Source organism: Mastacembelus armatus, chromosome 1 (genome assembly GCF_900324485.2).
Source record: "Mastacembelus armatus chromosome 1, fMasArm1.2, whole genome shotgun sequence".
Lineage (NCBI taxonomy): Eukaryota > Metazoa > Chordata > Actinopteri > Synbranchiformes > Mastacembelidae > Mastacembelus > Mastacembelus armatus.
Window position 1 is genome coordinate 20,540,366 of NC_046633.1, and position 144,179 is coordinate 20,684,544.

The window sequence follows — 144,179 nt, forward strand, 5'->3', positions numbered from 1 at the left end:
CTTACTTTTGTGCGTGTGGAAGGTTCATCATGGACATGAACAAACTGGAATCTGTCTGATAAATAGGATTGGAACCATTTTAATGCTGTTCCTCTGGTACCAATCACATGCTCCAATCTCTGTAATAAGACGTTGTGGTCAATAGTGTTGAATGCAGCACTAAGGTCTAGGATGACAAATAGAGACAAGTCCATTTTCTGAGGCTAAGAGAAGATCGTTGGTGACTTTTAACAGTGCTGTTTCTGTACTATGATGTGCTCTAAATCCTGAAAATCTTCAAATAGTTCATTCCTGCGTAAGTGGTCTGATAGCTGCTTAGCAACAGCTTTTTCTAGGATTTTAGAAATAAATGGCAGGTTGGATATTGGTCTATAATTAGCCAAGACTCCTGGATCAAGACTAGGCTTTTTGAGTAAGGGTTTGATTACTGCAGTCTTAAAGGCCTGTGGTACGTAGCCTGATACTAGAGATAAATTGACCAAGTCTAATAAAGATGAGTTAATTAATGGCAGGGTGTCTTTAAGCAGTCTAGTCGGAATGGGGTCTAAGAGACTTGATGATTTAGATGAAGCAACTACTGATGTAAATTCAGAGAGATCTATGGGAGAGAAGCAGTCTAAACATAACTGAGGTCTTACAGATGATTCAAGAGCTACTGTAGTAGAAGATTCATTTATTGCAGGTATAGGAAGCAACTATCTCTAATAGTTGTAATTTTATTTGTAAAGAAACTCATAAAGTCCTCACTGCTGAGAGCTAAGGGAACACTGTATGTATTCTCAGTGTCCTCCTTTAAATCCCTTACTGAAACACATTTATAGCATTGTCTTCTCTTAACTGCTCTACTGTTACTATTTTAACTGATTGTCATATTTAAGATTTTTGTTTAATTTGTATCTGTGTGGTGGTGTAAATAAAATTATGTATGTGTGTATGTGCATCACCTCCCAAAGTGACATTTCCATAAGGCAGCCAAAAAAGTTGACTCACTGAACATGTAAAGTTTATTTTTCTGGTGCAGTGAAAACGGTGCTGTCTCACACCTGGTCGTGGTTGAGGGTGATTCACCAGGAGTGCACCTGGTTTGTTTTTATGAAAACACATTTATGAATGTAGCTCTGTGTTTGTGGTGCAGGGAGTGAGTGCATGGTCATTTGATTACGGCAGCAAATATGTCAGCACGGAGACAGGAAAACATCATGGAAAGTGTCAGCAGCACATCAGCTACAGGCATCTGACTGCATGTGCATGTGGGTGGGTGAAAGACACTGTAGGACAATAGAAAGAGCCACATGACCAGCAAAAATGCTAACAGGCTTTAAAAAAGGCATACAGCTGAGAAAATGTGGAAGTGTCTGAAGAAATAAAAGGGAAAGAGGGGGCTGATGAGTCACCAGTGTTGCTGGTATGTATGACAAGAACCAGCCTCAACCCAATCACGTGTCCATCAGTCTGTCTCACCCACTCACTATTTAGTATTATCCATAAGCTACTAGTTTAAAGGGGTCTTTCCTTCCATTAATTTGGGAGACTTGCAAGATACTGTTTAAAAATGTCTGTCTGTAAAGCAAAAGACTGAACACTAAAAAATACTTTCCATATTACAACACAATAGTGTCTTAAAAACTTCTTTGTGTGTTCATTCGGCAAAGTGCCCCTTTAAATAACTGGACCTGTTTAGATCTACAAAATAAAGCAGCTTGTTGGTGCCACTAGTCCAAGTCAGGTTACTTTTGTGACACACATTTCTGATAAAGCTGGGATAGAATCATGATCTCTTGTACAGTGTGACGCACCTCTGAGCTATTGTTGTGTTTTTGTTGTGGTGTGGCTAATATGTTATTTGGACTGGGACGTGTAAGATATGATTTATGCAGAAATTTGAAAAAACATTGTCCGAGTAATTGTATTGCCTGATGAAGGGTGCGGAAACATCATAGTTACTGCCTTGCAAAAATGTGAATTGTATATATTCTTATAATCTTTTTCATTTCCAGTACTGCAGCACAGTGATGAGGTGGTTAGCACTGTTGACTTACACCAAGAAGGTTCAGGGTTCGAATCCTGCTCACCTAAGGGCTTTTGTGTGTAGAATTTTCCAGTTCTGTTATCTGGCACTACTCTGAAAACAATAAGCTTCATTAGATTTTGTTTGTGCTCCTTAAAGCCTTAACCTGAATGTCCTTGGGAAAATAAAGCCGAAAATATTTAAATGTGTTTTCTGTTTGAACTTTGGGGGAAGCTGTACTTTAATTTTGCCCTTCCTGTATTTCCAACCATTATTAGGGAATGCTGCTGCTAGGTGGTGTTGCAAGTTTTATTCTACACTCCTGCTGTCTCAGCTGCATCTTTCTTCACACAGAGGATGGAGGACACTCTGGGAATTCACCTGCTCTGGAGGCAGGTTTCTATCCTCAGTCATCCCCCACAGTCCCTCCATTAACATATCTGCACAGCAGATGACTGGTATGATAATTGGAATGACGCTCACATGAGGATAATGACTAAGTCTTCTTCATCTATGGCCTTAATCCTCAAGGGTTGGCTATAATTCTGGAGCACGACAATGATAATTGCTACATCAACACCACCAGCAGCACCATCAGCCTCTGACACTTACAGTAGAGGAGGGAAAAACTGTGTGAGTGGAATTTAAATTCAGTGTGTCATCTCTGTGCACTGCAGCTACAGAGCCAACAGAGGATGTTCAGTGCAGTTTCAGTGTGTGCCTGTACTGTATATGCCTACATCGTAGCTTGTGTGTATCTGTTTTGTAAAACTCAGGCTCATGCTGCACTTGTTTGGGTATTAGTGAAATTGTGGGTACACAATAGTGTGAGTGAGCTTGTATCCTTGTGTGTAGGTACAAGCCTGTGTGGGTTTGCATTTGTGTGAAAGTGTATCACAGACGTTTCTTTATTTCATGCTTCTCTGTCTCTGAGCATCCTGCAACCATTCCTGCCTCCCTCAACGAGAAAAACAACAACAACATGAGTAAAGCTGCCACCAGTCCAATTAGACTTCAGACTGCGACAGCGTAAGATCTGGTACGCCTGACACCCAGCGTCATTCACACCTTATCATATCCCACGCAGTCACTAATGAGAACTCTTCGGGGTGACGGCAAGAAGTCACGTTTTTTGCCTGATGTATCTGCCTCTGATCTGCAGCAGTCGCCTCTCTGTCCGCCATGATCCATGTGGATCTGACTGTGGTCAACAGGAAATGAGGAAGGGTGAATCACACTGGGAACATTGCAGTGTCATCACCACACATCTTAATGAAGCCTTTGTGACAAGTATCCAGTACTTCATATTAAACACTATGAGTACAAGAGTGACTTGTAGTAAGAAGTAAGTCGGTAACGCTTCCTTTTACAGTCCCCTAGTTACTAAGAATTTATTTGTTAAATAAAGGGAAACTTACAGTATGTGATGGGTAACGACCATCTGTAACAAGTAGGTAAATACAGTGTAACTACAGATGAAATACTAAGAAAAACCTCCATTGTTACCCCTCAAGTGCCTTTCAGTTGTAACTGGATTATGTTGGTAATAACTCAGATACATTTATACTAAGTAAAACACAACTATTTACTAGGTAAGTGAGCTGAAGCTGGACTGCAAAAGAAAGTCTCATCTGTTTCCCAGAAATTACTGCGTTCTTCCCACATCCTTCGTAATATTTTTTTCTCTTTTCCATGCATTCAACACAAACGTTTACCATGTAAGTTCATTACTAAGTCAAACACAACTATTTACTAGGTAAGTGAGCTGAAGCTGGACTGTAAAAGAAGCAAATCTTTAATTGAAAGATATTGCATAGAACTTCAGTTAAATGTTCTTAGAGTATAAACACATAAAGGGTCAGAACCCTTCAAAACACTTTTTTAACAAAGTATGCTGCCACACAAACGCAACGCAAAGTGCGATTGTGTTCCTGTCCACATTCAGTGTTTCGCAGCTGAGGCTCACACTCCTGGTGCACCTAAACTCTTTTAGGACAGCTTGGTATCTGTGCACAACATCCTCTGGTGTCTGAACTACAAAAGAGATTGTGACATAAGAGTAGAACTTAACTTTATCATAATCACACAAGCATATTGATGTTATGATCATACATAACAAAACATTCAGAAGTTTGGTAAATAAATAGAAGAAATCTATTTAGTCTCATAACTACTCTTCTCCATTTGAATGCATCACTACAGCAGTGATTACACTAAAATAACAGACAAGACTTTCTTTTACAGTCCACTTTCAGCTCACTTACCTACCCTTTTTTGTCTTGTGTTATTATATCACTTTTCCCATTGGAGCACTTTGAAATCTGAACTTGGGTTGTCTGGACCATAATAGAGAGACATGCATGTAAAATTAGTCTGACAGTGTATCTTATGTCATAATCATTACAATGAATTCTTATATTTTAAATGACATTTAGTTTGAAAACATTTATGTCATGAGACTGGGAATTATTTTAATTTAATTTGATTACTGGATATTTTATGCAGTCAGCTAATTTGCCCCAAACAGTCAGTAGAGCCCTTTTACAGGCATCTTCAGTAACCTAGCCAGTGACCAATGAAAGCTGTACCTGTGTATTTTAAACCGGGGTTGCTCCTTTCTCTCATCTCTGTAGACTTATAGACCAGATTTATAAAGTCCCTGAATATGCATAGGTTCATTCGGTGTCACCTTCTACTAAGTAAAAAACATTTAAGGAGATGGGAAGACCAGGCCTGTTTTAGCACGTTGAACCAAAATACAGTGTGACTTCCAGCAGGATCACATATTTATAACACAATGCACAATTTACACAGATTTAACAAACACATTTTGCTTTGATTATAGCAAGTAATTAAGGCAAAGTAGAGACAGACATCAGACCAAATGAGTCAATCAGGAGTCAATGACTATCTGTTCCTCCTTAGGCAGCCAATCAGATGATGCTCAAGCACACAGGGCCTTTCATTAGATTCAGTTTTGACTGTGGGGAGGCAGTTTTTGTAATAGACAAAGACAAATATAGATCTTATGAAAAGATGGTACCCAAAAGTGAAGCGATGATCAGAGGCAGCTTGGGATTTTGGCTGGTCAGCTGTGTTGGTCACATCCTGTTACATCCAGCCAATTTAGGGTGGTGGGTCACTCTGCCATCTCAGTCTCCAGCGTCCCGCCTCCTTCATCTGCTGTTTGAAAAGAAGTGAGGGAAGAAGGCAGCCATTTGTATTTTGGTTTGTGTGTGTGTGTGTGTGTGTGTTGGCACGACCTGAATGTGTGTGTGTGTGCACGGATGCATCCATGTGAGTTTTTTGACAAAAGAGCATGAGTCATCACATGATTATATATTAAAGCTGCTTCTTTATAGATGCTGCTTTTTTCTTCCACTTCTTTTGCTGTTTGTGCCCATAGACTCTCTCTGTGTCCATCTTCCTTCCAGGCTTGTCACAGTCTCCTTTTCTTTTTCTACTTCTGTCTTATGCTCATAGGCTTTGGTCTGTGTGTGTGTGTGTGTGTGTGTGTGTGTGTGTGTGTGTGTGTGCTGTTGCCTTTGTGTTATAGCAAAAATGTGAGCATGTGAACCATTTATTTTACCTAACACACCGGTAAAGTCAGTAACTTGAGATAATAAGTTTGTACTATGCTTAAATTAGGTCCTTGGAAGGAACAATATCATATGTGTTGTTTCTTTTGGGTGATGATGAATCTCATGAACTGTATAGAAATAGATTTCTCGAATGTGCTATGCAGGCCACTACTTTCCCCCACAGCGCACAGCCATGTTATTCTCATGCTATCTGACTTCAATACTCAGCCAAATATGTTTTGAGGCGACTAACTACAGACAAAATGCCTGCAGAATGAAATTAAGATGTGGGGCACTGTTGTCTTTCTGGACTTGTCATTACAGTTCAGTGTAAATTGTGACACCGGTGGGCAGCTGTCCTGTGTTGATGTTTCTGACAACTCTGCATCAAGCTAAGCAGAGCAACAGAGAAGGTTGTGCTGCCGCTGGAGGTTTGAACCACAGTTTGACAAGTTTGAAGTGTTTACCATATTTACTTCTAAGACTCCAGAAAGAAATGACACACACTCTCAGGAACACATGTACTGCCAAAAATTTGTTGCACAGGAATAAATATTGTCTGAGGATATATTTTGTTCTAAAGTGTTTTGTCAAGTCAGACCTTGCAAGTATTTGAAACATCATTTTGGGGGGGATTATACTAGTTTCAGACCTCTGAACTTCTGATTTGTTAAGCACCTCAAATTGGTTTGATTATGATTTGTAGTTTGAGTTTTTTTCTTTAATTCCTTTAAACTAAGTTGGTATTGTTTGTTTGTGTGATGCATCTTTTAAATGACTGGTTGCACTGCACTTTACACAACAGCAATACCTAAGCAGCAACAAATCATATTTTGGCTGCAGTTACTGCTAACACTGCATCCAGACTTTTTTAAAGTTTATGATAAAGATTCTGATCTTCAGCCACAGGATTTAATTTTCTCTGTTTGTATTTGTTCACAGTGCAGCTAAACAAACTCAAAGGTTTAGCCATAGTAACAGCTCACTGTGGCATTTCCAACACATATACATTGAATTTACTGAGCATGCAGCAACTGTATATAGTATTAACCTAGCATGAGCAAAAGAATACAGTATAGTGGTTTCACAGTTTGTAAATTATTGCATCTGTAGAAGCCACAGAGGTCTCTGGTGCACTGAGCAGTTCCTGCTGTGCTGTGTGTCATCTAAGAACCTTTTGAAGATTCACGCAGTTCATGTATTGAAAGAGAACAAGAATCACACCCACGTGCAGATGACACACAGAGAGAGATATACACACCCTCTCATTCCTCACTTTGTTTGTCACACTATTTTTTTTTTGTGTATGTGTGCACATGTGGACTCTCCCTTTCACCTTGTTATTCTCTTCCCCCTCCCCATAACCACATTCACTTAAACACACACACAGTACACGCATGCAGTTGCAGGTAGAGCGGGGGAGTCTGTTTAGTATTGTATGACTCAGCCATCAATGCTAATGGTACGTAGTGGTGAATACAGCTTCTTCTCCTTAGCTTTGTCCAACTCACGATGGTAACTTAACCCTGCTTTAAATGATGATACACCTCCATACGCACAGAGCTCAAAATAACACCCCGCACTGCCACCTCCCACCCTCCAGCGGTTTGTGGGAGGTGGCAGTGCTGCTGCTGATGGTGGCCTTAGCCAAGCTGCTCCAAGCAGAGGCTGAGTTAACAAAGCCATCCCTTCAGCTGAATCCACTGGGTATGAGTCACTGAAAGGCCTGAGGGAGAGTGCCGATGCCACAAGGTGTCAGAGCAAGTAGTTGGCGTCGTCAAAAACAGCACTGAACATGAGCAGCATTGGAATTTGAGGGTGTGTATCTGACACACAGTGACTGGGTGGTTTGGTCAGATGTTACTGTTCGAGCAGTCACGATTATGACTTATCGAGATCACAACATCTGTGGAAAAGGCTTTTTTTTTTACCATTCGTGGAGTTTTGGTTTTTCAGACAGGGAGAGGAGAGGGATGTTATAGTTACATGATATGTGTCTCTGACTCATTAGACACGGTCCCAAAGTGCTGTTTTTACTACCTTACATTTATTCAAGGTCATTTTGGTGTGAAACGGGAGAAAGGGGTGCTGAGTGTGCTGCATCAACTCCTGTTGGTTGAGGTTGCAATTACAAGTTTCAGTAGTTGACTGTCGTAAAGTCATTTCTGGCTGTTTGCTGCTGTTTAACATTGTGAATGTGGTCAATGATGAGAGATTTCAATAGTCTATAACTTGATAGTAGGCCTGTTTATTTTCTCCTTGCTCTGGTGTGCATGCACATATTTTTAGCAGCACCCTTGAGAGGAGATATGTTCCCATACCTCTGTATGAAGTTGTCTCGGGTCTAAACAACATTAGAGACAGTGAGAACAGTTGTCCAATAAATAAGTACTCTCTTGCAACATATAAAATTCACATAAAATTATCAGTTGAAGTAACACTCAAATATAGAAATTATAAAAATATAAATTATTTGAGAATACCACTTAGCTAGCATAAAACAAAATGTATGCTCCTCAAAACATTTAACCAGGCTCAAATGTTGACACTGGGTCACATGAACTTTAGCAAAACAGTTTGTGCAGACTCATCGGGGTGTTATGTCACCTTTAAAGAATCAACTTTACTATGACAAACAAACATTGGAAAGCATGTGCACACACACACTCATCAGGTGTGTCTAATTGAATATTTGATGGGCACTCCTCTTTGGTTTTGTGTGCAAACAAGGAGCTTTGGATGAACACTCCTCTGCTGCACCCTCTGCATGTCAAATAGCTTCAGTACAGAGGAAACTCATGTGACTAATATGTCAACAGCATATTCAGATGGGATTTTTTTAAATCTTCTGATGTGCAGCAACCTTTGCTGGTCAGTATGGCTATAACTGCAGAACTATGAAAAGAACTCAAAATAAAATTATACATAATTTAGAATAAATAGGTCATTGGAATAGCTATGGGGAAGTAAGGTGATTTGTGGGCATCCGGTAATGGCACAGTGCTGTCATGGCTGAGTCATGGCCTCGCCTCACCCTGCGGGTATGAAAGTAAATGCCTTATGTGAAACTAAACTAAATAGATAATTCAATCTATATTTAACTGGGGGTGTTTGCCCAACACACCCTGTCGTCCCCCGCACTGTTTGAACTAGTCTCACAACAGCTAGTTCAATGAAAAATGTGAAATAACTTCACCATATAGACATGGAAATATTTCAACATTGAAAAATAAACTTTCCAAGTGGTAGATGAAATGAATGATGCCACACCTGTATGTATACATCTAATATGAAGTTTGAACCAACAGTTGAACTTATCTGGAAGCACTTTGGATATATCTAAAGGTATCAAAATCCAATTATTAACACCTCCAAAGCTAACCAGCTGCTGGCTCTAGCCTTATATTTACCATATAGGCAGGGGACTGGTATGTTATTATCTAACTCCTGGCAAGACAGGAAAGTGTATTTCCCAAAATTCAAGCAGAGTCTGTAGTCATAGGTCGAGTAAGAAAAACCTGGCTCATGAAAGCCTCAGTCACAAATCTAAGTTTCTCTTATTTGATCTTAACAGACTTAACGGTTGGGGTGGAAAGTTTCCTCTACAAAAGCAAACTAGCTCTAACAAAATGGGAGGAATAGGGACTTGAAGGTAATTTCCACTCAGCATTTCTCTTTCCAGCTTCCTTAAATGACCCTCTTGATGTATTTCTCTGACTTTCCTGAGCAGTAAACACATAGTGTATTTTTTAGGGTGCTAAGCTTATTTCAAGTCAAAGTGACACTCTGATCACACCTGTTAGCTGCCACAGTTTAACCACATCCTCTGTTATTGTTGGCCACCGTTCATTTCACATTCATGTTCCAACTGTACTAACAGACCCATGGTAAACAGTTCATGTGTCAAGAAGAATTACGTAAAAACCTGTTCTCCTAAAAAAACTGGAGCTCCAGTGGGGCGTCATCCAGCAGGCCAGCTCTCCCTCTAATCACCAGATGCTTCATATTACTTTATATTAGCACCGTCATCATCATCCTCACTGACACTGACACCCCCCCCTACCATTATCACCATCCTCTCAGATCACTAGATCATCCTCTGTGATCAGTAGATTCACAGCCAGGTCATCTGTGTGTGCACAAAGGGCCTGGTGGCTCCAAGTCATGTGATCTGAGCTCTTGGCTCAGGGCTGCAGCCTGCTGGGAGGAAGCAGAAGCCAGAGGAATGGAGGAACAGATTGGGAGAGATTACTCACTGTTGTCTGACTTTGAGGCAGGCCTGTTTGTGCAGGATATTGGTGGGTAAACAGGGGGAATCAGGGGACTGGAGTGTTAGGCTCAGATACCCCCTCCACCCTGTCTGTTTACTTCCCTCCAGGATCCAGACAACTCGACAGGGATGGAGGAGATATAAGGGTTAGTCAGTAATTTAAGCAAGACCTGAAAAGGAAACTTGCTGCATGAGTTTGATGCAGGGTATTACACTGTTGCTATAATTCAAAGGTGTGTTCAGTACTCAAAAATATTTGTTTTTAGCAATTTATTAGTTAAAATTGACAAAGTGTTAAACATATAGTATGTGTGTTTACCTGAATCAATTATTTATTTGAATATATTTATTGATCTGTATTTATGACTGGCAGCAACCCAAAACCTTAAGGAGCTGGTCGGAAATAAAGGGAACTATAGCTTAGCTCTTTCTTCTTCTTCCTTAACTTTCTTAACTGTTGCAAATATTGTAAAAACTTTTGTCTTTTTCATCAATGGAAACCAATTTTCTTAATGGACTTAATGTCTGCTTTGATTTAAAAAATATATTCTTAATGAGAAATTCAGTACCACTTCAATACCACTTCTCCCTGAAGAATTTAGCTTAGCTTAAGACTATAATCAATAGGGAATAGCTTGGCTCAGATAAAACAAGCACATCATGTGTTAATTATTGAGCCTTGGATGTGCAGAGAGTTTTTTGCACAGAAATACAACTTGTGATCATTAGACACTTTTTGAGCTAGTATGAATTTAACAGAGTGGTAAACATTAGCTGAAGTGAGTTCTCACAGCGTGCATTATAACATTAGAAAGAACACTTGATGATATCCAGCTGTTGACGATTTTACTGTGTAAATGCTAATAACTATTACCACACATTATGTGATGTTTGTTCAAAGTTGCACTGCTCATTCAGAAATTTGCAAAGACCCATATCACTATGAGCTCTTGGGACTTGGCAATCCTCCATAATTTGCATATGATTTTAACAGGATACTTTGACAATAGGAAGTGACATCTTTTCAGATGAAACAGGATCTGTCTGAGGAAACTATAATCCTTCCTGATCAACAGTGACATGCTTGTATTTGAGAACTTCAGTGAATGTGGGTATAATTCCTGAAAAGGATCTCAGGCTGACACACACTCTGAAGCAATGTGCAAAGGCTTTCTCACCAGTGTTAATTTTGACAGCAGATTTTAATTTAGCTTTGGTCACAGTCTTTTGACTAAAATGCAATTTTAGTTTTAGTCATATTTTAGTCATCTGCTTTGCTTTAGTTTTAGTCTAGTTTTAGTCGACTAAATAACATTAAGATTTTTGTCGACTAAAACTACTGTAGATTTAGTCGACAAAAATCTATTGGGTTTAATTTAAGTGTAATTTAGTAAAGCTATTGTAATATATTCAAAATTAAAATTAAATAAAAAACAAGTTTCATTAAATATATATGGAATATGGCCTTTCCATAAAAGACCAAAAATTAGATATGCATTGTTTATAACCTGCATATGACATTCTTCATTCTTTAAAGCAAAAGAGCAACTCTGTATTTAGCAGTAATGCCATTGCATCAAAGATGAAACTGACCCATATATCTTCTCTTTGTTTTCTCCAGCTGTTTCCATTTCAGACAGAAACCCAGTGTAGGCTATGCAAGAGGATGTCGTGTACTCGCGCATCCCGCGTCACTAGGTGGATCAGTCACTTTTCAAATGTGTGTGTGTGTCTAAGAAGACTGATTCTGATTGGATCTTTTCTAAAAACGTTCCTCACTCACATTTTCGTCTCGTTTTTATTAGTCAACAAAAATGTCAATATATTTTTTAGTTTTCGTCATCATCACTTAATTTCTATTTAGTTAACATCTCGTTTTCGTCAGTGAAAACTTGTCGACGATAATTATAACGAAAATACTTCGTCAACAGAATTAACACTGTTTCTCACTTATATTTCTTTTCCATGCATACCCTTGCACACTCACACACACACATACACACAGATGTGTGCGAACTCATTGACAGGACTGAGGTTTGTTGCTACAGTCACCAAAGTTTCAGTCATGTTATGAACAAAGCATTCCTCTTTAAAAACACAATTCGTGCTGATGGGCTTTGACATGATGACTCAAATACACCCGATGGTGTTGAGATTAATCTGCTGATTGCACCCCAGTTACAACTGACTCACAGACAGGATTGGCATCCTCCTAATTTTTTGCACTTTGTCTGATGGTTGGTTTTTTTTTTCATACCAGTGGCCTGTTCTTCCATGACTTTAGGGATTTCCCTCTGAGGCAGGTGTCATGTATCTGCCAGTTGCAAGATTAAAAAACATGTTTAGATTTTAGTCTTGATGTACACTAAAACTGAAATGTTGGCAAGGCTGTATAGTGGATGGTTATGGCTGGACTACCAAGAAAGGCTTTGTAAAAGTAAATGGGAAGTGTGACTATGTAGCACTCATGCTGCTCATTTAACAGCAACATTTGGTCAATGAGCCAGACATTTAACCTCCAGTTACCAGATAGAAGCAGATAAGGCTAAGAGGAGATGACTGTTTGCACTGGACATCTCATATCCCTGCCCTAGTTAAATAAAGGCTACTACTCTGTCACTGTTACATGCAAACAGCTGCATATGTGCCAGCACAGCACAGTTTCAAACCTTCTGACAAAAGCATAGGACCATTTCCTGTGGTAGAGGAAGTACATGGCTGGCTCTGTGTCACTTCCCAGAATGGAGACAGGAAGCGTAAACTTGCCAACAGGAAACTGTTGCCTTCAGCATGCCAAACATTGTCCAAAGCAATGTTTGGATGACCTTTCTATTCTAGTGCTGTTAGTGCTGAATCCACAGTTTTGTATAGTACAGTCCTGAACTGGTCAGTCCCCTCAATAGCTACGAAATGGTGGCAATGTTTGGCCGCAGGGCTAATGTGGAGATGAGCCTTTTTTATGTTTAACACTGTTCCCATTTTTATCTGATAAACATGGGTTAAAAAGACTCACAACCTTCCCATCACATAACTTTTAACCAAAGTAGAAAAGAGGCTTTCTGGAGAGTTTACCTTTTGTTATTTACCTGTGACCAAAATTTGTCACACTCTCAAAGAAACACATAAAATCAACTAATGTGGTTTTGTTATTAAATCCTCTCATAGTTGAGACGTGAACTTCACGTAACCTGTGTCAATAACTCATTGCACAATATATCATGAGGCTGCGCAGTGCTTGTGTTTTGCCATCAAACAGTGAAGCAAAGAAGAGCAGGGGAGGTTATTCACAGTGAATCAGTCACTGGTCAGAAATTTGTTGTGAAAAGGATTTTACTTTGTAATTTTTAACAGTACTTCCTGTTGCCTCATCCTTTTCCTGACAGATCAAATTATGAGATTAAAGCAAAGCATTTTTCTATAAAACTATGAAAACGCTGTAACGTTGCTACTGGTAGATTCTCAGTTCTATGACATTATGAAATTCGTACAAAGGTTTCCATTTAATTGCATCTAAATGACGTGATATATTCAGAAGTTGTCTTGAACCCATGGCTGATATTTCATAAGGCTCATCATCATTGTTACTCTGATTGTTACTCTTACCTTGTCACTTACAGTACAATAATCACATCTGTTTTCTGTTCTGAGGAATTTACTATGAAAACAAAAACTGCCCACTCATTTTACAGGGGAAGTACAATAAACCACGGGACGGTTAAAGCACAGAAACTGAAAAATGCATGGTGCATGTTCATGGTGAATTCCATTACCATCATTTAAATAATGTACTACAGTAAAGGCATTAAAACATGTAGTCTGACAGGTTGTATTGACTTTTAATAGCGTGTGCCTAGTAAACCATATTGGTTCACAACAGTTGAAGTCAGTGCCACAGAAATAGAAACTGTGTTGTCATTGGTTTTGTTTAATTTATTTTTATTAATTTAACTATTTACTCATGCAGGCTTAATTTATAACTGATATGTAATGGAAGAAGAGTTTCAACACTATATTAGCAAGCTAACACTGTGTAGCGTGAACACTAAATTATAAAATTACATTGAAAGGAAACTCCATAGGAGGCACCATGGTGGCTTGGTGGTTAGCGTTGTTGCCTCACATCAAGAGGTTCCTGGTCTGAAACCCATCAGGGGCCTTTCGGTGTGGAGTTTGCATGTTCTCCCTGTGCTTGTGTGGGTTTTCTCCAGGTACTCTGGTTTCCTCCCACAGTCCAAAAACATGTATGTCAGGTTGATTGGTGACTCTAAATTGCCCATAGGAGTGAGTGTGAGTGTGTGAGGTTGTTTGTCTCTATGTGGCCCTGTGATGGACTGGGGACCTGTCCAGGGTGGACCCCTGCCTTTCACCCAAAGAGAGCTGGGATAGGCTCCAGCTGATCCCTGTGACCCTAAGGAGGAACAAGTGGGTATTGATGATGGATGGATTTTACACAAGAGGTTCAGTCGTTTTCATCCAGAGGAGTATACCTGTCATAGTGATGTCATTAGGCTTAGCTTCAGTTATATTAGCCACACATTTCATCAAAAAGCCTTTGTTATTAAGAATAAAGGTTGAGACTTTCGCGTGTCTTTACCAAGCCGCTAGGATTTAATAAAAATACAACCATGAGTGTTGGATCCAGTGTGTTGAAGCTGTATCATCACAGAAAGTCCATGTCCAACTCACAGCCTGAGTCCAATTTTATGATGGTTTTCATCTTGAGTATAATTGTAGTTTATGATCATAACCACAGGCTTGGTTACAGACATTTTAAAAATACTGTACCAAAAGTTCATCAAATTAATAAAGAAGATCCACTTTAGCCTTTCTTGTGTTAGCATTTACACATTGATACATTTTCTTCAAATTCTCACGTAACCACCAACACTGAAATCACACTTAAAACACAGCAATTAGGTCAGTTGAGACTTGGGATGGCCTCAGACAGTCATCACCACTGAGATCAGCAGCATCATTACCATGCTGACGCTGGCAGATGCTAATACGTGTGTGAATGCAGGAGGGCAGCAGTACAGCAGTGACTCATCGGGTGATGCCCGACCCCCACTGCCAGAAAAAGCAGCTATAGGAAAGCTTTGTTCATATATGTGCGTGGGTGTGGAGAGGGAAGGATGGGGTTGCTTGCATAGGTGCCGTCACAGCAGAGAGATATAGCCAATTAACTCCAGCGTCTTGATATCAGGCGGGATTGGCGAGCTCAAACGTGCACAGTGGGTGAAGCTGACTTTAGAGAGAAGGGTCGTAAGTGAAGAGAAGTGAAGCATGAATGTTATTTGAGTTGACATTTATTAGGCTTGCTGTGGGAGTGACGGGTGAAACAAAGTGCAAGTTGAGAGGATGAGCCAAAAGGCAAGGCAATTGCCATCAAATGGGATAAAATTAGGTTTTAAGGTATCAGTTGTCACCCAGATAGTGTCTGTGGAGGGGGGTGGTCAATCCTCTGACTCATTAATTCTGTTCAGCCATGTTACTGTAGCTTGTACACGTGGAGCTTTTTCCTTCTCATCTCCTCTATCCCACACTAGTCAAATGTCAAATTAGAGTTTTTAGGTGAATGTATTTGTAAATGGGTACGACTGTATGTTACATACATTGCATTAAATAGTGAGAGTCAGTTATGATTTCTTTCCAAGTTGACAGTATGTCTCAAACCAACTGATTCACATGTATCTCTACTATTGTGATTAAGGTTTGGTTAGCACAAAAAGCCTTGGGTTAAAATGAAGGCAGATATTTCTAAAGTTGGGGAATACTGACTGGATTTCTTAATAGGGAAGAATGCAGTTTGTGAAAGTGACAGATTTTTTTTATGTTCACTTTTCACCACAGGCATCTTGTCTGTGGCCCACATCCGGGTTCTGTAGTTTACAAAACGTGACAAAATATTATTGCTCTATTCTCTGAGGTCATGTCACATTAAACTCCAATGTGTATAAAATGCTATATTTAAGCACAATTAATGTTGTTGGTCTTGGAACAGGGACTGTTTTCTGACGTCATCAAATTTGCTTGTTTGCATGAATGCAGAAAACTTTAGTAGCATGTGACCATAACTTATTGCAGGAGACATGATCAGCTCTTGTGACTCTGGTCCTGTTTTTAAAAGTCTCAGGCACACCTGACCCAGCAGGTCATCTCCAAGGAGCAGTAACAGTCATGGGCTGAATATGATTGTTTTTCAGCAGCTTTGGTGGTATGTTCTGTGAGAGAGTACCACATCGCTACAGGGCGTTTGCATCAGCAACAGTCCAATAAAATGACAAACTGGCTATTTTTTATTGGCTATTTCATCTTACAGCATTAATAAAACTTAATTTCTCATTTTAATGAGCTTGCTGGTGTTACTTGCAGACAAGGTTATGTTGCATCAGTATTATGTGACCTAAATAAAAAGAGAACATAGGTTGAAGAGAGCGGTGCGATGGTTAGCAATGTGGCCTCTCAGCAAGAAGGTACTGTCGCCTTTCTGTGTGGAGTTCTTATTTGTACCCCCTGTACTCCAGCATCCACAGACCAAACACATGGACTTTTGGGTTAGGTTAAACACTAAATTTCCTGTAAGTGTGAATGTGAGTGTCTGTCTCTATGTGTCAGCCCAGTAATAGACTGCCCAGGGTGTACCCCATCTCTCATCCAGTGTCAGCTGGGATTGACTCATCAACCCATCTCTTTGAATTATAACAGCTGTTTAAACAGTGACAAGTGTTTGTTGTCTTTCACACTTGGTTCAAATGCAATGTTATTTTTGTTCTGAGTTCTGCTTGTTGCTTTCTCCTATTATACCTTGGATATGGCAAAATGAAACAAAGAATGCATTGCAATGTATTTTTAAAGCACAATAGATTGTGGATGCAACTATCTGGACTATTAATTAATTAATTGGTGTCAAAATTGTAAATTGTCTTCATGTGGTTTGCTGAACCACTAGCTTTCTGCTCACAATGAACTGTGTGATACTATTGACCAGTGCTATACTTCCTGTTCGCAGATCTTCTAGGAATTCCAATCAGAGGGGAAATGCCTCGCTAGCATCCAGCTCCGCCCGGCTCCACTCTGTGGAGAGACATCTGCTTGCCTCGTCCCCTTTCATCATTGTCAGAGGTACTTGAAGATAACAGGCTTGAGTTCTGTCGCTGATTGAATTCAGGTACAAAGGCCCATTTCCAGAGCATTGATTGCTTCCTTAATGAACAGACGCCATGGAGCCTTTTTTAGCAAGACTCCTAGCTTTACATTATAGCAATAAAATCAGACAAACAAAGAGCAAAGATAACCTGGATTTGAGTATATCTATCTTCACTCATATCAAACCGTAGCTCCATCAGTAGCAGCAGTAGATTAAATGATGCATTAGTGGCTTGATTGTTAAGAGACAAGAAATGATCTTTTGATCTTTTCTTTTTACCTTTTACCAGCCAAATTCATTTTACAACATGAAAGCAAACACCAGATGATGACTTGCTTGCTGTGTGAGTGGCTGGTAGAGCAGAAAAAATAGCAGCAACCAGTCACTACTCTGTTGACGCTACAGTTGCCATTTAGATTCTGGTCCATCCACCCAGAGTCTGACAATATACTATATGACTGAAAATGAGATGCTCCTTTTCTCATTTTCAACGTCAAGCAAGTGTCAGGAAGTTTAGATGAGGAAAGGGAGAAAAATAAGGAAGATAAGTATTAGGAAATGTAGCTGCTCTTTTATTATTAGTCATCACCACTCTTGCATGTTACAAGAGGCATTTTCAAATAAGAATTTCTTCTTAATTCTATCTTCTTTACATAACTTCTGTAATCTTCCACAGAATGAGAGTCAGAAACTTGCCTGGATTAGTTCAGGTTGTGTAGTTGGAGAGACAAGTAGTGATATCAATAAGTGAGCAAGATTTCCATGAGAAAACAAAAAATGCACCATGTGTTATTCACACTTTACACATCAAAATGTAAAAATTGACCTTTTCTCTTCTTTCTGCTTTTAAAGATGACCTAATCTGTCAGAGTCAAAGCTCTCATTCTTTAATAAGTATCTGGGAAAAGACTTCAGAGGTACATCAACAAGAGCAGATTGTGTCTTAAGATGGACTTTTCATTTTATGTCTGAACTCTTTGTGCTGCTGTTCCCTTCTGTCTGCTGTGATAAAGGGAGCTGTGTGCTCACTGTCTTTCTGTGGAAATGAAATGACTATGTGAAGGCATTTCCTGAAGATGTTTCTCTACTGCTTTATACTTATTTCTGCATGGCTGTGTGCGTGGGGTCCCATACTTAGCCTGTGATGGACTATTGTTGCTCATCATTTCTTTCTGACTAGCTCAGGATTTATTTCACCCGGCTGACTCATTCAGGGCGTTCTTGGTCATGAAGTACTAGTCAAAAGAAAAGGCAATGCTTTAGGGTATTTACACATTATGTTTCAGCTCATACTCATATTTTCAAATGCCTCACATTAAAGTTTTTGCAATAATTGTCTCATCAACATAGTTGTAGCAGCATTATTCAGCACACACCCGGCAAGTCAGTGTCTATCATGATGTCTGGTTATCCTAAATGTGCCCTACATTGCACACAATTATAAATTTGCTTTGCCCTGCATCCTTGGACTAGTCAACATCATTATATAATGCACACTCTCACATCCCAATCTGTAGTCATTTAACTATTCATATTTGTTTATTCAGTGCAATGATTTGTTCAAGTAGGTAACCTAACAGTGATCAAACAAAGTGAATGACCCAGTGATGGCGTGTAAACAAATCAGCTGTGGGGAATCAATTGTATTTTGATAGTTTTTTATAAAGTCACAGTCTGTAACAATGAGCAGTGTTGGATTAATATGAAAGAATAGAATTGTCAGCTGATAGCTTAAAAATGAGCCAATGGTCTTGAAGCATGACTCATGAATCAAGTATGACTACTACAGTCATGCTTGCTTGATTCAATCATTAGTGTTAGTGCAAGAGCATAGTGCTCTTGTTCCTGATGCTTTATAGTAATAATTTCTGGCATTGTAACTGACAATACACTGTTATCATTTGCACACTGCACATGTATAGAACGAATGTACATTATATTCAGTCTTTAATAACATGTTAAATATGCTGCTGAGGCTACATTCTGAGCTCGACTGAAACCTTTTCCAAACATCATCTGCCATTTGTTGATAAATCTTCTCAGACACTATAGTGCCCACGTGTCTGCCCTCCTCTGATCCTGCAGAATTCTTAAGGATTACTGTCATTTTCTCATTGAGGAGGGGGTTAGCACCTTTATTGTCAATCCTCCTCTGCACTTACAAACGTATCCTTAGACAGTACAAGCCCAGCCAGTCCTTTGAGTTTTGGTTGTTATGAAACATCTTGGTGGCATAAGTCAATGACTAGTCAATAAATTAGATTTTTTTTTTTAACACAAAATCTTTTGGTTGCAAAACTCACTTTCTAAAACATACTAGAACAAGAAAACTTTCCTCCCACTGACATTTAAAGACACTCCCAGCATTGATCTTTTTACTCAACATAATGTGTCACAGTGATCAGCAGGTACAGACCTGTCACCACAGTTTTATTGCATTAGACCAGCACTTGCAATATCTGTTAGGGCACACACTACTGGCACAGCATCAAGGTTGCAAGAGATCAGGTTTGGTTTGGACGTGTTTTATTTTGTTGTTTTCACTTGTTTCTTTTTTTCTGCTTGGTTGTGGGGGAAAACCCTACAACCCCAACATTTTCACTTTTTATGTGCATGTGCAACATTATGTTTGGACTTGTGGTTCTGGATACCTGACCAACAATTACCTGATAATTAATAAAGTATTAACGTGTATTACTCTATATCAATAGCTACATAGTGAATAATTATGGGTAGAATGAGAACAGGTTAGGAGAAACTATATTAACGAACCAGCCAGTAAAACAGCAAGATGACCACTTTTTTCCTAAGCTATTCCTGATAAGACCATATGTTATTGTTCAAAATGGTGATTCCATTTGTCTTTCATGAAATGTTTGAGATTTTGTATAGCCTCTTTATTTTACTCTTACTTATGACCATGTAAAGCAGCTGTGGTGTACGTCATCTTGTTGTGATGTAGGCTGGGTAGACAAACAGATAAAAAATGAACCTTCTCTCCTAAAGAAAACAAAATAAACAACGTGTTATGTTTCTCACCTTCTCATCAGACCTTATCAGAACGTCTTGTGTAGGATGCAGCCACTTGATCACGGCTGAAATTCTAGTGTTGTTTATTGCCCCATATGTGTTTCCTCCATTGCCCCTCCTTACACTGCTCCAACCTGCCACCCCCACCACCACCCACAGACTTATCAAGAAGAAGCAGTTCCTCACAATCAAGGCAGTGAGTTATCCAGATAAAATCAGTCCCTCATTTTATCTGATAGCTCTGTGGGAATGAAGGAAGTGCTTCAGGAGATGGGAAGCGGGGGAGGATTGCCACCAGCAATAAAAGATGCATAACCATCATGTCCTCTCAAGCAACCAAACTCACCTCCCTGAGTCAGTTGGTTGAGGTAACAGTCTGGAAAGTTACAGGCAATGTAAAAAAAAAATTTAAAAAAACACAAGAAAGAGAGTCAAACCTTCTGCTTCCTTCCCTCCCTCTGTCACAGATCAGGAGACATTAGATGGAGACAGACAAGGTATGAGTCACCAGCCCAGCCCCTGCCTCAGCTCCTCGAGAGATTGTAGAAGAATGATATAGAAAGAGGAAATGTCAAAACCCAGCTGACTGTCTGTGGAAACCCAACGCTCTCTTGAGTGCTCTTTATCTACCACATCAGCTTAAACACGAATATCATCATGGCAATCACACTGCTTTGCATAATAAATATACAGTGTGTGTGTTTATGCAGGCGCAGATATGTCCACCTTGATGATGAAATAACAGAGCTCCAGTCCACTCATAAACCGTCATTCAATAAGGATGCTAATCAGACTTTCATTTTAAGAGGGTGGAGGGATCTTGTGCTGTTGGTTGGACTAAAAAAAGATGCACTGTAGGTAGTATAAAAAAAAACAAACATAATATATAACATTAACATAACATAACATTTTAACATAGTTGCAACATCCTCTGGTTGCCAGTTTTGCTAACCTGCACACATACAGACTCCATAGGCAGAGGCACTTTACTGCTCCAGAAAATGATTTCCACTTGTGTTTCCTGTTGTTCAGATCAACTCGCTGCCACAGACACACGCCTCCACTATTGTAAATAAACCATGCGTAGTATTACATACACCAGGCACAGCATGTACAGTATAGCTACATTAATTATTTCAGTCATATGACACAAAAGGAGGATTTAACAGTTAACTTACGTTAACGTTGTACTTGTGTTCTGACACCAGTGAGCTGTACTGAACCATTTACACTTCATACAGTGAGATCATTTGCAGAGTAACAGCAAATACTAGCAAATTACTATCTTTTGAGATTTATTCAGTTTCAGTTTCAGTTGGATAGAAGATGTGTGACGTTAAGATTTTTCAGTTAAGGTGAGGAGGTCAAAAATGTGTTATTTCTATTACATTACATTTTTTAACTTTCATTTCTACAACCAGTGCTGGTGTCAATGCTAGCAGCTGCAGCACCACTGTAGGCTACATCAGCTCTCTTTTCTGTGTTGCTGGTCACCTTTTTAATATTTAAACAGGTTTTTTTAGTTTGAATGTGCAGCAATGCTCCTCCAGACCTGTAAAAAGACTCTGATAGGTCAAATTGATGACGCTTTGGCTCCAAGTTGTTCACTAAGTTGGACATCTTCAAAATTTCTGTTGAAAGTCATTCTGGGAAATCACAAACTAATGTGTGTATGATATATTGAAAAAATGTGAAAAAAGATATCAGGTCCTGAACATAAAAGGCTAAGGCTACATACCAGTTAGTGTAGCAGCATATTTTCTAACCTTTAGACAGTGGCGGTGTCGAGCTGCAGCTGCCACCAACATGGCAGTAATTTTGTGTGTGTTACCAAGCTATCATCTGTGCACATCCAGAATCATTACAACCCTCAGTGTCTGTTTCACAGACACCTGCTCCTAGTGATAACTGTGTGTGTGTGGACTAATGTTCTATGCACTCTGTATTTATATGTGTGTAACAGTTATGCCTATACCTACTTCCTATGACGTGGGTACTCCCCAGTCGCCACCCACTCCCAGCGTTCCTATCTATTACATCTTTCCATCCCTGCCTCTGTCTTTCCATCCACTGAGTGGGAGAGCATTTGTGCGTATGTGTGCGCGTGTGCGTGTGTGTGTGTGCGTGTGTGTGTGTGTGTGTGTGTGTGTGTGTGTGTGTGCGCGCGCGTGCGTGCGCGTGTGGGTGTGGGTGTGTGTGTGGGTGTGGGTGTGTGGGTGTGTGTGTGTGTGTGTGTGTGTGTGTGTGTATGTAAGTGTGCGTGTGCGTGTGCGGGGTGTGATTAAAGAGAAGCAGTGCAATCTGTAAGGTTCCAGTAAGTATAATCCCAGCTGAGTGGATCTGGCTTTGTGCCTCCCACACAGGTGATGAGAGGGGAGGATGCAGAGAATGGGGACTAGGGGGGAAGGGATGGGCGACGGGGGATGACAGAAGGCTGTGCAAGTAAAACACAGAGGAAAGGTGGACGTCAAGGCAGATGGACAGACATACAGACAAAGAGGTGAGTGCAGGAGTGACTCTTAAATTCCGGTCTTTAATAAAAAAAAAATCCCTTATCTCGAGGCATTTCTGACATGACTTCCCTTGAAGGTCACATGCTATTTGTTTCCATGATGAGCCACAGTCCCTCTGCCAGCTCTATTGTGTTTAGACTGTGAAGTAAAGCCCCATTGTAGGGTAAAAACAATTATTTTTATGATATTATATACTGATTAATTCAGTGCTTTTTTGTTGGGAATATTGTATTAGTTGTAAGATCATCTGTGTATTATTCTCTACATTATATCTCAACCATTACTGTGCAACCACATGAATCATTTTTCAAATGTTTATTGAAAAAATCCTCCATTGTATTTTTGAGATGGTAAGCCACAAACACACCTTAGTCTTATTTATTGCAGACTGTCACAAGCTTATGGTACCGATGTGACATTTAATGTGCTATATGCACTTGCTGAGTCAGTGAGGCTGTTTCTTTCAGTATAAACACCACAGCATGATATGTAATATCAGATGATCTCTTACCAAATGATTTGGATTTAACCCTGATATTGCAATTGAATGTATTGCACTGTTGTTTTAGACTAAAGGCTGTTTTGTCTGTAAATGCACTTAGATTTTCCCTCAGGTGTTGGTACATGACAATACCTAGCACAGCAGAGAAAAAAATAATTAGCACTGTGCCAAACATTGTTTGGCACAAAACTTTAGGAAGTTTCTTCAAAGTAGCTCTCCAGTCTTGTGCCTTAGTGACAGTGGAAGTTTTGGCTACCTGAAACTTTTTGGACTTTTTTATTTTCTTTCCCCACTTTCATTATATTTCACTACAGGTGTATCTCATTTTATATATAAGCAAATGTGACCTCTGACAACTTCACAGTGACTGGAACAAGTTTCCGCTGTGACCAGACATTAAAAGCTTTTATGTCCAGACCTCAGGCATTCACATGACCCAGATTAATTTTTCTTCTTTGATGATGTACATAACCATATGTAGTGCATATTGGGATTTATTCTAAAGTTGATGATCTATTAGCTGTCTCACAGCCAAAAGGCTTAAAGTAATATTTACTGCCTCCTCATGTTAAGTAAACCACTCTCTGACAGGCAAATATCAGCTACGTTTTCAATGCTGCTCCTGTGTTTATTTATCTTCTGGCTTCCTTCCTCCATCTCTTCTGTGACCCTGTGTACTCAGCAGAAGTGAAGATGAATAACAATATAGTGACATATATGTATATATAATGCCTCTAAAATGAGTTACAGAGCAAAGCCAGAGAGGAAGCCATGGCTTTGCTGAGGATGTGTCAGACAGGGGGTAGCTGTTTCCAAATGCTATGAGTTTTCATTATTTCAACTTGATGGATTTCTGTGGCTACAGGATTGCATTGCAGTTGCATTCCTCCCCAGAATGTACACATCCTGCTAAAACAGGAAGCGGCCAAGTGAACCAATTTAGCACAAAAAGACTACATCTGCAGCTCCACAATGTCTGTGGTGCACAAGAGCAGAGATTTGAAACATACAGTGAATATTTGTTTTCTTTCTTTCTAAAAATAGACTGAGCAGATGCACAAGACCTGATTTTTTTTATTAGAAACATAGTCAACAAGCAACATTTTCTACTTCTCATATAGCAAAACGTTTCTGTTAGTTCTCTGTCGTTAATAACATACTCATTTCTGGGCAAAGAGGAGGGCGATAAGACACATTTGTGATACACTGGGTTTTGTTGGGAAATGGGACACTGAGCAGCTTCCATATACAATTGTGTGCTCAGTGTGAATGCATGTTTAAGTTCATCGGTACTTGCGTTATTTTAAGAGATGTGATTGATTTTGAGTTTTCTTTTTGAATAGTAACTAAAAGGGAAGGGATGAAATACCTTCTGTTTGAGCTGCTGAACAAACACTTGCTCTGTCTTCCTCTCTCTCTGCTTGTCTTGCCTAAGAGTTTGGCTCATGATGGTGAGCAGTGGGTGGAAATGGGAGTTGAGTCAAGTCTTTGAAGCGTGTGTGTGTGTGTGTGTGTGTGTGTGTGTGTGTGTGCGCACGTGCATGCATGTGCCTGAGTGTGTGCTCAGTATGTGTCATCAGGTCCATCATATCATGACTTGAACCCAGAAATACCAAACGTTCTTGTCTCATATTGAATTTGGCAGCCACAGGTTGACTGGTGCATGGGATGTGATTTGATTTGAGTGTGTGGTTACTCATGACGCTGACATTTGGTGTTGCTGTCTCTGATCGTTCACGGCATATACAAGAACCAACATGTGACTACCTGTCATCAGCATTTCCTGAAATATAGTATTGAAAATCCCATCATGGTTAATTTTTGTTTCTAGCAGCACTCCTGACATTCACACTTTTTAGATTTGACAATATTTACCTAACATATTGTTTACTCTATTAACATAATACGGTACTTTTTTCTGTATACTGTAATTTTGTGACACCTACATTTGTCTACTTTGAGTATGAAGCACTTTTTATCTTTTATTTCTGTCCTAAAATAGGGATTCTTCCTATGCTGCTGTTTGTGATTTTATCCATGTTTTTATCTTAAGAGATGTTCAATGTTAACTTTAAACTTAATGTTAACTTTAACTAATGTTAACTAATCTGTGATAGTGAGCTATATAAACTAAAAAAGACCATATATTCCCACTCTGTACTTTATATCACTTCATATTCTGGGCATTTAAACCCAACACCATCCAGTAAGATTTACACTGGCACATATAAGTCTTATAAGATATTTAATGTTCATTATAATTTTTTTAAGGAAATTTTATTGCCAACAAATGTTGCTAAGAACCGAATGAGCTCATAATGTAGGGCAGGCAGATGGTTGTTGAAAGTACTACCACTATATTTATCTGACAGCTATAGCTACACTTTTTTCATTTCTATTAAGGTTTCACAAAGAAAACATGCAAACACTGTGAACAGTATAAACATTTCAGAAGCAACATTCATGTGAACTTTATAAATAGAACAGCGAGATGGGACAGAGTTTGGGTTTGAAGCTATTATGGCCTTCACTGTGGTCTTTACTGGTAATGTGTACTCAGAGTGCACAGACCTTTTTATCATCAGCGTCATCATTTTTGTTACTTTGATATAATGGGATAGCAGTTAACAAAACAGCATGTTAACAAAATCCCATGGTATGTTTGATTTATTACGTCAGTGAGAGGGTTTTCTTTCTAATTCAGTGGGCTGCATGACCAGAAATGACTGCCATTATTCCAATATAAGTACTGAAAACTATTATTTGTACTTCTTTGCTGAAACTCCTTCTTTGAGTCATTTTTAGTACCCGAGTGGAATTCCAGCCTGCTGTGCTCTGTGGTCAGCTGAGGTGAAATGAGTAATGTAAGCCCTATTGGGAAACAGCATCATCATCTGGAGGCTCTGTCAGCAAACCAGGAAGCACCTGTGCAGTTGAGCAGGGGAGCTTGGTGAGTGGGGGTACATGTCCCAGCGAAGGCAGCCTATTGTGTTTGGGTGCTTTTTTTAAGTCACATGGAAAAAGGGACATTCTGCACAGGAAGTGACTTGATGCAGTCACATACCACACTAATGGAGTCTGGCCAGCAGTCATTGTCTGGTGTAAATAAAAAGTCTTGTTATAGAAGCTACATGCAGCACAAAAACACATGTCACACATGCCTTTTATTTTATGCTATACATCAAGATAAAATAAATCACATAAGGAATTTAACACCCTCAACAAAAACTGGTGCTGTAGCTTACAGTCTTGGGCAAAGCACAAAAACCTTCAGGCGTGTCTTTTTTTATGGTGTTATTTTTTCCCCAAACAGCTGCACAGTGAAGTTCAATAGCCTGAAACATTTTACTTCTGAAAGCAGTGCATCATGAACTTCAGGGCACTGAATCAAAAAAGACAAAAAGTTTTTTTTAATGTGTTTTATAGATCCACCATTTTAGATCACCATTCAACAACAAAACAGCAATCAATCATAGATGTCTTAGACTGTGTTGTTTTTTGCTACTGCCAGGAGCTTCAGTGGAGCAGAAAACTGTGCAACCATAAGGCTGGTTCTGTAAATCTTTGATAAAAGTTAATGGAGTATTTCCTGGAAACACAGGAAGTTTCTAAACTACTTACTTGGAATCAGGTTAATGAAATGCAGGTGCTAAACCACACAAAAACTAAACTGCAGAAACTCTTGGAAATCACTGATTGTTCACATCTGAAAGTGAGAAATTGTCGAGTTCATTTGTGGATGTTCTCAAAACTCCCTGTTTTCTCTGACTGTCATGCCTGGAAGACCGATGTGATATTCTGTGGCACTGCAGGGGCCACTCTCTGCACCTAATCATTATCGATTAATTGAACACTACTGGCCTCTCAAAAACAACAGGGTTTTCTCCTGTTTACAGTTGCAACTTATTTTCATTATCAGTCTACTGAATATTTTCTTAATTGAGTTTGTGACTAAATGGCTAGTTTTTCTATCCAATAAAAAATAATTGTATTCATATTAAAATAATAACATATTAAAATATAGTTGATATTAATATTGAGGCATTTTAAAGTGTATAGCATTTTTTCATAATAATTAATTCACCAATTTGTCAGTTATATTAAAGGGAATTAACTTAGTTGCCCTTTGATTTTCTGCCAATCAATTAATTAATTCAACTAATTATTATAATTTTCTTCGTAATTTTAACCGGATCACATGAGTAAAAACAATTTCACATACTTGAAAATACCGTTTGACACAGTCACAGTTGACAGTGCCCTAATAGCCGACCAGCTGACTACAGGGATCTGCAGGATTGTAGCTGGCTTAAAAATTGCCTGCCTGCTTCCTAAATATATTAGCCTTACTACAGCCAGGGATGTAAAGCAGTCCTGTTAGAGTGATGCGTATGGTCACAAACCAGTGATGTCAGAAGGAGGGAGGAGAGAGAGACCAGAAAAAAGGCAAAGAGAAAATAACAGAGGAAAAGAGGGGAGACACATGAAAGAGCCAGGAGGAAAAGGCCTGAGTGATAAGCTGCTTGAACATACATTTATCTGGTTCATCTTGGTCCACTGTTGTTATTTACAGATGACACTAACAAACCCTCTAATAAAATGAGGGCTCAGGATGAATGGTGGGCCTCCCTCCTCATCAGCCATGATGTCACAAGCCCAGATTAGACTGGACCATATGGCACACTGCCGGCTGTCCCTCTAATCCTCAGCCACCATCCAGGCATCTCTCCACCCAACCCTAACCCATCCAAATCACCCTATCTTTTCTCCACTCTTCAATGACAGCATCTATGAATTTGTTTATTGTTTTGCATTACTGTCTAGTGTCTGTCCATCTGTGTCTGTGACTAAAGCTGTCACTGCGACTGTCTCGCAGTCCATTTGTCACATTTCTGTTGTTCAGCACTGCTCTGGTTTTCTTTCTGTCTGTTTTGCTCTTGGTGTCATTCCCACACATTCATGCAGCAGACACAACATGATGTAACACATAGGCTATTTGGATTCGTTTGGCAAATGAAGCCTTTAGTGTCACACTCTGGGTTGAAAACTCTACCCAAAAACAAAAATGATTTCAATAAATAGCACATAATGAGTCAGAGATTCACATTACCAGTCAAATAATCACAGTAGCTAATCCCAGGAATAACTGTAGTATCATATTGACTACAATGGGAAGGTTCAGCAAGTAGTTGTATCCCTCTTTGTAGCTAGGATGAGCTATGATCAGATTACCTATAACATACCAATTGAACACAGGAAAAAACATCTTTTAGAAACATCCTCTTGCTGTTTGGGGTAGCGTTCCTACTGCAAATATGAATTATTATGAATTAAAAATGGCTTTGGTTGCATTATTTCTAATATTGTTTTTTTTTCCTTGTGAGATTTATGTTTATGTTGAGTGCCCGTAATTTGCTGCTGCAACAGCGGAATTTCCCAGTTTGGGGTGAATTCTATCTATCTATCTATCTATCTATCTATCTATCTATCTATCTATCTATCTATCTATCTATCTATCTATCTATCTATCTATCTATCTATTTATCTATCTATCTATCTATCTATCTATCTATCTATCTATCTATCTATCTATTACAAGTTCAGTAATCAGAATAGCCTATATCAGAATATATCAGGTTGTAAGAGTGGTTACAAGTCCTAATATAAATGCATGCAAATACAACCCAAACATAGTCCTGAGCTGCATGTTAGGATGGATTCTATGTCATGTGAGGGCAGGCAGTGTGACGTGTAAACCTGTTAGTCCATTAGAGTGATTAGGCTTACATGCTGCAGGATATAAAGAATTTCACCGGGCTATACATGGGACTACACGGAAATTAGGTGTTGGCTTTGTCTCCCTGCCATTCAGCTACAGAGGTCTCTCTGAAATTCCCCACATTACTGGGTAGAGATGAGCCTTACCATACAACCTGTAGGGGATTTACAGTACAGTGGTGTTCCCTGATGAGTTCATACTGTGACCATAAATGTATGTTGTGTGTTTCTGTGTGACCAAACCAACCTTTTTGCATTGGACTATAGGGATTAGTTCATTGATCAATTAGCCTAGCTATAAGTGTACTTGCTATAAGTGAATAAAAATGTAATAATTCATTGACCAATTAAATAAGCAAAAACAATCCAAACATTGATAAGCTCCCATCTTCTTAAGTGTGAGAATTTTTAGCATTTTCTTCCTTTTGAATTATTGATTATCTTTGGGTTTTGAGTTGTTGCTCAGAAAAATCAACCTGAAGACGTCACTACCAGGTGTGGCAGATTGTGCTTTTTGCTTCTTTTTTTTTTTACTATCTTCTGACATTTTGCACGCCAAACCATTAATACATCAATTGAGAAAGCGATCAGTAGATGAATGAATAATGAAAACAATTGTTAGTTTCATTGTTTCATATATCAGTCAGAAAAGTGTGTGTGTGTGTAGGGGGGATTCCTTAGCGTTATCTCTTCCCCAGTGTTTTTTCCAGTTTTCTTTTTCAAAGTGAGATACTGAGTCATTTTATTTAGTGGTATTTACAGCGGTGTTGGGGTGTTTGTGTCAGCTGGGTGCAGTCATCCTTTGCAGTGCCTTTTAAATGATCACATCGATGAGCACAAAGTGGAAGGTGAAAGTGAAAGGACAGGTGTAGGTGCTGGTAGAGGACACTGACTAACAGCTGAATTAAACACGCAGCAGTAGTGGGGATTTTATTTACCAGGACCGGCGGCGGGGTTCCAGTTCAGTCACTAGTTGTGGTGGGCGTGTTTTTTTCTGTGAGCACACCTCGCCGGTGTCCATATATGGTTCGTGACGTCACGCGCCGGAGGTTCATTCACATAAAACGGATCGGTCGGAATCCCCTTGGAGGAAATGTAGGCACAGACTTGCACGGGGCTCCTCGATCGCCCGCAACCACCGTTTAGGAGCAAACCAGTGTAACACTTTAGGCAATAATTACAACTCCCAGGCGACAACATGAAGGTGTCCAGCATAGACTGCCGACGGCTGAGGAAAATCATCAGGAAAGAGTGCGGGAGCTGCCTTATTGTGGATTGCCGACCTTATTTGTCGTTCACTAATTCCAATATCAAAGGCTCTGTCAACGTCAATCTCAACTCAGTGGTGGTCCGGAGGTCTCGGGGAGGACCGGTGCCTCTGCAGTTTGTCATCCCGGATGAGAAAGCCCTGTTTCGGCTTCGGGAGGGAAGCATATCGGCTATCGTAGCTCTGGATGACCGGACGTCCCACTGGCAAAAACTGAAAAAGGACAGTGTCGCTCAAATAGTAATAAACACACTCTCGCATGTAGCGAGCGGGACAAACATCTGTTTCCTGAAAGGTGAGATTTGGGGGAAATTAAACCGCTTTAATTCATAAAACGGTGAATTAAAGATAGTCCATGATTTCGCTTAGTTGTTTGTAAAAGACAATTGGGCTGAAAAACAGGAAAAGAAAACCATCATGAAGATTTACAACTTGTTCTCATTTGACCTAACTTTTTTAAATAAGTTTTTATTAGTGCCTTTTAATTTAAGAGAGTAAAATCGTTTCAATTAAAATGACTGATTAAAATACGGAATTAAATATATCTTGCCTCACAGGCTTGAAAGCTAAGCCTTTCTAAGAGCTTCTTCTTTCCAGTTCACCTGTTTATGAGAGAATAATAACGTAAATATTGTCTCTTCGTTTCCGTCTACATTATTTTGACGCTTCAGTGTGTGTCTGATTGGACGGGCTGTGTGGGGTATCGCCGTTTTATTATAGGCGCGTTTCTTTCTTTTGACATTTCCCCATAACCCAGATAGTACGAAAGCCAGGTCAGTCTTTTCTCGCTATCCTTCTTGCCTGCGTCAGGAGCAGCCTACATTTTTCTCTCACTTCTTGGAGAGATAGCTGAATGTCCCGCTGCGTGCGTCAACGGAGCGGATGAGTCAGTGCGGGAGAAGCGCAGGCAAACTGGTGTTGCAATGACTTTTATTGACTAAAAACGACGCGAGGAAACCGAGTCTCCCCCAAAGCATTTCTTTTAACTGAATAAATCCCCGGGGGTGTGATAATGTGTCGAAACGCATTCATTTCCGCCTGTCACCTCTGCGTCCTCAGGATGTTGGACTAAAAGGATTACCGGTCCTTCTACTGCGGGCTCCTGTAATTAATTACCCTCTTAAAATCAGGTTCTAAATGTTATAATCCGTGCTAAGACTGTTTCATAAACGCTACCATTTCATAAGAGGGGTATGTGTGGGTAAGGGGTTAGCGGTTATATTGTTCTTAGCTTATTTATTGCAACATGTGTTGGTGTTTTTCCCTCTTTTGCACAGGAGGATACGAGAACTTCCACTCTCAATACCCTGAACTTTGCACTGAGGTGAAAACAATCGAGCAGAGCGGAACTGAAACCGAGAAAAGAGTCAGCAGTCACAGCGAGAAGCTTTCTCACCACAAACCAGATTATGATCAGGTTCGGAAACACCCTTTACAACACAGTATACTTTACCCTTTGGGCACACATCCACTGCTAGGTTTTGTTTTTAAGCTTATCCAAAGGAAAAAAAATCCAAGTACTGCAAACATCAGAGAGACTTATATTTGGCAGCAGACCATCAAAACATTTTCTCAGCATCCATATGATATTCTCTGACCTTCGCTGCTCACCAGCCATCTCACATTGGCTCAGAAGGGGAAGACCACTGACTGGTGCCCAGATGATATCAGGACACCCCCATAGAGAAAAACTCTCTTTTAACTCTGACCTTTCTTCTATCTAGAAAAGCATGTGGCTGCTTCACAGCTCAAAGAACGCTCTGTTGTGTCTGACATATTGTGGGTTATTTCACTTTATGGTTCACATAACAGGGGAATCTCATTTCTCCAGCTGCAAGTCTCTGTGTACATTTTGTCTGCAGATGAACATACTGTTCTTCTGGCCGATGGTTGGGAGTTTTCTCAGTGATGAATTAAAGCAGTTGAATCTGTGTTATGTCTTCTTAGGAGGCCATGTGTTGAAGACTCTAGTCCTTATCTACTTGTCTCACGCCTCAGTTTTCTCACCTCTTTCCTCTCAGGGTAAACCTGTAGAGATCCTGCCTTTCCTCTACCTCGGTAGTGCCTACCACGCCTCCAGACAGGACTATCTCAGCGACCTTCACATCACAGCCTTGCTCAACGTGTCCCGCAGGGACCTGCAACCAGCCAAGGGCCACTATGATTACAAATGGATCCCAGTGGAGGACAGCCACATGGCTGATATCAGCTCCCACTTCCAGGAGGCCATAGAGTTTATTGGTAAGTTGAAGGGAATGAATGCTGTGCCCGTCTTTCCTGCTGGCGACAGCTTTTCTGGTTCATTGGCTTTACATTGTTTTTCTGATTTATTATCCTGCAAGGCAGCTGATTCATTTGGCTTGGTACTCAAAATAGTTCACACACACAAACCAGCTAGAGAGGGAAATAAATACACCTCCACCAAGATGGAGCCTTTCCTGGAATAACAGCTTCAGTGTCATTATATTTATAGTGCATCACCTTAAGGAGTCTTACAAATGCCCAAGCTAGAAAAACCTATACATAGATCTGTTTATTTTTAAAGAACATCTTCTAATAAACCCCCCTTTTAGCAGCCTCTCACCTGTGTCCTTTCACAAATACGGGGCTATAAGGCACTCAGCTGTAATCAGTTTAACTTAATCGTTCGCCTTCAATCCCCATCAACATATCAAACCAGTCTGCTTTCATTCAGGATTTGCTCACTTCCCCCATATGTTTTCAACCCCCCACGCCACCCCTGTCATCTTAAGACGCTCACATGCCGTCATCGGCTCCTATGTCTAATCTCAGTGGCTTACTCCACCGGGTGTGGCCAGTCAGTGTGACAAGTGGGTGAGCTGTCTGTGTTTAGTAATGGTGAGGTGGAGGCAGATGGGGGCTGACTGACACACACACACACTGACTTGTTTACAGAGGTTGGATGGAGGATAAAAGCTAGCTGATTAACACAGAAAAAAAAACACAGTTATTGGTTGTTTACAGGAGGGAATTATCGGTGGACCTGAGGGCAGTGGGGCAGTAAATATGTTTGAGGACGAGAGAGTGTGTGGGAGAGAGGTGCTAGATAATAACAGCAGCAGTGAAAAGACATACACAGTGTGCTGGTGACTATTTATAACCAGGTATAACCAAGGACAAAGCTCGCCCACAAGCGGCTGACCAGTAGTACTGGGTGGCTGCTATTGTTGGTATTGTGCATTGTTTGCGGATACAGCCTATATTTATGTCTCTGAGTAAGCTTGTCTATTACATAAGCAAATTGTTCTAGGATCAGATTAACCTACATTCATCAACCATGCTAAGTGACTAGAAGCGAGCTGCACACAAATCCGCACCAAGCTGCTGCTGGTCCTCAAAAGAATATCAGTCATTGACCTCCTGGATGAAAACAGCTGCTGAAGCAGGTCATGACATATCTAGCCAAAGAAGGTGCATCATTCAAGGATGGTCAATAAAAAACATATTATTCACCCCTCAATCTTGTTGCGTTGCAGTTCATGATTCATTCGTGTGACTTATATAGCCCCCCCCCCCGCTCTAGGAAATCATTGCTGCTTCCCTCAGCATTGGCTCTCAGACAAAAGTGGCCCTCAGTGTTTCTATTTAATGGAGAGAGACACAGACGTTGATGTCTGCAGTGACTTTATGGGATTAAGTGTCAGTGGGTAGATGAAACTTACAATACACTTGAGGCAGAGAGAAAAAGAGACATGTTGGTGTCTGCAGTACTTCTACTAATTAACAAAAGCCTGTGTGTAGAGTGACAGTTGACAAATGACACAAAGTAGAGTTATTTTTGTCATTTGTCAACTGAACATACCCAGGTGTTGCAGGGCTAAATTATGTCTTTGTGCTACACTGAACTCTGCAGCAGCACCCAGTGCCTCCACAGCAGTGAACCAGGAGCTGTGTGACTCAGACAAGCCTCACAGGTGTATGCGTGAAACTGGTAGTCTATAGGATGTGTGTACATTTCAGTGAACTTACAACTGAGATTTATTGACCCGGTGGATGTTCTGTTTGTCCATACATTTTGGCGCTGTGCATGTGTGAAGAAATCTAGATAAGAAAGGTGTTCAGATTAATTTGTGAATTCATTATACAGTTAAAATGTGATTTTTCATCTGTCGCTAGTCAAGACTGCCCTTTGATTCATTTTAACCTCTCCACCACTTCATTTGATAGTCACACACAGACAAAACAATAAAACCCGACACAAACTATGGGTAATTATTTGAAATGGAGAAAATATTTTCTTATCAATTTCAGAAAGAAAGAAAAAGTGTGCCCCATCTGAATAGACCATTCATGTTCACTTCGTTTCCTTCCAGATCAAGTGAAGCAATCTGGAGGAAAGGTCCTGGTCCACTGCGAAGCAGGCATCTCACGCTCACCTACCATCTGCATGGCCTACATCATGAGGACGCAGCAGCTGCAACTGGATGCAGCCTTTGACATCATCAAGCAGCGTCGGGCAATCATCTCACCCAACTTCAGTTTTATGGGTCAACTGCTGCAGTTTGAGTCTGAGGTCCTCTCCACAGCCCCAGCTCATGCTGCCACACCTGAACCAGCCACACCCTGCACCCCAGAGTCTGCCTCCTTTTTTGCCAATGACTTTGCCACCAACTTCAACACCAAAAACTTTGAGCCATCTGTGTTCACCCTCCCTACCTCTTGCCTGCAGTCCCCAGTCCACCACCAGTTAAAACTGAGCCCAATAACTGCACTGCCTTAAAATGAACTATGACTGCTTGTAGTCTTACTTGAAAAGAATATGTTGTGTGCCTGGTGTTGAAATGAGCAGAGCAGTTAGACTGGAGACCAGCAACCAGGAAGGGTGAAGATGGTAATAATAATAATTTACATATAATGGGCCTATTTATGGGCTATAGACACAATACTGTTTTCATGTCTTCTGAACTGCAGAGATGAAACAACACAGCACAGTGATAAACTGCAATATACATGCCTTAGGTTGATATTGTGATTTGCCTATTCACAAACACAGTGAGGCATTTAAACCTAATTTATTTGAAAATTACAGTCTGTCTATTTTTTTTTTCAACAATGTGGATGTTAATATGTGTTTAATAAATGTTTTCACCACAAATATGCAGGTGTTGTTCAGTAATTATTGTAGCAGTTGGTGGATAGATAACTGAGAAGTCAAACTGGTTTGAGATGTGCACTTTTACCAACATCATTTACCACACTCCTAATCCTGTAAACAGCAGGACACTGAAAAATGATTCCTACTTTCATATTTAGAGCTCACATACCAGGGGACAGGCCTAAACACAAGAGGAGGAACAGTGACACCTGCAGTGACTGAGTTGGACTTTATGAGCAGATTTAGATAAACATATTTGCTTATATTCATAATTACAGGTAAACTGCATTGCCAAGATTCTTCTTATCATCAGTAATTTGCCATATGTTGGTGTCACCTACAGGTAAAACTGCGAACCATGCGTTAGATGTTAAAAATCCAAACCACGGGTAAAGAAAATTCTCATTGGAAATGAAACTAAAGACGACAGAATAAAGCATGCTGCTGTGAACAGTGAGTGAATGAGTCTGAACAGGGCTGACACCCGCACTATCGACTCTTCTGTCTTTGGCGCCTACAACGCAGCCTGCAGGACTGTACCAACTGTACAAACAGGGGGGAATAAATAGCAACCGTGGTGTTTTTCGTGGAAGCACACAACGAATAAAGATTGTCCGTGCTATAGTGATATATACAATCTTCTTCTATTGTCAAATGTCGCCTTATTTACCTGGCTACCACAAATAATTTAGTAAATGTTTATTCCTGCAAGCCAGCTTCAACTAATGGTTTGACCCATTGAAGCCCGCCCACGCCGCCATTTTGCATGTTATTTTCTCTTGCCACAGGTTTTCACCAGTTTTGAATGTATCAGTAAAGTTTCCAATATACTATTACGTGTGGGTTATTAAATTCCCGAGTTCTCCAGTTTAGTGGAGAGGGGAGTTTATCTGCAGATTCAGCGAAGCAAACCCCCTGATTAGACGGCAATGTACATCAAACAGGTGAGCTAACGACACTGGATTGTACTGGCCTGACGTTTGCTAGCTCAACCTGATCTTAAATCTGCTGGTTTTCACACACCACAGCCGTAATTGAATTGCACATTTTAGCTAAATAACACCAAATGTACTTGTGAGTTAAATAGCCAGCTTCTTAATGCTAGTTAGCACAAGCTACAACGTTATTAACTTTGAATTGAATGGCCCGTCCCCCTTTGCAATCTGCTAAGCTAAGGCTACACGGCTAACGTTGTGTTAGCAGAGTTCTTGTTTTCCCACCAGTATGCATATTCTTTCATGATATGCTAATTACGCTTTAATGGGACAGTGGATGTCTAGCCTGTGGGTTATCTGGGTAGCAAACATGCAAGCCAGCACGGCTTGAGCGCAAACTGTTCACAGGTTCCGCCAGCCGAGGCCCTGACGATGAACGTCGTGCCCCGGTTATGATATTATCATAATTATAGTCATCATCATATAATCATCATGTTGTCATTGATAACGTTGCATCTATATTGGGGAACGGCAGTAGGAACTAATGTTGTTTCTGGCTTGCAAATAAAAGTCTTTCATATGGGCATGTCTAGTTGCAATAATGAGTTAACGTGAGGTTGTGTATGGGGGCTTTGTGCAGGTAATCATCCAGGGGTTCAGAAGTTACAGGGACCAAACTGTGGTAGACCCCTTTAGTCCAAAGCACAATGTCATTGGTGAGTATGTGCTTATCTTAATTATACTTTGTTTTTCCTTAATGTGTGTATATGATATAAAGAGATGTTTGGCCTCATACAGGTACTTTGCTAGACCAAAATCGGTGTGCCAAAGGTTTGGGCATATGTTGTAATGTCATTTATTTTGTGTTTTTGCTGTTACAGTTGGACGAAATGGGTCAGGAAAAAGTAACTTTTTCTATGGTATGTCAGCCTCAATGGATTTCATCATATAGCAGTCAAACATCTTCTCTTCTTCTGTATTTATTGGCATCTGAAACTGTTTTTTCTCTCTGTTTCTTAGCCATCCAGTTTGTGCTCAGTGATGAGTTCAGCCACCTGCGACCTGAACAGCGTCTGGCCTTGCTCCATGTAAGTACAGGCAAATATAAGAAGCAATATAGATCCAAGTTTTGGTTTTACAAGTGGCTCTGTAACACAGTGGTTGTTTAGAAAAGTATGTATTCTTAGACATACATACATTAACAAATGCTTGTGTAACGTTCGAATAATGGATAGATTACAGTTGTCTCAATAGTTACATTTCTGATATGTCATTAGTGGTGATGGAGAATGAAACCCACTGGAAAATGCTTTAAATAAATGTAAATATCTAATTGTTGTGTTAAAGTGCCTTACCTCCCCTGTCACTATAGGAGGGAACTGGTCCTCGTGTCATTTCGGCATTTGTGGAGATTATATTTGACAACTCTGACAACCGGCTTCCGGTCAGTATGGCAGGCATTTCATATTGATTTTGTTGATGTAATTCTTGATACAGATCTTTTTTTTTTTTTTTTTTTGCAATGTTTCAGGATCAGTTGTGAAGGAAGACTAACAAATAATATGCTGTTGTCTGTGTTAACATTACAAAATGATATAAAGCGTATGCCTGTCTAAGTGATGAATACTGGCTTGAGGTGTACTGGGACATCAGGATGTCATTTAGATTGGCCAAACACACTGTGTGTATACCACTAGTGCCATTTTAACCAAAGAATATAAGTATGACACTTACACAACACACAGTGCTAACTACTCCTCTGATGGCAGTAGGTTGATTGTAACACTCTAGAAATCCAAATATTGTTTTTATCTGGGAATGACACTAATCATGCACACTGTGATATAGCCAGCTGGTTGTGCTGCTTGGTCATTCCCCCTTTGACCAATCATAAATGTCTTTCCCTCTAGATCGACAAAGAGGAGGTCTCTCTTCGCCGTGTCATTGGTGCAAAGAAGGATCAGTACTTCTTAGACAAGAAGATGGTGACGTAAGTATTTCTGACTGTTTGCGTCCTCAGGAAATGACACCTCTGTGATTCCATGCAATCACTCATTTCATGGTGTCTGTTATCATTGCAGTAAGAATGATGTCATGAACCTTCTGGAGAGTGCCGGCTTCTCCCGCAGTAACCCTTACTACATCGTCAAGCAGGGAAAGGTGAGAAGGGAGTGCCAAGATCAGACTTGTCATAGCTTTTCAGTACTGTGCTATGTGCAACCAGGGCTGTCAAAGGAGGGCTGATATGTTAACATAAAAATCATAACCTGCACTATGATCAGACGGAAGGATTGGTGCTAACTACTAAAATTAAATGTTAATATCTACTAAATGTAATGTGTTGTTTTAAGTGAGGGAATTAAGGAACAGGATATCCCATTTTATTTATTTTTGCAATGTTTCATGCAGATTAACCAAATGGCCACGGCACCTGACTCCCAGCGTCTGAAGCTGCTGAGAGAGGTAGCAGGGACAAGAGTGTATGATGAGCGAAAGGAGGAGAGTATTTCTCTCATGAAGGAGACAGGTAAAAGCTTCCTAGCACTATTGTTTCTTAGACAAAATGAGTTATTTTTTTTATCTCCTCCACTGGAAACAACTTGTGTTCAAGGTCTCTTTCATGTTTGGGTTATTATTCTTATTGTGTAAGTAACATTGAAACAGTGCCATTTAACAGTGGGAAAGCATGTTACACTTTCTACCGGGTAACTGCACTTCTTTTCAGGATTTTCAGATTTTAGGCTTATGATGGTCCTATTATTACTACTACTACAATAATAATAATAAAAAAGTGCATGACAATGAGCAACATACAGTTCCTGTAACAACAGGCTAAACAGCCATCACCAGTAAATCATTACCAGTGTGAGCTAATGTCACATTCAGAAAATTGAGTGTGCACTTAACAGAAGTTTTACTTTTACAATCCGGTGTGTGTGTTTGCCAGAGGGGAAGCGAGAGAAGATCAATGAATTGCTGAAGTACATAGAGGAACGTCTTCACACGCTGGAGGATGAGAAGGAGGAGCTGGCTCAGTACCAGAAGTGGGACAAGATGAGAAGAGCCCTGGAGTATACCATCTACAACCAGGAGCTAAATGAAACTCGGGCCAAACTAGATGAGGTAGTAAAATCAAGAGGAAAAATGTACAGTATATACACACGAAAGTAAACTGAACATGCTAGACTTTCTGAGTGTAGGGGAAAGTACACACATACACACACATACATACTTACGTATATAAAATTCTTTAAAAACGAATTAATGTCACTGTGCCCTGTGCACAAATAATTGTTTTTTGTGTACAGCATCAAAACCAAGATTTTTGTTTTATTTATTTCTTTTTTCAGTTGTCTTCCAAGAGAGAGACCTGTGGAGACAAATCCAGACAGCTACGTGATGCCCAGCAAGATGCCAGAGACAAAGTAGAGGTAAAGAATTCTATCTAAAAAATTAAATCCATATTTGTATTTCGCAACAGGTGAAAAATCAACATTGTAGTTATGAACACAATATTATCTTTAGCAAGGTAAAACAATTGTTAGTGAAGTACTATGAAGGATGTTGAGTGGAATTTGTCTTTGGGAGATTGAGTGAAATCCCTTCTTGTACTAAAAAAAATATACGTCTGAATATATCATAGTATGACAGACCTTGGAAAGCTTTAACGGGCTATTACAAGTATAGGTTTGAATCACAAAGTTACTACAACAATGTTGAGGGAAATAAATAGGGGAAAAAAACAATTTAACATTACATTTTGAGCCCTTTTTAAGACAAACATGCAAAACACTATACAAACCACTTTGAAGTATTTGGCTTACATGTAAGGCCATCATGTGTCAGTTTAGGCATATTTTTCGAGGGTGAATATTCCCAACTCTCCTGGTACTCTGGGGCCTTTGTAGATAAATTGAGAAACAAGTTGCTGTGCTTACTCTTCTTTGAATGAAATCTCGCACCCTTTTTTATTATTTTGGCTCCTGCATCATAGGAGACAGAGCGTGTTGTGCGGGAGCTGAAGTCCAAGATCTCTGCCATGAAGGAGGAGCGAGAGCAGCTGTCGGCTGAGCGCCAGGAGCAGATCAAGCAGAGGACCAAGCTCGAGCTAAAGGCCAAGGACCTGCAGGACGAGCTGGCAGGCAACAGTGAACAGAGGGTACGGAAGCCTCCCATCTGCGTCACTCTGCATATGTGATTCTGCACCAAGTGTCTCCCTCCCCTTTTCCCTGCACTCTCCCTGTATGTGCGATAGAGAGAGGTCTTTTTCTCTTTTCGTCTACACAACTCACCTGTGTTGCAAGTTACAAACAGGAGTGCAAATACCGACTCGAAATAGACTCGGCAGGGATGTTTCTTTCAATTTTTATGGCCCTTGCAAATCTGTTAATTTAATCTGTGGATTTGATTTCTTTCAATTTTCAATATAACTATGAAGTCTATAGCATAGTATAGTTTTTAAAAAGTGCAGTATAATTTTTCACAGCCCAGAGTGATGTATTACATTTTATGCTTAGTCCAACAGTAAAAAGGTTTTCAGTTTCCAGTAATATGACTCATAAAATGGCTTGATAGTTTAAAAACTACAACCATTTTTATTTTTGTTTGATAAGTAATTCATTTATAAACTTAAGACTTTTTTTTAGGAAGCAATGATCCAAGTCGATAGATATTTTACCCTCATTCTATTCAAAAAAAGAAGTTTGTCCTGAGGTATATATTTGACAGTTTCAGTGCTCCATCTGTCAGCAGAACGTGTGCCGGTCCAACATTAGGATGAATAGAGAACCAAAATAGACAAAGTACCAGCCGGCATATCAGACTCTGCCATCGGCTGCACTATACATCTCCTCTGGCGTGAGGCTCTGTGTACAGAACTGGCATGGATCACTTTTCATATGGGCTAATGTTTGGTTTGTGCTTATGTTTGAATATGAATAATGATAATTGCACATAACAGCTATATGGGCTCCATCTGTGAAGTTTCTGGGGTCCCAGGCAGCATGCTGGTGGTTGGATTGAGTTCACCTAGCTTTGTCTGGCACAGTATCAGCACAAAGTTAATAGAGCACAATAGCAAGTAGTAGGGAAGCAGACCTGCATAAGTTATCTGCTGAGGTTACATGTTGTTTTTGGAGGAGCATGTGGAGATGTTTATAGTAGTCGGATGACCCACAGCCATCATCACCCATGCTGAACTCAGTAGACGGTGTGTAGATTGTGTGTTTGGTGGAAGAGTTTCAATATGGTTTTACACACTATCACTTGTCCTCTCTGCTGGTGGTTCTCTGAACTGACAGCCGTTATTTTGTGTTCATTGCCCAAAGTAGAGTTTCTCAGTAATATTGCATGGCTTTAGTTGTGTCAAAGGTTTACAAGCAGCATCAGTTCTGGTGGAAATAGGAAGTGTGAATTTGTGTAAACAGTGGCTTCAGAAAGTATTTGGACCCCTTCACTTTTTGCACCCTTTATTGTGGTGTATGATTCATTTTAAATTGGTACATTTGTCATTTTGGCCTACCAATCTACTCTCAATCACTCATAATTACAAAGTAAAAACAGCTCATCTGTGGAGAGACCTGAAGATGGCAGTTCATGTATGCTTCACGTCTGATAACATCTGTGAGGCACTGTGTGGAAGAATGACGTAAATTGCCCAAATCTTGATGTGAAAACCTTTTAGACACCCAAGAAGACTGCTGTAGGCTATAATTGTTGCCAAAATAGCTTCTACAAAATAATGAATTATAGGTCTGAATACTGTGTAGGTAAAAATATACTGATTACACTGTATTGAGGTGTGTCTTGTGTGGTGGGGTTTCTTTAAATGTCTTTTTAGAGCCTGCACTTCTCAGGATATCTCTCTTAACCTAATCATACATCTATATTCTTCTACTGTCAGTGTATCTGGTCAGTGTATACTTTTTTCCCTTCCTACTTAGCTTGCATTTTTTCTTTTTTGAGGGTTCGTTGTAAAATATCCTGTTCTTGCTCATTTAGAAACGTTTGCTGAAGGAACGTCAGAAGCTGCTGGAGAAAATTGAGGAGAAGCAAAAAGAGCTGCAGGAAACCGAACCCAAATTCAACATGGTAAAGGAAAAAGAGGAGCGTGGCATCTCCAGGTAGGGATGACTCATCTTTGGCTATGGTCTCTTGAGTAGCTGGTGACCAGTCAGAACTCGATGAGTCAGTCATCACACTGGAATACATTGTGACAGCGAGAGATCTAGAGGTGGATGCACATCTGATATTTGTGGATTCTGCTGCCAAGTAGTTTCTTCATGTTCCTTTGTAAGGCCTAAATAAACAGAACGCTGCTGCTTCTGTTGCACTAGACAGCAAGGAAATTATATTCAGCAGTCCTGTCGTCTATGTAAGGCTTTAAATGGTCAAAGCAACGAGCACTTTGGTAGACAAATGAAAAAATTACATCTACCTTTTTTTGGGAAAAGAGGATAATTCAAATGACTTCTAACCAGACTTCCTGTGTGAATTTCTGGTTTAGGTTATTACATCTGAACTTCTTCCATTGTTCTTTACAGACTGGCCCAGGCTACACAGGAGAGGACAGACTTATATGCAAAGCAGGGTCGTGGCAGCCAGTTCACCTCTAAGGAGGAGAGGGACAAGTGGATCAAGAAGGAGCTGAAGTCTCTGGACCAGGCCATCAATGATAAAAAGAGGCAGATTGCGGCTATCCACAAAGACCTGGAGGACACAGAGACGAACAAGGAGAAGAACTTGGAGCAGTATAATGTAAGTCAACTCAGATCTGTTCAATTACTTCTCCATGTCTTTGTGATGAAGATTTGTAGCTAGACTGCTGCTTTAATTCACCTGCCCTGTCTGTCTGTTTTTATTGTTTCCATTGTTTTAATGTAGCCTTCTGACAGGGGAGTGCATCTGACCCACTTAAACTTGTCTTTTAGAAACTTGATCAAGATCTCAATGAAGTGAAGACCCGTGTTGAGGAACTGGACAAAAAGTATTATGAGGTGAAGAACAGGAAAGATGAGCTGCAGAGTGAAAGAAAGTAAGAACCTTGTCTTTCCTTCCAACCTCATCTTTGACCTCAGGGTTAGGGTTAGGGTTTACTTGATGTGAGTTCACACCTGGTCTGTGCTCTTGATGTTATCATCGGGCAATGCAAAGTATAGCATCAGTCAATTCAGGTGAGTCTTTCAGCTGTACCTGGATGTTGCATTAAGCAGAAAGGTTGAATTGTTTATCCTTCTATTTAATTAAATGCTGTTTCAGCTCGGGCTTTTCTATCCACTTAACGTGGTTTGCTTGTATAACACCATAAACAATGCCTCAGACCTCTGTTGAATATGTTGTGAGTTAGCAGTGAAAATATAGTCAGGTATTAATGCAATAAGACAGTTTCAATTGCATTTATGGTCTTTTTGTAACTTAATTCCATTAAATTCAGCCATTATGATGACTAAATCTAAAAATAAAGTAAATAATAAATAAATAATAAAATTCAGTTGAATGTCTTCATGTTTGTCATTTAGTGAATCTATCATGCACCCTCCAGTTTACTGTGATCCATTGTTTTAGTCTAGTGGGTGAAAGGGCAGCATAATGACAGCGTTTATAGAAAGAATATGCAGACCCCACAGCTGCAAGCAATTACTAGTCTGTGATTTAAAAATATGAATAAACAAATAAAAATAAAGCAATGTAATGCAAACGAGAGAGACTGTTTTGTTTTAGTTATTTAAATTTGATTGTTTATCAAACATTGAGCAAATATGCTGTTCACTTGAGGATAGCAGAAAGTGCTCTCAATCTAGTACATAAAAATAAAAACACTTTAAAATAATGTGGCAATCCTGAGCATGAATACTGCATCCTGATTCTCTATAAAGAGAATCAGGATGTTATTTCAATTGACAAGTACACTTTAAATTGACAAGGAATGTGCTTTGAAAATTAGTTTTTAAGAAAATTGTCCTATTTTTGTAGGATTTAATGTAAACAATTTATAAATAAGGGCAGGGCGATGGCTTAGTGGTTAGCGCTAAGGTCCCAGGTTTGTGTGGAGTTTGCATGTTCTCCCTGTGCTTGTGTGGGTTTTCTCCAGGTACTCTGGTTTCCTCCCACAGTCCAAAAACATGTATGTCAGGTTGATTGGTGACTCTAAATTGCCCATAGGAGTGAGTGTGAGTGTGTGAGGTTGTTTGTCTCTATGTGGCCCTGTGATGGACTGGGGACCTGTCCAGGGTGGACCCCTGCCTTTCACCCAAAGAGAGCTGGGATAGGCTCCAGCAGGTCCCTGTGATCCTAAATAGGAATAACTGGGTATAGATGATGGATGAATTTATAAATAAAGACTTGTTTAAAAAGAACAATTTTAGTATGGTGCCATTGTTTTTTTTTTTTTGTTGTTGTTGTTGTTGTTTTCACTGGTTTTTGACGTATCATGACTGCATTTGGATTTTGGTCTTTCTGGTGACATAAGTGAACACTGTGTGACTGTCTATGTCTATCCAGCTACCTGTGGCGTGAGGAGAACGCAGAGCAGCAGGCTTTAGCAGCCAAACGAGAGGACCTGGAGAAGAAACAACAGCTTCTTCGAGCGGCCACTGGCAAGGTCTGTGCCACTGTGCATGATTGCGTAATTAGTGATTTAACAATACAAGTATATGATGCCTAATGCTTCCTTATGAATACAAGTGAAAGGCGTGTGTGAGTACAGAAATGGAAATTCCTTTTTAGAGTATAGAAACTGATAACAGATTATTTGTATCACATTGTTTGTAACCATACACACACTTAACTCCATTTTTCTTAGGATGACACTAACAGCATCTGCTGAATCTTTAAACACACATGTCCACTCTTAGTTGCAGTAGTGATGTGTGAAAGGCATTGATAAATACAGTGGAAAAAGTACCTCTCTCTCCAAATTACCCTGCCTAAATACCTCAAAGGATTCCCTTTTTTGCTCAGCCAGAGTCAGGATGGGTATATCAGACGGAGTCATTCTGCTTCGCTGCTGGCTTATCATAGCTTGCTAATTTTACGTATTACTCACTCCCCTGCCACATTCAGAAACTGCAAATTCTCTCTTCTGGTTATGCTTCAATCAAATATCACTTCTGAATAATGTCTGCTGAAATGGTACGGAGCTGTTTGTGGTTTCATGGACAAATGTCCGTCTTTTAATTTTCTTTTATTGGTCCTGTCTGACTCATCCCTTCTCCAGGCTTTAATGGAGTAGTTATCTGCTCCACAATATGAGTTGCCATTTTAATTTGGGGTCTTTGTCAATGCATAGTTTTGCAAGTTTCACAAGGTTGACATTGTAATGAGGATGTTTTAATCTAATAAGGTGGGTTGACATGTCATGCTGCCTGTGTGAGGATTATTTCACTGTAGCTACTTTTTAGAACAAACAAATATGTAGAGATAATTTATTAGATCATTCAGTAAAGATTGCAATGTCATAAACACTTTATATTAATACTTATACAGTATTGTTGACTTCACTCTAGACTTGATAAATAATATATTGAAAGTTTTAATTCCTTCTTTTGTTTTCCTCCAGGCCATTCTCAACGGCATTGACAGCATCAACAAAGTCCTTGAGCATTTTCGTCGTAAAGGCATCAACCAGCATGTCATAAATGGTTACCATGGCATCGTCATGAATAACTTTGACTGTGAGCCTGCTTTTTACACCTGTGTGGAGGTGACTGCAGGTACCAGGTGAGTGCAGTTTTTTTTTTTTTTGTGCCAGCTCCTGGTGGTGGTTTTCAGTAAAATATCTCTCCTAAGCTGAAGTGGTGAGGCACAACAGTGGCTAAACTTTCTCTGTGCCAAAACAAATGTAACTACAAGGGTGTCGTGCGTAGTGTTAAGTTGTTCCTATGTCTGCACAGTCAGATAACCATATGCTTTAGGGCCTATGTTATTTTCTTTTTTTTTTTCTTGATATCTGATATGCATTTTGGTAAAAGAAAATTGATCTCAGTGTTGCAAACCCATGCATTTCTAACTCCTTATTTTCTTATTTTTCTGTCTGAATTTCTTCCTGTTTGCACTCAGGCTTTTCTACCACATTGTAGAGACTGATGAAGTCAGCACTAAAATACTCACAGAGTTCAACAAAATGAACCTACCTGGAGAAGTCACATTCCTGCCCCTGAGTAAGCTGGACGTTAGGGACACTGCCTACCCAGAGACCAACGTGAGTAATGTATCTTTGTAAGAAGGAAAGAGCCTGACAGTAAAATTAACTCTAGAACACCTGATGTAAAAAGATTCAATCATACACTTACTGTTGCCTTATCCTCTTTATCTCAAATCTGAAATAAACCAGAACTAATATTGCTTAGTGCTGATATATTCGCATGATTTTACCAATCACACTAAACATATTAAACACTTTTAGCCATTCAAAGATAGTTGTTGTTCAAAGATGCGTAGTATTTGTCACTGTGTTCATCCCAAATTGATTTTGCCCCCATAAGGACGCTATCCCCATGATCAGTAAGCTGCGCTACAGCCCCAACTTTGACAAAGCCTTCAAGCACGTGTTTGGGAAGACCCTGATCTGTCGCAGCATGGAAGTTTCCACCCAGCTGGCGAGAGCTTTCACCATGGACTGTATAACTCTGGAGGGTAAGTTAATCTGCAACACATAGTACAGCGTACACAGCTACCCCTGAAACATACTGGAGTGAGAACATAAAATCATAAAGTTCTCACCAAAACATACAGTTTCAGACCAAATGTGAGTCAGCAGTTATCTGTTAAAACAAAACTATATTTTTGTTTTTTACTATTCAGTCTGATACCAGTGTGCTGGATGATTTTGGTTGGCCTCTCAAAGTACATTTTTCAATGCTTGATATTGCACATACATTTACAAAGCTAAAGCTAATACTTAGTCTTTTACTCTGTAATGATCAATTCTATTATGTGAAACATTTCCATGCAAATATTGGCTGTGGAAAATACTCTGAGTATTGACTGATTATTTTACCTATTCATCCTGTTTACTGTGAATCCTACTCTTAGTGAAACTGTCTGCCTCAATGTAGGTTTGGGTTGGTGTAGGTTAAGAGGTTTGGTATTGTCTTCTGAAAACACACATTGGCTGGTTCCTTTAAAACTGTACTGTATTGTGTTGTAGTAGCCTGTTTTCTCTTATGTAGAGTACATTTTGTTGTGGCCTCCTAGGTGACCAGGTGAGCCACCGTGGAGCACTGACAGGAGGCTACTATGATACCAGAAAGTCTCGTCTGGAACTGCAGAAAGACATGAGGAAGGCTGAAGAGGAGCTAGGTGAGCTAGAAGCCAAGCTCAATGAGAACCTGCGTAGGAACATTGAACATATCCTTTCTACTAAAATATATTGGTGTGTTCATCATGATAATGTTGATACCCACAGAGATGCTTTATCAAAATAATTTAAGTAATTTAAAATGAAAATGTTCAGTTTGTAATTTGTATTGGAGTTAAAAATATTGCCTTTAAGAATCAGACATCAGACATTACTGATGAACATTTTGATATAGATCAGAAAGTCTTACTTATCCTGTGTTTCTGTTCGCTGAGTTTGGGAGAAGCTGATTACTCTGAAGAGAGTCATACTGTTTCCATAAAGCTTTACCAAATGATCATTTCATCATGGATACACATTTTGAACTATTTTCAATAATAAGCCAAATGGGGAAAAAATTAATAAGCCCTTGGGTGCTGCACTCACCAATGTGCAGGTTGATGTCTTATGTCTGAGCCTGTGTTTTGCATGTCAGCAAGAGGCTGACTTGAATGTAATGAGATGGTCTAAGCAGGTCAGGAAGCATTAACTGTATGGTTAGGTCATATCGACCAGAGCCATGACTCAGTGCTGCAGCGCATGAAGGAAAAACAGGTGGATCAGACAGGATTTGTGTTTACATAGACAACATGTTTTTGAATGGGGTCACTTCCGCCGAGTTATGATTATCTATGTATTTGCTCACCTGGGTGATTATGTACAGTTTCTCACTCACAGCCAGTAGTGCGCATGGAGGTTGCTGTGTGCACTTGATAATTACGTATATGTACGAGTAGTTAGGTGAAATGGATGGGTGAGCTAATGACATATTGCTTGTCCTTCACTTCTGCAGTGGTGAGTCAGAGAATAGATCAATTATTTAAAAGCTTCTTGTTGTTCACTTTCCACCTCAGCCACGTCAGTAAGCGTGAATTTTGCACTGATGGACCTCACTTATTCCTTCTATTTTAAGTTGCAGTCTTTATTTTACCACCAACACCACATTGCATTAGAAGCACTGAGGTCATGCTGTAAGTTCTTTTGCATTTTGACTTCTAACTGCTGTAGCCCTTATTGACTAAGTTACGTGAAACCTAATAATTTATATTTTATTCATAAGAGTTAAAGTGGTCATCAAAGAGATCAATACAGGTTTTCCTTTCAAAAATAATTTATTTTCAGGCAGTTAGTAACCTGGTGTTAGCTGATCCCATTCAAGATTAGATGGTCCTCTGTTATCCAAATCTGCCGTGGGTGACAGGCAGGGCGGCTGTCTGACTTCCTGTCGCCTTTTCAAATCAGCAGATTGATCGGCCTCAGTGTTTATTGAGTCCCGTTAAACCTTTAAGGCTCAGAGGAGTGCTCCAGTCCTGCAAGATCAATAAGCCTGTCAGTTAAAGTAGCTTAATGATGACTGTGTGCAGCCCTCATTAATCCTCAGCCTGTACGTCAGTGATGTCACAGTCTTTCTTCCTAAGCCCAATTACGTTATTGATTGACTCTGGTTTGCACTAAAAACTGTCCCGTGATATTATTTGCAAATGAGGAAAGTCTTTGTTGCTTATATTTTTTCATCCTTTGTGCACAATTATTTTTGTCCTACCTCTATCCTGTTGGGAATCACAGCATATACAATTTTAGATGAAATGCTTATCCAACACTAGCTTTGCAATTCCTTAACGGCTGCCTCCACGCATCAACAATGAGATTGACCAACTGATGAACCAGATGCAGCAGATTGAAACACAACAAAGGAAATTTAAGGCATCCAGAGACAGTATCCTGTCAGAGATGAAGATGCTGAAGGAGAAGAGGCAGCAGTCAGAGAAGACATTCATGCCCAAGGTAATCATGTGCTGATTTTTGTGATACTACATAGTCATTAAGCCCTGAATTAAAAATATTTTATTATTGTTTTGCATACTAAAAGCTTGAGGGTCAGCCTGTTGTTGTTTGCTGATGTTTATCTTTTATTCCTATGAATTCTCCCCAGCAACGCAGTCTTCAAAGTCTGGAGGCCAGCCTCCATGCCATGGAGTCCACTAGGGAGTCTCTGAAGGCCGAGCTGGGTACAGATCTACTTTCTCAACTGAGCCTGGAGGACCAGAGACGAGTAGATGACCTCAATGATGAGATCCGTCAGCTCCAGCAGGTCAGCAATGAGAATGGGACAGACACGTATGGTCTAGGGCAGTTTCTCACATCTTGAAAGAGTTCAAATCGTGGGTGCATACCAATGCTTAGCTGTAGTTCAGAGAATACACCTGTTGTTTCTCTGGTTTCCTTTCCTCTAGTTTATTCAGATGACCTGACTGAGGTGAGAGAGCAGACAGCAGCTGTGTGTGGAATGTTCCTGTGATCCAGCATCACCCCTCTCTCTTTCACTGCCAGCTGCTCTCAGCTCTCACCTCAATGAACTCTTGGGCATTCCCACTATCATTACACAACATCTACACCCCACAACGTTGAACCTTTCATGTATGGTTCTACCATGTTGGCAGTTGTCAAATTGTATTGTTTACAGCACTTGGTTTTGTTTTCATGAGGTTTTGTTAAGATAGCACTTTTCTGGCTGTAACTGGAAGTACATGCATGGTTGTATGCAATTTTTGGTAAAGACCATACAGTGATGAATGCTCTTATTTGTAGTTCAGCGGTAACGACACATATAGTAAACATTTATTGGAGATTGCTTGCATACAATTTTTAGTAACAGTTTTATTCTGTGCAGAGTGAAGCAATTATTGACTACTGTACTTTATTGTGATGTAGATTTAGAATTTAGATGTAGAACTAAAATCTCTTATTTACCAAAGTATTCAAACCCCTGATTCAGTACTTCTTAGAAAGAAATGGTTTTATAATATTGTCCCAAGCTCTGCATTGGGGGTGTACAGAGAGTTATTGGGCATCATGGCTCATTTCTGACGGGTTTTCACTTTGTCACTATGAGTCAGATTACTTCAATCAAGTTGATACAGCAAGAAAAAATAACTGTGCCAAGGACTTTTACATATTGAATTGCTGGGACTGTATTCATGTCTTGTTTATCTACACCTGGCAAGACAGTGCTAACCTTTTTTGGGCTGTGGTGATCCCTTTGCCCTTCCACAGGACAACAGACAGTTGTTGAACGAGAGGATCAAACTGGAAGGCATCATGACCAGAGTGGAAACATATCTCAATGAGAATTTACGGAAGCGTCTTGACCAAGTAGAGCAGGTACATTATCCCTTAAAATGCCCTAGAAACATCTCATAATACAGCTACATGCAGAATATATTTCTATCCCATAATGTCAGATTTAATTATAACTTGTAATTGTTAGTGTCTTATATGTCATCATACATCAGATTTTTAATTTGCAGCTGTTAGTGATTGCAGTTGATGTAATGTGTTGAAATTATGTGCTGTTGTAAATGAAGAGACTTGGATTCAAAGCTTTGATTCATACTAGTCAGAAGAGGGTTTTTTGAATTTTCATGACCCCCTTTTTTGATGTGGCCTAATTTGCATTGATACAGGAGCTAAACGAGCTGCGAGAGACTGAGGGAGGGACAGTGCTCACAGCCACAACATCTGAGCTGGACGGCATCAACAAACGTGTGAAAGAGACTTTGACTCGATCAGAAGGTACAAAATGTCCTGAAGACATAACAGAGAGGTGGTTTAGTGTGAAGTTTGCATGAGCAGACAGTAAACCATTAAAATCAGCACAAGCTGCAAACTGTTTTTTTACTTTTGCAGTTCTTCAAGCAGCATATCAGAAGCATTATCTTATCATGGGTGATAGTTTCCAGTTAATGCAATCTTGCCTGTGGTAAAATTAAGTAATCTCAGTGACATTTTGGATATTGTCATATTAGTATTGTTGCAGTGTAATTTTGAATGAGATATATATTAAAAAGAACTAAAAGCAACATTTCTCAGAAGACCAGCAACTGTAGGAATGAATGGTCATAGTGATTCAGATATTTTTAAAATAGTATCAGTGTGTAGTGAGAGTATTTCATTGCTCTTCAGCTTTTGCAAATGAGTCTGCATTGGCCTAATACACTAGAATTGTTGTTGTAGACCAGCACCATCATTTCTGATTTCCATCAGATTAACACACACAAATGATTATCACACACAAATACTTTAATAAAGGCCATAAAAATGTAAAAAAAAAAAAAAAAACGACCTTAAAATGATTTTTGCATTCTGTAATTACTTTTATTTATCTTTAATGCAGTGCACATTACCACATAAATTCCATGTCATTAAGTATTTTTTCTCTTAACAAAACAAGGCTTGTTTTTGTTTAGTGTCTATAACCTGTACTCGTAAATACCTGTTTATTATGCATTTGGCCAAATTTGCTGTGTGAATCTAAATAGAGGAACTGTACACTGTCCTCTTTGGGCTGGTACTGCCAGCAGATGGTGAGAGTTGCTGTGATGTGTTTGACTCACAAATTGGACAATGTTCTTCCAGAGACAGCCTGGTGCACGGTTGCATAAATATGACTCAGAGGAGGTTGATAGCATGCAGCAGTCAGAAAGCACTTGTTCCTGAGTAGAACAAATTAGGATCTGTTGATATTTAATCAACAGATCCTAACAGATCCCCCTGCAGTAGAACGTACGCACTTCCTTTCCCTCTTTACCCAGTTTGTACTGTAGTATTTAATGATTTTTGTTGCTGCACTTGAAGAAACTTTGACAGACGCTCATATCTTAAAGTAGAGCTTCACGTGCTGTCGTTTCTCTTCGCTGAGCACTTCTTTCCGTAATATGGATTACTACGGTTGAATAGAGATATTTTTCCTTTGTCTAACATGACTTAAAAAAAAAATACAACTACTGCCCTCAAGTGTGTTAAGAAATTCAAGAAATTCCAGTCAGTATTTAACAGAGAACTATTACAGGTGACCACAGGTGAGGATATTACCAGTAGGGTGCAAAACTGAATTCGCTTCGCTAAGGACCATAAAAATAGAAATTGATTCTTGTGTCGGACATAGTGCTCATGACTTTCAGTGACGTCACTCCCTGTCCAATCAGTGGCCTGCAGTCTGTTGACGTCACACTATAGTATGGGCTCAGCTCGCTTGGAACCTTGGCCGAGTAGTACTAAAAAAGTACCTGCTCCCAGGTACTATCCCCTAATGGAAAATCAAAAAAAAATAGTCGAGTAAAGCCAAGTAGTGCTAGTGGAAAAACCCTATTAGTTTCTATTGGAATAAAACCCTTCACTTCTACTGCACCTCCCTTCCCCCCCTATTTTGTCTTTTCCAGATCTGGATACTCTAATTGATAAGACAGAGGCAGAGATCAAGGACCACATAAAAAACATGGACCGCTGGAAGACCATTGAGAAAGAGCAGAATGACGCCATCAACCATGACACCAAGGAGCTGGAGAAGATGACTAACAGGCAAGGCATGCTGCTCAAGAAGAAAGAAGAGTGCATGAAGAAGATCAGAGAGCTTGGCTCACTGCCTCAGGAGGCCTTTGAGAAGTACCAGACCCTCACACTCAAACAGGTACATGAGAACAGGCATGTTGTTTATTGATGACCAGTGTGGCCTTCTGGTGTAATTCCTCTGCCAGGCAACACTGGCATCAATTAGAGTTGTTATTTTTCTTGTACACTTGTGAGCAGTGGGACAAGCTGCGAACACACACACACACACACACATACACACACACACAGCAAAATAATAATTCCTTTGGATAGCTTCTTTATGTCCACTTCGTAAATTTAGTTTTAATATTCTGGCCAATTTTCCATTAACTCTTGAGGCAAATATTTTGCTCTTTTGCAGCTAAATGCTCCGCTGCATCCACCAGCTTGTCTTGAACTGTTCTTGTCTGTTGTTTGGTGTTGGTCAAGTAGCAATTGTTTTATTTGTCATACTTTTTTTTTTTTTTTTTACCAAAAACACCTACATACTGCAGCTGAAAATGAGTTTGAGGAGAACAGTGAGACTTAACCAAAACAGTAAAGCTGTGGACCTTAAACACTGAGCTCAAGGATATTACAATGATCTATAAAGATGAGAGGAATGGCAGAAGGTGATAATTTGCTGTGGCATTGTCCCTCTGAGCTTCTAAATTACACATAGTCATTTGGGTAATTGCTGATATAAAAAAAAATAGTGCAAGTTTGAGCATAATAACTAAGTTGATCTACTGAAGGTGAACTTTTCTATGCAACCCATCTTACTACCTGACACAGACTGGGTACACACAGTGTGCGTGTACAGATAGACCCAGGTCTCCTAAGGACCCAGGTCTCCTAAGGACCCAGGTCTCCTAAGGACCAAGGTCATCACATCCCACCCACTCATCAGTGACTCAGTCACAAGTTAGTCTGTTTTATGTTTTTGTCTGTCTTACATTTTTTTAGCCAGTTGCCTCTGGGAGCACAGAGTTGAATGGACTTAGCTGCATCTTTCACAGTGTCTGAGCTGTGTGTGTGCACACTTGTGTCTCGTCTCCTGTTCTTGACAACGCTGAAAATAGCCTCACACTTTCTGAAGCACTCCACATAGCTAATCTTTCTCCAAGGGACACAGCTCGGGGGCAAGATGGTGGCACTGATTGCAGAAGTGGATGTGAAGCCCAAGTAATAATGGCACTCGCTCATGTTTCCTCAGTCATTAGTGATTCAGAAGGATGAATTTATAGCTTGAGAGTCTGGCAAGCGTGTGTCACTTATGAGCCAGACTAAGCTGTTTTTAATTAATCAGGTCATGTCATCTTCTGTTATGAATAGATTCTGGCAAAGCACTTTAAAATACCTATTCTGAAATGCTTACGCAATGAATTTATGTTCCTGTTTAAGTCAACAAGTGATATTAATGAACACAATGATAATCGCAGTATAGAGCTGCTCTCTGGCATTTCAAAACTTCTGCCTGTTAAGAATCTTGTTTTTATATTTCAGCAGGAAAAAAATTATCTTAAAATTTGCAGGTCTGCGACTAAATTATTTTAACTATTGATGTTTTATATAGGAATCTGTGTTTTAAAACTTAATTACATATTATGTAGAGCACCTTGAATGTGATAAATAAACCATTATTAGCACTTAGAAATCACATTTTTGACAAAGCTCTGGAAAAACAAAAAAATCATGGTACTGACAGACTGCCAGCCTGTAGCTCATGGTCTTTAATTCTTTCCTTTTTTTACCCCCTTCCAACAGTTGTTCCGAAAACTGGAGCAGTGCAACACAGAGCTGAAAAAGTACAGTCATGTCAACAAAAAAGCTCTGGACCAGTTTGTCAACTTCTCTGAGCAGAAGGAAAAGCTCATTAAGCGTCAGGATGAGTTGGACCGTGGCTACAAATCCATCATGGAGCTGATGAACGTCTTAGAGCTACGCAAGTATGAAGCCATCCAGCTCACCTTCAAACAGGTACTTGGTCGGACTGTTCAGAGCCTTTAGAGATACGTACATTGAACTTGTGTCTTGACATCAGTCACTAGTGTCCGTGATGTATATGGTCTCTTTAGTGAAACAAACCTAGTTTTGTTGGATTGTGGCATTAATGCAGTCTGGTGGTAAGATAGTTTGTCAGTAAATATCTTAGCCACATTAGTCTGTTTCTGCGTATGTATATTTGCTTCCATTTCATTTAATATACTGTCGTGGCAGAACATTTCTAATGAATTCACCCAACTGGAGTCTTTTTTTTTTTGTTGTTTTTTTTTGTCATATTATTTGATAATTGTAACTAACATCTGACTAGTGTAGCTAAAATTCACTTTGAGGTTCTTCTTGCCACATATTCTCTCCCTTAGGTGTCGAAGAACTTCAGCGAGGTTTTTCAGAAGCTGGTGCCAGGTGGCAAAGCTACGCTGGTGATGAAGAAGGGAGATGCTGAAGGCAGCCAGTCTCAGGATGAAGGAGAGGGTGGTGCAGACAGTGAGAGGGGCTCTGGCTCACAGAGCAGCGTTCCTTCAGTGGATCAGTTCACTGGAGTTGGCATTAGGGTAAATACCATTTTCAGTTTATTTTATCTATGCTGTCATTTTCAGCAGCTGTTGTATGTCATTTTTAAATCACAAGATATGCGTTTACTGTTAAAATCTGTGTTTTTAAATCAGTCATGTAGAATGATGATGTAAAATATTAACAAAATGCAAAGTAAAAATCTTTTCTGGTTCTGAATTATCTACTTTACATGATTTACACATTCAAACCGCTGCAGTAAGCCTTACAGTCCCATGTTTTTGAAAGTCTCTCTTTAGCCAAGTACTAAAACAGAGGATATTTTATCACAGTGTACTTCTAGTCTAAGAGCTTGTTTGAGTTTTTTTCTGGGAACATGTATATTTCTGGAGTATTGTCAACATATACTTGGACACCCGATCCAAGAACCAAGAAGTGATGGTGGTCATGCAATGAGTGATATATGATTTCCTTCACTCTTATTTATATGTTTAATGTATCATGTGTCAAAGCTTGCATAATGGCACAGCCTTTTTGGTCATCTCTTTTCCCCAAACTGAGAATCTTATATGCCAAAGATATTTAAAGTCAAATTAGCAAATTTCTTTGTGCCTCATGCACTTACCTTTCTGTCATGTGTAGGTGTCATTCACAGGGAAGCAAGGTGAGATGAGAGAGATGCAGCAGCTGTCTGGAGGTCAGAAATCTCTAGTGGCTCTGGCTCTGATATTTGCCATCCAGAAGTGTGATCCTGCTCCTTTCTACCTGTTTGATGAGATCGACCAGGCCCTCGACGCCCAGCACAGAAAAGCCGTCTCTGGTAAGATGCTAGTATATGTGTGAGCTTAGAAAAATATAGGGAATCTAATACAGTAACAGTGAAAAGAAAACCATAGACTGTTGTAATCCAATACAATTACATATAACAGCTCTGAACTACTTTCATGAAGCTTAGTTTTCCACAGGGATCATTACAAAACAATTGTGATCAAATGGAAAAATATATTTAGATCATTTTATCAGTCCTAGCAAATGTAAACTGAGGTACTATTGTCATGTTGTATGTTCATTTCAGACATGATTGTGGAGCTGGCTGGCCATGCCCAGTTCATTACCACTACCTTCAGGCCTGAGCTGCTCGAGTCTGCTGACAAGTTCTATGGTGTCAAATTCAGAAACAAGGTGAGGCTTCCCCCTCAAGTCTTCTGTTTCTCTTACTAGTTATGGATTGGCTCGCTCATCCACAGGGATCATTCAAGTTTAATCTGATCTAAAGAGCTTTCTCACACACAGGCTATGGGCAGTCTTGACAGTCTCAGTGTTGCTCAAAGATTAATTGCACTTGATGTATAACAGTACATTTACATAATTATCAACAATTATCTTGGCGAGACCAAAACCTGGAGTAAGTATAACCTTCTAACTAGTATTGTCTGTGTGATGATGCCCAACACAGCTCATGGCTCTACTTATGTCCAAAAAGCACTAATAGCTATGATGATAAAATCCTCATTCCTAAGATTGAGATATGAAATGCACTGCCGGAGATTTCTGAGATCAAGCAACAAGACCTAACTCAGCATGGATCCAAAGCAGTGATTGAAAAAGGCTCAGTGTCTGTGGTGAGTTAAAGAAGGAGAAATGAGAGTTGTGTAGCCTGGCAAACAAAAACTATTGAGCTGCTGTTAGTCATAATAAGGTTTGTCTGACATGTCTGTTCCAAATAGCACCAGACCTTGGATGAAAACAGAGCGGGTTGCACACAAGTCTCTGCCTGTGCTGCATCATCATCATCATCATCAATACTTTTAGAGATCTTATGTCTGTAGGGAAACTACAACTTATTTTTACCCCTTTCAGTTTTCCACAGTTCTGTTGTCTGTTTTTAGTTATCAAAGAACTGAGCATCTTCACAGTAACACTGTTTATTTCTTTTACAAATTGAGGTTGATAGTGATCAGACACCTACATTTTTCAGCACAGCTAGTCTGTCATTATTACTGATTCTGATCTGCAAGACTGGTGAAAGTACACTATTTCTTTTTTTTTTGAGTTTTTTAGCAATAACTGCTTTGAGTAGATCAAATCAAGGCAACAGTTGGTCATAAACTGTGTGTGTGTTTTTTAGGTGAGTCACATCGATGTGATCACAGCAGAGCAGGCCAAAGACTTTGTGGAGGACGACACCACCCATGGTTAATAGTCTTCAGCTCTTCCTCATCTTCCTTGCCCCCTTATTCCCTGCCTCTACAGTGCACTGCATAGCTCTAAGCCTTCAATAACAGAAATGTCACCCTCAATCCACCAGCCCTTTAGGGTCCTTCTATTAAAAATGAACTAAAACCTTCTCTACTGGTGGATATGTTCTTTTCAATGCACCCAATAAGCCCCATCTGAAAATTATTGATAGTTTGATTTTGGCATCATTTCAGGGGACACTGGTTTTGACACCTTTTCCTGCATTGCTGCTGTGTGGATCTGGCACACGTTTCCACACACACACACACAGAAAGTTTTTATATTGTCTGAAAAGGTCCTGAGGAGAGCACATTATCATTTGTTACTGTGATGTTTTTTGTTTTTTTAATAACAAGCCAGTTGTGACTTTTGTTTTTGTAATCTGTCATTGTGCTGAGAAGTGCTCTTAAAGCCAACAAACCTTCAGGACCTTTTCAGAACAATCATCTTGTGTACAGTTGAGACAGTTTTGATATGACTTAGATGAAGATTGTTAATCTGAAACCTGACAGCCCAGTGCAGTTTTTGTTGCCATCCTTGATAAGAGAGTGTACCTGTTCACTCTGAAAGGTCTCTGTAATGTATACTCTTTGTACTCATAAAACAGTACTAACATGTATCTGTTGTAATTGGCCAAATGGCTGAAAGTGTTTAAAGGGTGTGGTTCCTTTTTATGGTTGTTACTGTACTGTGTAATTTCCTGTTTTTAGGTCATTGAAATATATGAAAGGTTTGATTCCAGATATTCATTTTGGAAGTCTACACAGCCCCCTGGCTGCCTCAGTACATTAAACAGAACTGATTCAGTGGCCCATAACTAACTGGGCTCTGAAGAAACTCATGTCTTCAGTAGTAAGTTGTAATTATTTTATTTCCTTAGCGGATACATTGTTGAGATTAAGCTTGTCATATGTTGTACCTAGTTTCAACTCTGCTTTTAACATGTTATGTTCCTTTTTATGTTATTGGAAAACATACAAAAGTAATAAAAGAATAAAAATATACTGTTCAACACTTAGTGTTATGTGACCACTAGGTGGTGCTCTGTCACTAATACCTGATGCCCCTCACATGGTTTCAGTATTTCTACATTGGAAAGGTCTCACTCAGTTAATGTGAAATATTTGATGGTTATTGGAGTTGAGATTTTAAAGTTTATTCAATATTTTTTTTTAAATTACAGCATAATAGAATGTAAAGTTTACAGCACAAGTCATATTGAAATTACACTTGCTTATATCACTTGTGTGTTTTATACAAATCCTTTAGGGAAGATTTTGATAATTTAAAAGAAAAACTGCTTTGTTTAAATTCACAAATATAATAATTCATTTACTTGGCAAAAGTATGTACGTTTTCATCTTTAGCGTTTCATCATACTAGTTTTTATCATTTCAGTGTTTGCATTTATTTTTATGTCATGTACCGGCATGTAATCCTCAAACAAAAAGAATCTTAGGTTATAGTTATAGTTCATCTTGACATATCTGGAGATGTAAACTCAATCCACAGCAGCTCTGGATCGCGTCGCAGTAGACAGCAACTGTCTGGCATCAAGGTCAGTATCTGGCACACATTGCACAACTTTTACACCTGCCTTAGACTTTCTTGACGATAGTGTTGAATAACTGCCAGGGGAGATCCCACATGGCACACATGTCATGGTTATCATTCTAATGTAACATCACCTTGCACTTGCACCATTTCAGAAAGGTTGTGACCTGAGATGGATTCAGAAATCCCTGTTGTAATACCACAGACTTCTAGCACATCTCAGTCCAGGACCTTACATCAGAGGTTCTTGACCTTTGAAAGCAGAGCACCCACACCTGGATTATCATAAGCATTAGAACCACTGTTTCACATCACACTCACTCCTCTACCAGCTACCTGTTGTTAAGTAACATCCCCACACTTCACTCCTTACTTGTTAATCATGTTTTTGCCATAAAACATTATTCTGCTACCTAAGGAATATACAGGTGTATTTAAACTAAACTAGTGTAGTTCTGGATAGTAGTAGTAGTAGTTCTCATAGTTCTAGATGACAGCTTCAATTTTAATTCAATTTTATCTACCCTTTAATTGAGATTGAAGAGACTTTTAGTTTAATGCAGTTTAGTGACAAGTAAAAAGGTTGAAATAAGATTATTATAAAATATTAGATGGAAAGAGAGAAAATAGGATGTAGAAGCTACCAGGTCCAGATTTTATCACCATAGAACCGTTTATCTTGGAAATTTTCACTCCTAAAATAAATATCAGCTTCAGAAACGTAGACGTCTGATGATGTTTTTCTGATTTCATTCTATGTGAACTGCCCTGACCTCACAATCTGTTGGTTAAAAAAAGGGTGTCAACACATCGCCCAGTGAGCCTGGTGTGATACTGACAGCACACCTCATCCCTCTGTGTCCTGGGCCTGGCAGCAGAGAGCAGATCTGTGGCCCTGCATGCCAGACATTAACATTCCTGCATGCTATCTGTCGCCAAGTCAGCTGATAGATGATGAGGAACAGGAAGACCTATGCTTCACACCATTGCCTATGTTGTATTCCCAAACTCATATCCTATGGATTTCAATTTCTTGTATCAAACTCTCATCTCATCTCATCTCATCTCATCTCATCTCATCTCATCTCATCTCATCTCATCTCATCTCATCTCATCTCATCTCATCTCATCTCATCTCATCTCATCTCATCTCATCTCATCTCATCTCATCTCATCTCATCAAGAATGTAAATGTTTTCACTTGATCTGGGAGTTCTTATTTTAATAGATAGGACAGCCATTTCCTGCAACACTTGAAAATTCAACCACTAAAAGTAGAACAAAACAAAGTGACCTGTATGTCCTAACTCTGTATAAACCCATATTCACTTCCTATAAATGGGAGTCAAACATTTTTAATTTTACATATTTCCTCACAGGCCTATGTTTGGATTTTCTGCGGCCTTTCCCCACTATCACAACTCCAAAGCAGATGTCACTAATTTGATTACTAATTCTATTCAAGTGCCCCGGTCAACCATGACAGGGAGTCGACCAGGGCCTGAAACTTAAGCTTGCTAAACAGAATTCAACCACAATAATAACATTTCAACCTGTGAGTTTCCTACTGTGACAAATGGTTTCTCTGAGGAACTGGAAGTCATTTAGATACAAAGGTCTTAATACTCTTAAAGGTCACATTTAAGCTAGTTGGCCCTTGTACCTATAATGCAGCAAGTTAGATCAGATCTGATAGTTATATGCTAGAAATGAAGGTGTTTCAGCCCAATGAGGCGTTACAATTTTTAAAGGTCACAGTAATTAATTATTTAGATAATTATTATTGTAGATGTTAAAGCCATGTTGATGGCGTTTTAAATCAGATGGCCAGTAAAGTTCATGTAGTACAGTACAGTTTTACAGCTAAATTTAGCTGAATGTTGTCTTTTTAAAAATCAGGACTGCCATTCCTCTGAACCTCTAGTTTCATTCATTGATTATTTGACTATAATATGTATATTTGAAGTGTATCAGACAGTATCATGTCATTCATCACTCACTGCCTGTTAATCTGTTAATGCAGGTAAATTTCTTTTTGAACAATTACACCCTTTCTTCTTCTCTCTTGCCCATATAATATTTCCTGCATCGTCTAATCCACTCCTCCGTGGGGCCTGCCGTCACCTCGACAGTCCCTGTTCTCACCGTTCAGACAAACACTGAGGTTTTCAACGATTTGCCCTCCACTCTGCCCGCTTGTATCAAAATGCGGAGTAGAGTAATGAACACATAACACCAGTTCCTTATCATAAAAGTGGACGTAAAGCTGTCTTGTTTTTAATAGTCAACAAGTTAATTTGTTGTCTAACAGCTGCTTTACTGCGGTGCAGAGTGGGAGGAGGAGGCAGGATTCCTGTGAACAGATTGGCTCTGTCCTTACACTTCATGGTGGTCCATCTGCTATGCAAGCCTGACAGGCTGACTGGCTGTTTTTCTCTACTGCTCCAAAACCATGTCCATATCCGTCTGCTTTATGTGCCTGTCAGCTGATCAGCCTGTCTGTCATCTGTTGGCTTGTCTTAGAGCTTTTTCTCCATCACCGTTATGAGGTTCTGGTATGTGTTCAATTTCGTATAGAAACATTTACCTCTCCCAAAACCTGAGGTGGAGCCCGACAGTGGTGGTGAGCTCCAAGCGGCCAAGGAAAGGACCACTGAAGTTTTGCTCTGGGGTCAAACATTCTCATTCAACTCACAAGTTAAATGTCACAGCACAAGACCACTGTTTTTTCTGACTGAACACAGTGTGTGCGCATTTATATTCAGCGGGTGGGGTGATTTTAGAGCCTAGTCCCTGTTGCTCACAACCCAGAGGCCCTATCATACAATGTGGAAACCCAGGGTGAACAAATGGTTTTTACAGAAGTGCTTTTTATTGTGCTTTATGCTTGTTTGCTTCCAGATACTAGAGAGGACACAGAATCTTCAGAGACTATAGTTTTATTTTTTTGACTTGTTGGTTGGTGATTTGACATATACTATGTATAGATAAAGAAAAATAGAGAAGAAAACATGAATATAAGCACCATGTTATAATACTCTAAGTGGTATTCTCTCACTTACTGTAAATACTCCAAAACTTAAACACCCCAAATTCTGTATTGCTGTGAACGCAGCATCCCAACACTACAGACAGACACTGTAGTCTGCGCCTGTTCAGTCACAGGACTTTTCCAGAAAAGCCATGACTTAGCTTTTTCATAACAGGAGCATTGACATACTGGGAATATGTTCGTGGATTTATGCTAATAAACTAAAAATAATATATTTACTCATTTTGCACATTAATATTGTAAAATATTACTTTCAAATTCTTAAACTTTACAGCAAATGATTCCTCTGTTTCTGTCAATAATGCTTTGTTATAAAGATAGATGAAATAGCTAATTCTAGTATTGTTAGGACTGAGAGGAATATTTATTACTACTTTATAAAATAGAAAATCTGATTTTCTATTTCCTCTTAAAGTAGGTTATTGTTAGATTTTGTATTTTCTCAATAACTGAAAGTAACTGAAAATTGCAGAGATGTCAGTGAAGGTTTGCGGTCGTCTTCTTTTCTGGGACAATGCAACATTTAAGAAAGTTCTTTTATAGCCAACAGATGTTTGGCACATTGGAGAGCACTGGCAGAGCAAAATACTCATTGTCAATATCCTGCTTTAGTGATTTCATAGCAATCACATGTAACTAAGTAACTGATCATAGCCTTCAGTAGAGCTACTTTCATAAGACAATATATTTTTTTTAATTTTACTTTTATTTTATTAACATTTAATCCACATAATAGCACTTCTACTTCAGAATAATGTTCAACAGTCTTTCCATCCCAAACAGGCACTAACAGGACCAGTGGTTCCAGACAGGACAAGCTGTCAGTACTTGCTTTTGCCCATCAAAGGATTATTATGGCAATTTTAAGGTAAGTGAGAAGTTGTAAAATACCTGTTTCATTTGTGTTTGTCTGTAAAAGCTAGTACTAATTACAGAAAGTTGTACAATCCTTTTATATGAGTTACCACTTGGCTTATGTGTGAGTTAGTGTAATGGAGCTGTTCAAGTCTATAAAATGTGAAGGTGTTAGACTCTTCTAATCTTAGCTGCTTACATGCATTTGCACAGGATCTGATCCAGGTCCCACTTTGTTCTACATGGCTGGTTCACAGCTTTGTTCCACTTTTGGCTGTTTAAAAACAGATGTGCTTCATAAAGCCAGCACATCATTATATGATAGTAATTCTGTTTGCTCTGATGCTGCGTCACTGGATAACTGTAGTTCACCTATAAGAAAGTGTAAGTCCTGTCATGCTGTGAACAGTGGAATTTACAGGCTGTTGTTGTCAGTGATTGCTGGCGCCTCATTTCTTTTTTAAGCTTGTTTTATGAGGTCATGTTCTCTGCACCCTTGGCCAAATGCTGATGGCTGGTCATAACTTCTCTGAAGTTTGTGTCACCCACGACGGCACAAATGTCTATACTGTGAATGACATTTGTCTAAGTCTCTGTAGTGGTTTTAGGTGAAGTTTTTTGACTGTCGACTTATGTGTATGTCTTTTTCACTGTGTGTACGCATGTGCTTAGGAAAGATAAGTTTATCAGTTGTACCACATATGATATAAGAGAAGTCTGTTGACAACATCTAACCCTATTGCCTTGTTTTTTGTAGATTCCTTAGATTAATGTGTGTTTCAGTTTTCTGCTGCTGTGTCAGAGGATTTTCCATCAGGCAACAGCATAAACTGTGAGAAAAGTTTAATCCATTAACATTTACAATGATCTTAAACAGCTTCAACCCCAAACTGTATAAACACTACTGTACATTTGTGTATGTGCGTTAGTTGGGGTGACTGGTCAAGTGTGCACACAACAAAAAACAGCCTGCTGAAATAGATACTTTCTTCTCATGCAATGGCTATAACCACATTTGACCTTCAGCGCACATGTGTGTATGTAAGTGTGTCACGTGTGTTCTATAATGAATTTGTGAGCTTTGACTTGTCACACACTGTAGCGTGCTCTGCTCTCAACATAGAGATCTTGCTATAACGAGGCTAAAGGTAGAATGTTAGAATGGTTTTAATTAACACCCTAAGCCTGCTCCATTCACGCATGTCATCTTAAATCCTCTGCAAAATAAACTTCGCCCTCTTTCATGGGAAAGCCCAGCTCCAGAGAGGCATTCTCAGCTGCACTGGGAGCGTTTTTTTTTTTTTTTTTTGGAAACCGATCGCTTGGAAATGATGTTGTTTTTTACTTAACCACAGTCTTAATTCAGCTTTTGGCAAATAGTGTGGGTTGTTATGGTTGCCTTTGTATAATGGCTGATACGGAGATGTGGCACCATTGCATTTTTTTATCCAACTAGATTAACACAAAGAACCACAAAGGACAACCCGTTTCATTGTTCTCTTTATCTCTGTAATATTATAGACATGCCAGATGCATCTTAATTTAGTAATAGTGACTGCATGCATTTTAAGATACTGTACCGCTTTCAAACCCACACATGCCAATTTGGACACACATGAACCTAAGCACACATAAGAATTTCAGGCTTTCTATCTTTAAAAAGCTTTTCAAATGTCTGCTGATTATTAGCCACAATACAGCAAACGTTTCTTTCACACTTGAATATATATTATTATATTTAATCACATATTTTCAGATGATGTATTTTTAGCCAGCTTCTCCTGTGTTAAACCTGCAGGTAGACTATAGTCTCCTATTAGTGTTCTATTTTTACTATGGACTACTGGTGCTGGAAAGGTTGGAAGTCTTGTGGAATACACAGATACTATTGAACAGAATTACATTTTAAAAGTAGATGTCTTAACAGTATTGATTCTCGTAACATACAAAGTTCACATTTTAACCTTTACAAACACGGTGCAGGAGCTAAAGGCTCCAAGTTAAGGACTGAAACAATTTTGAAGACTTGCAAACAAATAATGTTGAGAAATAAATATATTCCGTGATGGATAATTTATGTTTTACACCTCTTGCTTCAGCTGAATCTCTTTTTCATCTATGAGACCTGGATCTTTGTGCTGAGAAGTTGTTACTTTGTCATTGGTTCATTTTTTGCATGTTTTCTTTCTGCCACTATTAATCATAAAAAAGGCTTTTCATCACTTCATCACTTGGCTTATCAACTACAGCTGGCTACACTAAATATGACAGATCACTTCTCAGCATGATCTCAGTTGACATGACCGTGCCAGTCTTAGTTGGTGAGGCTGCATTGGTGAATTATGAGAAATATGGGTTGATAGAAATGCAAACGTTTCACTGATATTCTGATTGACTATAGCTACCATAAACTTTAGGATCAGGCAGAATTTATTCATGGAGAGAACACAGTTGGACCAGCTTACAATTGTAGATGTCGGATAGCAAAGTACTTTCACGTAGGTTCATTGTGATCACGTTTTTTAAGGCTGGATATTCAGCAGGAGTGTGGGTCTGATGTGTGCATATAGGTATTTGTTTCCAAAAATGTTCTCTAAGAAAAAATAAATCTCCTTGATAAAACATCTTTTGATTAAATGAAGGAGAAGTGTTACCCTCTGTATATAATAAATATAGTATTGTATAGTGCTGTATATGTGGACTTGTATATAGACATATGCTGTGGACATACTGTACACCCACAGTATATATGGGTGGTTGTAAAAGATTTCAGGAGATTCACTGGACAGACAATTTAACTGTGTTTTACCTCTGTTGCTGCCATGCTTAGTATTGAGTCATCTAGGCGCACACCATTATAGAAATCACTTAATGCTACTGTGGTATCTGCTTTCTCACAGGGTCAAAAATAGATGGACGGGATTGTTATGCAGAGTTGTCACATGAATATATGCACATGTTTTCACAATGCTTAGTGAGAGATGGATAGTATACCTCCTCTCTGGGCGGACAAAGAAAATGCCTCTGTCAATAGTTTAGGTTCTCCTGGAGGGAGGCAGCGTGGTTATGTCAGCAACCAGTTTTAAAGTGATCAATGTTTGTGTATAGACAGCAACGTGCTTACACTTGAGAAAGACTGTAAGTGTGTTCAGACGCAGTACAAGTTCATTGTTGCCTGCATGTGCTCAGATTTGATTGCTGGACTGTTAATATACCCCAATGTATTAACAGACATTAGCTGTAGACTAGCCAGCAAAATGTGTGTGGAGACTCTGACGTATCTCAGACCTCATCCACAACTCCATTTCTTGCTGTTACCTTCCTGTCTGTGTCATGTCTGCTTTCTTCATACACCAACCCAAATAATTCAAAAATAAATTAAATTCATTATGACAAGTCTTGAAGGTAGATGTTGTCTTTCCTCCTGAGGTGCACTATACCCTTCGAGGATTGCTGACATGCTTTCAAACTGGCTAGGCATTACAAAATGTGATTAATCCGACCCTGTACTTCTGGGGCTGTAGACTGGAGTCCTCTAATGATTCAGCAGCTAAATTGATCTCATTTGTCCAGACTGTGTGAGTGTGTGAGTGTGTGTGTGTGTGTGTATGTTTGTGTGTGACTGTAGAGGTGATAATCTGCAGTGGCCACAGGGTCTTTCTTGTGCCTGTTGTTGTGCTGCGTGGAGCTGTCCTGGGCAGGGACTCCCAGTTGGTCCCTATCAACTCACCCCCCTTCTGCCGTCCCATGAGCCCACCTCTTCTGTTATTCCCTCTTAAACTTTACTCAGTCAACCTCCTGTTTCCCTTTGAAGAGGCTCTGCTCTGATTCCCTGTTTTTTTAGCACTGGCAGGAAGAGGGGACGTGAAGGGGAAGTTTTGGAAGTATATAGATGTATAGTGTAATTTGTGGGGAAAGAGAGTGGGAAAGAAGAGGCTGAAGGGGGCTTTGCTGCCTTTGCTGCTGTCGATCAGGAGTAGCAGAGTGGAAGAGCCCCTGCTGAAGTGCTCAGAGGCCAGTCTATTCCTGCCCGCTGGTGTTTCTGTCATCTGTCCATTCAGTTAAGGGAGAAGAAAACAGAACAAGCTATAGAAAGTTGCCGCATCAGGATCTGCTGTCTTTGGACCGTGGAAGTCAATTTGAAGTGGTGTTTGGGGAGGTTAGGGGCATTAAGTGGCATTAAGGGGCATTAAGGGGCATTGAGGCTGCAGGTGGTGCTAGGGAGTTTGGTTTTCCAAGCAGCAATCTTGGGATCGGACAAGCAGCATTCAAAGTTTCAAGAAAGGTCATACAAAAATGCTGGGAAAAGGACAAAGCAGCGGCTATCCACATGAGACAATGGGTGAAGGGGTAAGGTAAGATGACATTGTATCAATCACAAAAACAAAACGTATTCCACAGTGCAGACACACCAGCTGGTTTTTCACGTGGCTGTGTGAATAACTAGTTTGTTCAATGGTTATTTGAGTGATGACATTCATGAATACGCTGTAATTTCCAAAAGTAGCTGTGTTGGAGAGGAGTATTTCTCAAAGATGAATTATATCCGTGCTGAAAAAATGTCCCACACTGTGTCCACTATGAAATTCAGTTATGCTATCACCTGCGGGACTCGGTTATTGCCTATGAAGAACTGGAGTTTTTAATGCAGTACCCTGGAGGTTTATAGATTGGATTCTGGTTTTTGTTGTAACATAAACAAGGCAAATATGTATGGACAATTTTTAATTGTAACAAGGTGCTGACTTCCTTTAAATGCTTCTCCACAGCTTCTGTGAGAGACTTGAAAAATGTCCTCATATTAAATATAATTATAAAAGCATGAATTTTTGCCACTTTATCAGTGTATCATTTCTATTTAAAACAGAAGTAAATGACAGTTAAATTTATACATAACATATATTCAGTGTACATAATTAGTATTGTTAGTAGGATCATCCATACAACAAAACTGTTAAATGACTGTAAATTCTTATGAAAACAATTAATGATCATGTTCCTACTTTGTTCTGCTGCTGAATTCAATTATTCTATTGGATCTTATTTCTGCAGAGCAAATTTGGGACAAAGTCTCAACTATAAGAAAATCCCACCTTACATTTTACCGCTGTTACATGCTGCTGCATGAGTGTAGTGTGTGAAGGAAAAAGTAATAATTATTGGACCTATTTTTTAAAAAAAATATAAATCCAAAAATGTTTCAAGCACATTTTTGACACTCTTCATAGGCATTGAAAGATGTTTGTTACTTTTAAATTACACATAATAAACTGAACTTCTAAACACTTCTCTAGCTTAAAATTTGCTGATTTATCTGAGACAATAAATAGTATTTTTTAACATACAGTAATATACATAATTGTATAGCTTAGTTAAGCACAGTGAATAATTATGGAAAGTATCCATACTGTTTTTTAGTATAGACTGTAATATAAAATGTGCATAACACTACTTAATGTTCAACATACTATAACTTGTGTGTAATACTTCTAGACTTTGTTGACATTTTTAAGTTCCAATGTATCGACTGAAACGAAAATGAATGTGGTGAAGTTGGTTCTCTTGCTGTGGAAGCATGTCGAGGCCGTATATTGAGTGTGTCAGTTTTGCTGTAAAGCAGGATCAGTATTTGGTGAGTTTGGAAAGGTTAGACACTTTACATGTCTCGCTGCTAAACTGCACTCAATCAAAGAAAGTGCAGTGAATGGAAACATGATATCCAGCAGGGTTTTCACAGCCAATCATTTTATGTGAATCATTTATTGTGTTAAAATATATTGCATAACAGCGTGTTACACAACTGCTTGAAGCCATTTGGATTTATAGATTTAAACTATGTATGTTATTTACAATGTAGTATATTTTTATTTATATAAAGCCTATTAACACATTTGCCTCTGTGAGCTTTACAAACTGTACAGCACACAGTGTCCTCCAACATTTCAAGTTCCAAGTAACACATATTGAACAAAACTGGAAAATTTCTGAATTTTTTTTCCAATTGCATCTGGGCTTCATACAGGCCGTAACAAACTGGCTGGTTCCTGACGTTCTAAGCAACTCTATGAGTGTAAAGAGTAAAAGGTAGAAAATTTGGTAGAGGCTTCTCAAAGAGGCTTCACACTGTTCGCCGTAGTGAGGGTATGATAATCTTTGGAGATAAGGCAAAACAAATAAACAACATCAAAAAACAAACAAGCAGAACTGCTGTAAAAATAATAAAAACACAGGTGCAATAACATTTAGATATAACAAAACCAATATAAGGCACATCACATATTACAATAGGGAGTAAATATGTTGTGCATAAGAAAAAAACACTATTGACCAATAGAGCTATGGTATGGGTAAGGCAGAAGGCTAGGTGCAGCAACTTATAAATAATTATTTAAGGCTTTCACTGGTCTGTAAATAATAAACTGTATTTAAAAAACAGTTTTATTTAATTTTCTAAATGTCCTTTTATTGTAAAAACAATATGAAATATACGATGTATATTTCCTGTAATGAACAAAGACCCTGTTGTGCTATTTGAGTTTTCATGTGAAATCACAGTTGTCGTCTGAACACCTGTTAGGGTCTTTACACTTACACTGTTACGTGATGAAGGTCACGGTCTTACATTGTTTTCTTCTTAAGTGATGTAACAACCTGTTGTTTGTTGTCCAAACAGGCCATCAAATATTAAAGGTGGGGTTGTTTTCATTGTGGTATGGATACAATTCACAAAAGGAGTAAGTTGAAATCCATAATACATGAATACAGAGATAATTCAAACATATCTTATATACATTTGAATTTTCATTTTTGTGTAGTTGTTCTCTTCCCTTCCATATTCATACATATTATTTTGTATAAATATTATATGTATATTTAATATTGCCTCCACCATTCTGTGTCACCATCTTTCACACTATTTGAACAAATCTCCATGCAGCATGTAACCTAACCTGACTAGTGACGTGATAGTTTCAGTCCTATCCCACCATAGGTCATTAGCAAGAGCTCATCTGGCAGACTTTCTTGCACCTCATATGGCAGTGCCTGAATGCTGGTCAAGAGTTAGATGTGACGACTGATTAATGAGCTGGGTATTCAGCTTTTTGACAGACAGTGGGAAAGACCCTTAAAACCCAACCAGGCTAAGCAAAATAAATGCTGTAAATGTTTTAGCTTGTTGTTTCAGAGGACACAGAGCTCCTTATTCCCTGCAACTCAGTGTTGCTTCGTAGTTTACCCATACAGACTAGGTAGCTGTACAGAAAGGAAAGGCAGAGTATAAATAACATTTAAGAGACGTGCTGCCTCCTAAAAATGTCTTTTGAAATCAGATTAGCAGGGTACTCTGCTCCTACGCTCCAAAGACATGCTGATTAGGTTAATTGGTGACAGTGCCTGTTGTTTGTCTGCATGTTTGTCAGCTATGTATTAGCCCCGGGATAGATTGAGGACCTGTTCTTTTTGTACCCCACATCTCACTAAATGTTAGCTGGGGTTGGCCTTCAGCCCCCACGCGTCCATCTACAGGATGAATGGCGTCGATGATGGATGTATGGATTAGGAGGATGTTATATTAGGACAAAATCCTCAGTGCCTCAGGAACAAGATGTTATCTCTTCTTCTGCAACTGTTCTTATCATTACAGCTAACCACAAGCAGCAGTAGATTATTTCTAGCCTGGCATTGCTTCTAGGTGAGGAGATGTGTGTTTGCTTGCAGGAAGTGTATATTTTTTGTGTCACCTCCTGTAGTCTTACTACAGTCTCTCTTCCCACAACACCACCTTAAGCATGTGTTCATTGCTGTGTTGACACGTGGCAGCAACTGCGGCTAATCTTGATGTTAAACGGCTGACAGTTCCATGGCACCGGGCAGGGACCTTTGAGGTCTCATAGCTTTCATGGCCATGTTGATGTTCACTTCTGTGGTGATGTAAGACAAGTGCAGGTACTGTAATCATTTAATGACCATAAGGTTATTACGCAACACACCCAGCCTGAGTAACAGCATGGTGTCATTGCAAGAACAATGTCCCATTCCATCCAACTTAGCCATAGTAAACATGTCTTTGGTAGGTGGATCTGCTGGGGTTGCACTTCTAATTTTGATTTTGACACATGGCTCCATTCCTTTTGAGGACTGGCACCATCATTATTTTATGTTTCTTGGACAAAAGCAAAAATCAGTGTAAATTTAGCAGATACTTCATCCAGAAACAGTGAGTTAATGTTTGATTCATCACTCTTCTTCTTGTAATCTTTTTCTGCAAAAACTATACCTGAATGACATTATACTTGCTGGACCGAATAATGTATGATTGCAAGGTACAGTCCTTTTCTGAAGCTCTGCAATATCACAGTTGATAGAACACACATCATTCCACACCATGACTCTCATGCCAAAACTATTAAGTGCATGTCCTTTAATTACTTTGCACTTTATATAATATGTTCATAAAAACACCATTATACACAGGATTTATGGCGACATCTGTCAAATAGTGAAGGAAAATATAAGAGAATATGTTTTTTTTTTGCACAAAAAATTTCACCACTGTAACTGTACAATTTCATTTTGTATTTTTCGTTTGACTTTGTGCAACCTCATTGTGTGAAATTTTGTCACTAAACCTATCATAAATATTTACAAATACTGTAAATTTTTGTCTGTGGTTTGCATCCTGCAGCATACAGCATTATGTCCTAGTGGAAAAGGGTTTACAGGCGTTGAGTTGGTAGACTTAGCAGGGCTAACTTTCTGGAACAATGGGAGCTGACAGAGTTAAAGCGGCTTAAACGTGGTTATACCATGTATCAACATTAAAAGCTAGCAATTGGAAAAGAGTGTTGTCAAATATTTCCATCTGTATATATTTACCAGTGAGATTTGCACATAACCTGGACGGGCTTGAGGGGGATTCAGCAGTTAATCCTAAAATGATCACAGTTTCAGGGTTTAGCTCCGGGGCTGCTATAAATGAAGCTGTATTGTGATGTGGTGTGATGGTCTTCTGATGTCATTCAGAGTAAACACAGGCTTGTCTAATTTTAAACAACATTGTAAGTAAGAAGGTTGTATGGTTTAATTACACTTGGATACAGATGCAACAGATGATAGTGAACTAAACTGTAATATGCAATCACCTACATATTACTGTGTATCTGCTTAAACTGTAATTCTATTCTGCTCTTGGCTACCAGGAAACTATACATTTTCAGTTCTACCACAGCCCAAGTGCTTTTGCATTTGTCATTTCAAGGCCATCCTCATAGACTTTAATAGTACTACAGTCAGAAGCAGGAGACAAGATCTTAAAAGTAGCAGACAGACAAATCCAAATTGTATGGCATAGGTATTCCTTATGCCACATGCAGAGCTTCCTATGTTGTCTGATTAACAGAGACCAGAGGTCATTCATTACATTAGAAGGTGAATGATGAACAGAAATGGACTAGAGCCACTTTGAGGTTGTCATGTCCTGGGCACATTAGGTTAGTGTGTTGCATTAAATATGGACTGTGTACAGCAAGAAGCATTAATTGGAGGATGGGAGACCTCACAAAACAAAACAAAACAAATTTTAGATTATTTACAACATGAAAATTGTAATTATGGTTTATACTTGTGATGATTATAATGTACCATGGTGTCTTTTTTTCAATCCATTCGTCTTCTAATCACATAAATTCCATTCAATATTGATGGACCCAAGCAAACCAAGCTTCACGTTTTGGTAAAGATGACTGCCTGCTGTTGAGGTGGGGATTCACAGTCACTCACAGTTACTGCAATGCCTAGGCTTTGCTTCATGTTGTTTTGGCAAGTCCCTCAAATGAAAATGGCAAAACAAAAAAATTGCTTTTTTCTCACTAAAGTATAATGAGGGAGTCAGTTAAACACACGTTTTTTAAAAATGTCCACTTGAGGTTTTTCATTGATCAGCTACTCTTGATAACAGTGTAATTGTAGTGTAATAGCCTACCGGCTAGGGTATGTGGGCACATTGCTTTCATTCAATATAATTAAACCTCGTATTTAGTTCCATGAGTCATAAGTGAGTCAGATACTGTTTTACGATCTTGTCCTTTCTGTCACTGCTGTGCTATTTTCTTCTGGCGAGGCTAACATGAGTAGGGGGCCTCTGCTTCTTGTTGTCAATCAGCTGTTTATTGGTTTTCATTCAAGAGATAGTAAAAGGAGCAAAGAGGGGATTAAAGGCTGCTGCTATTATGCATACTACATGCAAAGTTGTTTTTGACACTTTCAGACAGCATGCAAAAGTTCATACTGGCATTTTTATAAGAGTGCAAAACTGACTCATAAAGTCCACTCCAAGAACTGCTTCACCTCTTCCACCTCGTTCAGTGAGCCGCCCGTGCTATGAATTTGGAGAATGTAGTGAATGCATGTGACCCTACAAGTTGAACAGTTGGCGATCAGAGGTATGTCTTAAAGCGCAATTCAGGATTTATTTTTCTAGGGAATTCGGGGTGATATTAGTATTACCTGCCCTCATCACTGATTTTAATCATGTATGTATATGTGGGTCATTTTTCACCCCCTTTGCCAGAAATCAGTACAGCCCAACTCGCTGTGAACGCGGCAGTCTTCCTGTAATTTAAATCTCTGGTGGAATATCCTTGAACTTTAAAGTGGCTCTCTAAGCTTTTTCCATAATAAGAACTGCGTGCCCACATATCTTTTTTATTAGTTTTTGTGAAATGTTCAATAACTTTGTGAGTCTGATATATGAAAACATGCTAACCCCAACATACAGGTGTATTTGGAAATAAATATGATGAGTGAAAAAATATAGCTTCTAGGAGATCAAGACCCAATAAAAACTCTTTGAATGTACTGCTGTAATGTTGGTTAGCTATTGTCTTCTGAACCCTGTTGTTAGCCTATACTTGTTTAATACATAATGCCAGATTGACATTACTACAGATAACCATCGCTGAATTAGTTTCACACTGAGCAAAACTTTAAATATGATGATTCTCACAGGGAAATTCCAAAGTGTCTTTTTCTTTGACTTCTAAGTGGATTTGCAGAAGTTTTTTTTCAGTGGACATTGTAAAGGTGTTTAGAAATAAATCAGTATGTGTTTGTATGTGTTGACTAAGTTTGAGAAGGAGTGTGATTTTTAACTGTAATTCACCGCACACTTCATTTAATGTACATTACCACAGTAATATTTTATTACCCATCTTCCCCAGTAATGTCAGTCCCATCTGAATGGAGTTTAGTGGCACATAAAACCAGCCCTGTCTTAAGTCCCATAAAGTCACTCAGCTCTGATCTGTTAGGGCAGCACTAACAGCTGAGGCCAAGGGAGATTGTAGCACGTGTGCTCACCCCAAAGGCATCTTGCTTTCGTCCACATGTTAGGGGTGCTAGAATACAGGAAATCAAATTTACTGTACCTCTATGGAAGACAGGTGCAGCACACACACACACACACACACACACACACACACACACACACACACACACACACACACACACACACACACACACACACACACACACACACACACACAAGGAACAGAAATAATATTGTATTGATAAACTGTAGGAGTAAGTAACTCATGGCTTTTACTGTGTTGCCACTTTAGAAGACAATTTCTAGAGTGCAGGCCTTATATAATTGTGTCTTTTTCTGCACCATCCTCAGCATGACTGTCCCCATTCCAAGATTATGTTTGTATGCAATGTGTAGTTCTACCATTACACTCTAATGCTCCATGATCTATATTTTGAAGCCTCCCTAAATCACATGCAGTGTTTCAGGGGGGACAGTAATCACATTCACATATTCATTTTCGACAATTTATTTAAACGTATTTTTCACCCAAAGAGAGCTGGGATAGGCTCCAGCAGATCCCTGTGACCCTGGTTAAGGAATAAGCGGGTATAGATGATGGATGGATGGATTCTTTGTATGTTTTAGTAGTCTTTTACACCTTTGGCTGTAAGAACAATATGATTGATTTTAGCTGAGCAGCATTAGTGGATATGAGTTTGTTTTGGGATTTGCTTGCGTCTTTATGCATGCATGTTTAACTGTGTTACTGTTGTGCATGCTTGTGTTTGCGGTGTGTGTGTGTGTGTGTGTACATGCAGTACTCTATGCCTGTGGATGCTTGTGGTTAGAGGCACCACACTGTAAACTCATCTGGCACAAACGATTACTGACAGTGAGTTTATGTTACTGCACGGTGATAATCTTTGTTATTACAATCCCTTCTTATCTTGGAAAAGGCAGAGCCCACACAAGACTTTATTACAGCACTGGAGGCAAGCAGACTGAAAACATGCACAAGACACATCTCATCAGTAGGTTCGGGCTGTTCTTGAAAGAACAGCGGGCAGGCGGAAAGGAGGAGAGAGGTGATAAATACCTACCTATTATTATTCATAACCACCACATAAATGACCAGTGAGTGAAATATGAATCATTCATCATGATGTCCGTGGTATTATCTGCTTCTTTTGCTAAATGCTTAAGACCAGGGAGATGTTTGTGTTTGGCCACTTAGATTTTAATCGTATTCCCAAAGGGTTAAAGTCAACTGGTCTGGGTTTTAACTGCTTTACATGGCTAATATGATGTCAGGCCTACTCATAACTCTGTCGATTTGTTGGATGCACTGTGTGATGTACTGTGTGATAAGGACTTGGATGCAATTCAGTAATAGGACCATGTGCCTCCATCCCACACTGAATTACATTTACCATTGACGGATGTGTTGATTCACACCTAACTACACATTATAGAATATGCTTAAATCAAGGATGGCTCTAGTGGAATATACTGTACTGACTCTTTAGTGACGGACAGTTAGCAGTTTGTTTCACACATCTAGCAACATGCTCTCTGTTACAGTATTTATGACTTTCTCTTACTTCTTTTGTTGCTTTAGGTAATTACATCATCTATTTGTGGAAGGATGGCAAGAGACTATGTGACCCAAAGGTGACAAATCATTGATATTTGACCCTAGTTATAGAGTCAGGCCAAGAGGTTAACAGTTTTATCCTCAGCAATTCAGCCCTTGTCATTATAGCAGTTTACGGGCTTTCATCTGAAGGAGTTGAGTAGAGTTAGCTGAAAACACTAGCCTTACTCACATCTCTTCTGATCAATAAATGTAGCAAATGTGTCAACACAACACTTTGTGATGGTGTATCTTTGTACATTTTGCTGCTGCAGATTTAATGCAACCCCTCCCTTAATAATCACAGTTAAAAGCCATCCCTAACCCTAACCCTAAACCTACACCTAGTCTTAACCTAAACCCTAAAACCAAGTCTTCACCCTCAAACGGCCCTTTGAAGTAGTGAAGACCAGCTAGAAATCCTCACAATGCAGAAGTGTCTGCACAACGATTCTGTAGCTTTAGTCACGTCTGTAAGTAAACTGTTGTCAGAGTCAATGGTGAATCGTTTGTAGTGATTTTGGTCTCCAGTGCCCTGTAAGGAGTGAAGGTACTGCAATAATAACTCTACACTACAGGGACACAGACCATAGTTACTCAGTACACATTTACCTAACCACTCTTTCCTTATGCTAGTTCACACTTTAGCTTTGTACCCGTGGGCCCTGCTGAATTTTACAGTTTTACATTCAGGGATTAGCTCTAAATGGACTGAGCAGGATGGCAGTAGGAAGAGTGACTCTCATGAGATCACATTGCCACCAGTGAAAACCACTCAGTCTGTCACCAAGCCCACTTTGTATCATCTTTCCTGTAATCAAAAACCATGGCACTCTGCCTCATATTAGCAAATGATTTTATGGCAATCAGTTATGAATATGTTTTTCAAACTCAAAACTCTTAGTGTAACTTATACTTTTCTTATATTACTTCCTAGGATTCCTCATCCTTTTCCTTTGTTGAAATACACGGATGAAATCACGCTACAGCAGGGAGTTACTGTGCCACTAAACATCATACAACTGCAGTTAATCTGTTAGCCATAGACCATTTAGAGGTTTAGTGGCTTGTTCAAGAGCATCTCAAATGATTTAATGAAGACCGCACGTTCTTTTGCTTTGTAGTGCCAGTGTGGGAGTCTTTTAGGCACAAACCTGTTTCTCTAACATTTAGTCCATATCATCACATATGTTTATTTACTGTATGATCCTAAACATATACAGTGATTCTACAAATGCAGTTTCAGATAAACCTTTACAGTAGTTTGGTTGTCTAAAAAATCTGTTTACAGTCAGATATTGCAGCTACAGTAAAAGCCTAATTGATTCAGAGGCATAAATCTACCTTTGATCAGTGCTGAAACACAGCCTCCTCTTAAATGGAGGTACCACTGAGTGTAGCAAAGGGTTCATCCTTCTGATTATTTTGGGTTTAGTGGAGAGTCCTGTAAAGGTTTGTTTTTCTACATTGAATCACTGTTTTGTCTGTTAGCATAAACCTTATGCAACAGTTATTTTGGAAACTAGGTCAGGCGTCATCTTTGAATTAAGTTTACCTGGTGATGTGCCTGTAAGTTGAGCTACATCGGAAGATGTAAAGCTAACCAGGAAAAAAATCACAGCCTGTACCGCATTAAGTTTAGATTAACTTTAGATAATTAACCATAGTAATACAACAACAATTATTTCTATTATATTTTATTATCTATTATTATATTCAGGTATAAGAGCTCTAAACATGCTCTGTGTTAACATGGACTGAGTTTGTGAACATTTGTTGTACTGTAAAGACAACTTTGTATTTTTAAACTTCCCATTTGCAACATTACCTCATGGTACTGGCTGCAAGGCAGAAACAATGTTACATCAAACCCTATTCCTGGCTTCTGCTATCAGTCTCTCTGTTGTCACCTATCATCAAGTGTCAGGGATGAATGAAGACGTGTGTGTTTGTCTGTGGGGGAACAGCTAAAGAGAGGAGGAAAGTGGTTGGGCAGAGAGGGTGAAAGAGAAGAAACCTTAAACAGAAAAAGAGAGTGAGAGGGGTTTAGATGCATGAACAATCAAACAGAAAATGACAGAGCAATGAAGCTGTGTCTGGCAGATGTCTCAGGCACAGATTAATAATCAGGTATGCTAATGATCCACCTCAAATACCCAGAGTGCTGAGGGATGGAGGGTCTGGAGGGTTTCTGTTTGTCAGCACAAGGTCAAAACCCACACCAAAGAGATTCCTGTTGATTAACCCCTTTAATCAATTGCACTTCAGGGAGGTGGGAGGGCACAGGTGGTGGCTTCTGGCTTCCCGTTTGAAACAGACGTTATTAAGTAATTGACTGTAATTGCACTGTTGATATCAATGTGTCCCATTTCACATTTCTCTGAGTAACATAAACCGATTTAGCTAAAACCTGCAGAGTGATAGAGTGCCCATGAAGTACACTGTAAATAAAATTGCGTTCATGTTTTCTCATGTGGGTCTGGAACATCTCTGATACAGCTGTTAATGACTCATCAATGTGAAGATAGTAAGGCTGTAACCTTCCTGCCTCCCTGCCCTTGTGAGTTTGCCAGTTTCCCCTTGCAGATGGTAAAGACTTATACTGCACTCACTTCTTTATGAGCGATATGTCAAATACCACTCTTTTTTTTTCAGATTTTTCACCTCTGCATGGCATTACACATGCAGGAAAGTATCATACATACCAGGATGCTGTAAAAATGAAGCCATACATGCTAAAGAACAAAGTGAATACTCTTACTTTGTTTTATCAGTGTATTATTTCAATGACCAGGCTCCAGATAAAAATCCCTTGATGGTCATTACTTCAGGGCATAGCCAACCCATTCTGTCCACTGGCTTTGAGGGGGATTTCTCACACACACTGGGGTTGTGTTGGGCAGCGTTCTCTCTTTGCTTTTTTTCTTCTTTTGTTCATTTGTCATTTGCGGCAGTCTGTTGAGCAGCTGTTGTAAAAGTTTCTGAGTTCACCCACTTTCACTGTTTGGGTTTTCACTGTTTCCTGCCATTGAGGTTTTAACTTCTCACTGTCCTTTTCAGACAATCACCTTGTGTCTACATGTGTCATTGGCTGTTTTCCTTTAAATATTTCACTCATTTGTTTCCTTCAATTTGAACAGAACTCACTAATACTGTAGAGGGGAAAAGTCACCATGTAATTCTAGACAAGAAGAAGAATAGAGCTTTACTCTCTTTTGATCATAGTTGGACTGTGCTGGTGCTTGGACTGTATATTTACATACATTACGTATCTTAGATCACAAATAATTTACAGACAGTGAAATGCACTGGAGGGAGATGGAGATAGACGGTGTGAGAAAGGTTAGAGGAGAGAGCGAGAGAGAGAGAGTGAGAGAGATATAAAAGGATGGAAGCGAGAAAGAACAAAGAAAGAGAGCAGGACTGTTGGAGGTGTTGTGGGAATCATTGCTACATCACCTTGTACTCCAATATAGCTGTGATGTTGCTGACCACTGTATGGGAGTGTTAGGTGTCCCTTACTGTGTCCTGTAGCTGCTCATCAGTAATAAGCCTGTGGAAAATGTAAGTGTCCAGTGTATATATTTTTATTTAAAAGACCTTTATTAAGAAACTTTAGTCTATGTGTTGCTGGACAGGACAGCAGCAGCTAGTGAAAAGAAATTAGTTGTCAGGCAACAGCTATAAATAACTATTTCAGAGCAGCAGGAAAAATGGCTGGTCAGGCTCAGATGTCAAAGCCAACACAATCCTCCCCCACCCCTCGGATTATTTTACCTCTGAGTCCGATGCTTTCTCTGTTTGACGTCCTACCTTACAATTATTTGTGTAATTCACCTTAAATAACGTTAACTTCCCAAGAAAAAACCTGATTTACCTGATCTCAGCTCATCATTTTTCTGTAATTCTCTTTCTTATGTAGTTGCCTTTTCATCAAATTTTTGACTGACTGGAATTAAGCGACACGGTTTTTCTTTGTCAAACTGTTGGCTTCTGCGACAGGAGCTATAGCTGCTGTAAGTTTAGACTTTGCCCGCAGTCTGTGGTCACAACCTTCTTTCTGCCAGCAGCAACTCAGACAATCCAGAGGGATCTCTGGTGTCATTCTGTCCAAAGTCCAAACAAGCTCTTTGGAGACTTGGTCACCTGGTCCCCAGCTCTCAGCACCCAGTTTGACACTCAATATCAATGGATCCCAGGTAACTGGGGGGCTTTTCTTAGATCTTGTCAGCACTCTCATATGAAAACTGACCATAGGTCAGAAAAGAGGGGCAAGTGTTGATAATTTGTCAGAAAATTTACCGCTTTGGAATTTATGGTTTACTTTGAAAAGCTTTGCTAGTTTACTTTAGAAAGTGCATGGTGAGCAAATTATAGTCCAGGCAAAAAACTATGTAAAATGTCTGTGGGTTGTTGTTAAACATTCTCTCTGCATCTTTTTCCTTTCATTTTTTATTGTGTTTCTTAACAAATGCGTCAAACAGGTGTCACTCCCCAGTCCTCAGTAGGCACTATGTCAGCAGAGGTCTGCAGACTATTTGCAGTTTTCCTGCTGTGAGACTATTTCTTGGAATGCTCTTAAAGTCCCACAGTTGGGTGACAGCTGTCAAGTCAGTTGCCTTTGACCTGTTTCTCTCTGACCCCCAGTATACCATAGCCATCATGGTGGCTATGTGTTACACCATCTTTATGGTTGAAACAGGATCATCCAGAGCTATCGTGTGCGAGAGAGAGAATTCGAGAAAAATGGTTCTCCAGTGTAAACCTGTCTTGGTTTCATCACATGTGTTTACACCTAACTTGTTTTTGTGTGTGACCCAGTCAGTGACTGAATGCCAGGCTTGTGATCTTATAGGTTTATTTGACAGTAAATGGCTGGATGCATGTGAATCTAGTTACCTCACAAACATAGTTTACCTTCTGATATTACTTCATAAAACCCAGTGACTAATCTCCAGCATAAATCTGGCCATTTAACAAGCATCAATAGAAAAACATTGTATGAATCAATATAATGTCTTACTGTGGACATCCTGTCCTTATTAGGATTATGAGGGGCCATGCCCGATGTTTCTGTGGCCAAGATACCTCACCCACTGCTAGGGTCCCATAAATCAGGAACCACCCCCATTTGCAACTGTGCCATATGTGGAGCAAGGCAAGATGACCCTGCTTCCTCACTCATACCTCGCCCCATACAACCGTCTCTCATGGTGGCTATGTGTCGACTGTGCAGGCCAGGGCTACGTGTCTGATTTGTTGAAAAGTTAAATTAAGGCTCTGGAAGGGCAGTAACTGTTTATGCCATATTAGGAAGAGCATGAGTGGTGTGGTCTCTGCAGGGAATTTGTGTGTGTTTCTATGCTCATCGGTCTATGTGGGTTTTGTATGAATACAGACATTTGCTTGTGTGTTATCTTCCAAGTGTTCTGTCTATGTGGCTGTAAACCAAAATTTTAGCCAACGACTCTAAGATTATGGAAAAAAGCATTTTTCAAGTGTTTTCTGACTATTTCAGATTTGACAAACCAAAATAATGTTACATTTGAGTTACAGCATGTGAATCACTGCTGGCAAATGTAAACATTGACTCCCAATCTAGGAAGATGGATCGGGCCTTCTGATTAAATGAGTGCAGTGCCTTCATGTGGAAGGCTCATACATCCATCTCAGACTTCCTGAGGCCAATTATGGCAGCAATATGTGGCACCACCTAGCGGGCAACATAAAAAGTGACACTTATGCTGTGTGTGTGTGTGTGTGTGTGTGTGTGTGTGTGTGGGTGTGTGCACATGCACATGCTTTGTGCACATGTGCACATGCACATGTTTTTTACCCTTCCCTTGAACATAAACTCTATCTTATCATACAGTGAAAGAAAACTGAAATTTTGCTAAACAGTAAATACAAATGAACAAACACATACTAAAATAAAATGTCTGTAGCTTCATAGATTTGAAGTTAACATTTGAAACGTTTCATATAAATACCAGTTACTTTACTGAATCTAAGATATCTGCCTCTGTTATCAGCTGTAGGTTCGAAATAAAACTCCCACACCTGCCCATCACCACAACCTACAGCACTTGTATTTACAGCTACTCACCAAAGGAAGACAATGCTAATAGAGCCTCCAGCAATGCAAGACATTTCTGCTACAAATGAAATGCTCATTTATAGCTACCAAAATCTACGGGCAGAGCTTTATAAATGGCGGCAGAAATGAAAATTACTGTGTGCACTAAATAAAACTGTAGTGGACGCAGTCGAAGCAAATTTTTAATGGGATTCTTCTTACACGTGTTTTATAATGTGTGCTTGATTTTTGTCTCCAACATTGGAGCAAGCTTTGTGCAATTTGAATGAGTTTGTTTTGTCAGCAGAAATGCCATTCCATAAAATAACGGAAAGTAAATGGGAAATTATTACTATAATATATTGTTCTACACATATAAAAGAAAGGAAGCCTTTCAGCATCAGAACTATATTTGAAACATTTATTTTGCTCAATTTGTGAACTTAATACATTGCCTAAGAGACTGGAAACTACAAAAATAGAAAAGCTTCTCCATCTTCAAACTTGCAGCTCCCCTGTAGAGAAAAAATGGGGCAGTTTCATCCACAATAACATTTTTTTAGTCAAGCCAAAATAACTTTGTTCATCTCAAAATATGGCCTTTATGACTGTGACAGTGTCATGTTTTTTATTCCTAATATTCTTTTAGATTTGCCTAATACGTAACATGTAATATTTGAAATTATTTCTATGTTAAAGAACTTTTAATTTGGTTGTTGTTCAATCAATACTTGGCTTCTTGCTTACCCTTACTGTAAATAATTATTAATATGTTTATGTAGAAATATCTCAATAAAAACATGAGTAAAATAAGTTCATATATTCCCCATTTAGTTTTTATTGTAGTTGATTTACCCTTTAACAAGGAATACAGGTTTGTTTGGATCAACATGTGCCAGTCAAGGTGCTCTTCTTAACATTTTTTTCTTCTGCAGCACAGTTAGTGATATCTAAGCATTATTTTTCCTATTTCCTATTATTCCTATTATTATTCCTATTCCTATTTCCTATTATTCCTAAGTAGAGAGGAGGACATTTGTACAGCAGAGACACTTCCACAGAGCTACAAAATAACACTTCTCAGCACCTTATTGTTTGTGCCTGGGGCCAAATGTCTGTCACTGTGGAAGCAGCAGCTTCAGGATTGCACAGCATTATCCAATGGCCTGCTCCGTATGTGTTGGTTTACCCTCGTCCCCACACACACATGCTGGCCATTTGTGACTTCTCATCACATGCGTTTCTTCTGCCTGTCCAGTTAACACAGGGAAGCAGTGTCACTCACACTGGGTAAAGACGGCTAGCAGTGTGATGTTATGTTAGTGTACATGTCCTAACATTAGTCGTCATATCAGAGGACAGAGACATAGGTCCGCCCCAGCTGCTGGACAGAGGTAACACTATGGAGAAGCACTACGGAGTATAATGTGAGAGGTGTAAGTTGGACCTGCGCTGCTTGTCTTTTTAAGGTTTGTGTGTTTCTTATATTACTAGCAGAGCTGCTATTTAATTTAAGCCAGTTGTAATCTAGTATATATGGTGGTAAAGCCTGTTGTCTGTGTGCTGTTGAACACACTGTTGGAGAGCAGCATTTTGACAGGATTTATAGTTGTTTGGGGAGCTGCAGTCAGTTTGGACGTTATGGGATTTTTCTGTTGGATGCTTCACAGTATGTGGAGGGATATTCTGTAGCTGGACCGGACTTGCATGCTTCCTCTAATTTGTTATTTCCTCCGATTAGACTCTGTTGACTGATTGGCCTGTGTGGAGTTGTGTTATGACTACAGAGCTGTCTTTGACCTTTCGAATGTGAGGACACTGTGACTTAGAGCTGCACTTTCAAAAGCGAATGTGTTTGTTTTCCAGAGCTATTTTGAAAGATTTTGGTGCCGTTTATTAAAAGTGTGATCAAAGTGGTATCCAAACATAAATTGTGGCGTTAGGCCACCGGGAATACATTTGTGGAAATGTCCACAGAGTAATTCTGAGATGATGAGATGAGATAAACTTTATTAATTCTGATTCAAATTCTGAGCTTCCAGATTAGTTCAAATGTTATTAATTTTTATGCATGTTTAACTTTAAAGTTTGACGGTTTTAAAATAATATAAATATGCCTTTTTATTGCACAGTAGGAAACTTATCCTTAAACCTAACATTGGTGTCAGTTGTAATGACATGCCATGTAGATTATTCACAATTGTTTTTTTCATTGTGGACTTGTTTGTAGTGTTATGAAATAGGTTAATGCAATGTAAATATTTCTGCTGATTTAGTTTTTTATGAATGTCACTATATAATTTTACTTACATTTATTTCACCAATACTCTGTTTATAGTATATATTTTGATCTCCACACTGTGGAAAGCAATGAAATCAAATTCTAAACAGTTTTTTTAACCCTTAATAATTTGCAGTCATTATAATATAGTGTTATGCTCAACAATGAGCAGAAAACGAAGGCATGTGTTCAGCAGGATTCCTGATGGATGACAACAATATTTTCTTGACATGCAACTGACAATCTTACTTGGAAATGGATAAGAAAGACTTGTCTCAGGACCAGACAGGAGTTGAAAGTCATTTCAGGTATCACAGCCAGTAATATATGGTTTTAAAATGTGATATATTATCACATAAAAATCTTTTTTGTAGTGTCTACACTGCGTCCTTTTTTCTAGATAGTCTGTAAAACCTGGTCAAAGTAAAAAAAAAAAAAAAAAAAACTGTTGCAGGATTAGCAACAGAATGGGCATATCTGAATGGCATGAAGTAAATAAGCAATGAATAATCAGCCTGGCCATCCGTAAACCTTAAACCTAATTACATTCACATGTTTACAGTGCTCTAGGTTAAAGCCTGAGTTTAGCTAAAGTGGACCATGTTCTTGTTTCAAATGCCATGACATGAAGGTTTGTTGTTAAATGTGCTCAACAAATGATTTTCCTTGGTTTATAGCAGTCCTGTGACCAGTGGAGTTATAGTAGTGTGTGAAACTAATACTGCATTATTTTTTTATACCTGTTTTTTATACATTGTAAACTTTATTCCTTTTTAATTTTTCAACAAAACAAATACATTGAGGTATGTCCCATTGATCCGTGGATATATCAAGGGTCTCTGGGGGGACTTGAGCCAACCCCAGCTGACACTGGGTGAGAGGTGACGCCCTGGACAGATCACCAGTCTATCACAGAGCTGACACATACTAATAGAGAACCACTCACAAGTTTTCAAATGAGCACATGAAGCGATTCCTAAGACTGAGCTAATATTGACTGTGGGAATAGAAGGTCTGCTGACATGGCTTTGGCTGTAATAGGCTTTTTTTGGCTGTCAATGGTACACTCCTGATGAGAACATGAGAACAACACCAGTAAGACATGAAAAACAGACAGGTGTTACAAAACAGAGAAAACAATATACACATAACAACCAAAAATAAGGTTTAGCCTATTCTGATCTCACACATGAAGTTTTTGTTGTTTAACTATTTCAGTTTTCTCTCTAGGATGTGAAAAGTGCATGGTAATGTAAAAATGTTCACACTAAAATACCTCGATTCAAATATATGTTTATTTTTGAGTATTTAAGTACCGATGAAAGAATGTCAGCTTTTTCTTATTATGTCCATAGATCATATAATGAGTTTCTCTTGTTTCACCCCTGACAGGGTCTATTCTTCAGCAGTTGTTTTTTTTTTACTTCTGAGAGTCTTATAGCAGCCCTAGTTGCTTTATGATTGATAAGTCAGTGAAGACATTATTAAATCTTTTTTTTTTTTTCAAATTTGGGGCAAAAAAAGTAGATAATGCCATGTTTACTGCCCAGTTACCAACATACATATTACACACATGCAACTTCCGTCTCTTGTAGTCTCTGATACTGTATATGGTTATTCTAAAAACATATCTCAGCTTGCATTCTGTAGTTTTATCATATATGAATATAGAATGAACCTGTATGTGTTGTGTTGATGTGGCTGAGAGGACTGTTTCAAAATAAGATCATCAAATCCCAGGGAGGTTTCACTGACTTTCTAGATTTTGTTCATTGCCAATCTTTCCTCTCTTGTCATTATTATCTACAGAATCTCCGGTTCTGTTTCCTAGTTAACGTTTATTTGACACTCCCTGTATGTTTCCTATTGTCATCACAAGATTATCCTGAAGTGTCTAGCACACTGTGCCGTCTGCCCAAGAGTCCATATTAGTCTATTAAGGACACTGTGTGTCGGCATGACAGAGGGCAACTCTAGTATTTATAGCTTTGAGTCATAATTTGGTATGGTGTAAGTGTATCTGTCTGAGTGCTGCTGTGTGTGTCTCAGCGTGCTTGTTCACTTAGAAGTGCGTATAGTCAACAGCAAAACTGGGGGCTGTTGATTGTTCTAAACAAGTTACCCAAATGACATATACTGCCCTTTAGACAGCAGTAAGTGATTTTGGAGTTAAAAATTAAAAATGTCAGTTACATTTTTTTTTAGTTTGGTACGTCTTAAATTCAGTAAATGAAACATATTTTAAATGTAATTTAAAATAGCTCTTAAATGAAGGGTTTATAGCAGTAATAATTTTAGTGACTGAAGGTTTTCATAAAATCTGTTAGTAAGTTACCTATTTGTGAAACATTGTGAAACTAATAAAAGGGTCAAAGACAGTTTTACAAAAGTGAAAATTATTAATATATAACGACATAATATTCACTGTTGCCCTCTATTATTGACGATTTTATTTTGTAGTTTTGTTATTGGAAGTGCCAGATTTCTGCTAGATTTTTAGAGCTCACTGCAGTGAATTATGTCACTGCACCCAACAATTTCCCTGCTCAGAGTCAACCCAAAACCTGAACCCACTACAAATTTTAGAACTTATATTTTTAACTTGTGAGCAGCCTGGCTCCCAGGATGTACCAGGGTCAACCAGAGAAATATTTTGGTTCCATAATTGAATATTTGAAAAACTTTTTTATCTTTAAGAGAGACAATCAATGCCAATTTTTAACCTATTTACCCATGTGTTTTTTGAATGTATAAACATTTTGCCAAATAATTAATAATAAAGCTCTTTCCGATTGGTCTCTGTTGACTTAATTGACTGTATTTTTATTGGGCTTACAAAACACTCCAGACAAGCAACATCATAGGACCTGCTTAATTACTCCTTACTGCACCAACGTAATATGCCCAAAGTGTAATAAGCATAAGGTCAGTTATCCAGTGTGAATAACAGATTTTAATAACCACTTTACAATAACCCTGCAAGCTTCACAATTGATCAGTCTGGTGTCAAAATTACACTGAACTTTACAAATTCAATTGCGACTTGGCAATTATTCATATATAGTATAACAATAAATTTTACAAACTGACTATAATTCCAGTGCGTCAGCATCACTATTTCATGGCTGACAAATCTTTTTGTGAAATCAGTTAGAATTTCTCATCTGATCTTTGAGCAGGGTTGATAGGGCAGTTGTTGATAAGCTGATGTCAGGTGCTTAACATAGACAATGAGTAGCTGAGTCGACTAAGTTTAGACAGCATGTCAGAGCATTAACAAGAAACTGAAAGGACAGCAGTAAAAAAGGTCCACAGCTATAGACTGTGATGTGTTGTATTACACAGTGTTTGTATTACAGCAGTTTGTAGGAGGTTGGTGTACTGTAGGGACATAGTTGCCCCTCTTTTATGGTTTAAGATTAACACCAGAATTTTTCATGTTGGCGATACTGAATTGAAATGATGTGTTAAAGAGAAGTTGGCAGAGCTTGATACACCCATATGTTGCTGTTCTCTCAGTTCTCATGTGAACCAGTTTCTGTCACCTTTCAGTAATTCTCTTTGCAGGCTGTATAAGTATGTGCATGTGTCTATGTGAGAGTGAATTCCTTCATAATTCAACCAGCCACATGTTCATATCCTGTTCAGCCAGTAGCTATTTTGTTTTAAACATTTCTAGCTGAGTTTCAAAATAAACATTAATTCCACCTTAGCCGTAATGGCTTCTATTGGCATAAATGTGTGTGAAAATAGTGTCTGTTTCCTGAAGTGTGGAATGGTTTCTTTTTCTACAGCGTTAGTGTGCTGCCTGTGGACAGCGCCGATAAGAAGGGACCCCAGGTGGGTGGTCATTTGCCAGGCAGTGTGCAAGCAGTGCCCCAGCAGCAGAACCAGCAGCTCCTCCTGACCCCAGCCAGCCTCCAACTTGCTCAACTCCAAGCGCAGCTCACTCTCCATCGCCTCAAAGTGGCTCAGGCAGGGAATACATCCACTGCAGCCACTGTTCTCAATCAGGTTCTCTCTAATGTCGCCATGTCCCAACCCCTGTTCACTCATCTTCAAAATTCAGCTATAGGTGGGAATCCACAGGGTGCCTTCCCCCCAGGAGTTCTAGGTTTTCCCACCTCAAATTCAGCCTTAGGGGCGTTGGTAGGTGGGGGATTCAACCAGAACCTAGGAAATATGAGACTGAACCATCCTGGTGGGGGGGGCACAGTGGGCCAACAGGGCACAGAGTATGGTAAAAAGTCAGGGTCAACTTTCCCTTGTGATACTGACAGGCGTCTTCAGTACAGCTTAGTTGGAGGGACATCTGTAGCATCAGCCACTGCTGGCGATGAACAGTATGCAGGGATTAACACTCAGGCAAAAAACAATGTAGGCTTTCAAAGAGAGTTCTATGGGCAGGATATGCAGGGACAACAAGCTGTGTTAAGTGTCAATGAACAGAACATGAATGTTTATAACACCACTGGGCATAAGGAGCAATGGAAAGGGCCCATTCACGTAGGTCACACTGGAAAGGTGGATGTGGTTTCTAATACTGCCGCTGTGTGGACAGCAGCTGGGCAGCCAAACCGGTCCAGAACTGAACTGTATAACCCAGAGGAGCCGACCCCTGACCCCAAGTTCAACCCCAGCAGTGGGGTTTCCACTTTTGGTTCAAGTGGCACACAGGGGTTTGTGGGTTACCAGCCCCCACATGGGCGTGAGGAAAGCGTATCTTCAGGTACCAGGATACTTCAGCCTTATCAAGTCAATGATTACCATGCTGTCACACCAACTCAGCTGCCACATCAGTGCAGCATCTGTGACAAGAAGGTCTACAACCTCAAGGTGAGTGAGCTGATCAGTCAAAATGTAAATTCATGGTTGTTTTGTAAATTGTAGGGCAGGAAGTCAGCACATTTATTCACCATGTGTAACATTTACCAGCACACACTGGGAAAAAAAACAACATGAAAAATTATACAAGCAGGCAGTTCAGTCCCCAAGCAGTTTTCTTTAAATTAAAGATGTCATGTGGTGCTTATTAGATTTCCCATCCCCACAGTTTGTCCTGGCTTTGACGTGAGAGAAAATGGGAATTTCAGGCTGACAAAAACTGATATAGCTTGGCTAAATGTTTTGACATGTAGTGATCGTCCATTGTATTTAAAATGCTGTATGTGTGTTTGGATGGTGTTTATCTGTGCGTGTGATTTAGGACTGGGACCAGCATGTGAAGGGAAAACTACACCTGCAGAATCGAATGTTGTACACCAATGAAAAGTGAGCCAATTCTTCTCCCATTAATAGCTTTAACTACAACTAATGGCATCACACAATTTATTCTGTTTTTGTTTATTAAATAAAATAAATAAATAAATACAAATGTTAGCATTTAAAATGATCTGGCTATGGTTAATTCTGCTCCCCTACCAGCTAAATGTCATCTGTTTAGCTTTAAAGCTATATTGACCAGTTCAGAGCAAAAATCTTTGTGTGTTGGAAGTGTTGCTTTTTCCTTTTTTTTTTGCTCCACAGCTGTCTTAATGTTTCTATGAATACAAGCTCTGTCACAGGATATGAGTGAGCAAGGCAGGGGTGAGGTAGCTAAAATCAGCCTTCTATGATTGTTGCAGCTCCACTGTAGTATCAGCTGGAGCTGTTTCATACACTGGCTGCAGGCCTTCTGATGGAAGTCTAAACCCTGGAGGGACAAACTCCATGGTCTACCCTGCTGCGAGTCAAGGTACTGTAGGATAATCCAAATGTCACCACCACCAGACATGTTTTTCTGATTGCTGGAATACGTGAACCAGAGCGATAGACAGAGGTCTGGGAGTATATTTAGAGTGATGTGAGAGTGTGAGTCAACGTGTTTTTATAACTTGACACAGTGCATTTTGATACATACATTGATGTGTGCTGTTATAATATAATATAATATAATATAATAGCAGTGTTTTGAAACCATTGTCACTGTAACATTAGCCCATATCTTTGTACTTGCTGGTGGTTTATGACTTTTACTACATATATTATCATTGCAAAGTCACAAATCTCTAGCAACAATTGTATTCATTGATTGTAGCTCTCTAATGTATGATTGTATATAATTATGTAAAATCACTTTAAGACAAGCCACTCGTAGGTGCCCGGACAATATAAAAGAGTCTTTGTCCTAACTTTCCTGCAAAGAACACGTCTATAGCAGCCTTTGTATGCATTGATTCACTTCATTTAATTCATTGTTTATAAAGGATGGTGAACATACACTCTAAATATTAACAAAAGATCTGTTGAGCTTAGAACTGTTGTAGTAAACCAGCAGCATGATGTGCCATTTTACAGAATCCATAGCAAATACCCCATTTCCATTAGACAGTTTGAGCCCTACTCGGCTCTACTCGACTCAGTTTTGGTTATTTTCCATTGCAATTGAGTACCACCTCAACGTGGGCAGGGTGACTACAGCACGGCAGCGCAAAACTGCTGTGAAGTCCTTTAAACGTGACACAAACTGACGCGTACGCACCTCATCAAAGGGCCCTGGTGTTGTTTTGGAAGCATTAGCCATTTGTCTCGCCAAAGACAATAAAAATGGAAAAGCAAACAGTCGCTGTTGCTGGTTTTTAAAAATGGGTTTAATTCTCATGCTGGATGCAATTGGATGTCGTGCTCATGACTCCTCTAGTGACGTCACTCCCTGTCCAATTGGGGGCCCTCAGTCTGTTGACGTCACATTTCAGTATCAGCTCAGCTCGCTTGGAGCCTCAGCTGAGGAGGTACTAAAAAAGTACTTGCTACCAGGTACCAGGTACTATCTCCTAATGGAAAACCAAAAAACAGTCGAGCCAATTAGTGCTAGTGGAAAAGCCCCATAAATTTCTCTTAGGTGGATCTACAGACCTGCATGTGGTCCTTGACAGGAATAAGCAGTATAGATAACGGAGTTTTTCAAATTGTCCTTTGTGAGAGGAATTTTCATATAAATAAGATGCCACCCTTTGTTCCTGCACAGGCAGCTTACCTGTGTAAACTCATCAAAGACGACTGATGTGTATTTCAGCAGGGGGTTTCAGGAAGCAGGAAGACACAGCTAGTCACACAGACTTGCTAATTACATTGTTGACTATTCACCTATATAAGCACAATTTACATGTTGTGTAATTCAATTGCTCAGTGGTAATAAAACCCTCAGGAAGCCTGCATTCTTGGTCGATCCAATCAGCCCGTCCTGAACGTACTGCTCGTGTTTCTGCAGCTTGCCTTTTAAACTTACCACCCTGTAAATTGTATTCTGCCTGTTCTTACAAAATCCCTGATGTTATAAATAACTTAAAATGTCTCGTTTATTATTAACTTTTCTACTTTTAAATGTAGTTTATCTCAAAACATGAAGTTGTGGTTTGTTCCAGGACTTGTTTGGTGTTTAAATTAACAAGTCAACAAATGTAACTTTTCCCTCACATCTGAGATACTGTATGTGGAATATTGTACATCCAAATTTCACCTTTTTTTCCACAGATGCCTCCTCAGGAGCTAATACATCATACTTACCAGCTGCAGCCATGAAGACTTATCCCATGTCAGACACAGGATTTGCTGCTCACCAGCCAGAGTCAAAGGTCAGACAAATGTTTGGGATTTTCTCAGGATTATTAGAGTTTCCCCCATATAAATCAATTTTTTTAAAAAAGATCTAAAGACTGCCAATTCTAAACATGAGAAATTGGTGTTATACTATAATATGAGTCCAGTTGTTCCTTGTTTTTTATGTTTTATGAAAGTGTTCAAAGAAATTAATCACTATAAGTTAATAGTTGACTCGTATCAGTGACTCTTGCATTAATAAACTTGGAGGTCACTGGTCAGCTTTCATTGGGGAAGAGTAGGAGGATCAGACTTTTTTTTTCTTTTATCATATTTCATCTTTAATTATGTTGACACTGCATTTCTTCCACAGTAAATACCATGCTACATCCATGTATCCATGTATGTTAGAACACTGGCAGTTCAACTTTGGCACTGAAAAATAACACTTGGCATTGAAACATCTGGCATTTAAAAAAGAATTAACACTGAACCAGGTGCCAAATTTCTCAGTTTTTGTTGATGTAAGTTTTTGCAATGACAAAGTTTTCAGTTTCAGATTTTTGTCACTGTTTTGATGTGGAGGGGAGGGCTCTGAGAGGCAGGGTTGAGAAAAATTGTCCCTGTTCTGGCTCCATGTCAATACACATTTTGTTGCACTGCAGGAGGAAAATGTTTAAAATGTGTGTAATGAATGGACATAGACCATGTTGTTGACAGCTGCTGGGGACTGACAGCATGCTTTGTCTGGGCTTCACAACTAATGTCGACTGTAGTGGATAGCCCAGCAAACGGTGTCGTTACATGTGTTGAGATTTTTCATGTATCCTTGTTTAATCACATGATTATCCAGCCACTGGATACAATTTCAGCTGTAAAATGGGTATTTATACCAAAATAGCTTCTGTACCAAGGAAGATATTGTATAGTAGAGAACATTTGAAATGGTCCCTACTTCGAATAGTAATAAGAATATCTTTTCTTTTTATTATTAATTATATTTCACATTCTATAGGCCATTCCTTAGACCAGACACAGCTGTGTTTTTAATTGTTGGCATTTCAGAACAGAAATAGTTTGGCCTTAACTGAAGCAGCTGTCTACCTAAACTCTGTACATGCTCAGGCTTCAGCTACACACACACACACACACACACACACGCACACACACACACACACACACACATATATATATATGACTGCAACACCATCAAAAGTATTTATTTGCACTTTAAACATATTTTTACTTTACTTACATACACAGTCAAAGCATCATGCAGTCACTGTGCCTGCATGATTGTGAACACTGATGAAAGATTTGAATAGGCTGCATTGTATAGACTTCAAGTAAAAACAAACAGATGACAAGGAGCACAGCAGTATAACAACAGTTTACAGGGGTAATACCAAAAACCTAAGCAATTGTCAGGAATCTTTTGTCTACACTGAATAGACTTAGGTTTAATTGCTTCGATAAAATTTATAAAGACACTCAAAATCTATGGGGCTATTATTATAGCATAATTATCTGTAGACACATATAACGTTGTGTAATTGTGTCTCAATCTGCCTATGTGTAGTTAGATTTGTGCATGTGCATGCTCAGGCTTCAGTCTCAGTCTGCAAATCTGCAAAAGTCGATCTGTGTCTTTTTATCTGTGTGTGTACTCGCGAATGCAAGTAGGAATTTGTAAATATGTATTCAGATTTGTAAATGTGTACAAAAATCTCTGAATGCAAACATGTTTAATTATAAACTGTTAATATTTTGTTCTATAAGCTTTTAAAACCATATGGTAACTGGTGCCTTAACAAAAAGCCACATGGCCTTAGGTCATCGTCACTGTAAGGCGTAACAGAGATCAAAAACCATGATGTGGTCCATGATGTGCCTTACAGTGGGATCAGATTAAGCTATGTGCAAAAAACACTTTTACTCATACTAGGTCTTTGACAGAGTCATTGTATCACACACAAATTACAGAACATAAGATGACATTTTTAATGTTGCATATCTATTAAAAAATATTTTTGAATGCATTTATGAACAATAGGGTTGTTTTTATCTATATAACTTTTCTATCAATCATATAAACTTAAGGTACAATGTGGATTTTTTTGTATAATCATGCAATTTTATAGTGTAAAACAATAATGCGTAAAGAAAGGATAAATATAAACAAATAACTGAGGTATTGTTTGAGGTAAAGGAAAAAGAAAAGAATTTGTCAAATAAATAGTAAAATGAAAACAAACAGGATAACTTGAGCTATGAAAAGAAATTAGTTTGAGATCTGAGAACTGTGTGATCTAAGAGGGCTGTTGCAGATTACGTGGCCGTAATGTGTCAATTAGATGCCTTCACATTCCAACCAGTGTGTGTGATTCTGCTTTTTCATGTTAGCCATTTGTTCTTTCCTTCAGGCGACACTATATAACAATAGGCTGAACTCAGTGATGTGAAAGTCATATGCCTGTTTAACCACACACCTGTCTTAGCGGAACAGGTGGTGATTTGCTGTTATTAAAACTCTGTGTTGAACAGAACACTCGCTCAGAAACACACAAACACATGCAGTCATAATTTGTGTATGTACACATCAGAAGGAAAAGATAAAAAGATTTAAAATAGGGCAACATGACAGCACAGTGGTTTGCACAGCCTCACAGCAAGGAGGTTCCAGTGTTAAACAGGATTCAACCACAGAACCCTGTGTCTGGAGCAGTTCTCCCGTGTCTGCGTGGGTTTTCTCTGGGTGGTCCGGCTTCCTCCCACAGTGCAAACACATGGTTGGGGTTAGGCTAACTGGTGACTCTAAATTGCCCATGTGAAAGTGAATGTGAGCGTTTGTCTGTGTGAGTATTTGTCAAGAAGTCAAACTAAAATAAAACCATATTGGTAAAGGAAAACTGAACATATATTCTGTGATCAAAATAAAAGCTCACACATATATGAGCATATGCATGCTTGCACAAATGTTCCTTAGTTTTTTTTATTGCACTGGCCAGAAGCCCAGTTTGAGGTAACACAGTAGCATCATGTGAACACAGAGATAAACACAGGATTACAAGTAACTGCTGTTAGGAGGGTAGACCTAAAGACCCCAGGGTTATAGCCCCAGGCAGCAGAGTAAAGTTTCAGACTGGTAAGAGACTAGTAATGTGATCTGAGGGATCGGCGTGCAAGCACTCCGTGTAGGAACGTGGAGAGAAACTGTAAAACCAGACGGACCATCTCCCTGGGTCATCTACCCTGGGTCCTGCTTTGTAGAAATAAACACACATGTCCTTAGGACAGATTCCATCTAATTTCAGTCAGCATGCTGTTTGTGCTTTTCTGTCTGCACTATGTGAAATGGTTGTTATCCTTTGTACCATTTGGCCTTAGGACACCAGGTCAGAGACAGTGGGGTCTTCAACAACAAAGCATATGGTTGAACACACTGTAAAGCCATTACCTCTGTTGACTGTAGTCTCTAATGTAGGATGCAAATTGTCTGATCAGTAGATTTATGGAAAAATACATTAAAAGAAATGTTGACCTGTGAAAAAAATCATAAGTGTGGGATAAAGCCTATATTATAGTGGAACTGTAATAAATTCCCAAGGATTTCATTTTATAGCATGCATAGTTAATTCACACATTAGGTAATATATTTGAGTTATTTCAAGATGAGAGTTTACTGAATTAATGGAGTTTCTGTGCTTAACCTGTTTTGTGTGGGCAGTACAAAACGTAAAACTGTGACATTGTTTGCAAAGTGAAAATTTCCTTCTATTGAAACTTTTTGTTGTTGTTGTAGTTGTTCTATATATTTGAAGCCCCTTCTGCAAATTAGACCCTAGCAAGAGGCCCTGGCAGTTGTGTAGTATGTCCTTGTGAGTAGGCAATGTCATGGCATAACTCTGCACGTATGGTTTGCAGTCAACAGAAACAGCTACTGTTCAAATCCTGAGCCAACCTTGACACTGATATCGATGCTGTGGTCAAACTGTCTGGGCTTTCAGACACAGATGACATTTTCCAGGTCAGACATTAGAAAGTGCAATGGGCAACAACCAAGACTGTTGTTCTCTTCAATATTTGAGGATAATAAACAACCTATTCCTGGATCTGTTTATTAAGTACAACCTACATTGACCTTTATGTATTCTGGTGGTAGCAGCGGTGCTGGCACGAAGCTGTTAATAGAGTTATCGCGCTCGCATCTGAAGTTGTTAATGTCACCCTGTTTGCCAGACACTATTAAGTTGTGGCATAGAAATCTAATAATCTGGCTCATCCAGATCATCTTGTGGTCAGGGGTTTATTGATAGTAATATGACCTTTTCACTATTTGTGAACAGAAGTTACTGTCTAGGGTATCCAATTTGTGAAAAGTTGTGCCATAGGCCAAAAGAAAGTAGTCCTATACTACATGGCTATTGGACCCAGTGTGAAGTGTATGTTAGTGTTGGGTGTTTCCTGGACAAATTCTAGGGGGCAATGAGGATCCCAGGCTGTCCCACACATGGAACTGTCTGTCAGCCAGTAAAGCAGGAAGAGGAGGAGGGGCATTGGAAAAATTACAGCTGCAGCACAATGGTTGCAGAAACTACTTTCTGAAAAGATCCATCCATTCATTCATCCATCCATTTTCTATACCCTCTTATTCCTAACCAGGGTCATGGGGATCTGCTGGAGCCTATCCCAGCTCTTTTTCAGGTAGAAGGCAGGGGTACACCCTGGACAGGTTTTCTGCAAAGATGTTAAAGGAAAAAAAAAAACAAACAGTTCATTTAATGATGGTCTATGCAGATAAGATTAAATACTTGTTTAAGCATGTATTTTTAAAGGTAAATAGGAACTAATATAAAAGCGCAACATCCAGTAAAAGGTGACCATTCATCTTATCAGAACAGTAAAAAGGATGGGTGAATGCAAGAAGAATGCTAGTTTTCTTCTTTACATGCCTCTGAATCACAGCAGCCAGTGTCCTTCCTTTGCCAGCTTTATTTACACGTCTTCTTCATAAAGCAACACTGTGGTAAGAGAATATCTAAAACCATGGGGTGGAGCGAGAGAAAGGAATGATGAGCAATGCAGGTCACTATACTTGACAGCCTGGAGGGATTTGTATCAAGTGTGTGAAATGTCTGGGGCCAGTCAGCTGACGAGAAAACTGATTATCACTGCTGCACTACCGCCAGGGCGCTATTAATAGTTGCAATGAGGTGGTCTGTGTCAAGGAGGGAAAATGACACAACATCTTGTGTGATAGTGTTACACTGACGTTAGACAGACTGTTTTCCCGCACAGATGGCAGTTTCAAGGTAACGCAGACATTTTTTGACGTATGCTCTGACAAGATCAATATCAATCTATCCAGCTAAAGCTTCACAGTCACTAGAAGTGGAAAGTGGGGAAACCATTAGCTTAGCTCTGTGAAAGGAACAAAGTTTGACATGTAGAATTTGATTTGATTGGAATAGTTAGTTTATGCACTTGGGTGCTGTAGTAGCTCTGAAGTCCTATCCTCATCATAATATAACTGAGAAAAACCAGACAAGAAGCTCTGTATATACTGGTCACAGCCATAATAGCATTGTAGGCAGGATTAAGTTATTTTGATTCTTTGAATGTTTCCAAAGTGATTTATAAAGGTTTTCTTCATGTATCAACACAAACTATATTTACGTTTTCTTTATTATCTCCAGCCATTCACACCCAGAAAGGCAACAGCAGGACGAGTTGTTCATATCTGTAACCTCCCAGAGGGTAGCTGCACAGAAAATGATGTCATCAACTTGGGACTACCCTTTGGCAAAGTCACTAACTACATCCTCATGCGTTCTACACATCAGGTACAAAGCCACTGTTATAAATGGTTATCAATGTATATGTTGAAATTTTCATCCTTGGTTGCACATTAAAAATGGCACATGCATCATATGTTTATTTATTTTACACACCATTTTCATGTATCAAACAGAGCTTAACCATGTGGGATTACAGGTTGTGACTATCTTTACATTTTTGGCAGTGTCTGTGTGCATTTTTAACATTGCAATCAGTTTTTCACAGCTGGAACCTTTATGTGATATTATGTACTTTCCCATGTCTTACCAGTGATTTAACTGCTAGTACTATCAAGTTTAAAGCAATCACACTAAAATCCCGGTATTGGTTATGCAGACTAATGCAACTGTTCTGGTGATTTCATATGGAAATTAAATATAAAGCTTAGTGATGTTCATTTTCAAAGGTTTGTTGCTTTGCACTTTGACTTCTGGGATGTGAAATGTGTTTGTCCTGCAAGAGAGGCTATTTAACTGCCAGGAGGGGATTATTGTGTATAGAAAATTTCTGTTCTCCCATCAGGCATTTTTGGAGATGGCGTATGTTGAGGCAGCTCAGGCCATGGTTCAGTACTACCAGCTTACTCCAGCTATGATTAACAATCAGAAGCTTCTAATACGAATGTCTAAGAGGTACAAGGAATTGCAACTCAAGGTAAGACTGAAAAACTGAGTGAGCAGGAAGTTATGAGCTGTTTTAGCAAATTACTAAAATGTTCTTTTCTGTATAGAAACCAGGTAAAGATGTACAATCAATCATCCAGGATATCACCTCTCAGCGTGAACGGGGTGAGATGCAAGAACTCCAACAGTAAGGCAACTTCTCATTGCCATTTAAATCTCAAATGCATTTTTGTATCAAATTAGGTAATGTAACCAATAGTGTAGGAAATTTATGAAAATGCAATAGATTATTGCTTGCATTAAATAGGTGTGTCATCTCTGAACTGAAAAATTGCAACACAAAGTACAGCTGTGGAAGCTTCCTCCATGTAATCCACCTATCACCTTTCTGCAGCTACATGCCCGAGAGGGCACGCTCCCGGAGCCCACTAAGCCACTCTCTGAGTCCTCATTCCCACAGTCCCAGTTTTACATCATGCAGCTCAGCCCAGAGCCCGCAGGGGGTGCCAGGCAGGGGTCCAGAACGAGGTAGCAATGGCATTGGTACCCGCCGGGGCTCTTGGGATTGGTCCTCACACTTAAGAAGGACTGAAGATGAAAGGGAGAGAGATGACCCGTGGAGGAATGGGGGAAGCATGGATGATGATCGGCCAAATGGACGTGCGGCTGACCGTCGGAAGGCCTACCAGAAACCTTTGGATCATATCACGTCAAGGTCAGATGAGAGAGGAGGAGGCGGTGAAGGGATAAGGGGGGGCAACAGAGACTGGCATCCACGAAGCAGCCCTCAAGGCATGTCCTTCAGCTCATACAGGAACATGGAAGACAACTTCTACTCAAAGGAGCAAATGTACAAGTCAGAGAAGACTCCCAGACCTCCATACCAAAGGCACGACACAAAGCCAAAGAGGAGAGATGGAGGTGACTACCATGGTAGATCCAGACATTCTGAGTTTGAGATAACTGAGCAGCCTCTTCACAGAACATCAGAGGAAAAGAGGCAGATTTCACCAGGCAGGGGCAGGAGTGAAAAAACAAGCAGAAAGCACGCCGCACCACAGAAACATGGGAGAGAAAATGCCTCTGGAAATAATGTGAGTAACTTTTGCGATTGTACATTATTGTATATTTACACTTTATGTGAGACACTTTTCTAGCAACTAAGTCCGTACTTTTCTCAGGATCGACACTCGAAGGAAAAATCTACTTCACCTCAGCAAAACAATAATCCGAAAGAGGCTACTGAATGTAGTAAAGATAAAGAGACAGTAAGTAAGCATTTTAATCTATATGATACGTTCAGTCATCCAGACTCAGGTTTCTGTAAATATCTTTACACCCTGGTTTTTCCTTAGGAGAAGGAGTGTGAAAGTGGAAATGACACTGATGAGGAGTCCTGGTATCCTAAGAACATGGAGGAACTGGTGACAGTAGATGAAGTTGGAGAAGATGATTCCATTATTGAGCCAGACCTTCCTGAGCTGGAAGAGTTTGCATCCTGCCCCAAAGAGTCTGCAGAGGGAGAAACACTAGAGGAGCATATATCACCACCTATCTTGTCCGTGGAGGTCCAGGAGACTATTAACAAGAAGTCTACCCAGGAAATATCCAGTGGGGATACAAGAGACCAGGCAGAAACAATTGTAACTGAGAAAGCGGGGAATCTTTTAATAGCAACCAGTCCTGAAGAACAGAAAATTAATCCAGCGGCCCCTGAGGTACCCATCGTTGATCTTTGTGACTTCCCCAGAGAGGAATTCAAAGCTGCACTGGATGGAACATGTTTAGAGGATAAAGTAACCAACAGTGGGCCCTCAGAAGACCCAGTGGATAACCACATTAGAGTATTAGAGGACAGCAAGACCCAAGAAATAGGACAGGTTACGGAAACAATCACTAATGGGGCACAACACAACATTGGCATTCTTAACAAAGGTACTTTTCATGTGACAGATCAGATGGTTGCATAAGAAACTCGTAAAATACAGTTGTAGGAAAAACGTTTACTTAATATTTGGCATTGAACTTTTAAAGATTTCCTCAGAGGAAACATATTAAAGGGTGGGAAATATCCACAGTCTTAGAAGCATTTTCTAATTAGAGCTATAGAGGCTGCTTGTAGGCAATAAAATATATTGTAGGCATGTTTCTGATGAGGTTTTGTACATCCAGATTTGATCATAATTTAAATGCCTTTTATAGAGACTGAAGCCCCATCTCGCCATCATGAGCAAGACAAAGCTGTCAGTGAACACAGCATCCCATTGGGTAAGACAAACATTTGATTACTGTTCTCTTTGAGTGTGACTGACAATAGATACAATTATAGAGTATGTCAAATTATAGTCCATGAGGTTATTGTTTTGTCAGCAGATACCAGCTTACATGAAATAGACTGAGCAGTAGCAATAATGATGAAAATAGTATCATGTGTCTGTGGCTGGCCCAATCCCAGCCATCTTTGAGCAGGTCTATATTTAATCATGGTCACAGACACAGGTTCATGGAGTCTTGTGCGCAGTGCTCTTAGACCTAAGGATCCAGTGTTATCATGTACACCATTAGTAAGTAAGCTTTGACAACCTGTTGCATTAGCACTTTAATTGACTGGAATTGCTAGGCCACATGCTGACCTATTTCCGTGAGCAGTTTATGAAATACACCCCTGAGAGCTGAGTATTTATATTATCATTAGGGGTAGAATGACACGAACAAGCACATGACTTGGGTTGGGCCTGCTGAATGTAGACTTACATAAGCTGTGGTGCAGTATGGCAGCGACAGACCACAGTACAGACTCAAGAGCACACACATGACCTGTGTAGCTACTTCTGCTGTATGATGCAGAATGAGTGTGTGTCCAGAGGAAACTGTATCCACTGATAGGATACAAATATAACATTTTTTTTTATTGTTGTCACATTATTCTCAAAGGGCTTTGCTGACAGCCTGATATATATATATATATATATATATATATATATATATATAATCTATAATCTATATATATAGAAGAAACTGTTGGAGTAAACGGTGCACACAGCGAGGTGACATTATTCAGCCTGACATTGATATGTGGTTAAAAAAATAACAATTTGAATAAATGAGAATGGCAAACCATAGTATAAATGGACAAGGCAGAAAGATGTAGAATAAACTAACATTTACATTTTTCATTTTTATAGTAAGATGTAGTGCATCATTTTATTAAATAAATTGTAATGTTGATTTAAGTACTATCACTGACGTCATCTTGATCCTGTGTTCGCTGTCTAATAGGAATGGAGTTCATCGTGCCAAGGACCGGATTCTACTGCAAACTTTGCGGACTGTTCTATACAAGCGAGGAAACTGCAAAGACGACACACTGTCGCAGTACTGTGCACTACAGGAACCTACAGGTACACACTGCACAATGACACACCAGTCCTTCATCTGGTGAGGATGACCAATACGATTTTAATCTGGGATTAGATATTTCCAGATTTTACTTAATCTTTCCTCCCTGAATTATATGAGCATGTCGATCTTCACTGAGAGATAGAGTTATCTGTGTGTGAGTGTGTCAGTGTGTATCAACTACATTCAGCATATGGAGATTATATTTTCATTACCCTTCATGATTTGTTTGCCTTATTTTGACAAAGGTTACTTCTTAATCAGTTTGTCAATTGCTTTTCTAGCTAGATTGTAATTTGTTGGAATGCACAGTGCTAAAACAAATTAAAACAAATAATCAGGGATTTAATCAGAAGAAAATTATAGTGCTACTGATATAATATGTTCTAGATTCTGAACTTCGGCAATTTATGTCACTGTAAACAGTGTTTTGTGCTTTGTAATAGTGGTTAGACACAGTGAGCTAAAGTGGTCTCTGGATTTTTTAAAACAATTTTTTGACCTTTTATAACCAGTTAATTGAAAAAATAACCAACTAGCTAATAAAAAATGGGAACACAAACGGATAAACACAGCAATATATACCGGCACACCATACATCACATACACAACATACATTGCATGTAAACTTGAAGCTGTATTAGGTTTCTGATTACTGGCCATTCAGCAGCAAGATGTCTTGCATTTTTATAGTTTCGGGCAGCACAGCTGAGGGAAGCCAGAGGAGCGACAATTCCCTTAGGTTTGATGGATTATATTCCAAGAAGAAAAAAAGTTTTAAACAGCTGTGCTGTCTGTCAAAGTGTGTCCTGCTGTTTAACAGCTTTACTTAAGTTCTTTTGATTATAGATTTCTGTTTTACTTTACTTTCTCATCAATAATACATAGTTTAAATTAAATACTTTTATATTGTTCTGGCTTTTTTTCTTCATTTTTTAAACATTTATTTAAAAATATTGATTCTGTTAATGACACTGCTTCAGAAATTAAGCAACAGAAAAACATTGCCAAGTATCCAATTTTATTAGAAATTAAAGTTTTTGTTTGTTTTTTTTTTTTTTTAATTTAATCATTTTTGTTTAGGTTCAGTTTATAATCCACCACCACAGCATCTGCTTTTTTCAGCAAAGTATTTTACTGCTTAATAAACAAAAAAAGATTGGTGTTATGGGGTTATTTGAGTCAAACTAAGTATGGTTTTACCAGCTAGGCTTCTTATTCGCTTAGTAAAGTCATCTAATTACTGTCAACATGTTAATGGTGGAAAAGACTGACATTCACTGAGATGCTGCTTTCATGTTCCTTCCATTCTTGAAATAGTGGAAATGCCTTCAACCGTTGTTCTAGAGGGCTTAGCTTTGCGTCTTAGTTGGAGACATTCACTTGAACTTATGTTAGTAGAAAAAACCTTTGTGCTGCCTAACCATTCACAATGTCTGTTATATTTTGTATGCACATATTTTGTATTTTAAGAGTTTACTTTTTTCTTATGTCCCAATTTTGCACAGAAATATCTGTCTCAGCTGGCAGAGGAAAGTCTGTCAGGGGCACCTGCTGAACCCTCACCTGCACAGTGACATCAGCTTGACCTCTCGCATCTTCTACAAGATCCATGTATTTGGACTGATGGTGCAAGACTCAAGACTACTGACAGTTATAGCATGTATGATGTGTCACATGCCGGATGAGTCTGACAATCCCTGCCACATGTGCTCAGTCTTGTACATACTTCAAGTGTAATATATAGTGAGACTACAGTATTCAATTAAAATTTTGTTTAGTGTATTGATTTTCTTACAGTTTAAACTAATAGAAAAAAAATGGAAATGTTTTTGCAATGATTTCTAATAAGAACGCAGACATACACATCGGCTTTATGTTTGTCCATTTACTAGGTTTAAATCTAGTATTCTCATGAGATAATGTTATTTTAAATTTGGCCTGTACATTTTTCCTACCAACAATGACACATTTACAACTATAATATGACTTGAAATACTATATGTATCAAGGAATGTTTCACTCAGTTATAAAACTGAGGCAGATTCTCAGGTTTGTTGTATTTTTTGAACAGATTTCAATGTATATCTCAGTACACGTTTATTTATTTAAATGCAAGAGACCATGTGTGTTTAATTTATCAAACATGCAATATTTCACGTTACAGTGATCTCTCCAGAGTAATCAAGCCAAACTGTTTTGTATACTGTGAATAGCGATTCTGTGATACAATGATTGTGTTGTTTTCTCTGACAAACTTTTAATATGATTTTTGATGAAAAAAAAAACTGAAATAAATAAATACTTCAGATGAGTTGTTTCCCCTGGATTCTATGTATTATAATACTAATACAGTCAGGGTATCCTCCATAGACAGGTTATAGCAAACCAACCATCCTTGTATAGTCCGTCTCATAGAAGGACACCAGTAGGACTGTTATAAAAGAGCTCCCCCATGTGCTGAGGCAAAATAAAAAGAAAAAAAAATCTGGATGCAAAATCTGTAGGCCTTAATAAATATGTAAAACTCACATTCAATATTTTTTGCTTGTTTGTACAATTAACATTGATCCACCCAAAAATTATTTTCTTTTGTCACATATTTAGTTTGCTTACTCCCACAGTGCACTTATACTCCCCAATATTTCTATATGAACTCATTCACGGGAGGGTTAATCTGCTTTTGCCATAAAATCAAATTATGCATTTGACAGAGGTCACAATAATAATTCCCATCATCATTAATGAACCAGCATGATGATGATATCACAAACTGGAGTCTCCTAAAATAGAAATGCAGTGCTGCGATGCTAGACATAGGGGGCAGCACTTTATAAACAACATATTCCGTAGAACATGCGAGAAGCAAATCCCGTGTTACATTTTCATTGGCTGTTTACTGTAAAAGCCCACGTCCCTGCAGCCAATCAGAGAAGGAGAACACAGACCTAAGTGCCTGCGTTGCTAGGTGCCTCAGTGTTCGTGTCAGAGTTTGAAGGTTGGACACAACAGACGGTCAGCGATTTTGTTGTGAGTTATTTAATTTCATAGACACGGTGTTTTGTTTAATATGACCGAGTTATTAAGGCTTTAATGAGTTTTCCCATGCAGCTTAGGGCACATGCGTACTGCTAGCTAGTGGCCTTTTATTGACATTTGAATCTTCACAACAGATAAATGGCGAGTCCAGGATGTGTAAGAACAAGCTAACATGAGGATTTAGGTTTTGCACAGATATACTAAGCGTCTTTAGATACTGTAGGGTTTGGTCTTTTGACGCAGCGCTTTTCGTGGACAGTGAACCTTCAAGCTCACACGTCGTCAGCCATTGTTTACCAACAGCAGCTGAATGAACGGGGGGAGGGGGGCTGGTGCGTTGCACCATGTCTGGGCATGTTATCAGCACTTCTGCATGTTAAATTTGGTTCTTCTGCTGCATTGCAGGAATCGTTTGGATTTATTGTTTTTTTGCAAGCTGTTCTGCTGCAGAATCTCCTGTCCTGAAACATGGCAACTGACTGCGAGGCCTGGCTGAGCGCAAACCCTGTTGGTGAGTGTGAGCCCGTCACAGCCATTTAAACGCTTCACCAGCTGATCTCATGTGGGGCTCTGGGACTTTTTCATGCGGAAGTGGTTCTTTTTTTCTTACACCGCCTGCAGGTTTATTGATATTGCTTTTGGCGTTGATATTCTGCTGCAGATAAAAACTGACAATGGCACACCTCTGACATAAGTACAAGTACAAATGCAGGAATCAGCTGTACTCTCCCCAATCTGTTATTTTAATCTGTAAAACAGGGTTAAATTCACCAAAGATAATTAATAACTGTTGAAACCCTCCTCCATTTTTGCTTGTAATCCAACAGAGGCTGATGACCTGAGTGACTCCTTTGTGTCTGGAGATGAAGACAACGGGGGATTGGTTATCTCCAACAAAAACATGAACGAGATCAACGGCAACTGGTTGTCCTCGTCTAGCAACAGCATCAGTGAGGCACGACTCAAGGCGAAGGCCAAGCGCAGGCTGAGGAAGAACTCCTCCAGGGACTCTGGCAGGGGGGACTCCCTCAGTGATAACGGGGATGTGGTCAGGGGAACCACAGCAGCACCTACCAGCCCCAAGAGCAAACTGCTGGACAGAAAGTCCCGACTGGGCAAGGGCAGAGGCCTACCAAAGAAAGGTAGCATGACTTAACATTTACAGAACTGAAAACATTGGTACGTTTTTAGTGATATAACAGTATGGTAATGTTGGGCTATTGCATAAGATTATGGTACCAAAAAGACCAAATGTGAGAGCTAAACTTGGTTTTCTAAGGATAACCTTTTTATTGAAGGTGAGTATACCTCAATCAGAGAGCAGCAGCTGGTGTTTAACGGCTTTGGGGCAAGGCCTTCATCACTGCTAAGCTACTGTTGTCATCTTTCTCACCAGTGGAGTGTAAACAAATGGCTAGGTGGTCTCATACTAATTTAAAGGAACTCTTTTCTTTCCTTGCCATCTGGTTATCCAGGCTTTTCTGGAAATTTCCATTAGAAGTTAAAGAGAAGACTGATGTTACTTTGGCAGTGATAGTCTATCAATAGATAGGACGTAATGTAAATCTTTCACCTTTTAAGCTACTACAAGAACCTGCAGAGAAGCTGCTTTAATCTTTAAAACAGGGTTAAATTCATCTAGTTATGGATTATTTGCTTTTGTTATGTCTGATTTTGGTATGCTGTCTGAATTTGTCACTGAAGTGAGATTTTTTTTTTTTTTTTTTTTTTTTTGTGACAAGGCTCAGGGACGGTTATAGATAAATGGTTTATTAGTGTGTGATGCTACAGAAAATGTTGTATAATGGCTTACTTTGATTCCTTATCCAATTTGTGTATCAAGCTAAAGATAGCTCCACTGACCTGTTTTCTCCTTGGCCCTGTTTTTACGTCTTACATCACAAATGTAAAACAGTAAATCAGAATTTAGCAAGCCAACATCTTCTGACAGCAGCTGTCCTTCACTGTGGCCCTTCAGTCAGTGATATAACCATGCTGTGCCTGCTTATGGCTCTAAAGACTGCAGTACAGTTTAGTCTTTGCTCTTCCCCTGGGCAGTGGAACCGGAGCAAGTGTAGTTTCTCTTGGCAAAGTGTCTGTCCATTTTTCTGCTTACATAACAGTAATGCCCTACCAGTGGCGTCCGGTAAGTTGAGCTCAGTGCTTTCCAGCATCAAAAGTTTGTGCATTGCATTTTTGAGAGAGAAATGCAGTGGATGGGAAGAATCTCTGGCAAGAGCAAACTGGTGTACACATTATTTTAATAATGCAATGAGATGGCTTTTCACAACCAGTGTGAGACACCCTAAACAGTGTCATGTTGTATACCACATGCTGGGCGGGACTAATGCAGATTTTAAACCATGTCACACAAGCTGCTTTGGTATTGGGCTTCTTAAACTGTCTGCAATCTGTTGGTGCTGATCAGACACAGCAGATGTTTGTTTGTGTAACATGCAGAAAGTTGTTACCTCCTCAAAGAAAGGGATTGTTTTACAACATGATTGGCCCCTGGGCTAAATAATATCATGGAAATTGGAACAGAGAATGCCCCACCTAACATTTAAAATTATTGTTATGAAACTCTAGTATTATTTTTCCCCACTCAACAAGATGTCTTTTGAGAGAAGGAAGTCACACAGAGTGTTTTTTTTTTTTTTAACACAGTAAATGGAGCATAACCAGAAATCTATTGTGTGGATCTGAGTAAAACAGGAAGCATCTGTCTGTTCACTTTGTGTAAAGTTAAAGACATATTGGCTGACTTTTGACAAAACCTTTCCACCTTATTTAAGTCTTATTTCCTTCATGACTTTTAAAACTGTACCCATACTTGAAAACAAATGAGGCAGACTAGTGTAGTTACAAGCACTGTACTGAAAATATCACACGTTTGCAAACCGTCTCAGATGATGCGAGGATCTTAGAGTGGAAAATTACCTGATAGGGTGCTGACACTTTCTTAGCAGGCTGAAAGTTGAGTTCTAGATTTGTTTGGAACAAGTCCAGTTTTCTAACATGCATTGTAGCCTCAGTCACTCATCAGAAGGAAGTCAGCTAAAAGCATTTTTATCTGACAGATTTTAAAAAAATAATTCATGAGACTTAAGATGTTTTCCTGCTATATATCAGCATCATCTGTTACCGTCTCAATGATACATGACACTGTGCTCTGTAACTCGCATCACCTCACCTTCTTATGATGCTGGCCTCGAAAAGGGGTTATATTTTGGTGACATGTTAAAAGATTCTAATGCTCACAAAACCTGTCACTTCTGTACCACCATAACCCTGATTTGTGAACAGTTAGCCGTGTTTTTTCTTTTACAAAACCACTCATGTTTCAAGTAAAAGATACTTGTGCCACAAAATCTTTGGAAAAATTGTGGCACATGTGTTTAGGTTTTTACCACATTGCCTTAACATGACTGACTGAGATGTAACACTGTCATTAACTTACACCCACAGGTGGGGCTGGAGGCAAAGGTGTGTGGGGCCGATCCGGTGAAGTGTATGAACCAGTGGTGGTGGATGAGAAAGATCCCAACTATGATGAAGCTCAGGTACTGAGTGGACCGTTGGTACTGTAAAGTTGCATTGAGTTGTCTGTACAGTGGATGAAGTTACAAAATTTCTTTTTAACCTGTTATAAATACACAAAACCTGTACAGGTGAAATATGTACTGTTACTGTATATATCCAGTGTATGGCAAACTGTAGACCTGGAATGTGTTTTCGCAGGAGAACTGTGTGTATGAAACTGTGGTCCCTCCACTGGATGAGAGACACTTTGAGAAGACGGTCACTCCCATTGTGCAAGAATACTTTGAGCATGGCGACACTAATGAAGTAGCTGTAAGTGCCACAGTGTTTTGAGGGAAGCCTGTTTGTTTTTATGTTGTTTTTAAGACTTACACACCAAGTTAACTTCCCTCTCCACCTCCAGGAGCAACTTGCAGAGCTCAACCTGGGTTCCATGCGGAGTGCGGTGCCCTCTCTGGCTGTGTCACTGGCCCTGGAGGCCAAAGCCAGCCACCGGGAGCTCACCTCCAGGCTGCTGGCTGACCTGTATGGGTCTGTTCTGTCCCACAGCGACATGGAGAAGTCATTCGACAAACTGCTCCAAGAACTACCAGACTTGGTCCTGGACACACCCGGAGCCCCGCAGGTGAATGTCCTGAGATTCTAGAGACAAGTGTAGCCAAGTTGTCAATTTTATTTAATGAGTGTGTTTCAGTGCTGGGAAATTATTGAGTTTAGGATGGATAGTCATTTAAAAAAAAAATCACAGTATGATACTAAATTAACTAACTTCAACTTTAATCTGAAGAAAATTATTTTGTTATTCTGGCAGACAAATTTAATTTCATGCAAACAATGAAAGGAGAGTAAATCCATGTAGTAAAACTTTTTTTTTTTTAACATCTAGAACATTTTAACAAACTAACCCACACAGCTGGTTCATATTAGTTAACATATGAGAGTCAGGTGAAAGTGTTGTTTAGAATGTGCTTATGAGTTTCTACACAGTCTGTGGTAGAGCACAGGGGAACAACGCTGTGGTTTGATGTGTTGTCGTGTTACAGAAAACTGGTGTGTGGTGTGTGTATTTCAGCTCTTTCCTTTTCAGCTTGTACAGATATGAGATCTCTGGCCATTGTCTGTCTGTGCCTGCAAAATGCAAGCTCAGCGAAGGGCGCACACAGGGGTGTTGGTCGTGTTCCCCTCCTTTCACTGTCTCATTCAGTCTCACTAGTAATTTCTGTCCCACTCTCACAATTCCCTGTGACTTTGCCCTGCCCCCCACATTCCTGTCATCCTCCCATTGTCTTTTCTCAGTTTCACACACACATACGCCTCTCTTCTTCCACAAACGTCTGCTAGTCTAGCCACGGCCAGAGATGGCTAGACAGAGCTGCCCCATCTGTACAGTGCATGAGTGTAGTTTTTGTGGAGGCCAAAAGGGAAAAGCCGGCTGTTTCATTTCCCTAAATCTTTTGATCATACTACTGTAAACAAACAAATACACACACACGCACACACACACACACACACACACACGTGTCCTTGAGGCTACTATCATAGCCATATGTTTTTGCTAGGCCTCTAGTTCTTGAAACTAAATGAATTTCATAGTTGACTAGGATGTGTAACAGCAATGCATCAGGTGTTTACTAGTGATTCATTAAAATATGACTGTTTCTTCCTGCAAAGTGATTCTGTTTTGTGAGATAATGGAAAAATAAAAGTGACCTTTTACAAATGGCCCAAAGAAAAGTTCATATTTGAAATGCATGAACATGAGGCCCATGGCATTTGACTGAAATGTGTCCACCATAGGACCATCACTTGTGATTTACTAGACAGTAACAGGTTAAAGGAAAACCCATAACCCACAAGCTTTTATTAAACTGCTGAGCACAACATAGTATTATGGAGTGGGGTTGTTTACATTGTACCCTCTTCTGTGTTTCTCTTCCAGTTGGTGGGCCAGTTCATTGCACGAGCCGTTAGCGACCAAATATTGTCCAAGAGCTACATTGACGGCTACAAAGGCAAAGTTGATTGTGAATACGTGAGGTATGTAATTGTTTGGTTTCCTGTCTTATGCTATTATTGTGAAAGTCTACAGCCATCATGTCACGGTTTTAAGCATGCATTCAATTATGTAATTCTCGAATTTAGAAGTTCCTTCTAGATACGCTTTCAGTGTAAGTGACTCACCTCATTTAGTCTAAAACAGTTTCCTAAAGCTAATTTTGAGTACCAAAATGGGGAACGTTGTACCAATAAAACTGTAGCTGTGGAAGATATCCACTTGATTTGTCTAAATATGGGCACCTGAAAATAGTTTAAGGCAGACTTGGAGAAATTGGGATCCTTTCATTTTAAGAGCTCTCACTTCAGGAAGAAAGGAACATAGAACAGGAGAACTGGAACAGCTCTTGGACATTTATGCTAATGCATTTAGACAAGAATGGAAGTGTATTACTGTAAAGGTGAAAGGACAGAATTAAGATCTTGCTCGTTTTCATATAAGATTCAAATACCATTCAAAAGAACTGTTCATTAAGATAGATAGATAGATATCACCCATGGGGGATGAATAAAGTATCAATTCAGATTGTCCTGCAGCTCTTATATTAATTTTAACATAGAAATTTCACTATAAAATATGAAATATAATTAACAGATAAAGGCACTCAGTTAATAGCATACAACATAAATAGCATAACTAACATATCAACAAATACTATTAAAAGGTCTAATGGCTGTGGGGACAAAGGATCTCCTCAACCTCTCAGTTCTGCAGTACAGTGAGATGAGCCTCCCACTGCAGCTGCTACTCTTAATTGAGTCCAACAATGCAATATAACTATTTTGTCAACCATATGAAGACACCATTGGCAAGGTGGCTCCATGGTAGGGATGGAAGATGTGTAAGAAATATGTTTGCAGATTGGAGCAGAAGCAGTGTGAGGTCTGTGATGTAGTCATGAATGTAAAAAAATGGCACAAACATCTGGTGCATGGTATTTTACAGGGTGACACTGGACAGGGCAGCGGTGCTGCTGAAGATGAGCATGGGCGGCCTTCGCATAGACAACCAGTGGGGAGCAGGCGGGGGCCAGAGACCTGTCATACAGCTCATCAAAGAGGTAACTTAATAGATCCATGCAAAAAAGACAAGTTCTAAAAAAGGTTATGTTTATCAGTAGTCTACTGTCATCTATAAGTATTGGTTATTTTACTTTTTGATTTTGGTTTCAATCATTTGTGTACACAAGGAAGAAAGTTTGGGTGAGAAGCCAAGAAACCTGTTTTGTTTTTTTTTTTCAAATTAACTAAATGTCATTACTGTGCAAACACAGCTTATAAATTTTGCACCAATGGGGAAAGCACTTCATAGAGCTTTTTCTCAAATGCTCAAGAAGGTACATGAACTTTTTTTTAAAACAGGATCTGTCTGGATTACTGTCTTTGTAGGAACTGCACAAGTCATGGAGTTCTGTGCAATTATGGCTGATTGTGCTTCCTTTTTATAATCTTTGTGTATGTAAGAAATAACCTACAGGATACTTAAGGTTATTACCTATTGTCTTTTGTGTCAGATGAACCTGCTGCTGAAGGAATACATCCTGTCTGGAGACAGCAAGGAGGCTGAGAGATGCCTGAGAGATCTTGAGGTTCCCCATTTCCACCATGAGTTTGTTTATGAGGTATGTGCTAGGCTACATATGGCAGGACAAAAACACCTCTTCCAAACTAAAACGAGCAGCTGCAAGTGTTATGTTGTGTTCTAGAGAACAGTGAAGGTTTTGAGCATTAATACAAGGCTGTGGATTTTTCTGCTATGTCCCTCAGGCAGTAGTGATGGTATTGGAGTCCAAAGGAGAGAAAACATTCAAAATGGTTCTGCAGCTTCTTAAGTGTCTCTCCCTGTCCTCCATCATCACTGTGGACCAAATGAGAAGGGTAAAGTGCCACCTAGTGTTTGCATTATGTATTGCACATAATTATTTCACCAAGAACCTAGGTCCTTTGTTTGCTAGCCTTCTAAGAGGGTGTTTTTTTTACCTCTTGTAGGGCTATAAAAGAATTTATATGGACATTGCTGAAATTAACATAGATGTTCCCCGTGCATACTTCATCTTGGAGCAATTTGTTGATAAGAGCTTCAATATGGGAATAATTGATATGAAATTAAGAGATCTTTGTCCCTGTCGGTGAGTGCATCCTACTGGTTTTCTCAACCACACAACCTTCACACATTTGAGATTTTTTTTGTCTGATGTATTTATTTTTTTATATTAATATATATCTTTCTTGTCAGGGGCCGGAAGAGATTTGTCAGCGAGGGAGATGGCAGTGTTGTCAAACTTGAAAGCTGCTGAGGACCTTTTTTTGTGTACCAGATTTCCTGAAGGGGATAGAGCTACTTTTTTACTTGCATACTTTTCAAGATCATTGGGTACAATTTCTTCCCTTCTTAAGTCAAAAGAATGTACATTTCTGAAATTGAGGTGGGCTGAAAAATTGCACTTTTGATTGAGACTCAAGTAGAACAATTTGTCTAATGTGTTTCAATATTAAATATTTACATAAGCTAACCCTTAAAGTGCCACACCTCTCAGTGTCAGTCATTCCATGTTGTTTTGTACTGTACTTCCTTGATTTCACCTTGATTTCACTGCCACTCCTTTTGTGTTTTTTAGAAAGCAGTGTTTGTACAGAGCTTTACAAAGAGGTATAAAAAAAATAAAGGAGGGCATGTTATTTCAGTGCAATTCTGACTCCTTGATAGCTGCTGTTTCTATGCTGTGCTGGACTTTTTCTTTTTACCCTTTAAATCACACAAAGATGTCATTAATGAAGGTATTGAGACACGGTGCAACAACAAATATCAGTCGGGTAACTTCACAAAAATGGTGTTTAGAGAGTGTTTATTTTTATATTTGGGGAGTACTGGTGTGTGAAATGTACCACATATTGCTCCTTGTTTGTTCATTAAATGCGTATTAAATAACCCAAGACTGTTTTTATCAATGTCACGCTTTTAACACAAGCCACCATTGCAGTTTTAACTCCTTGCCACACCAGTTGCATTTAGCCAACAAGGAAGACAGTTAACTGCCATTTATCATCTGCATTAAGACCAAATTACAGGTGCAATAATCGATATAAGTCACAGTAAGCACGAAGATCTTGGTAGCTTACCACGCAAGGAAAAACTGGCACACAATAGGCTTAATTTTTACTATGATATGCAGTGCTTCATTAAACAATGACTAATGAACAGGAAGAAGAGCTGAAGAGTGGTTAAACCAAGTGCCTACTCTCACCACTTCCTTAGTGTTTCTGCTCTACGAGTCAATCATCAGTAACTTCTTGGCATTGCATTCCTTTGTCCATACAAATAAATATTCTACCAGTGCTTGAAAACACTGGGTTTGTGCCATCCACTTCAAGAATTTGACTGCTTGTGTTGCAAATCCTCCATTCTCCATGTCTATTGTGACAGCTCCTTCATAGCCAGTTCCTGCTGTTTGACAGCCTCCTGCGCCTCCATTTGCATCTTCTCCAGTTTCTCTAGGGTGACTGATTTGAGTGGGAGCAGCTTTGGTTTACACAGAACCATGGTAGGGACATCTTCCATAGAAAGCTGCCCTGTGGATGTTGCCAAAACAAAAAAAGAAAAAAAACAAAAACACACAACTTGCCATGAATTCACATATTTCTTAAAGTAATTATATGTATGTATTTATTACTTCACTAATCTTATTAAGGATAATAGTCAGATGAATTAAATTATCCTCACATTTATTATGTGTGCCTTTTAAAATCGTAGTGATAACTGATATCTTCCAGGTGGCCCTTTTCAAAGTTTGCATACCCTTAGTTCCTAATACTGTGTTTTGCCCCCATTAGCAACAATGACAGCCTGTGATAATTGTAGATGAGGCCCGGTATTTTATCAGGTAGTAAAGCTGCCCATTGCATTTGGTCTGTATTTTAACTGAAGTTGCTTGTGGGTTTTTCTTGGTATGTATACAAATTCTCCTAGCAATGATGTGTGATTTTTTTTTTGTTTTTGATCAGAACTGATTGGCAGCTACAAAATTTTGGATATCATTTTATGTCCTTTAAAGCTTAAGGTCTTTTGACAGTTATTTTGCTTTCCCCATGAGTCAGTATCCAGTAAACTCATTGTAGCCATGAATAAAATGTGCAGGGATCTATCAAGAGCTAACAAATTCATTGACTATTTATACACAGACACTAATTCCAATCTGACAACTCACAGGTATAGAAACTTAGTCTTAACAGCCATTTAAACTTGTGTGTGTTACTTGTGTATAGTGGTGTAAAAAAGTGTTGTCACCCTTCCTGATTTTTTTTTTTTTTTTGCATGTTTCTCCCACTTTGTTTCAGATCATCAAACATTAAATATTAGTCAAAGATAACAAGTAAACACATCATGCAGTTTTTAAATTAAGGTTTTTATTATTAAGGGAAAACAAAATCCAAAACTACATGGTCCTGTGTGAAAAAGTGTTTGCCCCCTAAACCTAATAACTGGTTGGGCCACCCTTAGCAGCAACTACTGCAATCAAGCGTTTGCCATAACTTGCAATGAGTCTGTTACAGCGCTGTGGAGGAATTTTGGCCACTCATCTTTGCAGAATTGTTGTAATTCAGCCACATTGGAGGGTTTTCGAGCATGAACCGCCTTTTTAAGGTCATGCCACAGCATCTCAATCGGATTCAGGTCAGGACTTTGACTAGGCCATTCCAAAGTCTTCATTTTGTTTTTCTTCAGCCATTCAGAGGTGGACTAGCTGGTGTGTTTTGGATCATTGTCCTGCTGCAGAACCCAAGTTCGCTTCAGCTTGAGTTCACGAACAGATGGCCGGACATTCTCCTTCAGGACTTTTTGGTAGACAGCAGAATTCATGGTTCCATTTATCACAGCAAGTCTTCCAAGTCCTGAAGCAGCAAAACAGCCCCAGACCATCACACTACCACCACCATATTTTACTGTTGGTATGATGTTCTTTTTCTGAAATGCGGTGTTACTTTTACACCAGACGTAATGGGACACACACCTTCCAAAAAGTTCAACTTTTGTCTTGTCAGTCCACAGAGTATTTTCCTCTTGGGGATCTTGGGGATCATCAAGATGTTTTCTGGCAAAACTGAGACGAGCCTTTATGTTATTTTTGCTCAGCAGCGGTTTTTGTCTTGGAACTCTGCCATGCAGACCATTTTTGCCCAGTCTCTTTCTTATGGTGGAGTCATGAACAGTGACCTTAACTGAGGCAAGTGAGGCCGGCAGATCTTTGGATGTTGTGGGGTCTTTTGTGACCTCTTGGATGAGTCGTCGCTGCACTCTTGGGGTGATTTTGACTGGCCGGGCCACTCCTGGGAAGGTTCTCTACTGTTCCATGTTTTCACCATTTTTAGATAATGGCTCTCACTGTGGTTCGCTGCAGTCCAAAGCTTTAGAAATTGTTTTATAACCTTTTCCAGACTGATAGATCTCAATTACTTTCTTTCTCATTTGTTTCTCATTTCTTCAGATAGCAGCATGATGTCTAGCTTTTGAGGATCTTTTGGTCTACTTCACTTTGTCAGGCAGGTACTATTTAAGTGATTTCTTGATTGTGAACAGGTGTGGCAGTAATCAGGCCTGGGTGTGGCTAGAAGAATTGAACTCAGGTCTGATAAACCAGTTATGCTTTCACAGGGGGGAGCAAACACTTTTTCCCACAGGGTCACGTAGTTTTGGATTTTGTTTTCCCTTAATAATAAAAACCTCCATTTAAAAACTGCATGATGTTTTTACTTGTTATCTTTGACTAATATTTAAATTTGTTTGATCTGAAACATTAAAGTGTGACAAACATAAAAAAATAAGAAATCAGGAAGGGGGCCAACACTTTTTCACACCACTATATATATTATTAGCCCAAACAATACAGTACACAGGTATGCAAACTTCTGTACAGGGCCACCTGGCAGATTTGAAGTTACCATTATGACCTAAAAGGTACAAACAATAAATGTGATAATAAATAGATTTATGTGACCACTATCCTTAAAAAAAATCCCCAAAGGCAATATTTCACAAATTTTGCCAGCAGTATGTAAACTGAGCAGGACTGTATGTGTGTGTGTGTGTGTGTGTGTGTGTGTGTGTGTGTGTCTGTATATGTCTTTCTACAGTTGTATGGATATGCTTTACTCTGACACCATTCTTGTGTGGACATTTTGGCTGGTCCTCACAACTTCAAATGTTTTTTTAAGGTTAAGACTTGTTTTTAGGGTTACGGTTAGGCATTTAGTTGTGATAGGGTTAGAGTCTAGAGGATCCATTATGTTTCAGTATCCTCACAACTACAGTGCGACATAACTGTGAATATGTGTATGCATGTATACCAAGCACCAGGGATAAACTCTTTTAACATTATGGTAAGTTGTAAAAGAGGGAGCAAAAGCACAGAGAACCTGCTGACTAATTTTGCAAGCATTTGCAAATTTCTCAACAGTTCACATGTTGTATTGGGCTTGACAAACATACCCTTTGTTTGTAACTTCTGTTGGCCAAAAAGCTAATTGCTGCAGAACAAACCTTGTTTAGGGAGAACTTCTCTGAACATTGACTTGACTTCTGGCATTGTATCTTCTAAGCGCTTGCTGAAATGTAAAAATATTGATGGTACTTACAGTTTTTTTTTCAGATTCATAAAACAAGTTTTAAAATGTATTAAGGAAAAGGCAAACATTAATAGATTTGTTAATGGGTGATTGTCAAGATGGCTGCAAAATCTCTGTTTTCTCTCAGTTGGAAATGAATGCTGCATGCTAAATAATAATATTGGAAGTATAGCAATAAAGAAGATAATGACACACAAATAAATGAATTTAAGGTTAGACACACACCAGCAGACATAGGTTAGCTACATCAACAACATTAAATATGTAGACAAAACAGCGAACCATCCTAAATGAAACAAAATAACATCAATGCTGACTTGGGGTCTATTTGTGATATTTATTACAATAAGCTGGATGTTTATCGTTTTTAAAAAGCCCATTCGGCTTCAGTTTACTTAACGCTAAGCTGGATAAGGTCATCTCAATTTACGGTTAGCGTTATGACGTAGAGCTAGTTAGCATCAAAGTGAGCCAGTTAGTTCACTAATGTCCAAATACATCACCATTAACCTTGACTTGGGAGTCGTTAGTAAAGCCTAAAGAAATTCAAAGACTTATGGTACAATAGCCTGATACCGCCAGCTGGTAACGTTAGCGAAAATAAATCGGGGCTGGCTACACATACCCAGTTAAAGCAGCTGTAGATTTCCTTTAGAGCGCTGCTTGTTAAATACAGTTACCAGTTTTTACATTATAACTGCGACATCTCTTCGCTGGCGTGTGTTATCACATTGAGGTAAAAACATTGCGTATACAAGTAAATCTTGGCTAACCTACCTTCACACCAGGCAAAGATTACAGCGGTTGTCAGGCCAACGCATCCGCGAGGATCACGTGACCGTCTTCTTCGCTGTATTTCAGAGGCACGGTGTTTTACTGCCACCTACAGGCGACTCCCAGGGCGGTTTTTGTTCTACCAACATGTATAGTAATCTATTCTTCCATTATCTATACCTGCTTATTCCTTAACCAGGGGCCCAGGGATCTGCTGGAGCCTATCCCAGCTCTCTTTGGGTGAAAGGCAGGGGTCCACCCTGGACAGGTCACCAGTCCATCACAGGGCCACATAGAGACAAACAACCTCACACACTCACACTCACTCCTATGGGCAATTTAGAGTCACCAATCAACCTGACATACATGTTTTTGGACTGTGGGAGGAAACCAGAGTACCTGGAGAAAACCCACGCAAGCACAGGGAGAACATGCAAACTCCACACAGAAAGGCCCCTGATGGGTTTCAAACCAGGAACCTTCTTGCTGCGAGACAACAGTGCTGTGTGTAATAATAATAATAATAATAATAATAATAATAATCTGTATTATTATTACTATTATTATCATCATTATTGTTGTTATTGTGGTGTTGTTGCCTGGTAGTAGTAGTATTGTTATTGTTCTTAAAGAGTGTGTTATTGAGCTGGTTAAGATATTACAGTCAGTGTGTAAAGTTGTCATAAAGGCAAACACTGACTGCAGAAGAAAATGTAAACTGTATTTTGCTTTGTTTAGTCTTTTTGCTTACTACATCATCTCATGTGTTATTTAAATGGTTTGCTGTCTTCAGTGTTAATCTACGTTGATAATAGAATTAAAAAAAACGCACTCATTGAGAAGGTGTGTCCAAAGGTTCTGGTGCTGTATGTATATAAACGACGCCGGTGTTTATCTAGGAATATTTGATTGCATCTTAAAGTCTCGTGATAACATTGGTTAGGCGTGCGAATGACGCAGTTCGGTGTCGGGGGAGGGAGGGAGCAGAGCAGCAGTGTAGGAAAAGAGGAGGAAGCAGTGAGGATGGCGGAGTCACACCTCTGAAGGTAAAACAGTTATATTATCACATTAACAGCGGACGATTACCCCTTTGGTACAACAGCTCGTCACGCCAGAAATAAAACACACGTCAGTCTCTTGTTGCGGCGTGTGTAACGCAAACGTGTCATTTTGTGGTGGCGAGTACGAACGCACTCTTTTGTTCAGCTTCGGAATGGCCGCTGTTTTTCACAGTGTTTTCTTTTTTGGCTCGGCTAATTTTCAACACGGGGACGACGCTTAGAGACCCAGTTGCATTTCGCCCGCACCTTTAGTGGCCGCTCTGCGGGGATATCGACTGCCTCTGCCGGCTGGTCGTCTGCGCTTCGCTGGCCGCAGCAGAGATTTCCCCTGTCGGTCGAACTCACGGCTGACGGGTCGGTCTGCGTCCGACAGTCGCTCTGCTCGGGGCCTACACAGAGCTAGCTGTGCTTGAGATAAAGCTAACCGCCGAATGTAAGTACATCTGTCAGGAAAACACCCACAGCCGTGTTGTGTGATACGCATAAAGTCGTAATTTACTCATCATTTCGTTTCGACCGTGATGTTCCTCCTCCTCCTGGCTCGGTCGCTCACTGAAACACGGCTAACTTAGCTAGCTGGTGGGCTAAATGCTGGCCAGCTGACGTTAGCAGGTTGGCAATCTGGCTTTGCCGTTGACGTTTAGCTCAGCAGCCTTTATTTCCTGCCTTGTTGTCAGTCGGTTTCGCAGGCTAACCATCTGTGTGTTTCTCTCGCTGATGACTGGTCGCTTGAGATATACACTGTAGATATCTTCTCCCAGTCGATTCCTAAGGTGGCTCAGCAAACATTAGACATTTTCAGCCTGCGTGAGTTACGTGAGACTAGCCTTCGTTAGCTAGTTGACGTTAGGGTAACAGTTACTCTCCACCTCGACCCATTATTGCCACACCAAACCCGGTGTGCTTTCCTTAGCAGCTAATATAATGTGAATCGATTAATCTGGGAAACCGACATGACTTCTCGACCTGGTGGACGTGTCGTCAGTAATCTGTTTGTAAGGATTTGTCACTGGCACACGCAGCCATCAAGCCAGCTGCGTCTTGTTTAGTACGGTGTAGTATCAGTAGCTGATAGCTGCCACCTCACCTGTGTTCTCATATGTGTTTGTCCTCAGTGTTATAGATAACATTTAAACCAGGCTTGTATTATTTTGCTATTAATATTATTACTTTGTACTCGTGTGATAAAATACTCTTGAGCAGCAACACAAGCGCTAGGTCTTAGTATAAACTGAATAGGAATCAGTAGTGTAGTTTGTCATATCACCACTTTCATTTATTACATTTGCGTTTACCCACGTGGATTATTGTGTACTCTGATAGATGGAATCATTATTTGGTCCAAAATGCATGGTAATGGATAAATAAAAGCTGGAGAACATTACATAATTCTGCTTATGCCTAAATGTACTGGCATTATCAGATGGGCCCAAGATATCCTTAATGGAAACTTCATTAGTCTATGTGGGTTGCAAGTGCCATGAAGTCCCAGTGTATAGTAGCACTTTATGGTGGTGTTGGTGGTGTTAGTGGTGTTAGTGTTGATGGACATGCATTAGATTTCCTTCAAAGCTGTATTTGAGTTGAGCCTCATAGTTACATCTATTGAATGAGTAGTTCTGCCTTCCTAATGGAACTTAGAAAAAGCACACACAGCTGGATCACTTGCCTATTGTATTAACGTTGTCCTGTGACCAACATACGCCAAAAAAAGACACCTTTTAAAACATCTGCATAGTAAATTGTTACAAAAGTAAAAGTAAAGGCTGCAAGCAGATACAGACCAATTGTCAATAGTGCACTTTTCTGATTTAAAAACACATTTAATAGTATGGCCACCAAGTAATTACATTGGTTTGTGCACACCTGATGGGTTATTTATGTATCTTCAAACCCCTTATTATACTATTTATTTATTTATTTGTTACATAACTATTACCCATTATGGCCTGAGCCAACAACAGAGTTTCTGCATGCGTTACTAAGCTTATCTCTGCCAAAAGTGTCAGTATCAATATTGGAAATTAAAATATCACAGACTTTATGCAAACTGTAACTAGGAAATTAACTTGTTCATTTGGATGTAATGCTTTGCTTTTGGTCTTATTTGATGTTTTATTAGGTTTACAAATAAATGCTACTCTTTAAATACTGATAAACAGCACAGATAACAGATCAAAATTACATGCAGTTTGTATAAACAGAATGATGTACAAGTGCAGGAACATAGGAAGAATAACCGTAAAAGGAAGTTGCTTGCACGATTTGGTTTATGTGGCCCCTGCAAATGGTTTGGCCTGGTTATTCTCATTAGTTTGTGCACAGGTCTGCCTGTTAAACCCAGTGTTAGATGTTCACCCCTTTATTTCTAGCAGATAGAAAGAGCAGTGGATACCTTTTATTTTATTTTATTTTTTTTTTATTTACAGAACACACTGTCAGGTGTTCTATCATGTAAGGAGTGCTGCTATTGACCCAACATTTCTTTTACCCAAAAGGTCATATGACCTGTTGTTGTGGGGACTTCATACTTTGAAGGCCACATCTAAAGATTACTCTCAGCAGTCCTAACCTTTTCACTTAGCTCTGATCCTGAGCCAAACCTGACTCTCTTTTTGCCACGGCTTAGCTTGTACTAGTGCTGGAGAGCTTAATGCAACCACAGAGGTACAACGACAACAGAGACTAAACAGAGACAGGCTGACAGAGACATTCTTGCTCAGTTTGTCATGTAAAGAGCCAAAGGGCCATGTGTTTCGTCTGGATGTCATTGAGATGTAAATATTCAATGTGATTGCTGCATTACAGACTTTATAGGGGATGGCTAAAAAGCTGAATGTATGTTTAGGTGGGGCTGTAGGCTTACAGTAATGTCAACACCCGCTGGGCCATGTTTGTTTTGTAGGAGTAAGTTGGTGTAAGGTTATGCTTAGTATATTCAACAGATTTTCCTTGGACTAGTGCAACACACTCATTACCACATATCTCATGGTACTGATAACCCACCAAACCTGTTAGTGTTTTTTTTTTTTTCCTGAAAGTGTATAAGGAAGAATATTGTCAGTGTGTTCCCTCATTTTTATGTTTTTTTTTTTTTACTACTGCTTTGTGCAGCTTACATTGCCCATTTATCCAACAGTAGGTGCTCTTTCATATTTAAAAATATTAGTTGTATTTCTCATAATATCTTGTATTATTAAGCATAATATTGGTGGAGAGAGGAGTGTCAGCATGGATTTGTTGTATGAAGACTTGGACAGGCTTTACTTTAGGCTGGCTTATCAGCATGAAAAACCTTTCAACTAACAATAGCTCTTTATCTGTGTGGTTTACCTGCAAATTGATGCTAAACTAGACATAAAGCAAGAAAACTGCCAACCATGCATCCCTGCATGGATCTCTTCTGCCACATGACATCAATCTTTAGTATCTTAACATTTCTTACGCTGTTGTTTCACTCACTGATTGCCACCACTTTACAGTAGCATTTTCTTTTTGTTTTGATTGGAAAAAGTAGGGACAAAGTTTTTGAATGATAGCCATTGCATCAAGACGTATTTGACTGTGATACTGTGGACAGTATGTTGAGAAGTCCCTTGTTATGGTGATGGTCATACTAAATGCTGAAAAGTCTCTATATCACCAAATATTTTCAGAAATGTGTTCTTCTGTTGGGTGTAGGTGCCATCTACATAACAGAAATATTGGCATAGTAAGTGATTTGTTATCTAGTGTCGAAGGAATATATATGAGTTATTGTTTGCAGTTTTTTAAAATAGTGTTGACTTGAGAGAATCTGATGCTACATAAGGATCTTAATTGAATGTTAGTCTCGAAGTCATCCTCATTTTCTAACAGTGGAATCTTGGTAAAATGCATTTTGCTTGTTGTCTTCCTTTTGGAACAGATCTGTATTTCTCTGTAAAAACAGGCAGAAAACAAAAAAGGGACGAGCCTCAGAATATATTGTTAATAAATGCGATTATTTTTGAGAATGCTTTAAGTGTAGAAATGAAATTGTAAATTGGTAAAATTTTCTTTTGTTCTCCCCAGCAATAAATCTTCGAGGGATTTTTTAAAAAAAAACCAAAACGTGATGACCTTTGCAACCTGAAAGAACCTCTAGCTGAAGGTCCAAGGATTGTATTCAGTTCAAACACTGAAGCATGTGGCCCGTGGATGCCACAGTTCAGCTACTTCAAAGGATTTTTTCTCCCATGGCATTTTAACAAAGAAACAAAGTATCAAACGTATCCAAAAAACCTTTGGATCAGAAGGCCTTTATTTCAAGAATAATCAGAAATGTGTTGGCCTGCGCAGGGATGTGTTCTGTAGAAGCCTCCTTGGCTGTTTGTGTCACTTTTTTCCCAAATAAGTAAGCTGACAAAACAGACTCCCATGAGCAACTCTGTGGCAGGCCCGATAACGTCGACATGAGTAGTACTTTAGGCAAAGAAAAAGATTCAAAAGAAAAGGACCCCAAAGGTGGTCCAGTGGGGAAAGAAAGGGAAAAGGATGCCAAGGCTTTGGGCAGCTTAGTCAAGGATGGTGGCAAAGAAACGAAGACCAAAGGGAAAGATGCCAAAGAAGGAAAGAAGGACACCAGCAGCTCAACACCAGGCGTTGCCTTCTCCGTTGACAATACAATAAAGAGGCCAAATCCGGCACCAGGTACACGCAAGAAGTCCAGCAATGCCGAGGTGATCAAAGAACTTAACAAGTGCCGGGAGGAGAACTCAATGAGACTGGATTTATCTAAACGGTCCATTCACATGCTGCCCACCTCCATTAAGGAGTTGACACAGCTGGCTGAACTCTATCTGTACAGCAACAAGCTGCAGAGTCTGCCAGCTGAGGTGGGTTCCCTGTCAGGCCTGGTTACTTTGGCCCTGAGTGAGAACTCCCTGACCAGTTTGCCTGACTCCTTGGACTCTCTTAAGAAGCTTCGAATGCTTGATCTCAGGCACAACAAGCTGAGAGAGATACCGGCTGTTGTCTACCGGCTGACATCGCTGACCACGCTGTACCTGCGCTTCAACCGCATCACAACGGTGGAGAAAGACATTCGAAACTTGTCCAAGCTTACTATGCTCAGCATTCGTGAGAACAAGATTAAACAGCTGCCCGCAGAGATAGGTGAGTAAAACTTTTACCCTATTTGCTATGAAAAATCAGATAACAATAGGAGGTACTGTGATATGCTATCATTGGTCTTTCAGCAATTATTGAGCATTTAAGTAGGTGTAGGTTATCTTGTACATAGTGCATTTTACATTGTTATGCTATGCTGGTACCAAGCACTAATGTTCACTGAGTACGCACTCTTCTTCATCTGCAGCACTACTACGTCTTGTTGCTCAAAATTACATACAGATTATTGGATGCTGAGCTGATGTAGCTGGCAATATTGTCTCATGCCACATTTAACTGAAGGACTGAATTTTGTGTTCATGTTTATACAGGGGAGCTATGCAATCTCATTACTTTGGATGTTGCTCACAACCAGTTGGAACACCTACCAAAGGAGATTGGAAATTGCACACAGATAACCAACCTGGACTTGCAGCACAATGAACTCTTGGATCTCCCAGAGACTATAGGTCACTTAAGTTTGTTTTTGGATGCAAAAGCAAAGTTATAATACATTATTATATACATTTTGCTAATGTAAAATTTATGTTTTTTGGTTATTTTACTAGACTGATTCCAAATAGATTTGATAAGGGTGATAAAGGTAAAAATCATGTTTTTGTTGTTGTTTCAGGCAATCTGGCAAGCATAAATCGCTTAGGTCTGAGATATAATAGATTGTCAGCTATACCCAGATCATTAGCCAAATGTCGAGAACTAGAGGAGCTAAACCTTGAAAACAACAACATTTCAGTGCTACCTGAGGTAAGTAGAACCAAACGGAACATAACTTCAGATATCAGTGGTACATAATAACAAATGATGAAAATAATTCTTTCCTCCTTTAAAAACTCTTATTTTACTTTATTTGCTTCAATTTCCCTATATGTGCAAAGGCTGCTAATACATTCTGTATAAACATAAGAGCTTATAGTGAAAACATCCTCATCTGATGATATGGTTTCTGTCATGTCTCTGTTTCATGGCTTGACCAGGGTTTGTTGTCGAGTTTGGTGAACCTGACAAGTCTAACGCTGGCAAGGAACTGCTTTCAGTCATACCCTGTGGGTGGACCATCCCAGTTCTCCACCATCTATTCTCTCAACATGGAGCACAACCGTATCAACAAGATTCCTTTTGGTATCTTCTCTAGAGCCAAGGTTTTAAGCAAGCTTAACATGAAGGTAAGTGTATGTGCATGTTTGTGAAACAGTGACTTATATGCAGATATGATCATGAGTGACTACCTCCTTGTTTTTTTTCTGCTTTGGGGATTGTTTTTTTTGTTTGTTTTTTTTGTTAGGTATTATTGCAACGTGGAAGATAACCTATGGCTTTTTCACAATAGGCATTTGTTCAGATGTTCACTATGACCCTCTTGTCATAGTTTGAACTATACTGTGTCAGATGCTTATGCATTAGAAATGTTTTAAATCTTGAACAAATCATAAGTTGGAAGTAAACATCCCAAAAGGTAAATCCACTGTCATGTCGGTCTCTATGTACTCCATAGAGAATACATAGTCTGGGCAAAAGACTGCAGTCTGGGCAAAATCTTAATAAAATTGATCTTGGATCTTGTATTATAAATGTGGACATAATCTTACACATCAACACCACAAGTCCAATTATGCATCTTTCATCATTTAAAAACTAGCAGTGCATACTTTTGGAGTGGCTTCTCTTGACAGTGGGGTGAGAATCTGTTTGTCATAGTGAGAAGTATGGGAACTCCTGAAATAAGATGTTGAATTCACATGTAGCATACCAGTAGCAGCATCTTCTAGTGTGTGGCAAATGCCAGTTTTGCCACTTCAGGTCAACAGCATAAAATGGAACTGCAGTGACAACGCTCTCTTCTGTTTGCTCAGAATTGTTCCCACGGTTGTTTAGAATGAAAACTGTTTGAACAGCACTCCTGTTGAAGTTTGTGTTGGCCTTTAGCGAGGCATTAAACACCTTTATTTTGTTGTTGGGTGTATGTCCACATTGGGTATAATTTGGATTTAAATCTTCACTGGAAAACATTTTATCCCAGCAGCAGGTATCCTGGCTGACATAGTCCACTAGTCTACTCAGCTTCTTGAACAGCACTGTCGTTGTTGACAGTGTCAATTGTCAGTTATTTTGCTAATAAAGGTATGTTGTCTTCACCAGGACAACCAGTTAACGTCTCTGCCATTAGACTTTGGCACATGGATTAGCATGGTCGAGCTTAACTTGGCCACCAATCAGCTGACTAAGATCCCAGAGGATGTCTGTGGTCTAGTCTCTCTGGAGGTGAGTCTTGCATACACACATATGTATAGTAGAAATTTAGCTTGCTAGTGCAGTATTCAATGTTCATTGGAGTAGAAAGTCTCAGTAAATAAATCTAAATATATTTTATGCAGTCAGTAATTAGGAAAAATCTATCTATAGCTCATCTATCACGGAGCTGGCACACAGAAACACACATATTTACACATACAAATTAGTTCAAGTTTTGTGTCCATTTTGATCTGTTCCTTACTGTGAAAACATTGTCTTCATAGGTGTTAATATTGTCCAATAACCTTCTTAAGAAGCTACCACATGGTATTGGGAATTTGAGAAAGTTACGGGAACTGGACTTGGAGGAGAACAAGTTGGAGTCTCTACCTAATGAAATTGCTTATCTTAAAGATTTACAAGTAAGTTAATTTAATTTATATTTGAAGTTCTGTATTCTTGTTTATTAAAGAACTGTCATATGGTTTTTGTTCAGCTTCAGTTTTTGCTCCCTAAATGGCCAATATACCTATTTAAAAAAAAAAAAAAAAAAAAAAAAAGACAATTTCTGTGACTCCCAGCATTAGTATCACAAAAGACCCTTTGGCCAATGTAATGCATGTTTGATTTTGCTGTAAATAAGTGATGGTTTTTGCAATCAGTGTATTTTGGGGATATTTCTGTCCTCATTAGGATTGGTAAATGACAGATCTTGTGTTGCTCATTTTTGTTTTTGGTGCTTGCACTTAGAAATTGGTGCTGACAAATAATCAGCTGACTACGTTACCCAGAGGCATTGGCCACCTCACCAACCTGACACATCTCGGTTTGGGGGAGAACCTGCTGCAACAACTTCCTGAGGAGATTGGTAAGTACTTCCCTCATACCCCTAGGTGTCACCAACTAGATCAAGAGCACGCTTATTTAATCTGTTGAGGGTTGAAAAACTGTTAGTTTGCGACTTGCTGCTTTTCACACTATCACAACAGTGTTCATCAGTGATGCTCCGCTGTGAATAAAATGGATTCTCTGTGTCTTGAGAAGAGTGGAAAGGGTAATTTGTATCAGTTGGTCTGTCTAGTCACAATCGTAAACATTGGCAAAGGTACTCGTAGTGCAAAACGGCATGTAACCTTAAACGTACCACGCAGAATATGAACAAGAATGTAAAACTGAAATCAGTCTAGTATGTGCTAACAACAGAAATTGGGATTAGTGCCGTTATTTTTAAAGTTTCATTTTAAGATCAGTTGTCACATTTTTAAGATTTATTTCTAAAGTAGGACTGCAACGCAAGACTCTATTAAGAATTATACCCACGTGAGGCCATGTCTCCCTCAAACACATGCAGAGCTGTGTGCTGAGTGTGTTAAAATAACAACTCTGGACATGATTGTCATGATATTGTCTGGTGTTTATATGTGAGAACCGAAACATGTAATTCACACCAACTCTGACCTAAGTCACAGTCATCAGAACAGGTGTGTGTGCGTGCGTCCGTGCATGCGTGCGCGCGTCTGTGCCCGCTCTATACAAGCTTTAGCTTTCTTTAAAAATTCACTAAGTGGACCAGAAGAAATATAGACATGAAATCTAAGTGCTCAGTGTGGACTGACATGAGATAAAACAGAAGTCTGTCCGTTCAGTGAGATGCACAAGTTATTGTGTCAACTGGCCTGAAAACCATAAACATTTTATCGGCTGACTGATTATCTGATCATATAACAGAACAACTAGAACAAGAAGGCATCACTGCTATCCACATGAAAATCTAAAAAATGTTTCATTATGGAAAACATGACTTTCACTGTTCTCCACTTCTGTCTCCACAACTGCTCACCATGTCACTGTGAGCTGTGGCAAACAGTTACAGCACTAGTCCCAACTAATCAATTAATATATTCTTTACCCACTATTTTAATAATCAATTTTCATCATTTAATTGTTGCAGCCTTAATCTGGACTGTAAGATTGTTTTTGGTTAAATATAAATGTAAAACAAAATTGTATCTTTGCATCGATGTGGGCCACTTTTTTTTATTCTGTTTATTTATATATATATATATATATACATATACACACATATATCCCCCAACTGTTTCAGTCCATTTTCCTGGATGACTATATCGGCTACAGAATGAACCTTAACTAATGCTAGCTGATGTCTGTCCTCAGGTACACTGGAGAACTTGGAGGAACTGTACCTCAATGACAACCCCAATCTGCACAGCCTCCCATTCGAGCTGGCCCTCTGCAGCAAGCTGTCCATCATGAGCATTGAGAACTGTCCCCTTAGCCACCTGCCACCCCAGATTGTTGCTGGAGGCCCCTCCTTCATCATCCAGTTCCTCAAGATGCAGGGACCATACCGTGCCATGGTGTGAGCCAAGAACAGCTCAATCCCAGTCCTACTTGACTCCAAACCCTCCACTTGCTCTGCACCCTCTTGCCTGCCCACCCCCATTACGTGTATCATACACTGTAAAGAAAACCGACTCACCACAATCAGTGTCGGGGACAAATAGGAGACGGACGAAGAGGAAAATGTTTCTTTTACCGTCCTTGGGCAAAAACCAGGCAACTCCTTGGAGACTTGATTTCTGTGTTACCCAGTTTATCATGGTCATTTTAGGACCCCAGCCACCCCGCTGCTCATCTTTCATTCCAAATGATACAAGAGCAAAATATTTCCATCCCTTTGCCAAAACTGAAGATATATAAAGTGATATATATGGAGTAACTGTGAGCTAAGTGGCAAGTCTTTTAAACCGTGCTCCCATTGCCAATGTATTTACAGTAATTACAAGCATCTATTACATGAGCAAGGATACAATTGTATGCAAAAACAAACAAAAGTCTTGACCTTCACATTTACTGCTGCTGCCGTAATTTTGTCATCGTTATATATTGTTTTGATACCCTCCCCACTTTTTTGTTTTAATACATAATCTTCCTCAAGGTATGTTAAATTGCTTCTTGATCATAGAGAACAAAGGTCTAATGATGGTGTGTTTATAATTTCTGTTTTTGTATTTTTTTTACCCTTTGTTTTTTAAAAACTGTGCCTATGTTTAGAGTGATCCAGTGGCTCATTTCTAAACGCAACTGTTCATGCGAACACAAAGATATAAATTATTTCTTTTTTTTTTTTCTACTTTACTGCTGTTTTCACTTTTGTTTTCCCTATTTTTTGTGTTCGTTTTGCTGTTGCATTAATTTTTAAAAGCAAGTGATATCAGTTGTAAAATAGGGTGATTGGAGATCTTTAACATATAGCAGCAGTAGATGTTCCACATTAAGCTAGTAATGTATACATATTAGAAATGCCAATCAAACGCTTGGGGGGGGGGGTAAGCAAGTTCTCCAAAATGGGTGGTGCTGTGCCCCCTTCCCCAGTCTATGTTGCTTTTGAGTGACAAAAAGGTATTGATTAAAAATAGTCAGATACATAGGTGATGGGATAAATGATAAATGTTTTTATATATGTATACAAATTCTGGTCGTTGCCTTGAGTGCAATTTTTAGTTACATTTACTTGTTTGATATTATCTTCAGTGTTGGGCTGCATAGCTGTCATCCAGTTGATCACTGACCAACATATCAAGCATTTTTAAAAGACATTTCCGAGTCTCTGGAGCAAGTGGTGCGTGTATCAGAGCTTCACAAAAGGGTTGATAATAAAACATTGACAGGTAACTACTAAACACTTCCTCTATTTCTTTAAAAAAACAAAAGCCTTCATTTTCTGTAATTTTTTGACAGGGTCTCCTAAGAATCTTCCCTCAATTTAGATTTGTAATTTAATGTTTTTTAATATTTTTTTGTCCCACACTGTCCCAGCAATGCTGCTGCTTTTATGCACTTTTTTAAAGACATTGGCATCCTCTATAAAATACAATAGTCTCTTATTAGTTATTTTGAATGGGGCATTTTGTTTAATAAGTATTTTATCTGATAAACAGTTTATCATGTGAATTTGTATCAATTAAATAGAAATATTGAGTTTCACAGGCTCAGAATATACTAGTAACTTTCTTTGGGGAAGCTTTATCCTGTCAATCTTAAAGGAACTTGCTCTCTTGAACTGTAAAAGGGTCTGTAGTTACGAGATGGTGTAAAATTCCCATATCCTGCTTTCTTCATTGCAAGAGAAATGGCTTACCGCGGTTCAGATCAGCATTGTTTATTTTAAATCAATCTTCATTGAGTGTCTTTGTTTTTATAATGATGAAATGTGTATTCAGTTAGTGTTACTTTAAGTAACTGTACATTAAAAATTCCAACAAAAGGTAATCAAACCAAACCTTTTTTTCCTTCTGAAAATGTCTTTCATCCCAGCTCTATATTCAATCATGGTTCTGTTTTGTATTGAATTGTGTGGGTCCGCTTTTCTTTTGCAGCAGCTTGGTGTATTTTGCGTGGGCTCTGGTCCAGTCTCCTCCACAGGAGGCTTGAGTGGTGAGTGCACCACAGCTCAGCTTGGGGTTAGGGTTGGGTTTGGGGGAAACGATGCACCGCTGCTTCTAATTTACCAGCAAAACCTGTTGCTGCTTTTTGTGGACTGAAACATATGCTGTACAACACGAGGGGGAGGCAGGAAGCAATCCACTCCCAACACTTATAACAGACTTCACCCGAAAAACCAGACGAGGGACAAATCCACTGACCTTTTTGATTTAGTGTCAGGCCTAGTGGTTTTCTCATAGATCAAATCGTTTGGACACAACGATGAGACAACACAACAAGGTGCATATTTGAGCTTAACGCAGTTACAGTACAAGACTGTAAAAAAAAAAAAAAAAAAAGACAAAAAAAAAAAAATTGTAAAAAGGGCTTTCTGTGTTCACGCTCAACAACACACCGGAGGCATTGCATTCCTGGGTTTTATATAAAAGCTTTGGAAGTTTCTTTTTTTGTGTATTTACTTTTAGCTGTAAAGAATTGTGTGAAAAATGCCTTCAAGTACTCAAAGGTGAGATGTGCATTAGGTATGCAGCAAGAGTGCTGTGACCCATTTTTACATTCACTCCTTGTTTTTAGTTTCTTTTCACATGCCATTTTGCGAGGTTGAGAAGTGTAGAAGATAGAGAGGAGGATTGGGGGGCAGGGCTAATCACCCAGAGAGCGTTTATCAGATCCTGGAATGTAGATTTAATGTGCTGTGGAGGAGGAGATGGAGATCACCGACTGGCTTATTCAGCTGAAGGCGTGAACTGTTGTTGGATCAGAACTGATAATTGCATACTAGTGCATCCAAACTAATCAAGAGTATAATTGGTGTTTATTTTTCTATTGTCTGTGATTTTGGGGCCATGGAGAGCATCACAGAACCAGTCACTTCCCTTCTTTTGCTTTTTTTTTTTTTTTTTCTCTTGGGATCATACAACTTGTCTTTTTCTTGCCTAGTTATTTTGTACAGGAAACAAGCATGTTGAACATGACATGATTTGTCTGGGTCAGAATTGGGCTTTTTTTGTTTTTTTCTTAGAGGACTTCAGTTTAGTGGCTATTGATGTATCTGCAAATGCTCCCTTTTTGTATATTGCAAAGGGTAATGAAGCATTGTGTGGCAATGCCTATCCTACTTAATCCATATTGACAAGCAGCCTTAATGGTCTTTTTTTATGTGTTTGGCTATTCCTTGTGTCTATGGCCACTGACTGTACTTGATGACAAGCAACTGGTCGTTACAATGTAAATTTGGGTCTAGTTTCTTTCTGTCTTTATTTTTACTTTTACTCTGTACAGTAATCTGACGTTATAGTAGACTCAGTATTACAAAATCTGTAATGTGATGAACGTTTTACAGAGAGACAGAGTGCAATTGAAGATAATGCCCTTATGCTACCAAGTGGATGTGCATTAGCTTGCGTCTCAGTTATCTTTGGCATTAAATGGGAATTCCACCAAAACTGACTTTTATTGATTTTATTTATTTTTTATTGTTTTTGCCACGAATTGGCTGTCACGAGTTTACATTTGAAAGTCTGCGTGACTTTTTTCTTTTTCCACATTCATATTAAGCATATCTGAAGTACAAGGAAAAAATTATTGTATTTATAATGGACACAAACATGTTCTCGTTCATGTTTCCTTAGGAACACAACCATGTAAATGTGTAAACCAAGCCAGTTTTGGTGAAATAGTCCTTTAATGCAGCCTGCTCTTTCTCACGCCATATCGACCTGAAACCCTGAATCCCACGCACACACCCCTCTATACTGTGTACATATTTATTTGACTGCCTTTTGCACACCAAGCAAAACCTTTATTACCATTTGATTAATCAACAGAGATGATCAGTTTTCCTCATTTCTTTCCTTAATGTCAGTAAAGGGATCTGGGTCCACAAATTGAACATATGTTGAAACAAAAGGTTTTGGGTCAGTTGTCTCTTGACTGGGCGAGCAGATGCAGACATGACTACCTCTATGTGAGTCTTCATTGCTAACCACAGTGACCAAGAACCAGTCTGAGGTGTTTCTACCTGCCTGCATATTGTACAAAGCTGTGTGTCAGCAGCAGGTACTTGGATGTGGACCAGCAATTCAGTTTGTTTAACTAGGCACCCTGCTTTTTTTTTGTTGTTGTTATATGCCTTTACCAAGTGTTATTTGGCAAATGAAAACAGTAAAAAAAACAAAAAAACACTGATTTATGTGCTTTGTTGTAAATGACAAACTTAATCAATGCCGCCCCATTGTAAGACAGTTGTTCTGAAACCAACTAGTTCCAGAGTGCTACTTTGCAAATGAGTGAAAATGACCATGTTTGGTGATGTTCTGTATGTACATACATCTTTTTAACGTTAATAAACAATGAATATTTACAAGTTTATGTGTGTGTTATATTTTTCTAAAATGTAAATGTAAAAAAAAGGTGTTACCAGAGATAGAGAGAAGTATTTTTTTATAATAACTAATAACATAATATAATTAATTTGTTCAGTAAAATTCTTAGCATGCTGTCCACACACATAGAAAAACTAAAACGAGTGAAATGCTCCTAACAATAAATAGAAATTTGATGTTGCTTAACTTAGTTTGTACCATCCATCCATTTTCTATACCCGCTTTTCCTGGCTCAGGGTCACAGGGATCTGCTGGAGCCTATCCCAGCTCTCTCTCGGGTGGAAGGTACACCCTGGACAGGTCACCAGTCCATCACAGGGCCACATATAGACACACAAAGACAGACAACCTCTCACACTCACACTCACTCCTATGGGCAATTTTAGAGTCACCAATCAACCTGACATGCATGTTTTTGGACTGTGGGAGGAAACCGGAGTACCGGACTACCTTCTGCCCGGAGTAAACCCACGCAAGCACAGGGAGAACATGCAAACTCCACACAGAAAGATGCGAACCCACAACCTTCTTGCTGTGAGGCAACAGTGCTAACCACTCAGCCACCATGCTGCCCCCTTAGTTTGTACCATAATTGTCAAAAGTCTCAAACAGTAGTACTGAAATGTGAACATCTGCATCTGCTGTCAATGTTTTAGTGCAACATGCATTTAACTATCCATTTTATTCCACTTTATCCAGGGCTAGGTCGCAGGGGCAGTGGCCTAAGCAGAGATGCTCAGACTACCTTCTGCCCAGACACTTCCTCCAGCTCTTCCCAGGGAAAACTGAGGCGTTTCTCAGGCCAGCCGAGAGACATAGTCTCTCCAATGTGTCCTGGGTCTTCCCCGGGGACACCTCCCCAGCAATGCATCCAGTGGACAGCCGGAATGCCACCTCCAGTGGCTCCACCCAATGTGGAGGAGCAGTGGCTCTCCTCCTGGGTGACCGAACGCTACACCCTATCTCTACCTTGCAGAGGAAACTCATTTTGACCACTTGTATCTGAGATCTTGTCCTTTTGGTCATGACCCAAAGCTCCTGACCATGGGTGAGAGTAGAAACATAGACTGACTGGTAAATCAAGAGCTTCGCCCTTTGACTCAGCTCCTTCTTCACCTGACAGACCGGTACATCAACCACATTGCTGCTGCAGATGCACCAATCATTCTAACAGTCTCATGCTCTATCCTTCCCTCACTCGTGAACAAGACCCCAAGATACTTAAACTCCTCCATTTGGGGCAGGATCTCTCCTCCAACCTGGAGAGGGCAAACCACCCTTTTCCGGTTGAGAACCATGGCCTTGGACTTGGAGGTGCTGATTCTCATCCCAGCTGCTTCACGCTCGGCTGCAAACCACCCCAGTACGTACTGAAGCCAACAGGACAACATCACCTGCAAAAAGCAGAGATGGAATCCTGTGGTCCCTCCAGCCCCTGGCTGTGCCTAGAAATTCTGTCCATAAAATGAATGAACAGAACCGCTGACTGGGGGCAGTCGTGGCCCACTGGATAAAGAGTCAGACTTGGAGTGAATAGCTAGCGCCCTCTCCACCCTCAATACCACGACTGAGTAGAAACCTTTGAGCAAGGCACCAAACCCCCAACTCAGCAGCATTGGCTGCCCTCTGCTCCGAGTCTGTGTTCCCAGTGTGGGTTCACTTCTGTGTGTGCGCACTTTGGATTCCGAGTTGGCCACAAGTCACTTCACATTCACATATGCTTCACATTCACAAAGGGCAGCCCTACATAGTTCCTCCTGGATCCAAGGTTTGACTATCGGCCGAAATCGCCTCTCCAGTACCCTGGCATAGACTTTCCCAGGGAGGCTGAGGAGTATGATCCCTCTATGGCTGGAACACACCCTCAGGAGCAATTTTGAAAAAGAGGGACCATCACCTTGGTCTGCCAGTCCAGAGGTACTGTACCCAACCACCACGCAAGGTTGCAGAGGCGTGTCAGGCAAGACAGTCCAACAACATCCAGAGACTTAAGATACTCAGGGCAGATGTCATCCACCCCTGGTGTCTTTCCACTGAGGAGCTTCCGAACTACCTCAGTGACTTCAGCCTGGGTGATGGACAGATCAGCCTCCGAGTCCTCTGCTTCTCGTATGGAAGGTGGGATCCGTGGGATTGAGGAGATCCTCAAAGTATTCCTTCCACTGACTAACTGATCCCCAGTAAAGCTCAACAGCTCCCCACCCCCAGTTTAAACGGTTTTGGCAGACCACTGCTTCCTCCTCCTAAGGTGCCGGATGGTTTGTCAGAATTTCCTTAAGACCCACCATGGCCTCACCAAACTCCTCTCAGAGTTTTTGCCTTGGCAACCTCCTGGGCCACAGCACGCTTGGCCTGCTGGTGCCCGTCAGCTGCCTCACGTGCCCCACAAGCCAGCCTGGCTCAATAGGATTCTTTTTTTCTTAACTTGACGGCATCGTTCGAGGGTTGCTGCCATGACAGGCAGCAGAGACCTTAATACCACAACTCCGAGCGGCCGCGTCAACAATGTAGGTGGAAAACATTGTCCATTCAGACTCAATGTCCCCCACCTCCCGCGGGATTTGGTGGAAGTTCTCCCGGAGGTGGAAGTTGAAGGCCCCTCTGACAGAAGGTTCAACCAAACATTTCCAACAGACCTTTATAATACATTTACGTCCACTGAGTCTGTCCCGCTTCCTCCTCCACCAGCGGATCCAATTCACCACCAGGTGGTGATCAGTTGCCAGCTCAGCCCCTCTCTTCACCCTGAGTGTCAGTGACAGACAGTCAAAGGTAAGATGACACAAAGTCATCCTTCAAAAACACAAAGGTCATCCTTTCTGTCAAAGGAAACTTAAAAAAATAATTTTATTATTATTATTTATTTAATGGAGGCATCAAATAAAATTATAAAAAATATATATTTCATCTGCACCCTTGTTGTCAAGAATAAAATTATTTTAGTAATGTATGTAGAAGAATAGTGAAATACTGCATAGTGACAAAATGATGAGGATTAAATTAAAATGATATGAGGTAATCTCATTGATATTATATGTTCCACAAGCTAAGTATTGTTGATATTGTATTTCACTCACCGTTACATGCTGTGACATTTAACTTATATGTGATCACTATAAATATATATATATATATATATATATATATATATAAATTTTGTTTGTTTTTCTTCTGGAGTTATTTGGTGTATTTAGTGTCTTTCTGAATACATCAAAATCAATGAATATTAAAACCTGTAGAAACTGACATTTCTTTAATGATGAAGACAACAGATGTTGCGGTGTGGTTCAATATCATACATCAGTGTAGATTCAGGATTTCTGCCTGACAGTACTTCAGTGTTGACCATATTCATATTGATCATATTGATCACATGATCATATTTTGCTGTCACACATGGGCTACTGTCATTAACAACTTCTGATATGTTTTCTTTGAACTGATAAGTCATATGCTATATAACCAGCACCACATATCTGAAGATGACGTAGTAAAGATGCATGGTCTCCCAGAAAACTGTGCTGATGTGTGCTGCTGCTCCTCTCTATTCAAACTTAAATCATATAATCAATAATCCTTCAGTTAATTTCTTTAGATATGCATCTCCTGTTAGTTATCTATGCAACGCAGAACATGCAATGAGAGATAGTGTAAAAGGCTGAAGGCCTCAGGTATATTTGAAATAAATCTTTTGCTCATTATTTCTGTTCATTTATCAGCCTGGGCTGTCTCTGTACTAGTGCAACATCGCCCCCTGCTGGTGAACTGAAGTTGCAATATAATTGAAGGATGAAGCTGTCTGTATTTCTGAGCTTGGTCTGCCACCAACCAGAGCGATTATTACAGCGCTGCCACCTGAAAATCAGTTTTCAGACAAATAAACGGAGGCTGTCATCTCCTCTAGTTTCACTGAACTATGCTGAGTCATGGATCACTTTTCCCACGTGTGTCCTCTCGGTGACATCAGCTCTAAGAACAAAAAGAGGCCAAGCTGTATTTAAAAGACAGACAGCACTGACCTCCTTCTTCCTCCATTTTGCCACGGAGGCGTCCTCTCGGAGCTGGATGCTCTTGGAGGAGACGACAGGTGTCACTGTATCCTTGCGCTTTGTGTGCGCATCATTATGCGCCACGACAGGGTGATGTTAATTCAGAACTACGCAGTCAGTGCAGTAGTTGTTTTGTTTACCCGCCTGTTCCATAGGAGAGGATCATCAGGAGCGCAGGTGGATGCTGTGAATATTCACTCACTTCCAGTTAAAAGCCTCATTGGCTTCGTGGTTTATGACCTCAGCTGGAAATCCTTTCAGGACGAATGAATAGGAAATAATCCTGCAGGTTATATTTCATGCAAAGTGCAAATGCACGTCAATTAGGCTACAGATTTTTAAAAGTCCATATATTCTGGGCCTGCTCAGTGGGAGAGAACAGCGCCAGGTGACCGGCCCCCGTTTCCCCCAGGAACAGGTGTGCGTGACGTCACTCAGTCCAGTCACGTTCAGGTGTGCGCCCTGAGCACCAGCGGAAACCGGCACACACGCTGAGTGTAAAGACAGGGCTGTCACTGAGGTAGTCTTCTTAGTCTCTCCCCTTAATGTGTGTAGTTTAAAGGTGTAAATTAAATCATAGGTGTTTTTTTCCTCTAAAATTGATCCCAAATCATATAGTTCTTTTCGGGAATCATTGCTTCATTAATGCAGAAATGATAGGCCTCTAAATGAAAGCGTTGGTAAGCAGAAAGAGCATTCAACATCTAAAGACATCATTTTAACAACACTGTCCTCAGGTCAAAAGCGACTGTGTCTTTTCAACAGAGCATTCAGTACTGAACAGATAACAAGAACTTCAGAGTAAATGCTATGTCAACAACACAATGAAGACCATACAGCTGTGTGTCCAGCCAAACTACTACCTGCACTGTGGAAAAGTCAGTAAGTGCATCACTCTGAAATTGTGAAGACTGTGGTTGTAAAACTACACAGTTGACCCTGTGAGTCAACAGATGTTTTCTCAGCACCTGCAGGAGCTGCCGTCAAACCAGGGTTTAGACTTTGGTAACATTAACAGACTGGCTCTGTGTTCTGGGCCTGTGATCCTGCATGCACAACTCCAGGAGTCTGAAATTGAAACAGCAAAATGGGATTATTTGCATCTGTATCTTCATTTACTGTGAAGTCAAAATAGTTCCTGTAAAAGAGAGCCAGGTCATTATGCAGCTTAAATGTTTTCATCTAGTGGGGTGTGATGCTGAGTCATTTACTGAGTCTGACCACATCCAGCAGCCGCAGGGAGTGCGCTTTGTCCTCCCGCTGTTCCTTCAAGCGTTTCCTGTTCCAAGTCACCCTCCCAGAGTGAGTTTTAAATTTACCACAGAAGAGAAACACAAACAATACATTCAAATTTATAACTGATTTTCAAGATCGCTGTGGTAAGAAGGGTTTCCAGTTCCAGGAAAATGACAAATTCCTTGATGGATGAAATCTGAAGAGATATTGTTTCTTAGCTGCTGATTTGCTAAAAGGATTTAAACATCCTTTTGTAAAAAAGTATTTCGATGTCCTGTGGATTTTGCAAACCCATAACAGCATCACCGAAGTTTGATGTGCATTTGTAAGTTTTACATTTTCTTAAATTCAGTTTTATACTAAATAATAAAAGGGAAAAATGCCCCATAATTTCTTGCTTACTGCTTATTTTATTTGACATTTGTGTCAGATCAACCTAAATCCAGGTGGCAACTAATGAAAGAGCTGGTGCAAATCTACCATCATCTGCCACATCTTTATTATTTGGAGAAAGTAAACAGGAGGAAGCTTGTTTTTCATGTATATGATGCATCATATGATAGTTAAATAAGGCCTAGTTAAACAGCAGTGCACAAATTAATGTAGGTGTCAGGTAAGGTTAAATATTTGCCTTGTTCTATCTGGAAAAAGTTGTTGACTGAATTTACCAAACGCACATCATGTTATGCATCTTTTCGTGTTTGCACATAGAGACAATCTAAGAGCTTATGAAATGTAGAAGACTAGACTTTCACCTCAGCACCTTGATGATGAATAACAGCCTGCCCCTATCACTGCTTCCAAGTCATATCTGTGGACACTGAAGTACCTTGGCAGGTTTTTCCTTTGGGCAAACATTATTAATTATAGGCCTGTGAATCAGTCTCAAGTCTGCTCCTGACAACATTTGTTGCACATGAACTGTAAACTGAATAAACTAATTCAGGTTGGACAAAGAAATAAAATACTTCTGTTGACACGCTTTAAATAAGACTTGTTAGTTTTCTGAGATATTGACAGGTGACCCAAGTCAAATATGACAAGCAGTTTTAACACACACTGAATGTTTTTTTTTAAATGAGAGCATAACAAGATCCAAATGATACCCAGCAGCTTTAAAGCAGGCCTAAGCTGATATAACTGAGCACAATGTGCAGAGACTGTTTGATGACCAGATATTATTGGACTTTTGTGATCACACACCAGACATTTTATATTTTATTTTACTCTCAGATTACCCAGCTGATCATCGTAATAGCACACAGTATATATGTGTTTTAATCTCATCAGAGTCCTTGATTTATTTCCTCGTGTTTTTAGTGTCCAGTGTCTGAATGCATTCCATCTTCTTGCAGAGCACTTTGGATTGGCTCAGTGTCTGAAAGGTCTTCTGCAAAAAGCCTTTCCTTCATTCTATCACTTAGACATCATGGCAAAGACACACTAAACGAAAAACAAAAGCAGACCATCAATTATTAGAAGCTCAGGAATGAGCACTTCACTGTATCAAACCAGGCAAAATGAATTAACAGGATTTTGAGGCTTGTTATTGTTAAACATTCATATTATCCATATTATTTTTTTTATTCGTTTCTGTTTTTCTTCCTGTTTCTTCCTACATGCTTCGCTGTTGTACTTTCATTTTTAACGCTCCTGTCTGTGGTGTCACTTGTCGGACTCACATGTGGTCGGTGTTGACACGCCGTGGACGCGCACTTCTTGCAGCGTGCGGGCTATAAAGAGAGGGAGTGGCGCTCCGGTTAACACTGAGGAGAGAGACTCCACACGCAGACAGCAGCACGGCAGCGCACGGGATAACATGATTAGCGCTCTATTAGGTCCGCTCCTGAGCACAACTAGATGCAGCGCAGGGATCAGTGTGTGTGGAGATAGAGGGGACACAGAGAAAGACTTCACTCTTCGTCCTTCACATGGATCTTCTCTCCTTCCTATTTATCTGTCTAAAGAAGTTACCCACTGGCAGCTTTTTTTAATGCCCGTGCGTTTCTGGCACTGGAGAGGTTGTTCCCTCAGGTAAGATTATTTCACTTAACATGTGTTTCTGTTATTCAAGGAAAGCTGAGATAACGCTTCAGCTAATTATACTGGTAAGACATGTCACATGATTGAAAACTCTATGTGTAAGTGCACTGAAGAACCTGATTTTCTTTCTTGTTGCCTCATATTTTCAGATGAACTGACAGCCTTAGAAATAAAAAGAGATTATCCCTGAGGAGGCAGTGAACCATGAAAGAGAAAAATCTGGGAAAGCTTCAGAGGAGTGATTCAGTTCCTTCCTTTCTGAGCTCAGCTGTCAGCTACTAGCTCTGTACTTCCTGGTGGATGATATTTGTTAATCTCAGGTGAACTCTCTTAGGAAGCGGGCTAATCTGTTCCAATGGAGTTTAACAAGACCAACCAGACTCTTCCTTACAGCCTCCAGATTTCCCTGCCCCTCACTGTCCTGGTGGGGATCATGATCCTGCTGACAGTGTTTGGTAACGTGCTGGTGGTCATAGCTGTATTTACAAGTCGGGCCCTAAGGGCTCCCCAGAACTTATTCTTGGTTTCTCTAGCATCAGCGGACATTTTGGTGGCTACCCTTGTGATGCCTTTCTCCTTGGCCAATGAGCTCATGGGATACTGGTACTTTGGTGAAGTGTGGTGTGAAATATACCTGGCACTTGATGTTCTTTTCTGCACTGCCTCCATTGCCCACCTCTGTGCCATCAGCTTAGACCGCTACTGGTCCATCACCCAGGCCATCGAATACAACCTGAAGAGGACACCACGGCGCATTAAGTGCATCATATTCATCGTGTGGGTCATCGCAGCAGTTATCTCTTTCCCACCACTAATCACCATGGAGAAAGAGAACAGCATCAAGGACCCTGTGTGTAAGATCAACACAGATAAGTGGTATGTCATTGCCTCCTGCATCGGCTCCTTCTTTCTGCCCTGTGTCATCATGGTCCTGGTTTACGTGCGAATCTACCAGATTGCCAAAAAGAGAACGCGGGCTCCTCCAGGGGACAGGAAGCGGAAGGAGATGCCAAAGATGGCCACCATTGCTGCTACCAAGGAAAATGGCATGGGCGCAGAGGAGCGCCTCTGCCATGAGAAGCTGAATGGTGAGAGGGACATTGAGCTGAAGGAGGGAGCTGAAGGTGCAGGAGAAGCGGAGCAGGAGAAAGGAGAGGTCAATGGGGTGGACATTGAGGAGTCTTCATCCTCTGACCACAAAGTGAACAATCCCTGCTCAATTAAAAAGAAAGCAGCCAAGGGCAGAGCCAAACTAAGTCAAATCAAACCGGGGGATAACGATGTCCAAAAGCGGGTGCCAAGCACCAAAGGCAGCCGCTGGAAGGGCAGGCAGAACCGGGAGAAACGCTTCACCTTCGTCCTGGCCGTGGTCATTGGAGTCTTTGTTATCTGCTGGTTTCCCTTTTTCTTTACATATATGCTGATGACACTGTGTGATTCCTGCAAGGTGCCCGACACATTGTTCAAGTTCTTCTTCTGGTTTGGTTATTGCAACAGTGCACTGAACCCCATCATTTACACCATATTCAACAATGATTTTAGAAGGTCATTCAAAAAGATACTTTGCAGGAGGGACGCTAGAAGATATGTATAATGCCCTCTAGCTTTATGTGCATAACTTTTTGCTCTATTGTACATAAATTGTAAAGTACATTGACCATTGTGCATGGACCACTCACTTGTGCATATGCTTTAGGTTTAACTGCTTGGAAAGGCTTTCTAAGATAAGCTTTACGTGCAGCATCTTCTTTTAAAAAACTTCCACCACCCACAGCTTCAACACTGGCCATGATCACACAAAGAGAGGTCTAAACAGAACAGAACACCACAGTGAAACCGTGTTTTTATTCCAAATGTGATTTTTATTTTTATAAAAGAAATATAGTGAAGTCCATGATATGTCTTGTAGTTTACCATAGTATATTGTCCAAAATGACCTGACTGGATATTTGTCTCTATTTTTGGTCTTACTGATACAATATTGTAACATTTTGTATGATATGATGATATAATGATATGATAATGATGATGATGACAAACTGGCTCTTTAAAGAATAAAAGCCATTACATGAACTGGTTTCAAGGCTCCACAGCATCAGCTGAGTACCTTGTTTTGACGTTACACTGTGTTGATGCACACTCATGCACAGGCACACAAAAAACAGGCTCTGATATCATGAAAAACATTTTAAAAAAAAGAAAGTCAAAAGCATTATTGTCTGAGCAATGTTTGACTCTGAATCTGCTCTCAGAGGTCCTGAAATGAAATGTTGTTTTACCTGTGACCCAGGTGAAGGTGTGTAAACTGTGAGGCCAGCAGGGCAAGCCCACAACGTTCTTTCTTGCAGTGAACTGGGCTGACCCTCCAGTTGCACTCTAAAGTATGAATTCACTGGTCTGTTGAATCTGACTTTTACAGGGGATTAACAGGAAGCTTAGCTCTTAATGAGGCTCACTGGAATACTGTATGTGCAAATGTTCTTTCATCCTTGGATTAATGATGTTTTTGATTAGATGGAGATCTTTTGTCTCAGATGTCAAATTCCCCAAAATTAAATTACAGTTTTAATATTTTTTTCTTCCAAGTGTGTGTTTGCTCAGGCTTTAAATATCAATCAGTTTATGAACCAACAATAGATGATGAATACAGTTGTAATGGGAGCCATGGGGAGTGCAGTAGTAACGGTTCATTTGTCGTATTGTGTTATCACGATATGGATCATTAAGTAAAGACACGGAGCCTGTCAAACCAGAACCTAATTGTCTGGTCTCTCTCTTTCTCTCTTTGTTTACTCTGTTCTCCTATTGAGTATAATCTGTGCGGTGAATACAGAGAATACAGCTTTTCCCAGAGGACAGACTGTAAGTAAATGTATTCCTTTTGACAGACAGGGAGGCAGCTGAACGGCAACCATCCACAGAAAGCAAAATGGTTCTAGGAGGTTCTCTGACTGTTTATCTAGTGCCTGGTCCAGCACAGGCTGGTGTGTTTGCATTCAGCTGGTGGAGTGTTTCCCTGCACGTTTACAAAATGTGGACTTGTGGTGAGCCTGTGAGAAAGAATGAGTTCATGTGTGTGAGAATGTTAATGTGTGTTTGCAGCCCATATAAACACATGGGGTGAGCTCCCACTGGACTGGGGTTTGCATTCGTGCCGATGCTCCATGTTCAATCTGAATTAGAGGACAAGTGTTGTAATGCTAGAAAAAAATCTCAGATTATGCAACAGATCAACCAAACATCAAAATCCATCTTTAAAAGATGTAAAGGGGTTTGATTGACAATGCTTTTTCAGAAAAGAGACTCTATATCAGAAAACTAAACAACAAAGGTGGAGTTATTAAGGACTAAAGGTCTTGAAACCTGTCAAAGCTGCCACTTATGATGTTAAGTTAAGGATGGGTTTACATTTTTTTAAGTCTGTCATGACATTTACATACACAAATCTCATATTTTATAGGATACTAGAAAATTCACTGATCATCTTCAATTTCTTCTCTTCCTAGAACAACTTGAATGTAAGACAAAATAGGCAGTGTTTCCCCTGTTCAAAAACACATTTTAATGCAAGACTTTGTTTCATTAAAAAAAAAAAAAGACTGTTTTCCTCATATAAATGAGAATTTTAATAAATTCTCTATGGCGTGTAACATATGAAAGGTCATTAGCACTGTTTTGGGATAGACTTGAAAAACCGTCAGCCCTCTCCCGTATCAGTGTCAGGGT

General features: G+C 39.5%; 6 protein-coding genes across 9 annotated transcripts; all 6 read left to right on the forward strand.

Annotated features, from left to right (window-relative positions):
- The first annotated feature begins 29,917 nt into the window (after nt 1-29,917).
- Nucleotides 29,918-35,214, forward strand: dusp5 (dual specificity phosphatase 5). The gene is made up of 4 exons (XM_026304145.2): nt 29,918-30,391; nt 31,374-31,513; nt 32,118-32,337; nt 34,431-35,214. Exons 1-4 carry the CDS (start codon nt 30,028-30,030, stop codon nt 34,835-34,837), a joined length of 1,131 nt encoding a protein of 376 aa, XP_026159930.1. The 5' UTR covers nt 29,918-30,027; the 3' UTR covers nt 34,838-35,214.
- Nucleotides 35,215-35,968: 754 nt separating this feature from the next.
- On the forward strand, nt 35,969-58,618 carry smc3 (structural maintenance of chromosomes 3). The gene is made up of 29 exons (XM_026303367.1): nt 35,969-36,156; nt 36,788-36,863; nt 37,029-37,067; nt 37,168-37,235; nt 37,520-37,591; nt 38,058-38,137; nt 38,229-38,307; nt 38,557-38,674; nt 39,095-39,270; nt 39,498-39,578; nt 40,142-40,306; nt 42,148-42,269; nt 42,690-42,903; nt 43,077-43,180; nt 44,647-44,746; nt 45,704-45,864; nt 46,204-46,345; nt 46,629-46,779; nt 47,341-47,493; nt 49,116-49,267; nt 49,416-49,574; nt 50,537-50,644; nt 50,947-51,055; nt 52,702-52,949; nt 54,617-54,829; nt 55,216-55,407; nt 56,009-56,186; nt 56,442-56,548; nt 57,495-58,618. The coding sequence occupies exons 1-29, from the start codon at nt 36,142-36,144 to the stop codon at nt 57,564-57,566; spliced, it is 3,654 nt and encodes a 1,217-aa protein (XP_026159152.1). The 5' UTR covers nt 35,969-36,141; the 3' UTR covers nt 57,567-58,618.
- Nucleotides 58,619-62,992: 4,374 nt separating this feature from the next.
- rbm20 (RNA binding motif protein 20) lies at nt 62,993-103,989 on the forward strand. 3 transcript variants are annotated; one of them, XM_026304520.1, is made up of 14 exons: nt 62,993-63,078; nt 88,158-89,199; nt 89,570-89,634; nt 89,988-90,097; nt 91,876-91,976; nt 97,638-97,784; nt 98,302-98,433; nt 98,510-98,589; nt 98,797-99,496; nt 99,584-99,670; nt 99,758-100,337; nt 100,605-100,670; nt 101,682-101,803; nt 103,310-103,989. In XM_026304520.1, exons 1-14 carry the CDS (start codon nt 63,065-63,067, stop codon nt 103,376-103,378), a joined length of 3,315 nt encoding a protein of 1,104 aa, XP_026160305.1. In that variant the 5' UTR covers nt 62,993-63,064; the 3' UTR covers nt 103,379-103,989. The 3 variants fall into 3 exon arrangements, with proteins under 3 accessions (XP_026160305.1, XP_026160304.1, XP_026160306.1); XM_026304519.1 differs by lacking the exon at nt 62,993-63,078 and adding an exon at nt 66,878-67,420; XM_026304521.1 differs by lacking the exon at nt 62,993-63,078 and adding an exon at nt 83,324-83,551.
- Nucleotides 103,990-104,701: 712 nt separating this feature from the next.
- Nucleotides 104,702-113,372, forward strand: pdcd4b (programmed cell death 4b). Its single transcript, XM_026304108.1, has 12 exons — nt 104,702-104,831; nt 105,246-105,351; nt 105,668-105,982; nt 108,309-108,403; nt 108,582-108,695; nt 108,787-109,008; nt 110,323-110,420; nt 111,385-111,499; nt 111,953-112,060; nt 112,206-112,316; nt 112,428-112,567; nt 112,675-113,372. The coding sequence occupies exons 2-12, from the start codon at nt 105,309-105,311 to the stop codon at nt 112,733-112,735; spliced, it is 1,422 nt and encodes a 473-aa protein (XP_026159893.1). The 5' UTR covers nt 104,702-104,831; nt 105,246-105,308; the 3' UTR covers nt 112,736-113,372.
- A 5,450-nt stretch (nt 113,373-118,822) lies between these two features.
- Nucleotides 118,823-130,562, forward strand: shoc2 (SHOC2 leucine rich repeat scaffold protein). Of its 2 annotated transcripts, none has more exons than XM_026303224.2 (9): nt 118,823-118,879; nt 122,948-124,030; nt 124,357-124,494; nt 124,659-124,789; nt 125,020-125,208; nt 126,182-126,304; nt 126,559-126,696; nt 127,025-127,142; nt 128,450-130,562. In XM_026303224.2, the coding sequence occupies exons 2-9, from the start codon at nt 123,328-123,330 to the stop codon at nt 128,656-128,658; spliced, it is 1,749 nt and encodes a 582-aa protein (XP_026159009.1). In that variant the 5' UTR covers nt 118,823-118,879; nt 122,948-123,327; the 3' UTR covers nt 128,659-130,562. The 2 variants fall into 2 exon arrangements, with proteins under 2 accessions (XP_026159009.1, XP_026159011.1); XM_026303226.2 differs by lacking the exon at nt 118,823-118,879 and adding an exon at nt 118,970-119,327.
- Nucleotides 130,563-140,195: 9,633 nt separating this feature from the next.
- On the forward strand, nt 140,196-142,196 carry adra2a (adrenoceptor alpha 2A). Its single transcript, XM_026303574.1, has 2 exons — nt 140,196-140,444; nt 140,603-142,196. Exon 2 carries the CDS (start codon nt 140,809-140,811, stop codon nt 142,045-142,047), a length of 1,239 nt encoding a protein of 412 aa, XP_026159359.1. The 5' UTR covers nt 140,196-140,444; nt 140,603-140,808; the 3' UTR covers nt 142,048-142,196.
- Nucleotides 142,197-144,179: the final 1,983 nt, after the last annotated feature.

What these genes read in the sequence shown, in the direction of transcription:
- dusp5 (XM_026304145.2), top strand. Translation starts at nt 30,028, where the DNA reads ATGAAGGTGTCCAGCATAGACTGCCGACGGCTGAGGAAAATCATCAGG. An exon ending in ACAAACCAGATTATGATCAG is followed by an intron (nt 31,514 to 32,117) that starts GTTCGGAAACAC and finishes CTTTCCTCTCAG; the next exon opens with GGTAAACCTGTAGAGATCCT. An exon ending in GGAGGCCATAGAGTTTATTG is followed by an intron (nt 32,338 to 34,430) that starts GTAAGTTGAAGG and finishes GTTTCCTTCCAG; the next exon opens with ATCAAGTGAAGCAATCTGGA.
- smc3 (XM_026303367.1), top strand. An exon ending in TTCTCTCATGAAGGAGACAG is followed by an intron (nt 38,675 to 39,094) that starts GTAAAAGCTTCC and finishes TGTGTTTGCCAG; the next exon opens with AGGGGAAGCGAGAGAAGATC. An exon ending in CTGCCTACCCAGAGACCAAC is followed by an intron (nt 46,346 to 46,628) that starts GTGAGTAATGTA and finishes TGCCCCCATAAG; the next exon opens with GACGCTATCCCCATGATCAG.
- rbm20 (XM_026304519.1), top strand. Translation starts at nt 67,362, where the DNA reads ATGCTGGGAAAAGGACAAAGCAGCGGCTATCCACATGAGACAATGGGT. An exon ending in AAAATGCCTCTGGAAATAAT is followed by an intron (nt 99,497 to 99,583) that starts GTGAGTAACTTT and finishes TACTTTTCTCAG; the next exon opens with GATCGACACTCGAAGGAAAA. An exon ending in GTAGTAAAGATAAAGAGACA is followed by an intron (nt 99,671 to 99,757) that starts GTAAGTAAGCAT and finishes GTTTTTCCTTAG; the next exon opens with GAGAAGGAGTGTGAAAGTGG.
- pdcd4b (XM_026304108.1), top strand. Translation starts at nt 105,309, where the DNA reads ATGGCAACTGACTGCGAGGCCTGGCTGAGCGCAAACCCTGTTG. An exon ending in CCAACTATGATGAAGCTCAG is followed by an intron (nt 108,404 to 108,581) that starts GTACTGAGTGGA and finishes GTGTTTTCGCAG; the next exon opens with GAGAACTGTGTGTATGAAAC. An exon ending in GCGACACTAATGAAGTAGCT is followed by an intron (nt 108,696 to 108,786) that starts GTAAGTGCCACA and finishes CTCCACCTCCAG; the next exon opens with GAGCAACTTGCAGAGCTCAA.
- shoc2 (XM_026303224.2), top strand. Translation starts at nt 123,328, where the DNA reads ATGAGTAGTACTTTAGGCAAAGAAAAAGATTCAAAAGAAAAGGACCCC. An exon ending in GTGGTCTAGTCTCTCTGGAG is followed by an intron (nt 126,305 to 126,558) that starts GTGAGTCTTGCA and finishes TTGTCTTCATAG; the next exon opens with GTGTTAATATTGTCCAATAA. An exon ending in CTTATCTTAAAGATTTACAA is followed by an intron (nt 126,697 to 127,024) that starts GTAAGTTAATTT and finishes GCTTGCACTTAG; the next exon opens with AAATTGGTGCTGACAAATAA.
- adra2a (XM_026303574.1), top strand. Translation starts at nt 140,809, where the DNA reads ATGGAGTTTAACAAGACCAACCAGACTCTTCCTTACAGCCTCCAGATT.